Source organism: Narcine bancroftii, chromosome 7 (genome assembly GCF_036971445.1).
Source record: "Narcine bancroftii isolate sNarBan1 chromosome 7, sNarBan1.hap1, whole genome shotgun sequence".
In the NCBI taxonomy this organism is placed as follows: domain Eukaryota; kingdom Metazoa; phylum Chordata; class Chondrichthyes; order Torpediniformes; family Narcinidae; genus Narcine; species Narcine bancroftii.
Genome location: NC_091475.1, coordinates 162,628,158 through 162,770,633, shown reverse-complemented (window position 1 = coordinate 162,770,633; position 142,476 = coordinate 162,628,158). Strand labels below are relative to the sequence as shown.

Sequence of the window (142,476 nt, the reverse complement as noted above, 5' to 3'; positions counted from 1 at the left end):
AAAAATTCATGTGGAGATTTTTCTAAAATAACTGCCAGTTCTATCTTTGCCCAACTGGGCGGATCCTCCATATTCATTAATGCACTAAGAAATTTAAATTGAGCTGCCTCATAATAATATTGAAAATTAGGTAATCTCAAACCTCCAAATTGAAAGTCCCACATCAATTTTTTCATTGCTACCCTCGGAAATTTTCCCTTCCATAAAAATTCTCTAACTGCTTTATATAAATCCTTAAAAATAAGGAATTGATTGAAACAAATATTGCATCCGAGGAAAAATATTCATTTTTATAGTATTAATCCTCCCCAATAAACCTAAAGGTAAGTCCTTCCACCTAATCAAATCTAGTTTAATCTTTTTTATTAAAGGAAGGTAATTAATTGAATATAGATCATTATATTCTGTATTAACGCTAATTCCCAAATATTTAATTTGTTTTGTCCACTTCAATTTCGTAATATTTTTATAAATCGAATAATCATCTTTACAAATTGACAAAATTTCACTTTTAGCCCAATTTACCTTATAGCCAGATAATTGACCATAAATTTCTAAAGATTCTTGAATTGCTGGTAAGGAAATATCAGGATCTACCAAATATAATAAACATCATCTGCAAATAAATTAATCTTATATTCCTCATTCAAAACTCTCATACCCTTAACATTTTCATTTTGACGTATTAACTGTGCCAAAGGTTCAATAACTATAGCAAATAAAGCAGGTGACAATGGACATCCTTGTCTAGTAGACCTTGTTAAATCAAAAGATTCTGAAATCTGTCCATTAGTAGCAACTCTAGCCTTCGGACTATTATATAAAGCCTTTATCAATCCAATAAATGAAGAACCAAAACAAAAATTCTCAAGTACTTTAAATAAAAACTTCCATTCCACTCTATCAAAAGCCTTTTCTGCATCTAATGAAACCACTATTGGATAATTCATTTGAGATTTAAATGTATTTATCAAAGTAATTAATCGCAAAATATTATCAGATGCATATCTATTTTTTATAAATCCTGTTTGATCTTTATGTATTATTTTAGGTAAATATTGAGCCAATCTATTAGCCATAACTTTAGCCACAATTTTATAATCTACATTTAACAACGATATTGGTTGATAAGAAGAAACCTGTAAAGGATCTTTATCTTTTTTTGGTATAACCGTAATTATTGCATTAGAACAAGATTCAGGTAATTGAAAAGTTTTATAAATTTGCTGTATTACATTCTTATAAATAGAAGATATATCAACATAAAAAGTTTTATAAAATTCTATAGAGAACCCGTCTTCACCAGGTACCTTTCCATTTGGCATATCTCTTTTAGCCATTTCAATTTCATTCTCTGTAAAGGATTTATCCAACTCTTGTCTATCTTCTTGATTCAACTGTGGCAAGTTAATATTTTTCAAAAAAGAATCTATTGCATCTTCATTTACATCTTTACACTCAGATGTATATAGTTTTTATAAAAATTACAAAATTCCTCATTAATTTATTTTTGTCTAAAAGTAATACCCAATTGTTTTCTAATTGCTGGTATAATCCTAGATAATTGTTCTTTTTAAAAACTGCCATGATAAAACTTTATGAGCTTTCTCACCCCATTCATAAAAATTATGTTTCGTTTGATTCATTAAACATTCAAATCGATATGTTTGTAATTCATTATACTTTAATTTTAAATTAGTTAACTGATTCTTTTGCATTTCAGTAGCTTTTTTTTTAAATTCTTTTTCATTAACAGTTATCTTTTTCTCTAAATCTTCAATCTCTCTAATTCTCTCTTTCTTTACTTTAGATGCATAGCTAATAATTTGACCTCGTAAAAAAGATTTCATTGTGTCCCATAAAACAAAATGACTAGAAACAGAATTAGCATTATTACTAATAAAATCCTCAATTTGTTTTGTTAAATAACTAATAAATTCTGTTTTTTGTAATAACATAGTGTTAAATCTCCATCTTGGGGTTCTCTGAACATCTTGTGAATTCTGATATTCTAATAATAATAATGAATGATCTGAAACCAACCTTGCCTTATAATCCACAGATATAACCTTATCCTGAAAATGTGTTGTAATTAAAAAATAATCAATTCTTGAAAAGGAATTATGACGTGAAGAATAAAAAGAAAAATCTTTCTCTGTAGGATTAAGTCTTCGCCAAATATCAACTAAATTCAAATCTTTCATCATATTAGTCATTTGTACTGCCATCTTAGATTTCTTAATTACTCTTGGATACTTGTCCAATAAAGGCTCCAATACCACATTTAAATCTCCCCCAATCATCACATTGGAATTTGTTTGTCCAAGTAATAAAGACACATCTACAATAAAAGCTGTATCTTCAACATTTGGAGCATAAACATCAAGCAGAGTCCAAGCCTCATTAAGAATTGTACAATTCAATTTTAATAATCTTCATCCATTTTTCTCTTCATTCTGTAACTGAAATGGTAAATTCTTATGCACCAGAATTGCCACTCCTTTTGCCTTTGAATTAAATGAAGAATAGAAAACTTGTCCAACCCATTCACGTTTAAGTTTCAAATGTTCCTTATCTGTTAAATGAGTTTCCTGCAAAAAAGCTACATCAACTTTTAATTTTTTTTAAGTAAACAAGTACTTTCTTATGCTTAATAGGATTATTTAAGCCCTGAACATTAAGAGAGGCAAATTTAAGTTCAGACATTACTTACAATAACACAAAGAAAAAGAGAAGGAGAGAAAAAAAGAAAAGAGAAAATAAAGAAAAAAAAGAAAAACACCCCCTTCCCTTATCCCCTCCTAAAACTACAAAAAAAATTTAAAAATAATCAAAAAAAACACTTCACTCCTTAATCCAAAAACTGATAAAAGAAAAAGGACAGGTAGGAGGTTACAACCACCTCCTCCTGTCTCAACCGCTCAATGCGGTAACTCCCACAAAATATTGGGTGTGAGATAACTCACACGTAGCTGATGACTTCTGGAAAATGATGCCCACCCAGCTCCCTCTCCCAACTCCCGTTTCACATTAAACTATCATCATTATCTGAAATCTTCTCAGAAATTTTTTTTTTTAATCAACTTTGTCACTCCGACCACCATTGCTTCCATTTCTTCTTAGAATTCAATTGGCAGTAATTGAGCAAAGTCCATAGCTTCCTTAGGATTATCAAAAAATTTTGGTTGATAACCATCTTGAAAAATCTTCAATACTGCAGGATATCTAAATGTTGCTTTATATCCTTTTTTCCACAACACTTCTTTCACAGAATTAAATTCACGTCATTGAGACATAACTTCTGGACTCAAATCCGGGTAGAAAAAAACACGATTGTTCTGAACCATCAGGGGAGATCCTCTTTGTTGTGCATTTCTTATAGCCACATGCAAAATTGTCTCTCTATCATAATAATTTAAACAACAAACCAAAACAGGTCTTGGATTTTGTCCTGGAAAAGGCTTTCTTCTCAAAGCTCTATGAGCACGTTCCAATATTATGCCTTCCGGAAATTTATCTTGTCCTAACACTTGTGGAATCCATTCAGTGAAGAATTTTCTTAGATCTGATCCTTCCATATCTTCTGGCAAACCAACAATTTTTATATTATTCCGTCTAGATTGATTCTCCAAATAATCAACCTTTTTCACCAAATTTTTATTCTGAATTTGTAAAATTTCAATTGTTTTATTTACATCTTGTATTTGGTCTCGTACCTCAACTATGCCTTCATCACAACCATCAAGTCTTTCACTCGTTTCAAGCTTAAAAGCTCCATAATCAACCATCTGTTGAGTATTAATGTCCACCAAAGTATTAAGCTTTGAATTAACCTGAACTAAAGCCTTACCTATTTCTTTTATTGTAGAGGATAACTTAGATTCAAGATTCTTAATAAGCATATCTACTGGAATAGATTCAGGCACAGTAGGATCTTGCTGTTTCTGCATAGCAAAAGGGTCTTCTATTTCCTTTGGTTTAACTGCTTTTCTTATAGTATGACTACGTGTGGAAACCCCTGCCACAACCTCCTCAGCAGTATCTGGAGGCTGATGGCCAGAGTTATCCTTAACCCATATTATATCAAATGCCTTCATTACATTGATGTCTATTGAAGTCTTCATTACTGGGGGTGCATTTTGCAGTGCCACTGCTACATCAATCAATAAGCGTCTTTTCGAGGTCGGGTCTTCAACTGGCAGCGTCCCAGCTGTTCTAGCTGTCAAGGATTCACTGACTGCGCTCACAGCGGGCGTTGATTCACGTGCACGCGCCTGGCCAGCCTTTTGTTCCAAGGGCTGCCGGGCACCATCTTTAAAGAGCCCTGCCGACAAAGAACAGAGCTCCGTTGCCAAGTCTTGTACCTCTCTTCCTGGATCCATTCCACGCTGAGTCCTGGCTTCTTGTAAACAGGTAGGCTCAGATAACTTCGGAAAATGCAATTTCTTAACAATCTGTTGCCGTTTTTTTTGCTTCTTTTCAGCAGTTGTACCATTAGAAACTAATTCATCTAACTATTTCTAAACTTTTAAAAAAGTTTTAACGGGCACTTATAGACAAAACAATAACAAAGAGTCAGGAGAGGACTGGAAGGCACGTCTGTTCCTTACGCCATCTTGCCACGCCCCCAATGCCATCTTGCCACGCCCCCAAAGTCACTTCCAACCAATATTTTATCATATGCCTGATTTAGATTTAAAAAAAGAATCCACCATGAATTGTTCATCATCTATATTGGAAGCATAAACATTCATTAAAGTCCAAGATGCTGAAAAAAAAATTGCAATTAATAATCAAAAGCCTGCCAACAACTTCAAAAACTGAATCCAATGAAAAAGATAACTTTTTATGAATTAAAATAGCAACACTCCTTGCTTTGGAATTAAAATAAGAAGCTATAACTTGCCCAACCTAATCTCTCTTTAACTTTTGATGTTCCTTTTCAGTCAAATGAGTCTCTTGCAAAAATGCAATATCAAGTTTCAACTTTTGAATATAGGCTAATACCCTCTTTCTCTTAATCAGATAATTAAGCCCATTAACATTAAAAGTAGCAAAATTTAAGTTAGCCATAATTAGCTATATTTACCCCCCACAGTGGCAAAGCACTACCACCCCTCCACCACCCATGGCTCATTACAAACATAAACAAAGATCTCCTCAAAGAAAGAAAAGGCAGAAAAACCCCCATCAAATTTTTTTTTAAAACTAAACAATATATGTGTAGTACCCTCCCCCACCCCCTCAATTATGCGGGAGTGACAAATGCCACAAAGTGGCCGACGACTTCAAAAGAATTAGCTATTGAACCACCTCCCCCCGAGTAGAGCGAACAAGAAAAAAAAACATAATCAATTCAGGTATGGTAAGCCGCTTCCAAATCATGATTAACTTGGTCGTCATCAATACCAATGTCAATTAACTGTTGAGTCTTCATCTCTCGCTTTGCATTCTTCCCTTTCAGAACTAAAACAAGCTGTTGAGAAAACTGGTCTTGCCCCTGCTTATTAACAGGCAAAGAATTAGCAAAAGTAAGAGCCTCAGCAACATTATCAAAAAACTGAGCTTGATTATCCCCATAAAAAAGGTTTTAACACAGCAGGGTAAGAAAAGCAAATTTATAACCCTTCTGCCACAAAACAGCTTTAGCCAAATTAAATCCTTTATGATGCTTAATGAGAGCTTGGCTCAAATCAGCACAGAAAAAACTCTTATTTTTAACAATCAAAGGACCCTGATTACATCCAGCATTCTGTGCTGCAAGTCTTAAAATCAATTCTTGATCCTGACAATGCAAACATCGAATCAGAATGGATCGTGGTGCTTGGCCTGGAAGTGGTTTCCTTCTTATTGCTTGATGTGCTTCTGTCCAGTTCCAAGCCACTAGGAAAATAAGTTGATCCCAAAACCACAGGAATACACTTTTGAAAAAATTGAACTGGATCCAAGCCTTCAAAATCTTCAGGGAGACCAACAATTTTTACATTATTTCTCTGATTCTGATTTTCCAAAAGATCAATCTTCTTCAACAAATCACTCTTCTGAATCTCCCAACCAGTGAACGAATCCTCCATCTGCTCCATCTTTTCCTTACACTGCTCCACATCATCTTTACAATCAAGAAATGCATCTTCAATTTGTGACCTTAGGGGCATCTTGATTTTGGTTTGGTAGGAGAATGTAGATTCACAGCAATAAGTAGTTGAAAAACAGGAAGCCATTTTTCGTGCATATTGCTGGAGGTATGTATATTCCATTGTGCTTTTCCAGATTTTGATCGGATCTTTCTTCGCTTCAAATAAGGACTTTAAAATGTCATCTTCTGAGAGCTCAATCAACTCCATATGTCGCTCTTTAGGAGCCTTGGAGACATCAACAAGGTGAGGTTAAGATGCTAATTTGAGTGAAATGGTCATAATTCTCAAAGTCAGTGAACCTTTCCTCCAATTAATAAATCTAAAATAGCTGCATATTCTTCACGTGATTCACATGAATCTTCCTGTTCATCAATTACCTTTGCTAACTGGGGAAAATATTCATTTGAAATTTCCTTTTGAAGAAGTTTTGAAAAAAGATAATTTTTCTGGAAATACTTGGATTTTTTGCCACATATCCTATATAGACGTAATTTTACCTTGCAAAGAAATATTCAAGTCATTTTGCTTTGACATGATATCACACAGAAATGCAGCCTTTCTTTTGAAATCTTCTTTCAATAATTCACATTTTTGATTCTGTTCTTCATAAAATTTATCTGTTCTCGCAAAGATGAAATTTTTACTCACACCTGTCCCTGCAATAGCCGATGCCCCTTAGAATGATACGGCAAATCCACACTGAATACCTCATCGTCCATCTTCAGCATGTTACAAAACTGACGATGCCGTGTTGCATTTGTATGAAGATAATTATCAATATTTATAATTTGTTGCAAAGCGCCATTTAATATAGTAGATTTAGCACAGAGATTTTGCCTATGTAAGATACGATGAAAAGAAATGAGAGCATCTAGATCTGATAATACCCTTTTTATTTGTGCAATGAATCCTTCATGTTTTCCTGTCATGGAAGGTGCGCCATCTGTTCATATACTCACTAAATTAGCCAAATTCAGTCCAAATTCATGACATTTATCTTGAAAGTTTGTGAATATTTCAATACCTCTTGTTCTACCCGTAAGAGTGCCCAAAACCAGTAACTCTTCGTAGCAAATAAAATCTTCCGTTATTGCCCAAATGAAGTATAAAACCTGTGCAGAGTCAGTATTATCAGTTGATTCATCAATAGTGATTGAAAAATATACATTTTCCTTTTGGACTATTGTGTGAAGTTGTTCTGTTATGTTGAGGGCCAATTCATGCTGCCGATCAGTTATGGTTCTCCTTGAAAGAGGCAGTTGTTTGTACTTTGAAACATTAATGGGGTCTAAGCATCCTACAACTTTGACAATGCATTCTTTTACTATTTCCACATCGCTGAATGGCTTCCCTTTCTCCCCCTTCCCCCCACCGAGTATATAAGCTATTTTATACGTTGCTTCAGTGACATTATTTCCAAGTTTTACCACTGCTTGAAATAACTGAATTTGCTTTTGTTTATCATCTTTTCATTTCTGCAATGCAACCTTCGCATCTCTCCCTCTAATTTGAAATATTTGTGGTCTTTATGAGTGGCATAATGCTGATGAACACTGAGTTTCTTCAGTGTTGATAATGCAGTATCACAAAGCAAGCAAATCATCTTATCTTTAGCAGACACAAAATAATATTACAGTTCCCAATCCTTATTAAAACCTCTGTTTTCTTGCTTCAGTGTTCTCTTGGTCTTCTTTGCCATGATAGGCTGTTAAGCAAATAGATTTTTAAAAAATAAAATAAACCCACAAATACAGTCAGGTCGTATGAATATTCTCAAATTTCACTTTGAATAGAAAGCCATGTGCACCGTTGTCACAGGTTGATAATTACTGGTGTACTGGATCCTAATGGGCTCTCGCCAACCAGCCATGGCGGTAGTGGCACCAGTCAGGTGGGGAGGATTATTTCGTTGAATTTTCTTTTATTCTTTAGTATTTTAAATATATTCATTTAAAGGTTAAAATAAAAATAATAAAAGAAGAACAAAAACATATTAATAAAAATAAAAGATTTGTTCTAAAATTTTGATTCATTCAAAAGACCACACATGATGGCCTAAAAGGCCACATGCGGCCTTCAGGCTGCAGGTTCCCCACCTCTGCCTAGACCTTCAACACAGTGCCCAAAAGCAACAGTTAAAATGCCTAGAAATTGGAACAAACCACAATTTGAGGACAAAGTTATAACTCATGTCAAATCTAAGATCATCAAAAAATTAATGTAAATGGATCATCTTAACTTTATCCCTCCACCCCCCCACCCACCTTGTACACGCAGACATGGATTTTCTTTGGCAATTTCAAAAATGTTATATTAACCAATCCATTTGGAAAGCTATTGATTACATTTGGTATTTTCAAGGAAATCAAAGGATATATATAACCATATAACAATTACAGTACAGAAATAGCCCATCTCAGCCCCTCTAGTCTGTACCATTTTAAGTGATCTCCCCTAGTTCCACTTACCTGCTCCTTGCCCAATCCCCTCGCATCCATACACCTATCCAATTTTTTCTTAAATGACAAAATTGACCTTGTTGCATCCGCCTCTTCCAGAAGGTCATTCCACTCAGCCACCACTCTCTGAGTGAAGAAGCTCCCTCTCATGTTACTTCTAAACTTTTGCCCCCAAACCCTAACTTATGACCCCTCATTCCAATCTCACCTACCCTCAAGGGGAAGAGCCTATTCACATCTAAGCTATCTATCCCTCTCATAATTTTAAGTACCTCTATCAAATCTCTCCTCAACCTTCTACACTCCAATGAATAAAGACCCAGTCTAATCAATTGTTATTTGTGTCCTAGATACTGTAATCCAGGCAATATTTTAGTAAATCTTCTCTGCACTCTCTCTATCTTATTGATATCCTTCCTATAATTTGGGGACCAGAACAGCCCCCAGTATTCCAAATTTGGCCTCACCAATGCCTTGAATAGTCTCAACATTACTTCCCAACTCCTATATTCTATCCTTTGATTTATAAAGGCCAACATACCAAAAGCTTTCGTCACCACATGAGATTCCACTTTCACACAACGGTGAACTGTTATTTCAAGATCTCTCTGTTCCTCTGCATTCCCCAATGCACTCCCCTTCACTGAATATGTCCTGCTTTGATTATTCTTCCCAAAATGAAGCACTTCACACTTATCTACATTAAACTCCATCTGCCATCTTTCAGTCCACTCTTCTAAGCCATCCAAATCCTTCTGCAGTCTCTGAAAACCATCTTCATTATCCACAACTTCCTCCTGTTTTTGCATTTCCACATATTTACTAACCCATTTTACCACTCCATCATCCAAATCATTAATGTAAATGACAAACAACAAGGGACACAAGTCCAATCCTGAGGCACACTGCTCGTCACCAGCCTCCATCCTGAGAGACAATCATCCACCATTGACTCTCTGGCATCGACCTTCTAGCCACCTTTGAACCCATCTGACTATCTCAAAATTAATACCTAGCACCTGAACCATCCTTACCAACCTTCCATGTGAAGCCTTATCGAAAGCCTTACTGAAATCCATATAGACTACATCTACTGCTCTACCCTCATCAATCTTCCTAGTCACCACTAGCCTACTGCAGGTGGTGCCCTATGTACCTGCAGGAAGAGCACTGGAGGACAAGACAACACCTGGCCGGCTGTCAATCAGCCAACCTGAATGGACCAAGCCCCACCTGGTCAGCAGCTAATCATCCGCCAGGATATAAGCCACATCCGGCCCCTCGAGGTCACTCACTTGGAGCTACAGTTAACTGCAGCAGGGACTTTAAGTGGAATAAAGCTTGTTGATCAGTCTTTAAGTTTTGTGTATGCCTTTCTGTACAACACTGCACCACACCTGCTCAAAAAATTCAAAAAGGTTTGTCAAACATGACCTTCCCCGCACAAACCCATGTTGGGTGTCCCTGATCAGCCCCTTCCTCTCGAGATACTTATACATATTATCTCTAAGAATACTTTCCATTAGTTTACTGACCACTGATGTCAAACTTACCGGCCTATAATTGCTGGGCCTACATCTGGAGCCCTTTTTAAACAGAGGAACCATGTTTATGATACGCCAAACCTGCAGCAACATGCCCCCCTCCTCTAGTGAATTTTGAAAGATCAGTGTCAGAACCTCTGCTATTTCCTCCCTGACTTCCCTCAAGGTCCTGGGGAAAATCCCATCAGGACCTGGTCTTATCCACCTTTATATGATTCACAAGTTCCAACACCCCATCTTTCCTAATCCCTACATTTTCCATCATCACCCCTTATGCTTCTCTTATCCTACACAATTCCATATTCTTTTCCCGAGTGAATACTGAAGAGAATAACCCATTCAATATCACCCAGCTCATTCGGCTCCGCACACAGTTGTCCGCTCTGATTCTCTAAGGGATCAATTTTATCCTTCACTATCCTTTTGCTATTTACATATTTGTAAAAACCCTTTGGATTTACTTTCACCCTGTTCTCTGTAGCCACCTCGTACATCTTTTTCATTTTCCTAATTTCTTTCTTAAGCTTCTGTTTACAATCCATGTATTTTCCAAGCATCTCAGTTATACCCAGTTTCTTATATTTAATGTAGGCCTCCCTTTTAATTCGAACCAACTTTCTAATCTCCCTTGAAAACCACGGCTCTCTCAAACTTTTGGCTCTGCCTTTTATCCTAACAGGATCATAAAGTTTCTGCACCCTCAAAATCTCACCTTTAAATGACCTCCAATTCTCCTCTACCTCCTTTCCATAAAACAAATCAGCCCAAACCACTCCTTGCAAATCTCTTCGCTCTTCATCAAATCTGCCTTCCCCCCACTCAAAAAACTTAATCTTTGGACCAGACCTATACCTTTCCATAATTATATTGAAACGAGTACCATGATCACTGGATCCAAAGTGCCACACCTCAGTCACCTGCCCTATCTCATTCTCCAACAGCAGATCCAACACTTCCCCTTCTCTAGTGGGTACCTCAATGTATTGCTGCAAAAATCAATCCTGCACACATTTTACAAATTCTAATCCATCCAACCCCTTCACAGAATGTCCCCTGATGTGGCTGAGGATTTCACATACTGGCCAGACTGCTTCCAGGCCTACCTGAACACAACCAGAGACATCTTCCACACCGATGAACTCAGGAAGTCCGCATTCATTTCGAGGGTAGGAACGAAAGAGTATGCAGTCATCAGGGACTGCTCTAGATATGACGCTGCCATTGAGGCGTTGAAGGTTAGGCACCTGAATTTGCAGAATGAGGTCCTATCAGGATACTGATTCACTCTACGTCACCAGTGGCCATCAATGACTACCTGCTGGATCTATGGATGCTTGATAAGAAGTGCAGGTACAAAGTGGCTACAGGTTGTGTTCATGAGGAAGAACAGATCTGGGATACTCTAGTCTCAAGGTACATGAGGCATCATGGTCTTCCAAGGTGTGACCACAGATGGCGACATTATCGAGGTAGGGGAAGGTAGCTTTCAACCCATACTCATCCACCATTCTGTCCATCTGCCTCTGGAAGTTAGAAACCCCACTAGTAATATTGAAAGGGACCCTCCGGTACATGAGGCAGCGACTACTTGAGTCGGGTAAGAAGGACCTGGCTAGCCACGTCAAGCTGGCCAAATTGCTCGAACAAGCCAAACTGAAGAATGACGACCTTGAAGCCAGTGAGCTTGCCCACCCAGGTGAGCCCTTCCAAGGACCGGCTGCTCCCGTTACCTCTCTCCTAACAGCTGCCGCTTTCTGTGCTAAGGAGTGCTTTATTTGTGGCAAGAGCCAGCATCCTCAATCTCGTTGCCCGGCAAAAGACTCCGTGTGTTCCAGCTGTGGCAAGAAAAGACATTGGGTGAGGGTTTGCCGCACGAGGAGAAGCCCGTGGAAGTCCACAGCCTGCACCGCTCCTGGATCTGATTCCATCCCAAAACCATTTGCCCCGAATTCACCCAAACTTGCTTGCTGCAAGGTGTGAAAAGTCTCAATGGCCATCTTGCCACAACCTAAAATCAAATTCAGCACCATCATCATCGGAGGAAGGAGGAGGGTGGCCATCTTGCCGCACCATGTGGTTGACGCCATCTTACCTATGCAGGGCAACCCAGGACTTTGAAGGCCACTCGAGTGAAGAGCATGGTGTCTCCGGGGACCTAACCTTGATGGTCCTAGATCAGGACAGACGTCACCAGCTCAGCAACTCTATAATGACTGTAAAGGTAAATGGACTTTCCTCTAGATGCCTAATCGACACAGGCTCTACTGAGAGTTTCATAGAACTCATGAACTGTGCAAAAATACAATCTGACAATCTGAAGATGTATCTTCTAATTGCTCCATATTTCTTGCATCTCAATTACATTCAATGCATGTACAAAAACATTGTATAGTACATCTGTTGTTCGGAGGGGGGGAGGGTGGGGGGAATTCTGTGAATTTTGCTTGTATATTCTTGATGAATTGTGCTCCAGTGTTGTTGGGTCTGGACCTGAAAGCTGCCTATCACCAGCTGCCGATCTGTTCAGAGGACCATCATATACAACATTTGAGGCTTACGATCGTCTCTATCAATTGCGGAGGGTCCCTTTCAATATTACTAATGGGGTTTCTAACTTCCAGAGGCAGATGGACAGAATGGTGGATGAGTATGGGTTGAAAGCTACCTTCCCCTACCTCGATAATGTCGCCATCCGTGGTCACACCTTAAAAGACCATGATGCCAACCTCCAGAGCTTTCTCCACGAGGCGAGAGTCCATGTTTAGGACTAAACGTCTGGCTATCCTTGGCTACGTGGTGGAGAATGGCATCATTGGCCCTGACCCCCTGTTAGAGTTCCCCATCCCTGGAACCACAAAGGCTTTAAGGAGATGCCTGGGGGTTTTCTCATATTATACCCAGTGGATACGCTGGTAAGGTTCTTCCCCTCTTAAAAGCCACTAATTTCCCCCTCTCGACTGAAGCCCAAATGGCTTTTAACTATCTCCGAAGTTACATTGCAAAAGCCCCCATGCATGCGGTGGATGAAAATGTACATTTCCAAGTGGAAAGCAACGCTTCGGATGTAGCCCTGGCCACTACCAGGCAGGCAGGCCGGTTGCATTTTTTTCATGGACATTACAAGGCCACAAACTCTAGAACCCATCAGGGGAAAAGGAGGCTCAAGCCATTGTAGAAGCCATAAGGCACTGGAGACACTACCTGGCTGGTAGAAGATTTATGCTCCTCAATGACCAGCGCTCAGTCGCATTCATGTTCAATAATGTCGAGGGGCAAAATCAAGAATGACAAAATATCTAGGTGGAGGATCGAACTCTCCCCCTACAATTATGACATTGGCTATTGGCCAGGAGCCCTTAATGATCCCCCAGCTGCCTTGTCCAGAAGAAGCTGTGCCTCTGCACACACTGGCCAACTGCGGACTCTGCATAATGAGCTCTGCCATCAAGGCATGGCTCATTTTGTCAAGGCGTCCAATCTGCCCTACTCTTTAGAAGACGTTAGGGAAATTATCAGTTCCTGCTAGGTCTGCATGGAGTGCAAGCCGCAGTTCTACCACCCCACAAAAGTGCACCTGATCAAGTCATCCAGGTCCTCCGAACAGCTCAGCATCAATTTTAAGGGCCCTCCCCCCTCCACAAATGGGAACACCTTCTTCCTCTCTGTCATTGACAAGTATTCCCACTTCCTGTTCGCTATTCCATGCCCAGACACATCTATCTCATCTGTTCTGAAGGCCCTAGACTCCATTTTCACTCTGTTTGGGTATCCCAGCTATATCCTTAGCGATCGGAGCTCATCCTTTATGGACCAGCTGTGTCAGTACCTGCTGGTGAGGGGCATCACGCCCAGCAGGACTACTAGCTACAACCCCCTGGGGGAAAAGGCAGGTTGAAAAGGAGAATGCCATGTTCTAGAAGGTTGTCAAACTGGCCCTGAAGTCAAAGGGCCTTCCAGACTCACGCTGGCAGGATGTCCTCTCCATGGTGCTCCATCCGATCACTGCCATGTACCGCAACCAACACTACTCTTCGTGAGCTTTTTTTCACCTTCGAAAGAAGGTCGGCATCAGGAACTACACTCCCAACCTGGCTCACCACACCTGGTCCAGTCCTTCTTAAGAAGCATGTGAGGAGAAGCAAGGCCGACCCCCTGGTGGAAAGGGTGAAACTGCTCCACACCAATCCCATGATCGCCTACATAGAATACCTGGATGGAAGGGAGGACACCATCTCCATCAGGGACCTGGAACCTGCCAAAACAGAGGGTCCGCTGCCTCAAGTGCCCTGCGAGCCACGGAGCTCATTCTCGTCACCCCCAGTCAGTGTCTCGTGGGATCTGGTTCAGGAGGAAAGTGCACCCCCCCCCCCCACCCCCATCATCAAGCTGGAGACCCAGCCCACCTCTCCTCCTTCACAAGGGGACCAGGAGACCCAAGGAGCCCAAGATCCTCAAGGTCCTCTGGTGCTAAGGCACTCCACCAGGATCTCTAGACCCCCGGACCACTTAAACTTGTCAATTTGTAAATAACTTTTTTTTAACCACTTGTTCTGAACACCTGTTCTCTGTCTTCATTCACAGACCCTAAATTCTACAGGAAGGGGTGAATGCAGTGAACTGGGTAGTGTGTTGTGCTGATGGGTGGCCCTGCCTCCCAGCTCCCCACCCCCCATCTGCTCATATATAACCCTGGTTTCCCGTCTAAACTCAGAACCCTTCTGAAGACTACTGTTGAACCCTACCCTTAATTATAAACTAATAAAAGCAATTGTTCTCCCTCCAGTTATGAGAGCTTTTATTCACACTATATAGGGTGATGTTAAAGGCAGCAGAAGTGAATGATAAATGGAGACAAAGTTGACCAGTGCTCAAATCTGATGTAGAGAAGGGGATATAATAGAAGTTATTGTGGGGAAGTGAAGGACACATCAGACCAGATGGAACTGAAAGGGAGGGATAAGGGAATCCTTTGGTGAACAATAGAACCAGAAGGAGGAGGAGGAGGATAAGAATGGGTGAGGGTGTGTGGACAAAATTGGGGAGGAGAAAAGGAGGAAGGACAGAAGTAAATTGGAGGGAGGGGAGAACTCAGTACCTGACAATGGAAAACTCAGTGTTCATACCATTAAGCTGTGCACTTAATGGTCCAGGTGGACTATTAAGTCTTGTTAGACCACAGGTATAGTGATAGAAGGAGGCCAATTGGCCCTTTGAGTATGTTCCACCATTCCATCATGAGTTGATCCATTCCCCCACAGCCCCACACCCCTGCCTTCTCCCCATTATCTTTCATGCCCTGACAATTTAGATAACTATCAATCTCTGCCTTAAACACATCCAATGACTTATCCTCCACAGCCACCATGGTAGCATATTCCAGAGGTTCACCATGTTCTGGGCTAAAGAAAATTCCTCCGCATCTCCGTTATAAATGGACACCTTTCAATTCTGAAGTTGTGCCCTCTAGTCCTAAACTCCCCTCATGGGATTCAACTTTGTCATATCTCCTCTGTCCAGGCCTTTCAACATTCAAAGTGCTTCTTTGAGGACTCTGCTCATTCTTCTGAACTCCAAGGAGTACAGTCCAACAGTCCTCCAATGTTCCTTGTATGCTAATCCCTTTATTCCAGGAATCACTCTTGTGAATCTTTTCTGAAACCTTTCCAATGCCAACACAACCATTTTTAAACAAGGAGCCAAAAACTATACCCCATCCTCCAAGTGAGATCTCACCAGTACCTTATAAAGCCTCAATATCACAATCTCACTCTTTTATCCTTGTTCCTCTAGTTTTCATTGGGCCTCTGTCAGTGGAGAATACTAAAGGTGGACAGCTCAATGGGAATGGGAAAGGGAGTTCAAATGGCAGGCATACAGTATGAAAACTCGGGATGACAGAGCATGGATACTCTGGGAAATGGTCCCCAAGTCTGCACTTGGTTTCACCAATGTAGAGGAGGCCACTACAGTAGATGAGGTTAGAGGAGGTGCACGTGAATCTTTGCCTCACTTAGAAGGGCTTTTTATATCCCTGGATGATCATGAGGGAGGAGATGTAAGAGCAAGCATTGTGCCTCCTGCAGATGTGGGGGGAAAGTACCAGAGGTGGGTCGAGAGAGATAACTGGAAAAGGAAGTCACAGAGGGAACAGCTCCTGCAGAAGAGGAAAAGCTGGTGCTGGAGTGCCATTCCAGCTGGTGGAAATTTTAATTTTTAGAGTTATAGCATGCTAACATACTCTTCTGGCCCATGAGCCCATGCCACCCAAATACACTAATTAATGTACAAACTCCTCACATTTTTGGAATATTGGAGGAAATTGGAGTACCTGGAGGAAACACACACAATTCCTTGGGGGAATAATGAAGGATGGTGTGCTGAATGCAAAGGCTGGTGGGTGAAAGATGAGGATAAAAGTTTATTTTATTCTAAAACACATGATCCGAACCCTACCTGATCATTTTGGATTTCCCCAACAAATAGTTGCTGGATCTACTAACACAGCCTTTAAATATTTAAAGGTTGGATTTTTTAAATAAAATTTCTCCGGCAGGTTCACAGACATCTGCTCATATGAAATTAGATGGGGAAAAGTCCGATGGTTTGGTTAATCATTTGGTTTCCTGTCAGTCACTTAGTTCCTTCCATCAATGTGAGACAGAGTACTCGAGCCAACACAAACTTTTGATAAAGCTCTTAAAGCAGTAATATCAAAAATCTTTGCCCACTCACTGACATATGAAGTGGAAAATGAAAACACACAAGATTTAACAGGTGGGGTTATGAGAGGAGGAACTCATACATACAGAAATTAGCTGTCTTTCGTTTGCATTTTCAAAACCATCCATGATAAAGTCTAAGGGAGAGAAAGAATACAAACAGAGAATTCACCAGACAACCATAGGTGGGTAGGTTATTTTGTCAAGCAGATAGTTTTAAAACGTTTTCAGACATTTTAACACATATGGCTAGTAATCAGGACACAAATGTTTATTTAATAGCTACTCTGTTGAGAAGGTATGCTGTGCCCAATAAATGCAAGCTTTCTGGACTCTGACATAGGTCCATAGCACTGTGTGGAAGAACAGTCTGCATGCAAAAGCACACACAGTTCTTTTCTCTAGGGACTAGGTTGTGGATTGAGAGACTGGGAAGTGGAGGAGAAAGTGAGGAACATATTAGGAAAATGGGCATTTATGGGCTTGTGGGAGATGATTTGGAGAAGGGAGTTTGCTGTGAAAATGATTGGGGATGAAAAAGACAATAATGGTTTTGAAGATTGAATAGAAGCCAAGGAAAGTTCAGGAAGACAGCTCGGAGACACACCAGAAAGGGGGTGAGAATATATTGAAAGTGGGGTCGCTCATAATGTATGCACAGATTGGCATTGCAGCCTCATAATGGCTAATATCAAGATCATTACCCAATTCAGATGCAGTCTCAGGTTTCAGCATTTTAGTATATTTCTCCAGAGCAAGAGAATTAGCACTAGTGGAGACAACTGAATGTTTGACCCCACTCCACACGTCCTGCATCCTCCATGCATGTGCATTTGTTGTGCATGTAGGACACAGGTCAACTATTCAGAATTACTCTGCTGGCATACAAGGCAATCATGTTTTGCAGTGGTGTTTTTGAAAATATTCCTTCTGTTAAGAACCCACCTCCCTCAGTCCATTTATCTTTTACTAGCAGTGTGTCCTGCTATGTGCCATCTGTGACCATTCTCCTTGTCAAGATGCATCTTAAGCACCAACTGAGTAACCAGGCAGAGGGGTAGATAATGCCGAGAAAACCTAAACTAATAGAGAAAAACAACCATGGGAGGGACCAGGTGTTGTAAGTGAGGAAACAGTTTTGGTAGGTCTCAAAGGCAAGAACTCTAGACACACACAGTTTTGCTAGTAAAGGATTTTATTTACAGAAGGCAAAATGTGGGAGAATGGCAACACACAATTTACAGCAGCCATGGGAAAATAATAGCAGCATTGGAACAACATGCACAGTTTACTACTGGTCATGGGAAAAAGACAGGTAAGCAATAAACAGTGAGCAAGCACAGTTTAATAGTGGTCGTGGGAAAAGGTCGGGTAAGTAATAAACAGGGCGTACAATTTAATAGCGGTTGTTGGAAAAGTAATAGCGCCACTGAAACACACGTATGCAATTAATAATGAATGTGGGAACAAAGTACACACACACACACACACACACACACAATGAACTGGGTACATATAATAATAAAGGAAAAATCACTACTATGCCCCATCACCCCTTAACTTTTTGCATGGATAAAATTGAAATTGATGTACCATTTTCTTCATTGTTATCTTTTTTTTGAAAACTTTATTTAAAATTTTACAAGATCAAAAAAAAACAATATAAAGTTAAACTACCCCTTAATATCCCTCCCCCTCCCACCCACCCCACCCCCTACAAAACTCCCAACTTCGGAGCTTATTAAAAAAAATACAATAAAATCAACTTATAACAGGATGTTGTGTGGTGTGCCATTTTTACATTTTCCATCACATACAAAGCCATTACTTAGCTTCTAAACATATACATTTCAAATATAAACCCCACATTTCAACAAAGAAAGAATAGTTATTGTGCAAATTGTAAGTTATCTTCTCCAAATAAATACGTGATTGAATTTCATGGTGCCATCTCTGTATACTCAATTCAACAACATTTTTCCAAGTTACAGCTACACATTTTTTAGCAACTGCCAATCCTAAATGTATAAATGCAATAGGCAGTTTCTCCAAACGTGAATTGGCTGTAATTGTATTCATATATCCCAATAAACATACCCAGGGATCAACATATAGATCTATTTTGAATAAATCTCACAAAAATTTAATAACTTTTTCCCAAAAAGGCTTAATCTTTATAAAATCCCACACTGAATGTAAAAAAGTACCTATCTGATCACCATACCGAAAACACAAATCTGACTGTCTGAACCCATATTTTTTTCAAATTTTCAGGAGTTAAATATAACTGATGCAAAAAAATTACAATTTACTAAACTATATTACACATTAATTAATTTCAAAACACTATTCAAACACATTTCCTCAGAAATAGGAATAAATAAGTCCTTCTCCCATTTATCTTTTATTTTAAATATATCTACCTTTTTCATCTTTTCCTGTAATAGCCAATACATTCCTGAAACAAAACCCTTACAACCTTTATCAGTAATTAATCTCTCAAATTTCATTTGACTTGGTAATATTAATTCTCTACCAAAAATCTCCTTTAAAAAGTCTCGTAATTGATAATAAACAAATAAAGTATTTTGTAATACAAAAAATTTCTCTCTAAATCTACTAAATGAAAGAAATAAACCTACTTCGAAACAATCTTCCAATAATACAACTCCTTTTGACCTCCAATCCTTCAAATAAGGATTATTCATTGAAAATGGCATTATCTGATTTTGATATAATAGTGTCTTAACTGGAATTTTACATTTTGATCCTATTAATTGATTCCATTTAGACCACACCCCCATCAAATGTTTCAAAACTGGCAGTTTATACTGCTATAAAAGCAATGAATTCCACTTATATATAAAATGATGCATAGTTCTTTCCTGTATTTGATCCATCTCTGATCCATCAAACAGTCTATTAATAAACTTTAATTGTGCAGCTTCATAATAATTCTGAAAATCTGGTAATTGAAGACCTCCTAAATCATACCTCCAAGTCAACTTTTGCATAGAAACTCTAGATAATTTGCCTTTCCATAAAAACAAACAAACTACTTTATTTAATTGTTTTTAAAAATTTCCTGGTATAGGACTCAGAATACACTGAAATAAATATTGAATACGAGGATATATATTCATTTTAATACAATTTACACGTCCAATCAATGTTAACGGTAACTCAATCCATCTATTTAAATCAGATTTAATCTTATTTAATAAAGCACATAATTTAGACTATATAAATTTTGGTATTCTTTATCCACTATTACACCTAAATATTTAATTTTATTCAACCACTTAAACTTAGTAAGTTGTTTACAATCTGAGTAATCTCCATCCGATATTGGTAATATCTTGCTTTTATCCCAATTTACTTTATAATCTGGAATTACCCCATATCGTTTCAACAAATTTTGTAGTGGTTCTAAAGAATTCTTAGGTTGGGACAAATATATCAAAACATCATCTGTGAACAGATTGATTTTATATTCATATCCACAAATTGTGATTCCTTTAATATTCACTTCTTGCCTAATAGCTTGAGCTATAGGTTCTATAACTAATGCAAATAAGGCTGGTGACAATAGACAGCCCGGTCTCATTGATCTGAACAAATTAAATACTGGTGAAATCTGCCTTAACCCAACCAATAAAGAGTGGTCCTAATTTAAATCTTTCTAACACCTTAAATAAAAAATTCCACTCCACACGGTCAAAAGCCTTTTCTGCATCAAGCGCTAGTATCATTGGTTGGTTGAGTTGCTGTCTAGAAGCATTAATTATAGTAATTAATTTAGTGATATTGTCAGCTGAATACCTATTCTTAATAAATCCTGCTTGATTCACATCTACTAATTTTAGTAAAAAAATAGCCAATCTATTTGCTAAAACCTTTGCTACAATTTTATAATCTACATTCAATAAAGATATTGGTCTATATGAAGCTACTTTTCATGGATCTCTATCCTTTTTTGGTATAACTGTTATTAATGTGCTTGAAAACAATTCTGGGAATAATCTGGTATCATAAACCACAGGATATTTATGATGAATTTCATATATTCAATCGGGATTTATATATATCTGAAGGGACTTCTGATTTATAACAATTATAAAATTGTTTATAAAATTCTGTTGTAAACCCATCTTCTCCAGGCGATTTCCCACTTGGCATAGATTGTAAAGCCTCTTTAAGTTCCATATCTGTAAATGGACCATCCAACACCTTCATATCCTCTTCCTCTAACAAAGGAAAATTCAAATTTTCCAAAAAGGAGCTAATCCGTTCCAAATCAGAAGTCCCTTCAGATGTATATAGATCCCCATTGAATATATGAAATTCATCATAAATATCCTGTGGTTTATGTTATCCCTGAACTTCTCCTAACTGCATTAATCATTCTAGAAACTTGTTCAGTTTTCAATTGCCAAGCTAAATCCATATGTGCTCTCTCACCCAGCTCATAATACTGCTGTTTCGATTGCTGAATCATTTTTTCATAATTAAAAGTTTGCATTGTGTTGTACCCAAGTTTCAATTAGAAAACTGTATTTTATTGTCCTCAGTTGCATTTTTCTGAAATGTTTTCCATTGTTACCTTTTTGTTGCCAAAATTGCCATGAAATTCTTTGTTTATAACATTAACCATTAATGTCATGATTAATCAGATGGAAATTTATGGTGATCAAAGATGCTGTTAACATTTTTATCTTTTAACAGTTTACAGATATTTCCTGTTTGTATCTATTTGGGGTTTTTTTTAACTACATGTGAACATAAAACAATATCTTACATCAACAACTGACCTTAACATTATAGTCATGGAACATATCTTCAACAAAATCATGTTTTTGAATATGTATCATAATTAAAACCTGTAAATATTATTTTATCAACTGTTCTCTATTTGCCAAATAATATTTTCCAATCTGGTGTATAAAGTTTTGAAAAAAATCTGATCAGGTTATAAGTTCATGACTATAACTTGCAAGTAAACTGGAGTAATTTTATTTTAATAAAGACATTCAATATCAAATCAAATAACTCTTTATGAGTTGCTAGACAAATAAGTTATTAATAAGATAAAGACTATTATAAATATTCCATTTGACTATTTCATTGGTTTCTTCTTTGGCTTGGCTTCGCAGACGAAGATTTATGGAGGGGTAAATGTCCATGTCAGCTGCAGGCTCGTTTGTGGCTGACAAGTCCGATGCGGGACAGGCAGACACGGTTGCAGGGGAAAATTAGATGGTTGGGGTTGATGTTAAAACCCCTACATAACTATTCAGTTAAGAGCAACAAGTTCTTCATGGGCTATCATATAAAAACAATTAACATTGTTCATCTCATTGCTGCTTTTAAGACTTTAATAAAAAAGCAACAAAAATTAACAATTTTATTCATTCCAAATTTCTGAAAAGCATCCTAAAGTTACAGAATATACACAGTTCCATTCCTTCTAAACATAAAAATGTACAAATTAAGAGCAGAAAAAAACCCTTTGCTTATAAAGAATCTCTCCATCCTTGCCTTAAAATATTCAAAGACTCTATTTCTGCTGTCCTTTTAAGAAGATATTACAGTACCTGCTGAGAGACTCAATAAGTGACAAAACAATTTCCCAACTATATCTGAGATGGGCACTTATCTTTCAAAAGTGAACCCCTCAATCCAAGAGGAAAAATACTTGCCACATCCATCCTGCAAAAAATGGCTCAAAATCTTGTGTGCTTCAACAAAATCTTTTCTCATTCCACTAGACTCAAGGGGATGCCAAACCTGTCCAACCTTTCCTCATAGAAGCATTTATAAACCTTCCATGACATTCACATCATTTCTCAAATAAAAGGACCGATACTAAACAAAGTATTCTACAAATAAGCTTCTATAACACCCCTTCTCCTGTATTCATTTCCACTCACAATAAAGAACATTCTCATCTTTCCTAATTGCTTGCTGTACCTGCATTCTGGCCTTTTATGGATTAGATGAATTAGAACACTTTGATCAGTGAGTCCTATATTCCTCACTATTTAATAATGATTTTTAAACATTTCTTTTGATAACCTTTATGCCATCAGCAAATTTAGCAAACCATACCTTCAGCCCTTTCATCTGTTATTTACATAACATTTAAATTCTTGAGGCCCCAGCAATGGTCGTGTGCCACACCATTCTTTATATTTTGGCGAATGGAAATAACACGGTTTCTTCTTAGGTAGTCAATCTTCCATGAACTTTTATTTTCCACAGTCACCTTTGATGTGGCACCTCATCAAATGCCTGCTGGAAATCAAAGCAGGGTGGATCCAGCAAACACCCTTTGTCCAGAATATCTTCAGAGTTCTGATAAATTGGTTAAACATGACTTCCCTTTCATAGAAACCAGATCTGATTGCCTTGAAGTTTTTCCATTAACCCACCATGACATTTTCAAGAATAGCTTTTTAACATTTTCCTTGTGGCAGTTGTAAAGGTAACTGGCCTGTAATTTCAAGTCTTAGATCTCTCCCTTTATTAGAATCTTTCCCCAATCCAGAGAGTTTAAAAAACTTTAAACTGGCACCTCAGCTATTTTACATAATCACATCTTTTAAAACATTAGGATGAAATGCTTGAGGACACAAAGTTTTCACATCTCCAAATATTTGTTCACTGCCACTTCCCCGATAATCACAGTTTTCCTGATGTTCTCCCACCTTCCCTGAATTCCTGGTTTCCAGCTAGTTCTGGATATTTATTCTATTCCCTAAAGCTCGGGTTGGTACAATTTTTTAGAGATTAAATTCACTGAATAGATGTATGGAGTTATGATATTGTACATATCAGATTAGGTATGTCATTTCTTGTTCCACACAGGTTGTGCATGAATTGATTTTCCCATTAGCCAATCATTATGTAATTTATTTTTCAAAATAGTATAATTGTCAACAAACTATAAAGCTATTTATTCTATTCCCAAAGACACAATGAAGTTTTGACAAATCAATATCAGTCATTATACAATCTCTTGATCATCAGATTCTCGTGTCAAAGAATGAGGAAACAGTTCTTCCACTTCAGGACTATTCAGCTGTTTTAATGCATTTTGCAGGCATAAGGTACCTTATCTTTTTCCAAAAGTATGAATTTTGTGATAGAGATTCATTTGTCCATTTCACTGTCCTGCCTGATTTCAGAATAAGTTGGAGTGATTGTGGTAAAAATGTCTTGTCTCTTATTGGATTATATTCAATAACTATTGGCTTTATTAATCTCTCAACCAAAGCTCGATGAAGACCTGTCATTAGATCATACATAGAATTGTCATTTGCCATGGATTCAGCACACAGTATTATAATCAATGTTCTGGATTTGTTAATGTAAGAAAGTACATTGTCTGCAGAAGCTGAAAAGAAAAAAGTAGACAATCAAACAACTTTAGTCAATGAATTACATGCACAAATACAAAGCACAAATTTGGGCTACCTTACATATCATTATCCTTAACGTTCATATAGTTCAAAAGATTCATTTCTACTGTTCTTCAGTTGGACAATTCAGATTTGTCATGTTTGTTATATCAGGAATTTATCCTTAAAAACCATACAATTTCACTGTAATTGATAGAGGTTTTGACTGCAACATCCCGTACATCTGATCTCACCCTCTGTCCTGCCAGACAAAGCAAGAATGGAATTATCCTAGGCTTTACCATACCTGCTGTCTCCAGCCTCCTTCTCAACTTTCTCTGCCATTACAAGGTCATCCCACAGCAATCACATACACCTTTTCTTCCCCTCCCCTTTCAGCAGTATGCAGGGACTATTCCAGTGGTTCTCAAACTTTTTCTTTACACTCACATACCACTTTAAGTAATCCCTATGCCATCAGTGCTCTGTGATTAGTAAGGGATTGCTTAAGGTTGTACATGAGTGGGAAGGGAAGGTTGAGAATCACTCCTCTAGATCCAATTGTTACTGAAATATTTTGCTTGAGAAAAATTGTCATTGGCCCATTTCCTTTGGAGTTATGAAACTGTGCACATGAGTCAATTTGGTACAATTAAAACAGTGGTTTTCATACCTTTTCCTTTCCACTCATATATCACCTTAAGCAATCCTTTACTAATCACAGAACACCTTTTGCATAGGGATTACTTAAAGTGGTACGTAAATGGAAAGAAAGAGGTTAAGAGCAACTTCTTCTCTGCCCTTCCATCTGCCAATCACCCTCCTTCTATTGCTACTGGGTTTTGGGGTCCTCTGAACTTGCAACACCTGTCACTTTAATTCTGCATCACATTTCCCCTATGGCCTATCTATCTGTAGCCTAATACTCTAATGTAAATAAGGCCCAGCATAAATTTGAGGAATAGCTTTGGGACAATATTGAATCTAACCATTTCAGGTAACTCTATGGGTGTGCCTTCACCACACCAGTTGCAACAGCTGAATGAAACAACTCACCATCAGCTTCTAAATTGTAACTGACGATGGAAAATTAATCCTAGCTTGGAAACATACCTATCCAATGATTGAATTTAAAACAAGACATATGAGAAGGAAATATTGGCAATAGTAATTGGTGTGCTGGATAGAAATCAAAATTGGATGGACATGAAAGGAGATGCACAAGTTGAGCTCAGTGAGCAGCAGCTAAAAAATTAGAGAGTTGACAGAAATGTATGAGAAGGGAATGGGATAGTTCGACTTAATGGAAATGTGAAGCTTCAGAAATAAAGACATTCATGGTTCGAGGAGAGTCAAAGGAAAAAGGATGTGAATGGTGATTTGAACACATATACTTCCTCATAGAGTATATGTTAAGCTTTACATTTAAGTTGAAAAGAAAATCCTACCTGCTCCAGGAAGAACATCCCGTTCCAAAATGCATAGCCGATAACCAAATTTTTGTTCTAGAACTGCAGGTAACAGTTTCAAAGCAAAAGCCTCACCCTTAGCACATTCAAGAGCCTCGTCACTCTTAAGAAGCAATACATATGCATCGTATTCCTTGCCATCTGAAAGTCAAAACCAAAACGTCACCATTGTTACTGCATTGAATACAATACACTGATGACTGTTACTTTACATACCAATGGATAAGTGGCACCAAACTGAAAACTTCAATCATGAGTATGTGTTGTATTACGAGCTCCCATTTTAGTAAAGTAGGATTATCACTCTAAGAGATAGTATAGACTGGAGGAACTGAATGGTCTCAGTTAACATTTAATATTTCACAAAAGCACCATCACAAGTCACAGCCCAACGACAATTCAATACATTGGAAGAGTGGAGGGAAGGTTTGTCATAGTCTGTCCAGAATTGGATTCCTTTGCAAAGACATTGTGATTTTGCAGGAGAGAATCATTCTGACGGCTGAAGAGAAAACAGCTTTTGAAGCAGCTCTTGTGGCCAGCCTTTCTGTGGAATTCAAAGCATGCTCTGTGAATGACTGGGCCTTTTTGGTGGAATGACTTGTACCAGGAGGGTCATTTGGGAAGCAAAGTGTTTCATTTTGAGTGTGACTAAAAGTGATGGTGCAGCGATACGACCACCAGCCTACTGCAGGGGGCTATCTCGGTACCTGCGGAAAGACCACCCAAAAGGCTGACTCTACCTGGCCGGCTGTCGATCAGCTGACCTGAATATAAACCTGAGCCAGCCCCTCCTGAGCCAGTCACACAGGGAGCCACCAAGGTGTTCAGACTTTTACTGGAATAAAGCCTGTTGTACAGTCTTTTCTGAGTGTTGTGCTTGCTTGCTACCTCAGCGCGCCACAATTTATTCCAGTAAAAAATTTTAAAGAGAGACCATGGAGGGGTTTCTGACAATCAGGAGCCTGAAGATCGACCCCCAACACCTGGATGCCCCTGCACACTTTGAGATCTGGAAGCACACGATTGAGGTGATCATCCTAACACAGGCTGTGGTGATCAACACCAAGCAGAAACGGCTCATGGAGCTCTGCACGAAGCTGGACCCATGGGCTTTCCCATCAAGGACTGCATGGACTATGAACCCACAATGGCCACCCTGGAGAGCATGTAAAGCTCCCGACAAACGTGGTCTATGCCCGGTACCTACTCATCATCAGCTCCCCGCAGCCAGGTGAGACAGCAGATGCCTGAACCGAGATCCGGGGTGACCGAAGGGGAAGTGGAGCAACTGATCCAGGACGCCTTCGTGGGAGGCCTGTGTTCAAGGAGCGCCTGACAGAAGCTGCTGAAGGAAAATATTGCCTCACTTACAAGGACAATGGAGGTAGTCCACTCCCCGGAGGCTGCAGCTCATCATGCAGAGGTCTTCGATGCCCAATTCCCCCAACCTCCGGCCTGGCAGATGCAAATGACTGCCGTCGCTGAAGGGCCCTACGTGGAGGAGACAATCGTAGCTGCTGGTGCAGCTCGCCCCTGTAAGTACTGTGGGTCTCAGTGTGGGTCAAACACGTGATCCTGCAAAGGCTGCCCAGCAAGGAACTCACATTGCACCCGATGCAGGAAGAAAGGCCACTTCGCCAAGGTGTGCCCTTCCAGGCCCGTTGGAAGCATTGTGGCCCTCCATGACAAGCTGGGAGCTTTCCCAAATGCTGCAAGGACCGACGACACCATTTCTTGCCATGCCACTTCTGGCCGAACCACCAACCACCATCTTGGGCCAGCCGGACCCCGACTGCTGCAACGTGCGCACCACATGGAGGAACGACGTGATCAACATAGGCACATACCTGATCACCCACCCGGCGCATCCCATGTCCCAAAAGGAAGCCGATAGGCGCTACTCGCCTCATCCATTGGGGAGCAATGACACAGACCCCGTTATGATCTTGGCGTCCACCACGTTAAAAAGGGACATTGCTAATGGACTGGGACGCTCAATGATGGACATCACCATCAATGGGAAGGTAACAAAATGCCTCTTTGATAGCAGTAGTACTGAGAGCTTTGTGTACTCGGATGTGGCCTGGACACTAAAGCTCAAAATCTAACTCACATCCTTTTCCATCACCTTCGCTACCCAGGATCACTCCATCATGGCCCTCTGGTGCTGCTCAGTGGAATTAACAATGGGTGGGGCGAACATACCAAGGGTTCAGGCTCTTGGTCATGCCCCAGCTCTGTGCCCCAGTCCTCTTAGGGCTGGAATTTCAGTGCCACCTCCAAAGCCTCACCCTTGCCTTCGGAGGGCCCCATCCCGCACATACACACCACAGCACAGCCCAGCGACTGCCCCCCAATCCACCTGTGACCTCTCCACACTATGGGTAACCCCTCCTGCCATCTTCAACTATCTTACGTCAGACTGCAAGCCCATAGCTGCCGAATATTTGCTATTGAGCAGCCAACAGGGCCTTCATTAAGGCAGAAGTGAGGCGGCTTCTGGCAGAAGATATCATTGAGCCCAGCACCAGTCCCTGGAGTGCCCAAGTCCTAGTGGTAAAAGGGGGTAGCAAACTGAGGATGATTATCGATTATAGCCAGATCATAAACCGGTACACCCAACTGGATGCCTACCCCCTACCCTGAATAGCCAATATAGTCAATGAGATAGCCCACTATAAGGACTTCTCAACAACTGACCTATCTCAGCCTACCACCTCCTCCCTATTCATGCCCAAGATAAACTATATACCACCTTTGAGGCAGACGGATGCCTCTACCAGTTCCACCGGGTCCTGTATGGTGTCACTAAAGGGGTTTCTGAGATGGACCACATGGTAGACTGGCACAACCTAAGAGTGACATTTCCGTACTTGGACAATGTCACCATCTGCGGCTATGACCAGCAGGACCACGTTGACAGCCTGAAGAGATTTCTCTGGACGGCCGAGGTGCTGAACCTCACTTATAACAAAGAGAAGTGAGTGTTCAGCACCACCCACCTTGCCATCCTAGGGTACACCATGGAACATGGTGTCATTGGTCCTGATCCAGAACACATGCATCCACTAATGGAACTGCCCCTCTCCCACACCCTCAAGGCCTTCCGCAGGTGCTTTGGGCTTTTCTCCTACTACTCTCAGTGGGTTCCCATTTTTTTGGACAAGGTCCACCAACTGGCCCAAGCCACCACCTTTCCCCTCCCCCAGAGGCACAAGCGGCCTTCACTCACATCAGGCAGGACATCACTGATGCCACGATGCATGTCGTGGATGAGGACACCCCATTCCAGGTGGACTGCGATGCCTCTGATGTTGCCCTCACGGCCACCCTCAAAAAAAGGGGCTGGCCCAAGGCCTTCTTCTCCAGAACCTTCCACGGTTCTGAGCTTGGGCACTCCGCCATTGAAAAAGAGGCCCAGGTGATCGTGGAAGCGGTCACCACTACCTGGCAGGCAGGAGGTTCACCCTCCTCATTGACCAACATGCAGTGGCATTCATGTTCAGCGTAAGGGCAAGATCAAAAACAATAAGATCTTGCGCTGGAGAGTCAAGCTGGCCACGTTCAGCTATGACATCCAGTATATACTGGGGAAGTTCAACAACACCCCCGATGCCCTGTCCTGGACCTGTGCCACTGTACAGTTTGACCAACTGCAGGCGCTGTACGATGCATTTTGTCACCCAGGCGTCACACACCTGTACCATTTCATCAAGTCCCGGAACCTCCCCTTCACCGTCCAAGAAGTCCAGACCATGACCGAGTCATGCAGGGTCTGTGCGGAGTGCAAATCACGTTTCTTCCACCCACCACAGGCCATGGCTCTTCAAACGGCTTAGCATCAACTTCAAGGGCCCTCTGCCTTCCACGAACAAGAACGTCTACTTCCTCGTGGTCGTAGACGAATACTCCCATTTTCTCTTCACCATCCCTTGCCCTGACACATTATCAGGGCATTGACACAGATCTTCACCATGTTCAGATGCCCGGCATACATCCACAGTGATCGGGGGTCCAACTTCATGAGTGAGGAGCTGCGCCAGTATCTGGTAGCGTGAGACATTGTGGCTAATTGCACGACTAGCTACAACCCAAGGGGCAATGGGTAGGTGGAGCACAAAAGCAGGGTGATCTGCAAGGCAGTCCTCTTGGCCCTGAGGTCCAAAGTCTGGACAATTGACTACTGGCAAGAGCCCCTCCCCGAGGCACTCCATGCCATAAGGTTGCTCTTGTGCATGGCTACTAAACAGACCCCTCATGAGTGCCTTTTCTCATTTCCCAGGAAATTGGCGACTGGGGTCTCTATCCCAGCTTGGCACACATCTCTGAGACCGGTGTTCCTCTGCAAACCAGTCTGGGCCCCACAATTCCAACCTGCTGGTCAAGCAGGTGCTCCTCTTCCATGCCAACCAAAACTACACCTACATCAGGTACCCCAGTGACCATGAGGACAACATCTCTACCAGGGATCTGGCACCAACAGGGTCCAACCTCCCCCAGCATCATGACCATGGTACCCTTGGCCCACCCAGGATCCAGGGGCTGACCTCCTTCCTCTAGAGAGCTCCACTCCTAGCGGACCACACACCCCCTCCCCCAACAGACAGACATACAGATAAACACCACGCTATCCACACCAACGCCAGCCATGGCTACACTGGACAAAGCCAACTCTCAGGCAAACACACCCTCACCAACCTTTGACCAGGAGCCAACCCTGCAATGGTCCCAGAAACTCCAACGGCTGCCGGACCATTTGAATCTATAAATACCACCCAGCACTGTTTTACACACCCCCCACCCCAGGACAATTTTAAGAAGGTGGTGAATGTGGTGATACAACCACCAGGCTACTGCAGGGGGCGATCTCTATACCTGCAGGAAGACCACCTAAGGAGCTGACTCCACCTGGCCAACTGTCAGTCAGTCGACCTGAATATAAACCTAAGCCGGCCCCTCCTGAGCCAGTCACACCACAGAAGGTCACATCGAGTGACCGGTGCTAGGGTCTTGGATGATTCATGGAGGCCGCCCAGTTCGAGACTTGCCTACAGAAGGACCAGGAGTGTTGTGATCACAGCTCATGTGGATGGACGCTGGGCATGAAATTTCAAAGGCGTATGCTTCCACACTGAATTTATAAGACTAACACGCACACACACACACACCCACCCACCCACCCACACCCACACACACACACACACCCACACCCACACACACACACACACACACCCACACACACACACCCACACACACACACACACACACAGAGTTTAAGAGTTAAGACTAAAGTTGAAGAGCTATAAATAAGATTAGTGTTTTAAAATTAAAGGCTGTCTGGTTCATTGTCTATTGCTGCTGGTTATGCGCGGCTCACAAGGTCAAGAAAAGCTGCTGTTCCAGTCATTTTAGACAAAGAGCATGGTGAAATTTTCACCAAATGTGTGGTCGCTGCTTGTTGTGTCTTGGGCCTGTTGTGCAGCAATTGTGACTTTAATTTAAATTGTTAACCCAAGAGCATCTATTGGGATCAGGTTAAATTTTTCAAAAATACATTATCTTTTTGTGACAGGAGGGTGCATCATTGGTCAGGATACAGGGTCTTAGTGAGAAAGCTTACCTCAGATTACAGCAGGATCCACATGTACTGGGAAAGTGGCCCAATGGAATTTGACACTGCCAAGTGCATACTGTTGCACTTTGGCAGGTTAAACCAGGCTGTGTTAAACACAATAAATGGTATGGCCCTAGGGAGTGTGGTAGAACAGAAAGAATTAGGAGTTCAGGTACATAATTCCATGAAAATGGCTACATTGGTCCACAGAGCGATGAAAAATGTGTTTGGCATGCTTGCCTTCATCAATCAAGGCATTGAGTATAAGAACAGGGATGTCATGATTCAAACCTGGTAAGTTTTGACATGAATCGAAATCAAATGATACAAGTTTTATTTTCAGAATTTTACCTTGTAGAGTTTTATCCTGAGAGGTGAAGTCTCTGAAGCAAAGGGCAAAGTATATCTTGAATTTCACATAAACAACTGCAGCAACAATGATAACAGCCAGGATTGTGAATAGCAGCAGGAATATTAGAACAGAACCATGTTTGCCTAAGGAATTAAACAAATAATATTTGTGATTGATCTCATAAATCAGGCAATCAGTCAAACACTACAGTTTCTATTAACCTCACACAACATAAAGCACCACAGTTTCAGAAGTTATTTCCCTCTTTTTGGAAGAGAGGAAATGTAACAAAGGTTGATTCTTGGAATGACAGATCTCTATCAAGGGAAATCAAGTTAATTGAGGCTTTAATTTCTTCAACTTAGATGATTGAGAAATTATCTCTTTGAAAAGTACCATTGATGATTATGGGGATAATATGTCCTTTGGCTGAGTGTCCAGAATCAAACGACACAATCTCAAAAAAGTATTCAGTCATTTAGAACAGAGATGACAAAATTTATTTAGCCAGAGTGTGGTACATCTTTGAAAATGAATCCCCTTAAGGCTCATTCACTGAGTACATGTTGGACAGAAAATCAAGAGGTATGGCATTTGTGCAAGAAAGATTGGCCACAAGCTTATTAAATGGTGGAGCAGATGAGAGGATTAGTCTTGTATTGTTTGTATACTTATGTGGTCCTGATACTGAGCAAGTTATCTTCAATCTTAATTATGAATGTATTGCATTTGCAGCTACTTTTAAACATTCTAAGACCTAAAAGAGTGACTATATTTACATATCTTTACAACAACAACCTTGCACTCAATGTCACCAAAACTAAGGAGTTGATGGTTGACTTCAAGTGATCATTGGGGGATCAGAGGTGGAGATGGTGAGCAAATATAAGTTCTTAGGAGTCACTATCTTGTAGGATCTTTCCTGGACCCAGCACACCAATGGCATCATGAAGAAAGTACATGAGTGCCTCTACTTCCTCAGGGGCTTGTGAGGTTTGGTATGACACCAGAAACCCTGGGCAATTTCCACAAAGGTGTGGTGGAAAACGTTCTCAACAGCTGCAACACGGGTCTAATATGGCAACACCAAACTCCTGAACGTAAAGCCGTCCAAAAGATAGTGGACACAGCCCAGGACATCACAGGTAAAACCCTCCCCATTATAGAGAACACCTACAGGGAACGTTGCTGTCAGAGAGCAGCAGCAATCATCAAAGTCCCTCACCACCAGCACACGATCTGTTCTCACTGCTGCCATCAGGAAAGAGGTATAGGTGCCACAAGATTCACACCACCAGGTTCAGGAACAGCTGCTGCCCCTCCACCATCAGGCTCCACAGCGACAGACTCAGTCAGAGACTCATTTAAGGACTCTAAGTTATGCACTTCATTGATTTTCTTTTTGTTCTCTCTGCATTGCACAATTTGTTTACATTCGTTAACTGTTTACAGCGATTTGTTCGTTTACATGTTTTATGCTGTGTACAGTTTATTTTTTGCACTACCAATTAGTGGTAACTGCTGTGCCCACAGGAGAAATAATCTCAAGGTTGCATGTGATGCCATGTACTGTATGTGCTCTGACAATAAATCTGAATATGTCACCTGCTGAGTGTTTCCAGCATCATCTGATTTTATTGCAAATTTCTGGTATCAGCAGGTATTTCAATTTTATAATTTTCAATGTTATAATTTATTTAAAGTAGTAAGGAAATAATAAATCATAACAACCATTTATGGCCCATTTTAATTTGCTACTGATAATTAATTTACAGCAGGTGGTGTGGAGCTCAGAACTGCAGACCTCACCTTCCCTCCTCTAATTTTCCCCTCCCCCAGGCCCCCACTGGTACAGCCACGATACTTGGTCATACTGCTCAAAATCTAACATTTTGGACAAAGCGTAAAATCCTGTGTATGTTGTAAAGATATCATTAAAAAATGCTGGAAACATGCAACAGACCAGAAAGTATGGATTAGCGCAGTGAGAAGAACTGAGACCGCAGGCTGTGAGCTCATTAAGCTCAACTAGTTTACTTCGAGTTTCAAGCTGCAGCCTTTAAAACACTCTGGAGCCTACCGCTTACGTCCTGGAACTCACATCATGCTGACGTAAGCATGTACGCATACTTCCAGCCTGTACCGAAAAAGAAGGACCCACCACGCCATCTTTGTGTGGCTTCCCCGCTGACCATGCATAACAAGCAGAGCCAGTTGGCCGCTACAAATATGTGCACCACCACAGGACAATCAAAATAATGAGTGATACGGGTTTGGACCCTTCTATAGTAATGGAAGTGCAATAGATAAACGTCATTTAGAAATGAGAGAAACAAAACAAAATCAAGTAAAGATAGACACATGGGAAGAGGAGCAGCGCATCTTTGAACTGGTAGAGAAAAGGAATGGAATTTCTGTTAAATTGGCAAACACAAACATCCTGGATTTCTCTTTCATTTGTCTGTATTTGCCTCCTTATTGAGTCGTCATTTATCCACTTCCTGTTTTCAAAAGCTTTGTATTGGTTTCCATTTCTTGTATTTGCTTCTTTTCCCTCCCTACATCTTTTCTTCCTATTAATTCCATCCATCCACCAGTGCTCCAGCTTCAATTTATTGTCCTATTAATAACAAGAAAATGCAGTACCTTTTCCCAGAAGAATTATGTTACCAGTTAATTCAGCCTCTGGACAATGTAAAATACAATTGAAAGCTTGATTTAGATGTTCTGCTTTAATTCGTATGAACATAAGGTGACTTATGAAGTATGTTCTATTATCTTCTATGACAAACCTAAAGGGAACAGAAATGTAAGAACTTATTATTGAAAATAAAACATAGAAGAGTGTAGGATCGCATGGGCCCTTTGGCCTTCTATGTTGTGCCAACTTGATTAAACCTGCTCCATCATGAATATAACCCTTCCCTCCCTAAGGAAAATATTATTGTAAATTGTGTTAATTAGGTATGTGTGGACTGTGTGTAACAGAAATTCTTCTACATTAAGATAGTTATAAAAGTGAAAGGTGTAAAATGGACATGATAGTGTAATTTCACATTGAATCTAGATAGAGCAGACATGGAGGATTATTCTTAATAACATCAAGAATAAAATGCATATTCCTCTATGGATTTTCTTTAATTGATATGAAACTGAATGCTAGTTATTCTAATTTATGCAAAGGTTGATATAAAGCAATAAATTGGAAAATTAACAGTGCCAATAATTAAACTCTGGACAATATTTCATCCAACAATCTGTTTCCTTGTGCAAAAGATGACAATAAATATAGAATAATCTATATCAGTACACTTCTCACCTTGGAGGTCTTTCATAGATTGCATCTGTTCCATTTTTTACAAAACCGTTATTGTTAACCTTCCAATATAGCATGCAGAAATCATTGATTTTGTAGCCAAGAAGAGCTTTGCATTCAATTGCTCTTTCATCTCCTAAAACAAAAATCTCCATCACATTTGTTACTTTGTTTTTGTATAGTTGGTAAATTAATCATAATTTTTTTTACATTCTACTTCACTAAATTGCCAGCAAAATAATCTTTCTTTTCCCCATCATATGATATACACAAGAACAACATTCAGATAGGGACTTAAGACTTGTGTTCCTTCCAGAGCAAATCAAAAATTGGATTGTAGTTTCAATCTAGCCAGGATCAGCATTAAAATTTCTCTGAGGTTAAATATCAGTTATCAGTGTCCTGCTTCTATTCAGCTCGTGTACAATTATATAAATTGGGCAAAGGAGGTTGAGAGAGCAGGAACAAATTAAGTTTGGTCACCATTGGCACTTCGTTACCTTCTAAAAAAAACCAAATCTGTGAGAAACGAGCTCCCATTAATATGCCCATGCCTTTCCAAATACAAATTAATTATTTCCCTCAAGATCTCTTCCATTGACTTTCCCACAACTGATGTAAGGCTTGCTGGCCTGATTTATCCTGGCAGCCTTTCTTATAAAGCACATATTAACCATCCTCCAGCCTTCACCAGCACCTCATCCATGGCTAACAAAGATTTTAAAAATTTCTGGCAGGCCCCAAAGCGCCTCCTCCTTTACTTCCCATCAAGCCCTAGGATTCACTTGGTCAGCCTCCAGAGATTTATCCCATCTCAACCTACTTAAAGGCTACCAACACCTCTATTCATAATGTGAATGTGCCTCAGGATATCACTATTCCTTGGAACTCACTAGCTCCCATGGGCTTCCCCGCAGTAAATCCAAGCAAGGATTATTTATTTATGACCCACCATCTTTTATAGCTCCACATACAAATTAACATATTGATCCTTAAAGGGATGTATTCTGACTTGAACTACACTTTTTCTCTTAATTTACATATAATCTTTTAAGGTTTTCCTTTCCTTGTCTGCCAGAGATAGCTCATGGCTTCTTTTTCCCCTCATAAGTGTATACCTATATCCCTTGTACTCCACCAACTTTCATGATCCCAGTGGCCTACACTCATCATATATCTCATTGTTTTTCCTGACCAAAGCCTCAATATCTCTTGTCAACCAAGGTTCCTTTATCCTGCCAACCTTGAGTTTCACTCTAACAGGAAAATGTTGTCTCTGATATTGCCAGCAGCAGGTAGAAGCAAATATCTGAAGGACAACAGGCAGCTGATATATTGTTTTCAGAAATATATAAACTAGTGGCACTGGTAAAAATAAAATAGAAATCCAGACTGTAGGTTTATAATTCATATAGTTTGGATGCTGTTGGTTTAAATTTTCCGTCATTGGTTTTAACAGCTAGAGTCATAAAGAAAAGATGGACGTCTTGCTGTCCAATCACTTGTGATGGTTAGTAGACATGGTTTCAACCATCAATGAAACATATGGAATGGTATATGAGTAAGCTCCTTAGTACCTTGAACAGACATTGCTTTAAAAAGCTATTCTCAAATTTACATACCTAGTTCAACCTCAATGCGTTCTTCCCTACCAGGATAAATTAATTTTGGTATAAATGGTTCAACAAACTCTGTGGAAAAATGTAAATATGGTAGTTAATAACAGATGTTAATTTTTAATTAAAACCATTTATACCACAGCAAACAAAGCAGACCAAACAAAGAGTTAAAACTCTTCATTGCATGACGCAGCTTAAGGGATACTGTCCACCCATGAACCAAGACATGGAGCCTGAACCAGACAGCTGGAAGAGGAACATAGATTTCAACATGTTCTAATTCTCTCTGCTAGGATGAGTATTGAGTCAAAGAACGTGTCCCACTTGGCCAAACAAAATATTCCATCTCTGAGGAAAGTAATATTATCAAAAGTAACAAGTAATTATGTACCTATTATCTCTGTCAAGGTACCAATATTGGGTCTTACAAGAAGGCCCAAATTGAGATTAGAGACGATCTCAAATATTTTACTGAAATCCTAAAATCCCACAGTGGGTTGAATCTTTGGATTTTCATGGGATACCCAACATTATTGAGGCCGTCTCATCTGGCTGAATTAGCTAATTTGACAGCCACAACTAAAAAATATTACAAATGTAGAAATATTTACCTTTTGCTTTAAAATTTGTGACATCAATAGAGAGAAATTGTCAAGATGTTATTGGGTTTTACCCTGCCTTTGGCTCATACTAATGAACAACTTGCACAGAAAAAGTTATTAAAGTGGGAGTAACTTTAGATTTGACATAAACTATTAAAATTGTTTTAAATCAATCCTGAGGTTATGAAAATGGGCACCTGAGTTTCTCTTTTCACACTGCTTACTAATCAGGCTGACTGCCTCTCATTTTATCTGTTTAGACCTCAGAAAAAATGGCATGTAAATGGAAAGGTAACAGCTTCAAGTAGAAGAGGAGAGAGAGGATGAGCAGATTGGTCAAGCTCCTGTAATTAATAAATATTGGGAGGAATTCGGTAAGATTAGTGGGTTACATACATATTTTAAAACAGATCTTATTTGAAATACAGAAGAATTCATATTCAGTAACATTACAGGATCTATGGAGAATGTTATGCACATTTCACAAGTAGGTGCTCATTGAAATTATGTCATGAAATGAATAGACCATTGTTTGGAAGAGGAGACAAACTGGCTGTTTAAAAGTTCCTACAGTGTGCTCACAGAAAGATCACTCCTAGGTTTTGTTTAACTAAGAAAATAGATGAGAGCAGAAGGTTAACTCCTGTTGTTTGCTGAAGAAGGTGGGGATTTTTGCAAGTGAGAAAGTCACATGGGCTTTCCGGCAGTTGGCAGTTAGAGAGAGAGAAGACCAAGCTCAACAAGCTTCTCTCAGCCAGTGTGTGTGACACTAAAAGCAGCTAAACAGAAAGCTCCAGAGCAGTGGATGGCTGGAAGTGCTATCTGTCTGATGTTTCTCTTGGAATAAGGGGAAACAGAAAGGAACTCTGTGGTGGCAGCCTGAAGAAAGAGGTTACCATCTGGAGAACCCTGATGGGGTAAGTTTTGTCCTACCTCAGATGTGGAAATCCTGGAACAACAAATATCTCTCTGCAAACCCTACAAGAAACTTCCTGAGGGGTCAACATTTACCTTTCGAGCACCAAAGCCTGGTGAACTTTATACATGTTAAATTCTGCGCACAGTATAAGAATTGCCTACAACCAGAGAATTGGAAGAAGAAGTGAGATTGAACTGTGAACCAAATAACTTTTCTTAAATTTATACACACATCATATACATGCACTTAGAATTAGAAGGGGGTTAATTTGGATTAGTTAAGAATAGAGATAAGTTAAAATTTGATTCTATTTTCATGTTTAAAGATAATTAAAAACAACTTTTGTTTAAATAACTACTTGTCTTGGTGATTGTCTATTGCTTCTGGGTTTTGGGGTCCTTTGGACTCGTAACATTTTATGGGGTTTTGTCCAGTCTATTGAACATGAGTTTTGTGGGTTATTACTTAATTTTTTTTTCCAAGCTAATTTAAAGCTTGAGTGTGAAAAACAGCAGCAATGGATGTTGATAAGTTTTTGTCAGAACCATCACCTGCAGAGTTGAAGAATAAGAGAAAAGAGAAACTGATGGTTATTTCTAAGGCATTAAAACTGACTGAAGTTGAACATTGGATGAGGAAAGTACAAATTCAGAGGATTAAAGTGAAATATTGTATAGGTAAGAGGAAATATGTTCAGGAAGACTTAGAAGATTTTCCAGAGGATAGATCTGGTGAGTTGCAATTGGAATTGGAGAAATTGAGGATGGAAGAAGAAAGAGAAAAATTGAGGGTGCAAGAGGAAAGGGAGAAACATAATTTTGAGTTGCAGAGACAACAATATCAGGCAGAGGAAGCTGAAAAACAAAGGATGTATGAGTTAGAGTTAACTGAAAGACATTAAAGTAGAGAGGATTAAAAGTGAGAAAGCTGAAGCTGTAACTCCTGGGGAGAGGTTTTTGCCTAGTAGAGAAGAAAATCTAGTGCCTCTTTTTGCCTCCCTCATCAAAGAAGAAGAAGTTCCCCTGACTGGGGGAACATTTTTAGATTTTCTGGAAAATAGATTTTCAGATTTTTGAAAAGATTGCTGATAGTACAAAATGGCCAAAAGAGAAGTGGACTTTAATGCTCCAAAATGTATTGAGGAGAAAATCACAAATTACATACTCCACCTTGATTGCACAGCAAGTGGCAAATTATGATACTGTTAAACAAGCAATATTGAAAGCTTATGAGTTGGTTCCAGAATCATATAGACAAAATTTTAGGAGTTTGATAAAAACATGGAATCAATCTTATATGGATTCTGCTTTGAAGAAATCTGTATGGTTTGACGATTGGTGTGCCTCAAGAGGAATAAATAATGATTTTGTCTTGGTGAATATCTATTGCTGCTGGGTTTTGGGGTCCTTTGGGCTCATAACACTCCCCATACATCGGACTTTACTCTACAAATAACCTTGGGATTAGGGAACAGTCACTGTGGGACCAGACATGCAGCACACCCAGCTCTGTGATCAGATCAACCTGCTCCTGAAGTTGCACTCTGTTCAGAACATCTGCTCATCCGATTGGAAAGCAAGCATATCAATCAGGCCAACTTACTTCCTAGAATGTACCAATCTCATGTTTTCCAGAGATTTTCCCTGCCACTTCCCTGTTTCTCAGTCCCACATAGCACCCTAACCTCTCGCTCAACAAGATCTACAATCCTAACTGTGGATAGAGAACATATGGATTTGGTTGCCAGCATCAAGAACCCTTCAGAAGAGAATGAATACGCTAAGCTAATCAAACCTTTTAAGGAAGAACCCCTACGAATGACAGGATTTCATTTTATATGCAGACCTACCTACTGTGGAGACTTGTCAACTCATATCAGAAAGCATTTTGCAAAATCAAAATTGTCCATTTGGTAAAAGTTATCTGCAATGACATACCTTTGATTATCAGTTTTACTCTTCTTGTAACATTATATTGTACTCCTCTATTTTCCAGAGTGAGTACACACAAGTAATATCCCGCATTCTTTCCCTCCACTTTCTGAATGGTATATGTAATTCCTGTGTGAACTTTGTCCTTGCAGTCCTGAAAGTTACAAGAATATAATGTATTTTCCATATGCACAGTCAGGGGAACATCTTTTTCTTACACGATGAACAATTTTCATTCCATTGATACATAGTGATCAATTTTCACAAGAGATGAGAGTCTCATATCACTCTGAGCAATGAAGATAAATATTTTTCCATGGACATATTTTAGTCTTAAGAATGGTAAATAGTTAGTTAAGCTGATTGCTGGGTGAATTTGTAGAACAAATTAATTTAGATTTCTCAGCATTTGAAGACGAAATCTTTTGTTTCTTTGTTTTTGACAGAAAAAAATTTAAAGTGGAAGTCCGAAAATCCAAACTGCTCAGGGATTGGATCAGTCCGGATTTTCAAATTTTCTGGATTCTCGGATAATACTTTTAAAATTCAAATTTAAGGAGGAAAAAAGAAGAGATGAGCACATAAACTGATAAAGTTTATTCATCAGCAAATACAGCATGCTTCATTCATCAAAATTAACAGTTTTAAAGAAAAAGAAAAATGTCACTCTGCAGCTGTGGGTCTTACAGATGCACTCTCACACACAAAAAAAAACAGCTAAATTTAAAATGTTTGAGAGTTTTCAAAATGTCCAGATTCTCAGGTGGTCCAGATTTCTGGCATCCGGATTTTTGGACTTCTACTGCAGTTTTTTTTTTACCTTATGCCACCTAATAGAAAACTATAATCTCATTAAAAAACAATGCAGTACTTTTTAAAATAATATTCCTTTATATTCAGACCTTTTAGTGCTTAATGTTTTTTTTACAATGTTTTTATTTTGACTTGTATCCCCTCATTATTATGAACACTCTCTTGAAGGTTGTTTAAAACCTTTAAAATTACATGAAACTGAAGTTCATTTAACACAGCAGTCAGTGGAACTCTGTTACATTGTTAGCAATCAACACCGGGATTCAAATCCCACGCTGTCTATCAAGAGTTTGTATGTTCTCCCTGTGCCGGAGTGGGTTTTCCCCCGGAGGCTCTGCTTTCCTCCCACCCTCAAAACATAAGAGGGTTGTAGGTCAATTAGGTATAATTGGCTGGCATGGGCTTCTGGGCCAAATGGGCCTGTTAACATGCTGGATGTCGAAATTTTTTTAAAAATTAAATTTCCTTTTCATATTACCCATCTTCTTTCTGCTTGATCACCAGGCAAAATTACACATTGACTTTAGTAGGCCATGTTGACACACTAAGTACCAACACCACTATATTCAGCCTTATTTTCAATTTAAAATTTAAAACAAGCTATATTTTCTTAAACAATTGTAGCCATCACTGAAGTAAAGGGTTATCCAAATTGTTTTAGGGTCAATGAATAAGTTTCAAAATGTTACATCCTCTTGTTTTAACTAATGGCCATAAATCTTCCAAATGATGTGTGTGGAACAACGGGCCCTTTGGCACAGCTTGTCCATACAGACCAGGTTAGTCTTTTGCCTGCGTTCAGTTCATTTCATTCTAATCCCTCCTATGCATTCGTGATGAATGTTACAAACTGTCCCTTCTTCTACCAGCCTGTGCCCTCAGTCGCCTAAAACATTTTCCCCATTCATCTGAAATCAATGCCCTCTCATTTCAGATTTCCTGCCCTGGAGAAAATAAAGGCTATGACTGTTAACCTTATCTATGTCCCTCATGATTTTATAAACCTGGCGAGGGCCCAGCCTATCCAGCCTCTCACTTATAATTCAAGGCTTTGTAATGTACTTGTGAATCTTTTCAACACCTTTTCTAGCTTAATGACATCTTCCAATAGATAGGTGATCAAAGCAGCACATAATACTCCAAGTGCTATGGCACCAGCATCTTGTACATTCATAATACAAGTAATTTAGTCCTTAAAGTAATTTAGTCCATAGAGATAAATAGATTCTTAAAATATTTTTCACCTTTAGCCATGTAATATTTTCTTCTTTGCTGATATAATCTTCTAGTTTTGGACAGGACAACGTAATGGATCTTCCAACATTTTGAGTCTGATAATATGAGGGAATATAGCCAGATCCATCATCCCTGCGTACCTTCAAAATTGTGTTTGCACTATTAACAGTGGACGTTCTATTGCTGTAAACAGAAAATTAACACCAGCAATATAGTAATATTACAATTATTATTGAAATACAACCATTAAGCCAATGTTTTTTCTCCACCATATTCAAGGATATTTGTATATTTCCTTCTATGTAATCCTGGTCCAGATCATTATTCCTTCATTGTCACTGATCAAAATGCTGCAATTCCCTTCCAATACTACGTAGGAATACTTTCATCAGGAGGACATAAGTTCAAGAAATTGACCAACAACCATCTTCAAGTAGAGGATGACAGTAAATGTAGGCTTTTCCAGCAAAGCCAACATCCCAAACAGGAATATATGAAAATAAATACCGTGAAACAAGTTTAATTCATCTTGATCTTTGATTTATTGGAGCCAGAAGAGAGAGTGGGAGGGAGAATCTTTGAATGAGAAATTCAAATTTATCTTGATTTTTTTTCAGTGATTAACTATGGGCTATTCTTTTTATGTTCACCATGAACCAGCTAGAATGTGGAAGGAGAGTGGGTGTAGACGAAAAGAGAAGGGAAAAGATGCAAAGGGACCTGGGAATTATCGTGCAGGACAGCCTGAAGGTAAACTTCCATGTTGAGTCATAGTGCAGAAGTTAAATGCAATGCTGGCATTCATATCAAGAGGAATAGAATACAAGGGCAGGGATGTGATGTTGAGGCTCTATAAGGCATGTGAGACCTCACTTAAGATTATTGTGAGCAATTTTTGTCATACAGATGACACTTTCCTTATTCTAATGTTTCTTAATTTCAAAGTAGTATCTTCCAAAAGCATGAGCTACGATATTCCAAATTTTGATGTCTTTAATCTAACACAAGGTCTGTCAATTTGACTCCTTATTACTTCTAAAGGCTCGAGAGATTTTCGTACACCTAATCCAATTTCAATCTTAGGTAAGCAAACATCTTTTAAATGAGCCCACTGATTGATATCATCCTGATATGCAATATTCTCGTTATTTGCATGCATGGTCTTCTGAGTATATATACTTGGAAGATTGCAAAACTCATTGCAATTCAGTCCAGCAATCTCTAAACCTGAAACTATATTAGTTTCAATGTTCCTTTCATTGTTCATTGTCTTCAATAAGATCTGTGATCTTTTTCCATGAAGATAGTTTATTCATTCATTTGATAGTACAAAATGATGTGGTACTTCCTGGATCAAGAAATGTGTCGTGTTTCGGACCCCAGAGGGCCCCAAAACCCAGCAGCAATAGAAATTCACCAAGCCAAATGGTTACTTAAACAAAAGTTGCTTTTAGATTTCTTTAAACATAAAAACCGGATCAAACTTTAACTTATTACTATTAACTTAACCCCCTTCTAATTCTAAGCACACATGTATGTAATGTGTAAATGTTCGGAAGCATTACAGGAAACATGATTAACTAATTTGCAGAAGCCTACTTGTATCAAATTAAGCTGGTCAGTCTAGCACTAGCAGGACCACCATCCATACTGCTAATGTCTTATTTTTAATAACTTATTTTCATTTTGCAGACATGCATAAAAAAACAACCATTAATTAATAACATAAATTGAAATGAAATATCCACATCTTCAAACAACCCCATCCCCCCCAAACAGTGCGCCAAAGTAGAAAAAAAAGAAACAAAAGAGAAAATATGGTAAATCCTAATTCATCTCTGAAAAAAAGGTCTTAATTGAAAGTAGCATAAGATTGTATTATTAAGAATATTATATTTATTTTTTAACTGTTCAAATGACATTAGTTGCCCTTGCAGATATCAATCTTCCACATAGCTGTGCCCTTTATGGGACCATGTATGCAGAATTTTATTATCCATTGTTAAAGGAATTAATTTATTTTGAGTGAGTGTATTTTTGGAGATATTTTTCCTTTTGTTCCAATTTAAATTATTCAGTTTGTACCAACTATTTAAAATATGCTTTGTTAATGATGCTTCCTTTCCACCAGAAATAGATTTAATATCTTATTTATATATAAGATCTTCTGCTTCTCTCTCTCCCCGACTTTGTGCAGTTCAATTTCCCCCTCCCCCCCATGAAGGCTTACCTCTTCCATCAAAGAGGAAAATTACAAATTTCATCTAGGCCGCCCAATAGTAATATTTAAAATTTTGGAGTTGCAAATACCCCCATATGATATTTCCAAGTTAATTTTTCCATGGTGACTTTCCAAAGAAACTTCCTAATTAACATTCAAATTTTGAAATAAACTTCTGTGGTAATGGTATTGGAAGAGTCTGGAAAAGGTCATGCATGTGCATAAATATATTCTTTTTAATACAGTTAACCCTTATGATCAAAGTTACCACAAGAGTTATCCACTTATTTAAGTCTTCCTCAACTTTTTATAGCAAGGGGAGATAATTTATTTTATACACATTTTTCAAGTCATAATCCATTTTGATCCCCAAAAACTTAATCCCATTTAATCCCATTCTTCAGGCATCTAAATTGCACTTTTCTTTGACAATTTGTATAATCCCCATCAATTAATCTCACTCTTATCCCAATTTAATTTGTACCCAGAAACCCTGCCATAATCCTCCAGTTGTAAATACAACCTCTGCTAAGAGGTTTCCGGTTCTGTCAGATATATTAAAACATCATCTGCAAAAAGACTAATCTTACGTTCATCTTGGTTAACTCTGAATCCCTTAATGTCTGGATCCCAACGATTAATTTCCACCACAGGTTCTATAATCAATACAAAAAGAGCCAGAGATAATGGACATCCTTGATTGCTAGATCTGGATAGTGGGAATGTTGGAGATACTTGACCCATTTGTCACAACTCTGGCCTTAGATTCATTATATAGGGCTTGAATCCAGTTTATAAAATTTTGACCTAATCCAAATTTCTCCAGTACTTTAAGTATAAAATCCCATTCCAATCTATCAAAGGTCCTTTTCAAGTCCAAGGCAATTGCCACACTTAAGTCACCTCTTTTCTGGGCCAATCTGGTTGCATTGTCCACTGATTCCCTTTTCTTACAAATTCCTGTTTGATCCTTATTTATCAATTTTGGTGGTGATGCCCTCTCCAATATGGCACTACCAGCACTTGAATCATTCAAATATACATGAATATTTCCAACACATTTATTTTTATTTCTTATATCTTTTGGATTCACTATTTTCCCAATTTTCAAAGCAGGAATCCTACTCAATCACTGTTGGAATCTGATCAAACATTATCTTACAAATTTTCAGCTTCTAACCAACCTCCAGGGGGCACAGTGATCACTAATCTGTCTCCAATTAAAATAGCAGTGAGCGGTTTATAGGTGAGTTGAGCTCAGGTTTGAGAATTTTAAATCATCCTTCACCCACTGTTCCTCGATTACTTGCATCGTTGAGGATCAAATTTCACCCAATTTAACTTGTGGGATGGTACGGCACCTGCTATCTGGGATGCGTGCCACCTTAAGCCTCTTAAATCTGAAGGAGCACCCAGATGAATGGCTACCGTGGAGGAGACCCTGGGCAATGAGGTGGCTGTAACACTTCGTCATTAGGAGGAGTCAGGATGGCCTTGGACTACCTCCTCTGGATGGAAGTGGTACCATTGCTGTTGTTGATAAGAAGCAGGGCAATTGCATTCTGGGCCATTCGGAAAATTCAATTCACTCACCACACATAAAAGTTGAGGAACAAATTGAATGAGCCAGGGACCGGACCCTTGGACACAACTCCCCATGGGGAAACTGATGGACGTATCGGGAAGATTGCAGGCCATCAATGGGTATGGGCTGAGTGCAATGTGTGCAATCCGTGGGGCACTAGCTTGTAAATGGATTAGCATGGTGTGGTGACTTCTTGGGGTGGAAAGTAGTGTGGATTGGGCAGAGTCATATGGCCTCTCTCTCTGGAACCTGGTGGGGGTGTGGATTATTAGGATAATGTGTCTTTTCTGTCTGGAAACTGGTGGGAATGTGGACTGCAGAGTCACGTGACCTCTCTGGCTGGAGCTTAGCCGGAAGTCACCTCACCTGCCAATCAAAGTTCAAAGCTGCACACAAGTGCGTCTGATACACACTTAGTCCTCACAGATCACATAGACATGTTTTGCATTGAAAAAGCCAACCATGTGCAGTCTCTGCTCTCTCTTTCTTTGTTTGCTGTTGCATGGAGACCATCACTGAACTCCAAGCTACAGGCTACAGGAAGCTCCGGAGGGCCAAATGAAATGGGCCTGTCCTGGATCCTGAGGTGTGGACAACGCTGGAGACCAGGCTAATTTAATATACTTGTTAGTGTGTTGTGCCTGCTAGAGATAGAGAGAGATGATGGTACCGTGTGTTTAATCCTCACATTCCCAATCGGAAGTTGAGAATATTTAGCAGTGATTTATTCACATCCGATGTGTATTATTGCTGTGTATGTGTTTGTTTGTTGTTCAAAGTTTGTCCAAAGTTGTTCCATCTTTGGACTTTTGTAACAATTGCTGAACTCCAGGCTGTGAGCCACAGGCAGCTCTGGAGGGCTGATTCAATGGGCCCATCCCAGATCCCAAGCAACAGTGACACTAGAGATAAGGATCATGTGTGTGTACTCATTAGTTTAGCAGTATACTGTGCCTGTGAGTGGTGGGGATTGAAGAAGTTAAACCCTCGTTTCTGGGTCTATCATGCCTATGAGTGGTTGGTGCTGAAGAAGTTAAACCCTCGTTCCTCGTTGTGACTATGTGTTGTGTACGTTAGTCTGTGTGAGTGGATGCCTTTTGTGAATTCCCCCATGCATAAATAAAGCCCACTGTTAGTTGATAACATGTGTCCAGCTTGATTCTCTTTGAAGCCATCAAACCTATTCTTGAACACAACATTCTTCACAATTATCTATCCACTCACAGGAGATTTTTGTCCTCAAATACAAACCTATAAAAGTCCATTCCAGTTTGAGGAATGGCTTCCAAAGCACCTGACACTTTCTCAACAAAGTTACCACAATATTAATTAGTTGGAGTTCTACCAAAATAATTGGGGTAGAACATATGAAAAATTTTGCCAGGAGTCACTTAAGGGTTTATAGCAAGGGGCAATGTGAAAATTCAGAACTGTGAATAATCACTCTTATAGCTACTTACTTGACAGAACAAAAATAATTCCCAGTGTCATTCGCAAATGCAGGCCAAAATCCTAAAGAGGTTCCTTCATAGGTAATTCTGCCTCCTTTTCCTAAAAGCTTCTCATGACCACCTTCAAGCGTATATTTGAGCCAGGTTATGTTGAATCTGTGTGCTTGAAGGTTGTTCAGGACAAGTGAAGTGGATGTATTACACAGTTTACAGGTTAAACGGACGTGCTCTCCTTCAATAGCAGTCACTGCTGTAGAGGTGTATGGAGGACATTTGTCAATCATGTTCCCTAACAAAAAAAAGGAAACAAGAATCAATCATTTGCAGAATCTACAGTAAAGTATGAGAAACAGTACACTATGTTACATCCATTCCATCTTTGGACTTTTATTACAAGTTTATGCCTTTCAAATATTTTTCATTTATGCTAAATGCAAACTTTATGAGTTCTCTTTCAGTGCGTTTTTTTATTACAGAGACTGATCACTAATTATTGATATGGAGTGCCATTGTTATAAATCCCTTTGGTCAGCAGGCTATTTTACTGCAGCAGTTTTGCAGCTAAATTGAATCAGTGGCTTGTTTGATATTCACATGGTTAATCTAGTTTGTGTGACTGGGCTTAGTTGGGAGTTCAGGAAACTATATTTCTCCTCTTTATGATTGATAACAGTTTCCCTGCTGATGTTTTTTGTCCTGACTGTTCCTGGAACTTTCTAATTTGTACACAAAAGAACATAAGAAATAGGGGCAGGAGTCAGCTTTCTTGCATGTCCAGGCTGCTCCCTCATTCAATAAGATCATAGCTGATTGGGCCATGGACTCAGCTCCACTTACCTGTCTCTGTTCCCCTTTACCATCAACTCCCCTTCTCTTCAAAAATATATCGAACTGTGCCTTAAATACATTGAACAAGACAGTCTCTACTGCTTTATTGGGAAAGAATTTGAAGATTCGCTACTCTCTCGGAGAGTCAGTTTCCCCCTTATCTCTTAAATCTACTGTCCCAAATCTTTAGGCTATGTCTCCAAATACTAAGATCGCATGCCAGTAGAAACAATCTCCCTGCTTCTATCTTATATACAGTAAAACCTATGGTATCCAGCACCTATAGGGATTAGTAGATGCCAAATAAATGAATTTTCCGGTTGCTTGAGATTGCGTGTTGTGCGATTGGCGAACTAACAGCGAGGTGCACCAATTTTAAACATCTGTATTTTTGTACCTATTTATATCCTGCAATTTTTTTTTTGCCTGTTGCTTAAGGCTGCTGGTTGCTTGAATTCCAAATAACAGGTTTTTTACTGTATTCAGTTCATGATTATATATGTCTCTATAAATTCTCCCCTCACCCCTTCTAAGCTCTAATGAGCATAGTCAATGAGCATATCTCCTAAGCTAACACCCCAATTTCCAAAATCAACCTGGTGAACTTCTTCTGCACCATCTCCAAAAACAGCCTATCCTTTCTCAAGTAAAGAGTGCAGAACTGTGCCCGATATCTGAGGTGTAGCCTAACCAGAACCCTGTACAGTTGCAGCAGAACCTCTTAAAGCCAATCCCTTGAGCAATGATGGCTAAAATCACATTTACCTTCTTGACTAACAAGTTATTACAAGGAAGTCATATACAAAGTCTCTGTGATCTTTCTCCATTGAACTAATTGTCAAATTTACTATTTTTTTCTTCCAAACTGAATGATCTCACATTTATCAACATTTTACTCCATTTGCTAGATGCACTCATCCACCTATATCTCCCTGTAGTCTTTCATCTCAATTTAATGTCATCAGCCAACATGGATATGTAAGGCTTGGTTGATCACATTTAAATGCTAAAAGCAACATCGTTGGGGGTTGAGGGCATGCCCATGCAGAGGATCTTAGCAGGCATATTTTGAAAGAGCTCTCCATAAAAAAAATTAAAAAGATTGTTTAAAAGCTCAAAAATCAGAATTTCATCATCAAAAATGGATACAAATATGACTAAATGACCATGGCAACCAAAAACAAAAACTGAAGAAGCAACAGCTCAGCTAGGAACATTGAGTTCCAATGAGGAGTGACTCAGCAGGGGCCTTGGGACTGGCTGTGCCCAGCAGAGCTGAGAGATTGGCCCAAGATATAGCCACCATGCTGGATGAGATGGAAACTGTGTGCAGTTGTTTTACGAGTGTTGAATCAGCGATGAGACATATTGGAAATTATATCAGAAATTAAAGAAATTGTGCAAGATTTAATGGAACAGATGAGTCAAGTGAAAGCTGAGCTGGACAAAAGACAGGCTAAAGGCTTTAGAATAAAAAGCAAAAACAGGGACACACAAAAAAAGATTAATGGATGAGATCGATCATATGGAAAATTTCAGATATAACAATGTAAGAATTATTGGACTAAGAGAAGTAATCAAGGGGAAAGACTTGGTGAGCTTCTTTGAAACACGGATCCCACAAATACTGGGACAAAACAAGTTAAACATAAAGCTTCAAAGTGAAAGGGTTCATTGGACCCTTGGACCCAGAAGAACTGTCGAACAGAGATCATGACCAATCCTGGTAAAACTTTTAAGTTACGGGATGCAATCTTGGGAGCAGCATATGAATATTCAAAGAATAACAATGGCCCATTAGTGGTTGGACAATGAAAAAGTAAGTTTTTTCAGGATTTTAGCCCAGCCTTAATCAAGCAAAGTAAACAATTTGATGAGGTAAAGAGACAACTGCCATTCGAAAACTTAAAATATTCAATGATTTACTGAGCGAAGGTCATCGACAAACTTTAAAGAATAAATTAAAAATGTAAGAGTTTTTCTAAAAGTTGTGAAGAGATTTGACCGCCAGATAAGAAGATCAAAAAGACCCTCTTGGAATGGGACTAACTGAAGGATGTATCTTTTTTTCTATTTTGCAGCGCTGAGCCCTCTTTCTTTTTCTGCTAAATCATTGTAATATTACATGGAAAGCTCTAGAAAGAAAGGAAGGTGGTGAGGAAAGTGGCAGCGTGGGAGCCCTGATTTAAGGGGGAAAATGGCACTGGGAGAAGAGTGATTTTAAAAGATGATGCTAAAGGGAGGGGTTCTTCTTCAAAAAATTCCACGGGATTTTTTTCATGGGCTTCCAGCTTCTATTGTTTACATCACTGTCAGAACTAGGGATTTTTTTTTAAAGAGGAAATGTATATGTTTCTTAAAAGGGAAAAGTATTTTAAAAGAGAAATGTTACAGTATTATTTTTAAAATTGCAAAGATTTTATTGTTATACACTATTTCTTTGAGAAATTGTATGGATAAAACAATGGTCCATCCCACATATTAATGGGTTAAACAGACCGATGAAAAGGAAAAGGGTCTTGGCATACTTAAAGAAATTAAAAGCAGATATAACCTTCCTGCAGGAAAAGCATCTCACCAAACTGGAACATGATCAATTAAAAAGAGGATGGGTAGGACAAATAATATTGTCTTCCTTTGGTTCAAAAGCAAGAGGGGTAACGATTCTAATTAATAAAAAGACACCAGTATTAATAGACCAAATCAGAAGCTATTGTAAAATTTATGGAGAAGTATGGACATTTATGAAAATTTATGCCCCAAATTATGACACTGAAGCCTTTATGAAGAATATCTTCTTAAAAACAGCAGAGGGAGGAGTGTTTAATTTTTGCTTGGACCCAAAACTAAATAAATCTGCAAGAATAGGAAAGAGGGTGAAAGCGGCAAAAACACAATTTCATATACGAAGGATATAAATCTTATCGATATATGGAGGCAATTGAATCCCACAGAGATTTATTTTTAATGTCTGCCCAGTTAAAAAGTAGAGTGATAAAAACAGAATACCTATCGAGGCTTCTATTAGATCACTCACCACTAACATTAACTTTTGCAATAATGGAAAAGCAAGGAAATGTATACAGATGGTGTCTCAATAACGCACTACTTAAAAGAACAGACTTCTGTGAGTTTATAAAGAGACAGAAATATTTTGTAAAGCAAATCAACCATCTACTAATAATAGTTTTTTGATAAGGGACATGCTCAAAGCATATTTGAAGGGACAAATTATATCCTATACAAAGAATCTTAAGAGAGAATATATGGCAGAAGTAAACAGTTTGAAGAAAGATATAGATTTAGAAAAAATACTCAAAGAACAGGACTACAAGAAGAATACAGATTACTGGAGAATAAAAAGCTATGATATAATATAATATAAGCATGTAGAACAGAAAGAGCTATATTAAAAACTAAACAACGACATTATGTGTTAGATGAACAGGCACATAGAGTCTTAGCAAATTAAACCAGAGGAGTCATCAATAATGATAAATGCTATAAAAAGACAGACATTCTCGTATTTAAACAAAAGGGAATCAATTACATCTTTAGACAATACAACACAAAATTATTCAAATCAGAATTACTAGGAGACAAGAATGAAATGGAAGAATTTTTGTCAAATGTTGAACTTCCAAAACTAGGAGAGAGAAAAGATAGAATAGACACTTCTTTTACAAGAGAAGAAATTGAAAGAGTCCTGGGTAGCCTACGGGCTAATATATCATGGGGGAGGATGGATTCCCACCTGTGTTTAACAGACAATTCAAATAATTATTAATGGCCCTGTTAATGGATGTTCTGGACCAAGCAGTAGAAACATAGATCCTTCTGGAATCATTCTCAACTACAATTATTACAGTGTTACAAAAAAAAATAGGGACCTATTAAAAGCTTTGTCATAGGGACCAATGTCTCTGTTAAATGGCAATTATAAGATTCTAGCAAAAGCATTGGCTAGATGAGGACAATATCTACCAAAATTGATACATACAGACCAGGTAAGATTTGTTAAAGGAAGATATTCCTCAAATAGTTTAGGAAGATTATTTAATATAATACACATATCAAAATTTGAACGGAATCCAAGTATTACAGTCTCCCTGGATGTGGAAAAAGCATTTGACCATTTGGAATGGTCCTTTCTATTTAAAACACTGGAAACATTTGGCAGAGGCAGAATATTCATAAACTGGATAAAAACTTAATATCATAAACTACAAGCTAAATTTAATAATCAGATGTCATTGGTGCTCCCCTTGAGTAGATCCAGTAGACAGGGATGCCCCATGTACCCAGTGCTTTTTATTTTAGCAATTGAACTGTTGGTGGGGATAATAAGAAGGGTTCTGGATATAAAGGGCTTCAAAGTTGGACAAGAAGAACACAAAATGTATCTATTTGCCAATGATGTACTACTACACCTATCAGACCCAGCTAAATCTTTGGAAAAATTACAAGGAACACTTGAAAAATTTGATAAAAATTGGACAAAAGTGAGATAATGCCATTGATACATTTTGAATATGGAAGATACCAAAAAGGAAGTAAATTTAAATGAAAGGCAGATGGAATAAAATATCTTGGAATAGCAACCAACAACAATTTACAAATCTGTATAAACTAAATTATATTCCTCTTTTGGGGAAGTCAGAAGACCTGCAGAAATGGAGAGACTTACCGACTACTCTAATGGGAAAGGTTAATTGCGTCAAAATGAAAGTATTGCCAAGACTTAAGTATCTTTCTCAATTGATGCTTGTTCCATTACATAAAAATTTATTTAAATTTTTAAATGATTATATTAAACAGTTCCTATGGAATAATAAGGTACCAAGAATCACACTGGAAAAACTGACATGGGACTAAGAGCTGGGAGGAGTTAGACTTCCAGATTTTAAAAACTACCAAACTGTGCAGGTTAGATTTCTCGCAGCCTTCTTTGTAGAAAACAGCCCTCCCTCTAGGATTCAGGTGGGAATGCACTGAATGAGGGAGGGGAAGCAAAGAAAAAAAGTAGGAATATCAATAAAAGCACCATTGTGAAAAAATGTGTTATTGCCTATGAACATAGGCAATAGAATATTACATATGAGGTATGAAAAAGGCATAAGGTATATTAAAGACTACTATGTAGAAGGAACATGTCCTTTGAACAACTAATACACAAATACAGAGGAGTGGCCAATGTTATCTCCAGCTTAGATCGTCTTAAGAGAAAGATGGGGATCAACGCTAATCCCACCTGAAATTAGTGAAACAGAACAAATGGTCTGGATCACACATGTCAAACTCTGGCCCGCAGGCCAAATTTGGCCCACGATATAATTATATTTGGCCCACAAGATCATTTCAAAAATGTATTAGAGGTGGCCCGCCCTGCAGCGAGAGCCAATGCTGTTTTTTGGTAATGTCACCCCCACCATCCTCCCCCTTCATTGCACATCCTTCCCCATTGTAACACGAGAAATTGTCACACAAGAAGTCTGTCAATGTCATCAGCCGGCAAGCCAGTTGGAAGGCTCCCCGCACAACCAGTCACTTCTCCTACCTGTCGAGCGGTGCGGCGGATGGGCGAGTGCCTGTGATTTCCTATCGGCGCGACGGGCATGGCAAGCTGCGCATGACCCCCGGGCAGCGCGAGCCCTGCGCGACTGGCACCGGTCGGCCCTTCCACAGTGCGAGCGCACTTCTCCCGGTCGCCACGGCCTTCAGCGCTTGCACCCGCGCGGACCCCAGGGACGGCTGGTTCGGCCCTGCACGTGAAGACAGAGATGGTGGCTGTCTGCAAAGGCTGATCGGCAGCGCGCTGGGCCTGAGTGGGTGGGTAAGCAGGGGTGGGCAGAGGGTGTAGGTGAGGAGTAATGGGCAGGGGAAGTTATGGTGGTGCGAGGGGCAGTTAGAGGGAGGGATGAGTAGAAGGAGGGGTGGATAGGGAAGAGGTAAAAGGGGGCGAGTAGGGGATGGGTGATTAGAGGGTGAGAGACGGGTAGAGGGAGGAACAGGTTGAGGGGAGAGGCAGTAGAGGGGCGTGCATAGGATGGGGTGGGTAGAGGCAAAGCGAGTGGAGTGAGGGGTGAGTAGAGGTTGGGTAAAGGACTGGTCAGGTCGAGGGATGGTGGGTCGAGGATGAATAGAGGCCTAGAGCCTAAGGAGTGAGCAGGAAATGCTGAGTCCTGATGCAGGCCAAAATGGACACAGCCTGTGAATGCTGACTACATCTCCACAGGGACCAAATAGGTTTCCATCAGGTCAAGCAAAGGGTGAACTTGAGCTACCTACTCCTGACCTGTAACATTATCCTCCTAAAGTTATATCCTAAAGTTTAACATTACATATGTTGAAAGAAGAGAAAACATGCAGATGTTGTTGAAAATTTTCAATAAATATTTAGTTCGGCCCTCGACTTAGTCCAAGTTTTTAATTTTGGCCCTCTGTGAATTTGAGTTTGACACCCCTGGTCTGGATGGAGAATACACCCAAATTTGTAACCAAAATGTACTATGCTCTCCAGAGAGAAAGTGCAAAACCAGGGTCACAGAGGTCAAAGGAAAGATGGGAGAAAGATTTGGGTGTGGTGATTGCAGAAAGAAGCTGGTCAGATTGGTGCATGGACAGCAATGACATCAATTATAAATGCAAGATATGGATTGGTTCAATATAATTTTTACACCAATTATATCTTACCCCATAGAAGTTACATAGATCAAAAGCAGAAATATCAGAGATGTGTTTCAGATGTGGGACTGAGACAGGAACTCTTCTACATGCTACATGGTCATGCATGAAGATGAGACCATTTTGGCAAGACATCACAGAAAAATTGACCAGGAAAACAGAAGTGGCCTTCACAAGTGACCCAGAATTATATCTATTAGGTAATTTTATGGAACTAACCAACAAATTGAAAAAATATCAAATCTCATTTATAAAATTAACACTGACAATAGCAAAAAAAATGGTATTGCGATCACTGAACGTCCAACTCCCCTCTACTTATAGCATGATGGACTAGAGAAATGAACCGCTGTATATTTATGGAAAAAAAATCACATATAATTTAAAGAATAAATGACACTTTTGTAAAGCCATACTTGGACCATAAAAAAGACTATAAATGTTACTATTATACATATCCAAACGTGATGATATGTAAGCCCTGAAATTGTGCTGATTTGTATGTATGGATAGGGGGAGGGAGGGAGGGCCTGTTTTGTTTTTGTTGTTTGTAAGAAAAAGTTTATTATATTGTGATATTGAAGATTTTATTATGTACATTTTGAAAAAGATCAAAAATAAAATATTCCAAAAAAAGTGAGAGTTACTTTTGTAAAACTATTGTTAAAACACTCATCTGTAGTAATGTATCATGACCAAATAAATAGAATCTCAGTGTCCAAATACCACATGCCTGAAGTCACACAATGGATTGGGTTCCTCCTCTGGCAAGTAAAGTCGATTATAGAATGATTTAGGGAGCCCTTTATAATATTTAAATCAAGTCGTATGGTTATATCGGGCTCTTTCCTGGATTTCATATGCCCCATTATTTCATGTGGCTTGAAATACCCTCACTCAATCAATAATGTAGAAAGGTCTTATCAAGAATTAACTAGAGAATTCAGATGAGTACGTTTCAGATTATTGTGTGTTTCATAACATCTTGTCTTTACCCCGTTACCTCAAGGCTTAAGTTATGAAAATAATTTTATAAGTATTTGATTAAAATTTCATTTAGAGGCAAAGATCAAGTTCACCCAGTGCAGGTTGAATTTGAGCTGATCCTTATTTCAATTGAGAGTGTAATTACAGTAAAATTCTTATGACCCAACACAGAAGACACGGTGGTGTTGGTCTGGCAGATTTTCTAGACAATGAATTATTACTCCCGTTAATACCCCAACATATATTTAATTCCTGTTTAAGATATTCCACAGTCCAGGAAACAGGTGAGTTTCCAGGGAACAGGTGAGTTTAATGGGAATGTGGCACACAGTACCCAATGAGCCATCTGCCAAACCATTGGGTCTTCTGAACAATAGATACCAGCTTATAGAGGACTTTGAAATGAAGATGTAGCTATGTGTGCCCACTGTCTAACTCCAAAATTTCAACCCTTGATTGGATTATTGAGTTTAGTGAAACTTTTTCAAGCTAACAACCAGTGTAAGTTCTATCCGGTTGAAAGCTCTTTCATTAAACCCAATTAAGAAAATGGATCCACACGTTTCTGACAATCTTTTCTGTGGAGTGAGAATGGCTTCTCTCAGAACTGAACTGTTCTGTTTGCAAACTAAAGAAAGCAAGCTTTAGGAAACACTGATTTGCTTACCTTGAATTCTTCCCATAACAGAACAGAAGGTTATCAATGCGAAATATTTCATATCCATTCCCATGATCTGATGAGTGTTCGGCACTGCCATGACGTAACAAGAAATGCTAATTCATCAAAAACAAAGAATGGTGACAACATATAGAATGACTATTTTCAAAGTTGATATTACATCAAACTGAAAAGACAATAGATAACTGTTTATTTGTGCCATCTGGCCTAATATTCATTCCAGGGAATTAACAGCTAATCTAAACAACCATCATTAAGTATAATCCTTTCACCTTAGTGTAATTACCCATCTTCTCTTTAAATACATTTATGCTCTTTGGTTTATCTCAGTCACCACAAAGTTGCACATTTCTCCTTGTTACTCTTAGACTGTTAGAGTCATATAATATTACAGCACTGAAAAACAGGCCCTTCTGCCCTTCTACTCTGTGCTGAACTATTATTCTGCCTAATCTCACTGACCTGCACCCAGCCCACATCCCTCCATACTCTTCCCATCCATGTACCTGTCAAAACTTTTAGTAAATGTTAAAGTTGAGCCCGTATTCACTATTTCAGATGGCAGCTCGTTCCTTACTCCCACCACTCTCTGTGTGAAGGAATTCCCCCTAATAGTCCCCCTAAACTTTTCTCCTTTCATCCTTAACCAATGTCTTATGGTTGTATCTCACCAAACCTTAGTGGAAAAAGTTTACTTGTATTTACTTTATCTATACCCATTACAATTTTGTATACCACCATCAAATCTCCCCTTATTCTTCTACACTCCAGGTAATAAAGTCCTAATCAGTTTAACCTTTCCCTGTAACACAGTTCCTGAAGACCCAGCAACATCCTATTAAATCTTCTCTGCGCTCTTTCAATTTTATTAGTATCTTTCCCTGCAGTTAGGAGACCAAAACTGCACACAATGGTCCAAATTTGGACTCACCAATGTCTTATGCACCATGTCTTCTGTGTTGGGTTATAAGAATTTTACTGTAATTACACTCTTAATTGAAATAAGGATTAGCTCAAATTCAACCTGCACTGGGTAAACTTGATCTTTGCTTCTAAATTAAATTTTAATCAAAGACTTAAAATCACAACTCCTACTCTCGTTAATTTATGCCCAATTTGCCAAAAGCTCCTTTTGTGACTCTATCTACCTTTGACACCACTTTCAGGTAGCTATACATCTGAATTCCCACATCCCTCTGTTCTACTGCAATCCTCAGTGCCCTACCATTTACTGTGTATGTCCTACCTTGGTTTGTCCCTTCCAAATTGCAACACCTCACTCTTGTCTGCATTAAATTCCATCTGCCAATTTGCAGCCCATTTTTCCATCTGGTCTAGATCCCTCTGCAAAAGTTGAAAGCCTTCTTCATTGTCCGCTACACCTCCAATCTTTGTGTCATTTGCAAACTTGCTGATCCAATTTACCACATAATCATCAAGAACATTGATATAAATGACAAACATCAATGGACCCAGCACTGATCCATGAGGCACACCACTAGCCACAAGCTTCCATCAAGGAGTCAATCACCCATTACCACTCTCTGGTTTCTCCCATAAAGCCAATGTCAAATCTAGTTTACTACCTTACCATGAATACTAAGTGTCTTAACCTTCCTGAATAACCTCCCATGTGAGACCTTCCCATAGCCTTTCTTCATCAGCTTTCTTGGTAACATCCTCAAAATGCTATACAAGATTTGTTACACAAAAATCCATGTTTACTATCCATGACTATCCAATCCAAATACTTGTTCATTCAATCTCTTAGAAAATCTTCCAATAACTGTTCCAATACTGCTGCTGATAGGCCCACCAGGCCTATATTTCCTCGGTTATCTTTAGAGCCTTTTTTAAAACAATAGGACACATGAACTCCCCTCCAATCCTCTGGCATTTACCAGAAATTTTAAATATATCTGTCAGGGCCCCTGTAATTTCTGCACTAGTCTCTCTCAAATTCCAAGGGAATAACTTGTTAGTCCCTGGGGATCTATCTACCTATATTCACTTTAAGCAGCAGGAAGCTCTTCCCCCGTATAGGTTCCATGATCTCACTGCTTGTTTGCCTTACTTCCCTACACTGTTTTCTGAGTAAATGCAGATCTTTAAAAACCCATTTTAGATTTTTCCCTTCTCTTTTGGCTCCATACATAACTGACAAGAGGACCGATTTTCTCCCTTACTGTCCTTTGTAGATACACTTAGGATTTTTCTTCCCCCTTTCTGCCAAAGCAACTTCATGTCTCCTTTTAGCCTTCCTGATCTCTTCCTTGTTTGTTCTGCAATTTTTATACTCCTCAAGTACCTCATTTGCTCCTTGTTGCCTGTATCTGCTATAAACTTCTCACTTCTTCTTAACCAGATCCCCAATATCCCTCATAAGATTTCTTATGCCTGTTAACTTTGCCTTTAATCCATACAGGAGCATACAAACTCTGCACTCTAAAAATTTCACCTTTGGAATAGAATCCTATGCCATACATGCTCTGTGGTTAGTAAGGGATTATTAAAGTAGTATGTAAGTGGAAAAATGTTGAGAACAACTAATCTAGTTGGCACCACAATATATTGATTAAGAAAACTTTCCTGAAGGCATTTGACAAACGCTAAGCCAGGGGTACTTAAGGAGGTATGTGAGTGGGGAAAAAAAGGTTGAGACACCCAATTATTACTGAAATATTTTGCTCTTTGGAGTTGAGACACCCAATTATTACTGAAATATTTTGCTCTTTGGAGTTGAGACACCCAATTATTACTGAAATATTTTGCTCTTTGGAGTTATGAAACTGTGCACATAACAAGTCAATTAGGTACGATTTAGGACAGTGGTTTTCAAACTTTTTCTTTCCACCCACATACCACCTTAAGCAATCCCTTACTAATCACAGAGCACCTATGGCATAGGGATTACTTAAAGTGGTATGTGAGTGGAAAGAAAAAGTTTGAAAACCACTGCTCCACACCATCCAGCCCTTCTAAATTATGGGAGCCCCAGTCAATCTGTGAAAAGATAAAATCATCTGTTCTCCCCCAATTCCTGCTGATGATTGGGTGGTCTATAATACAACCCCATTAATATGGTCACATCTTGCCCATTCCTCAACTCTATCCATGTTGCCACAATAGACAAGCTTTCTAATATAACCATATAATAATTACAGCATAGGCCCTTCTAGTCTGCACCAAACTAAGTCCTCTCCTCTAGTCCCACCTGCCTGCTCCTTGGCCATAACCCTCCAGTCCCCGCCCATCCATATACCTATCCAAAATGGACCCTGCTGCCACTACTTCTCCATGAAGCTCATTCCACACTGCCACAACCTTCTGAGTGAAGTAATTCCCCCTCATGTTATTTCTAAACTTTTGCCCCTTAACTCTTACTCCTGACCACTTCTCCTATCCTCAAAGGAAAACACCTATCCACATCAATGCTATCTATCCCCTTCATAATCTTAAATACCTCTATCAAATCCCCCTCAACCTTCTACGCTCCAAAGAATAAAGACCTATTCTGCTCAATCTTTTCTTCTAATCTAGATTCTGAAACCCAGATAACATTTTTGTAAATCTTCTCTTCCTTCACTCTACCTTGTTGATATCCTTCCTATAATTTAGTGACCAGAACTGCACAGAGAATTCCAAATTTGGCCTCACCAATGCCTTGAACAGTATCAACATCACTTCCCAACTCCTATATTCTAGGCTTTGATTTATAAAGGCCAGCATACTAAAAGACTTCTATGCCACCCTATCTACACGAGATTCTATCTTCAGGAAATGAGGATCGTTTATTCCTAGATCTTTCTGCTCCACTGCATTCTTCAATGCCCTCTAATTTACTACGTATATTCTGATTGTCCCTCCAAAATGAAGCACTTCACACTTCTCAGTATCAAACTCCATCTGCCATCTTTCAGCCCACTTTTCTAACCAGTCCAAATCCTCCCGGCAATCTTTAAAAACCTTTTTCATTATTCACAATTCCACCTATTTTAGTATCATCCGATATCTACTAATCCAATTTACCACCCCATCATCTAGATCATTAATGTAAATGACAAACAGCAAGGAACCCAATACAGATCTCTGATGCACACTGCTTATTACTGGCATCCAGCCTGACAAACAATTATCCACTACAACTCTCTGGCATCTCCATTCCAGCCACTCTTGAATCTATTTGACTATCTCAAAGTTAATACCTAATCTATCCTGTCTGGGCATAGCTGTGATATTTTCCCTAATGAGCAATGGTACTCCTCCCCCTTTCATTCCTCCCACTCTATCAAGTCTGAAAATAATGGAACTCTGGAACATTGAGCTGCCAATTCTGCCCCTCCTACAACTAAGTTTCACTAATGGCCACAATGTTATAATTTCATGTGCCAACCCGCACTCTAACTTTATCTGCCTTTCCTACAATAGTTCTTGCATTGAAATATATCCACTTGAAAACATTATTTCCACCATATACTACTCTTTGATTTCTGTCTTTATATGCAGTTTTAAAATCATTTTGTTTTTGCCACCTCTCCACTATTTTCTCTGGCAATCTGGATCCCATCCCCCTGAAAATCATTTAAACCCCTCGAACAACTCTAGCAATCCTTCCTGCAAGGATATTAATCCCTCTCCAATTCAGATCCAAACCATCCCGCTGGTACCCATCCCACCTTCTCTGTCCAATGATTGTGACCTTCACTTCTATTTTGTTCTCCCAATTTTAGGAACAGTGGAACATATGTTCCAATATTCAAGATATTGTGTCTGATATGTCAGCTCTTTTCCTCATATCCCTAGAGAACAAAAATCTATATGTTTGAGATTTTAAAAAAATAATTTATTAACTTGTAGCAGCCCAATTCCAACTCTGTGGGCCAACAAAGCAAATAGATGTTGAACATGACGATTGGTTAGACAGCACACAGGCTGAGACGCCCGCTCCCATATGGGACGAGAATAGCGGTCAAATCGACCAATCACCACCAGAGGATCGCAGGGGTCCAATCTGGGCCCACGCATCCAGGACAGCCAATCAGCAGCTGGCCTTGCTCAAGTCACACCCCACTGGTGACACGGCCGGCTGCCTATAAAAGGCAGAGCTGCAGTCCAATAAAGCCAGTGTCAATTACACTCCCTTGGTGTGCGAGTCTTCTTCTTTCATCCATGAGCTATAATCCATTAAACCTTTAGCTATAACTGTAGTGACGCCGCTACAAACTCATTAGCAATCTGTGTTTTGGATGTTAAGTTTAGAAATCTGAGAATATGTCAAGTAAATCAAATAAAACTAAAGTATGCAAAATATTTAAGAGTATGTCATATAAGTATTGCTAGAATTAATTGATGATCGTTGTAATTTCTACCTTAACGTCAGCATTATGCTGTCACATTCATGAGTATGATCATGGATTCAAGATCAATTTCTCGGACTTTGTTTTATCAACACTAGTTGTAGAGTTAGACGTTATAGATGTTATATAATGCGTTATGTAATCCCTATGCCATAGGTGCTCTGTGATTAGTAATGGATTGCTTAAGGTGGTATGTGGTTGGAAAGAAAAAGTTTGAAAACTACTGTTTTAATTGTACCTAATTGACTCGTTATGTGCACAGGTTCATAACTCCAAAGGAAATGGGCCAATGACAATTTTTCTCAAGCAAAACATTTCAATATAATTGGGTCTAGAGCAGTGGTTCTCAACCTTTTTTCCCACACTCACATACCACCTTAAGTAATCCTTACTAGTCACAGAGCACCTATGGCAGAGGGATTACTTAAAGTGGTATGTGAGTGGAAAGAAAACATTTGAAACTCACTGGCTTAGAGTTTGTCAAATGAAGGTTTTCAAAATCAATGTATTGTGATATCAACTAGATCAGTTGTTCTCAACCTTTTTTCCACTCACATACTACTTTAATAATCCCTTACTAACTACAGAGCACGTATGGCATACGATTCCATTGCAAAGGTGAAATTTTTTAGAGTGCATAGTTTGTATGTTCCTGTAAGGATTAAAGGCGGAATCAAAAAGCAGCATTTGTGGTTGATCTGGCAACAGACCCAGCACAAACTATAAAAGATTCAATAGAAATGATTAGCAAATGGAGAATCCCATTTCTATTTCTAATACTCTCTGCAGTTAATGCATATGACATAGATTGAACAACAAGTCATGTTGTCACAAGGTGGAAACAACTGGTATGCTAAAAAAATAGATTTGTTATATTGAATGATAGGTAGTGTCTGTAATTTCTCTCATGTCCTCTTTGCTCAACAAGGATATCTTTAACACTGTCTCTCCAAATATTTTTCAATTCAAATATGTTTTCCATCTCAAAGGTCAAATAAATGCAGGCATATATAGTATAGTACACTCTATCTAATGACATTGACTCGAAAAGTAGAAATTACCCTTCAATTTAAAACAGCAATTTCCCGAGCATATACCTTCATGATAATTTTTACGCAAGCGAATCAAATCAGACTTTGGTCCACCAACAAACCTCAGAAGTTTAAACTAAGCTTTGTTTTATTTAATCATGAATTCTCACCTATCTCTTTTATCTTTTCCTTTATCTCATATTAAAAACTGGTGATTATTCTCTCTCACACACACACACAGCAATTGTATGGCAGTGCAATTAATGTCACTTTAAATCATTACAATTTGTAAAGAAGGATAACCATCTGCCAAACATTTGTGAAAGTTTCAACCACTAAAAACAAAGAATTCAGTAGAGCTTGCAAGATAGGCTGCAAGATAACTGAAAGCATTTTACAGTCTGTGAAACCTAGTCACAGTTGTCAGATTTGGACTTGTTGCATGATTGCAATATTGGTCTCATATCAATGGTGATAGAAATAATTCTGGCCATTATATTCTTGGGCAGGGCCAGTTTTAAGCCTATTTGACCAATTTGATCAAATTGGGCTCCGTGCCTCAAGGGAGCCCGTGCACGTGTTTGAGCCAGGCCTTGAGCAGAGAACACTGTGATGGACTTCGTTTAAACTGGTAAGAAAATAATAATACTATAGGCCTTATAAACTGAGGGATTTGTCAGTGAACTCGTGAAGTTATTGCCCTTAATTGATCGTATTATCTCAGTGAAATATTTTTAGGAAATATGTCTTTGATTAAACTACTGGCTATAGGCCTCCTTTATCTCCCTAGCCAAAAATTTCATGTTTCATATTCATTTCACCCAGTAAGATTGATGTATTCCGGAGCTGATGAAGCATCTCTTATTATTATCAAGATCCAAACAGGCTATAAGTTAATCAATAAGAGAACTTACACTTTAATATGAGATTGAGATAGTGTCATGCTAGCCTAGGGCCTACCCTATAGCCTAGGCTTAAGCAGTTAGCCTGAACGTAAATAGCCTAGGCCCTAAGTGTAGAATTTCTGACAATATGAGCAATCGTAGATGGAATTAGTTAGGATATTCGGGTCTTGTAGAGATGAATAACCCCGAAGTTAGGTTAGTTTAAGTTGATCTTTACTAGGCTAGGTCGCTGTGGGGGTTATAGCCTGCAACTTTACGAGCTGGTTTACAAGGTTATTCAGCTATAGGGGCATGTACTGTACATCTCGGGGTTATTCAACTTTACAAGATCCAGATATTCTTAGCAAGGCTGCCTCTATCATTGTTTCATAATTTTGCAGTAGTTTGATTTAGTATCAAAATAGTACGAGGCTACTGTTACTAACTATGCTATTGCACTGCCAGGGCTTAATATAGCCTATTTCATGTTTTTGGTGATTTGGAACAGGTACAGTTTAGCTTGACCATGCGGAAATTGTTTTCTTCGGGGGCGAATTTCATCGATTACACGCATCAGTTTTTCTGCTGTTTTTCTAGCCAAATATCTAGCAACAAACTAGCGCTAGACATTTGACTCGAAAATCGACTAAAAAAAAAAAGGCAAATTAAAGTGTGTTCCCCTGTTCTGGAATGTAACCTTAACTAACTAACCTAACTAACCTAACCATTACTAAAAAAGGCAATTCTTACCTTATTCGAAGTTGTCATCATTCAACAAATCCAGAATCAGTCATTTGTTTTGCTGTTCGGTGGCGTTCACAAGTTGAGAGTTGGGTACTTCTTCCAAAGTCAACAGCTGACATTGGAACAAGATAAAGCTAACGAGCAAAATGACGTGGGATTGACTTTGGTTTCTTACATTGTACCAACGATGATGACAACATTGTTCCACTGGTGGAACAACGTAGACATGTTATCAGGGATGTCAAGTCCAATTTTATAACAAATTGCTAACGTCAAGTTTTTTGTGTAATTTTAAGTCTAAACATTTTAAAATATACTTCTTTGACCTTTTTTTACCTTAAAAATATAGCCCAGAGAATTAGCAGCTTAAAATTTATATGTAATTTTACATGGCAAGCACAAGCAGAGATAGAGACAAAGGGCGTTAAGTATTTAAGCGGCAACCAGAAACGAGCACTGGCCAAGGCTAAGGTAGGTGAAAATGAAAAACATAGAGGTACTATCACAAAATTCCTTGTCACTCCATCTTTGAAGCGCCCATGTATTGTGTATGAAGTAACAAACAATTCAGAAAATGACCATACAGCCTTGAGTCCAATTACAGTTGACGAATACAATGATGAAATTGATAACAAGTTAGAAAAGGATGACGCAGCTGTGAATCAAATTGAAGATGATCTCAATACACCAGAAGACAGTACCAAAGTGGAAAATCCACTTATAGCCGAAAAAGACCAAGACCAAACACCATGCAATGATGGATCATCCATGAGTACAGTTGTAATTAACATTTATGATGACCCAGGCAATTAGCCAGTATACATAAATCAAAATGTAAGAGATATTTAACAATGAAAGGTCCTCCTATTCAAGTGAACAACTTTCCACGAAATGAAAAGGGATTGTGTTTTTCAAAGTTTCACTGTAAGAGGAAACTTTTAAATGGGGAGTGTTAAAAGACCTTGGATGAAATACTCTCAGTCTGCCAATAGAATTTATTGCTTTTATTGTGAACTCTTTCATAAGAACATAACCAGTGCATTATCAACAAGTGGATTCAAGAAATGGTCTAATCTTCATACAAGGTTGTGTGAGCATGAAAATTCTAAAAACCATTTAGAAGCCACATGGAGTTTCTGGGAGTTACACCAAAGACTTTGTAGTGGACAGACAATTGACAAAGAACTTGAAATAATCGTCAATGAACATGCTAAGCACTGGCAGCAAGTATTCAAAAGGCTCGTAGCAATAGGGCAGTTTCTTGCTGAGAGAAATCTAGCATTTAGAGGAACAGAGGAAAAAGTTGGTAATGAGAGTGTACACAATGGAAACTTTTTAGGTCTTGTTGAGCTGTTTGGAAAGTTTGACCCTGTTCTTGAAGAACATTTGCGAAAAGTCAAAACCCACGAAATTCATAATCACTATTAAGGAAAAGATACTCAGAATGAACTACTAAACATTATGGCTACAGCTGTTTTGTATGAGATACTGAAACGCGTAAAAGCAGCTAAGTACTACACCATAATTTTACACTGCACACCTGAATTGAGTCACCAAGAGCAAATGTCTCGAACGATCAGATATGTGTCTGATAGTAACTTGGCTCCTTCAGGTATTTATGAATATTTCATAAAGTTTATTCAGGTTGAAAGTAGCACAGGAGGAGATTTATATAAAACATTATTAAACACACTGAAGGAATTAAATTTCGAGGTGAAGGACATTAGAGGCCAAGGCTATGAGAACGGTAGCAACATGAAAGGTCACACATCTGGAGTTCAAGCACGACTGTTGAAGGATAACTCAAGAGTTTTCCTTGTACCCTGTGCATGTCACAATTATAACCTTTTACTCAGAGATGTAGCCAAGTATTGTCCAGATGCTATAAAATTTTTTGGGATCCTGCAAAGGATCCATATATTGTTCTCAGCATCAACTAAGAAGTGGGCAGTTTTTAACAAACATGTACCCGGGTTATCAGTGAAACTCTTGAGCAACACAAGGTGGGAGTGTCGGATTGACAGTGTTAAAGCTATTCATTATCAGGTTGGAGAAGTATATGATGCACTTGTGGAAATATCAGAGATAACAGATGAGCCCAAGGTAAAAGCAGAAGCTGAATCTTTAGCAAACCAGCTTAAAGGCTACAAATTTTTAGTTTCTTTGATATTTTGGCATGAAGTACTTTTTAAAGTTAACTATGTAAGCAAGGAACTACAAGGTGAAACAAAGGACATTGATGAAGGCATGGAGTCATTTGAAAAACTATTATCATGGCCAAGAATTTATAGAGAGGGCAGTTTTAATGATGTCCTAATAGGCGCAAATGAATTGGCTGAAGCTGTTGAATTACCATTGGAGTTTAGACAATTTCAAGAAAAAAAACTACGTAGAAGAGAATGTTTTCATATGAGACAAAAGATCAAGCTTTAGATGATCCAAAAGAAGCATAGAGAGTTCAGTGCTTCAGCTTAGTGCTAGACAGAGCAATTCAATCTTTAGAGTCTAGATTTAAGCAGCTTAAAACCCATGTAAAATTATTTGGATTTTTAAATAACTTTCAGAACTTACAAAAGGCAGAAATAAGGAAACACACAGCAGACCTTGAAGTAGCTTTAACTGACACCATACTAAAACTGAGCACTGATGGTTTTAGTATCAGTAGTTACTGAAACAACTAAAGACATGGATGGTTATCTGTTGGCTGAAGAACTTGAAGCTCTGAAAACTTTTCTTCAGTGTCGTTAGGCCTCAAGCTCTGTTTGAATACCTGGTAGTAAACAATCGATTCAAAGCATTTCCTAATGTTTTTATTGCTTTGAGGATTTACTTAACAATGCCCATAACAGTCGCATCAAGCGACTTTCACAAGAGAGACTAAACAAATTGGCGATGCTATCTATAGGAAATGACATTACTAAAACCATTGATTTTGAAATTATTTTGAAAGATTTTGCAAATAAAAAAACCAGAAAAGTCTGTTTCTAAAAGACCTGCATAAAGAGTATGTCTGTAATTGTCTTAACTTGTATTAAAAATTAAAACTTTCATATTGTCTTTCAATATTTAGTATATCAAGCATTGAATGCTTTTTGGCTAAGACTGGCATACTCTCTTGGCTTGGCTTCGCGGACGAAGATTTATAGAGGGGGTAAAAGTCCACGTCAGCTGCAGGCTCGTTTGTGGCTGACAAGTCCGATGCGGGACAGGCAGACACGGTTGCAGGGGAAAATTGGTTGGTTGGGGTTGGGTGTTGGGTTTTTACACAAAATATAAAACATCAATGTGATAGTATAGATTCTATCACCAATGTGTATCTGTACAGATTGTAGTGTAGGATGACTGTGATTGGCTGAGAGCATAGCCATGTCTACTGGCAGGTCTTAAAGGATTGCTCCTAGCCAGACCAGGTCATTCTGGACTGGTCGACCTACATGTGATACGCTCCAGTCTTTTAGTTAATAAAAGCCTTGGTTTGGATCATCAAGTCTTTGGTTCTTTCGATGCGCTCTACAATTTTATTAACTAAAAGGTTTTGAAGGGATGGAGCATATGCTACGGCTGGAACGCCTTGACATCGACCCACAGTCAGGTACAGCCTCGAATGACTTTAAGCACTGGGTGAGATGCTTCGAAACATACTTACAGCTCTCTGACCCTGCCGTGACAGATGACAGCCATCGACTACTAATATTATGACTATGGTGTCCCTGAAAGTCTACCAGAGCATCCAGGACGCGACCACTTATGCTGCAGCCATGAAGGTACTGAAAGGGCACTACGAGCATCCGGTGAACAGGGTCTATGCTCGGTACAAACGCAAGAAGGCAATAAGTCCTGTAGAGCTTATATTCAAGCACTAAGGGCAATGGGCAGGGACTGTGCCTGCACAGACAGATCTGCTGCAGAGACCACAGACGATCTCATTCGGGATGCCTATGTGGCCAGAGTTCGATCAAATGAGGTGAGGCAGCATCTGCTAGAGCACGGGGGAGAAAACCTAGAGGACGTGATCCGGATCGCAGAGACAATGGAGAATGTGGTCTTAAGTATGGACGTGTACTCTCGGGGCTGGACCCCACGCTCTGATGGAAGTAGGATGCCCTCCCTCTACTCTACTACCCCCTGGCACACCAACGTCCTGTCGGCTGCCACTATGCTGCCCGATGCAACCCCAAAGTGTTATTTCTGCAAGAGGAACAAACACAGCAGGTCCCAGTGCCCGGCGAGAAAATCCAGGTGCCAGAAGTGCCTTAAAAATGGCCACTTTGCTATAGTATGTCGCTCCAAAATTGCCACCGTCAAATACAGTGCTTCGTGTGAAGCCCAACCGCCACCCTCCCATTCAAACACTTCTTCCTCAGAACCCTCGTCCAATGAGATTGAGGGCTCCACCGCGCGGTCGTGCCTGATGTCACGGGGCAGACACCGAGCGTGGAAGGTACAAACCACCCTTGTGGCAATGATGTTCACCCTCCCTCACGAAGCAACATCCAACCAGGCCCCAGCCCCAACCTCAATGGCCACCGCTGCTGCCGATCAGGGACCCGCCACCGCCATCACTGCTGAGCCCACCGCCGGCTGACCAGGGACCCACCACCGCTGCCAACCAGGGACATGCCACACCCCCACTACCGATTGGGGACATGCTGCCAGCCAGGGACCCATCACCGCTGCCTACCAGGGGCATGCCATACCCGCCGCTGCTACCGACTGGGGTCACGCCACCGCGACCGACCCAGTACCCACCGTCGACGACCACCCGACTGACCACCCCACTGCCGACAGCAAGCAGCGACCCCCAACACTTACTGTTAGCTGCCCGACACCCCCAGTAGGCTGCAGGCAGCAACACCAACTCCTCGACGTTGTCTCTTCAGGCCCAACTGTTTGCGTGACGTCATCACTCAGACGATGCTTGACATCATCACGCAGGACTCCACTGTTCCCCTTACAAGTCACTGCATCAGTAACCCCATTCCCTCACAAAAGCAATAGAATTGATTAAAAGTGCATGGACACTATACCAATTGCTTATTTGACTCGGTGGTGGGGGGGGGGGGGGGTGGAACTGACAGTTTTATCCGCCCAGACCTGGCCCACCGTTGCGGACTGGCTATTCTCCCCACTGCCCAGAGGATTTCATTGGCGACCAGATCGCATTCGACTGGGGTAAAGGGGTATTGCGTGGCGACCCTGAAAGTCCAGGGCACCACGTTCACAGACTTTTCGTCCTTCCCCAATTGTGCGCCCCTGCAATGCTAGGACTGGATTTTCAGTGCCAGTTTCAAACCGTTTCCCTGCACTTTGGGGGGCCTCATGCTCCACTCTCTGTCTGTAACCACTCCACCCTGGAAGCCTCCTGCCAGAGGCAGCCCGAGCCACACGCCCCCGCGGCCCAGGGCCTTCCCTGTAGCCTCTCCACCCTCCGAATTGCTCTGCCAGCGCTCTTCGCAAACTTCACCCCTGGCTGGAAGCCTGTGGCCACCAAAAGCCAGTAATATAGTTATGAACACAGGAAATTTATCACAAGCGAGGTGGGAAGACTGCTGGATGAGGACCAGCTCGAGTCGCTGTAGGGCCCAGGTGGTGGTTGTTAAAAGCAGGGAGAAGCCGCGCATGGTGGTTAACTACAGCCAGACAATCAACCGCTTCACGCTTCTAGATGCGTACCCCATTTCACGGATCACGGATGTGGTGAATCAGATCGCCCAATACCGCGTATTCTCCACCATTGACTTATATTCAGCCTATCACCAGCTCCCGATCCGCCGAGAAAACCGACCTTTCATGGCCTTCGAAGCGAATGAGCGGCTCTATCAATTCCTCAGGTTACCCTTTGGGGTCACAAATGGCGTCACGGTCTTCCAGCGGGAAATGGACCGGATGGTGGACCAGAACAGGCTAAATGCTACTTTCCCTTATCTGGACAATGTCACCATCTGCGGCCATGACACGGAGGATCATGATGCCAACCTTGAGAAATTTTTTCAGACTGCAATTCGGCTGAACTTGACCTACAATTTCGACAAGTGTGTCTTCCGGACCACTCGGCTCGCTACTCTAGGTTGCTTGATGGAGAACGGGGTGGTCATGCCAGACCCTGACTGCATGCATCCCCTCATGGACTTGCCCCCCACACCCAGAAGGCACTCAGACGCTGCCTGGGCTTTTTCTCCTACTATGCCCAATGGGTTCCACACTATGCCAACAAGGCACGACCACTCATCAAGACCACCTCCTTCCCCCTGTCAACCGAAGCCAGAGCGGACTTCGACCGCATCAAATTGGACATCGCTGCTGCAATGCTGCATGCCATCGAAGAGTCCCTCCTGTTCCAAGTTGAGAGCGATGCATCTGACTTTGCACTGGCAGCCACTTTGAACCAGGCCGGTGTTAGGTAAAAACATCATGAGCTGGGAATGTAGAAGGAGTCACCCAGTGCTGGGCCGTAACAAGATGCAGTTGTGACCTTGTACTCTCAAGATAAGAGTGGGGATGACAAATTGATGTGCAGGAAGCTAGCAGAGAAAGATAGCAACAGTTTATTCATTGGACAATGTCATGGTATGATAATTTACTAAGTACGTATCCTAAGGTATATAAAAAACACCACTTGCTGATAACGGCAGAATGCGCCTTCTCCAACTAACACTGTTAGTTGCAAGTGTTACAATCTGGCAATAAAGAACAAAGAACCTTGATTTCGACTCAGTCTGGTGTTTGACTCACTCATTCATGAACAAAGCAGACCTAACACCGGCCGGCAGCCTTCTTCTCCAGAACCCTCCAGGGTCCTGAGAGCCAACACACCTCTTTCGAGAATGAGGCCCAGGCCATAGTCGAAGCAGTACGTCGTTGAAGGCACTACCTCACTGGCAGGTGCTTTACACTGCTGACTGACCAACGCGCAGTCTCCTTCATGTTTAGCAATACCCAGCGAGGTAAGATCAAGAATGACAAAATCGCCAAGTGGAGAATCGAGCTCTCCACTTTTAATTATGACATACTATATCAACCTGGTAAACTCAACCACCCGCCAGATGCGCTCTCCTGGGGGACTTGCGCCAACATACAACTGGACAGGCTGCAGAGACTCCATGAGGAGCTCTGTCATCCAGGGGTCACTAGGTTCACGCACTTTCTCAAAGCTCGCAACCTGCCCTACACGGTCGAGGAGATTCGCTCCATGACCTGACCCTGCCCGGTGTACGCTGAGTGCAAGCCCCACTTCTTCCGTCCAGAGAACAGCTATGTCATCAAAGCCAACTGCCCCTTTGAGCATCTCAGCGTGGACTTCAAGGAGCCCCTACCGTCAACCAACCGTAATACCTACATACTTACGGCCATCGACGAGTACTCCCACTTCCCATTCGCTGTGCCCAGCTCGGACATGACCACCTCCTCAGTCATAGAGGCCCTGCACAGCATCTTCGGGTACCCCAGTTACATCCACAGTGACAGGGGGTCCTCGTTTATGAGCGCAGAGCTGCGGCAGTACCTTCTGGAGTGTGGTATTGCTTCAAGCAGGACCATGCGGTAATGGGCAAGTCGAAAGAGAGAATGTCACCATCTGGAAAGCAGTTATGCTTGCACTCCGGTCCAAAGGTCTCCCCACCTCTTGCTGGCAGGACTTGCTCACTAGTGCCCTACACTCCATCCGCTCCCTCCTATGCACTGCAACCAATGCCACCCCCCACGAAAGGACGTTCTCTTTCCTGAGGAAATCTGAGTCGGGAACAACTATACCGTCGTGGCTCATGGTTCCAGGGCTGGTCCTCCTACGACGCCATGTCCAGTACTCAAAGAATGACCCCTTGGTTAACTGAGTGACTCTGCTCCATGTGAACCCGCATTATGCCTACATTGAGTACCCGGATGGGCGGGAGGACACAGTCTTGGTAAGGGACCTAGCCCAAGCCAGATCAGGCGCAGCGGTGCTTCCAACCCAACCTCCCTCAAATCCTTCTCCCCTAGGTCATGTGCTTGAACAGAGGGACCAGCACCACCCCACCAGCTCAGGCCAGACTGTCGACATTGACGTTGGGGAATTGAGCGAAGCAGTGGCCGCACCCAATGAGCCTGCCAGTGACACGACTCCCACGACCCCAATCCCAGTACAAGTTCTATCACAATGTGTACATGTACAGATTGTAGTGTAAGATTACTGTGATTGGCTGAGAGTGTAGCCACACATACTGGCAGGTCTTAAAGGATTGCTCCTAGCCAGACCAGGTCATTCTGGACTGGTTGACCTACATTTGATATGCTCCAGTCTTTTAGTTAATAAAAGTCTTAGTTTGGATCAACAAGTCTTTGGTTCTTTCAACGCACTCTACAATCAATTTCAACTTCTGTAGAGTAGAGGCCCCGCTATCAATTTTCTAATTGAGCCCCGCAATTCCTAGCACTGGCCCTGTTCTTGGATCTATATTTTTGACAACTTAATGATAGAAAAAATACTGATTTAGATAATTTGCTTAATTTTGAATATGGGACAAGTATATTTAAAAAAATAAGATACAGAGTGAGGATACTTCAAAATTGCAGTTTAAAAGTAGCATTTTTTTTGTAGAATCAGAGGTTTATGCATATGTTAAATAATGATCTATGGCATTAAATAAAGTTATACAGAACAACATGAAGTAATAGCAGAAAATTACAAAACTCGTGTTTCAGAAATAAATTATATTTAAAACACCTTGTGGTGGCTCACTACAAGGCAGGTAAACCGACCCCGCTTGTAAGCCAAGCAGCGGGGCAGCCAGCCAAAATGGTACCGTCGGGGGTTTCCCTTCCTTCCAGTACGGGGCTCAGGAACCCGCACTGGGGACCCAGGTGACGTCAGCGCCCTCCAGCGCGGTTCTCAGCCAGGTCCAGGCTGGGAGTATATGTGCAGCCCAACAGTCTGCAATAAAGTAGTCTGCTCACTGAACTCAACACAGCTGGTTGTGTGTTATTGCAGGGGCAGTGTAGCCGCCGCTACAATTGGTGAACCCGACTAGTTCAAACGTCTTTGAACCCATCATGAGCGAGCCTGGGATCAGCACCATAGCTGTGAAACTGCCTGAATTCTGGGTTCAGGAGCCGGAGTCCTGGTTCGGCCATGCGGAGGCCCAGTTTCACCTCCACCAGATTTCGTCCGACACGACCAAATTCTACCATGTGGTCGCTGCCCTGGACCAGGCCACCACCAGATGCATGCTGACCCTTGTTCAGCACCCACCCGCCGAGGACAAGAACAAGACAATCAAGCGAGTGCTTACCAAGTGGACTATCCAGATACCAGCGTGCCTCTCTAGTGCTGCACCTCGACGCCCTAGGGGACAGGTCCCCGATGAAACTGATGGACAAGATGCTCGCACTCATGGGTAAGCACACCAACTGCTCACTTTTCAAGCACATTTTCCTCGAACATATGCCTGGGGACATCCGCCTGCTGCTGGTTCAGGAGAGCTTCACTGACCCGAGGAAGGTCGCCCAGAAGGATCAAGAGCTATGGCTCGCATGTTTCTTGGAAGGCTCAGTGGTCCAGCAGGTCACGAGGCACGGGCACGACCATGCCAAGCCCGCCCTTAGCGCTGCGGTAGAGCACCCGGTCCCTGCAAGGGCCCCCAAGAGCATAACCAAGCCCACAGCATCCGCTTCAGGCCTCTGCTTCTATCACCAGCGCTGGGGAGTCAGGCTCAAAAGTGTCATCAGCCCTGCTCATTCCAGGGAAATGACCAGGCTGGCCGCTGTTAATGGCTTTGGTGGCTGGCCAAGGTCACAGCCTTCTCTACCTGCGGGTCTCAGTCAGCGGCCGGCAGTTCCTCATTGACACTGGAGCCCAGATCAGCATTATCCCGGCCACAGCCAACGAATCCAGGAACCGACCTCATAGACCTCCCCTCCGTGTGGCCAACGCAACAGCAATCCAGATGTATGGAGACAAGACAGTCCACTTCCAGATCGGCCAACGGAATTTTGCGTGAAGGTTCACCGTCTCATCCCTCCCAACAGCTATCCTGGCTGCAGACTTGCTCCTCGCACATGGGCTTCTGGTGAACATTCGAGGTAGACGCCTGGTGGACGCCCTTACCTTCCAGGCCATTCGCCTCGACACCTCCCGCTCGGAGCAACCGCAGATGGCCATGATCAGCATGCCCAGAGACGAGTTCCAGCAGATCCTAGATGAGTTCCCGACACTCCTCAAGCCACAATTCTCCACTGCCTCGTCACGCCATGGGGTGTTCCACCACATCCCCACCCAGGACCTGCCGGTTCATGACAAGGCACGCTGGCTCCTGCCTGACAAGCTCCAGGTACCGAAGGAGGAGTTTTTGCACCTGTTGGAGCTGGGGAATCATTCGGTGGTCTGACAGCCCATGGGCCTCGCCGCTCCACCTGGTCCTGAAAGCCTCCGGCAGCTGGCATCCCTGTGGAGTCTATCAACGGCTCAACGAGACAACTGTTCCTGACCATTACCCCATCCAGGACTTTACGGCCAACCTGCTCAGCGCAAGGGTCTTTTCCAAGGTTGACCCGGTGCGCGGATATCACCAGATCCCGGTGCACCCTGAGGACATACTCAAGACAACCATCATCACCCCCTTTGGCTTGTTCGAATTCCTGTGCATGCCGTTCGGGCTCAAGAATGCCACTCAGACCTTCCAGCGCCTGATGAACTCTGTGGGCAGGAACTTGGATTTCGTCTTTATTTATTTGGACGACATCGTCATCACCAGCAAGGACCGGGTGCAACACAAGGCCCACCTACGTGCCCTTTTCTCCCGGCTGACTGACATCGGCCTTACCATCAACACGGCCAAGTGCCAGTTTGGGAAAAAGTCCATGCAGTTCCTGGGCCATACCATCATGGCCAAAAGCGCCATGCCCGCTGCTATCAGGGAATTCCCACGCCCAGACAGCCTCAAGAGGCTGCAGGAGTTCGTGGGTATGGTCAACTTTTACAACTGCTTTATCCCGGGAGCCGTGCACATCACAGCCAAGCACAAGATGCTCGCTTGGAACCCAAAAGCCTGCACCGCATTCAAGGCCACCAAGGACGCCCTGGTGAAGGCTGCCATGCTCGCCCACCCGCAGACTGACCTGCATATGGCACTCTCTGTCGATGCCTCTGCCACAGCTGTCGGTGCCATCCTGGAGCAACAGGTGAATGGACATCGGAAGCCACTGGCATTCTTCAGCCGCCTGCTTCACCTGCAAGAACGCAAGTATAGTGCCTTCGACCGTGAGTTACTGGGCATGTAGGTACCATGCCAGGTCAGTGCGGCATTTCTGCTATTTTTTGGAGGGGAGGACTTTTACCATTTTCACAGACCACAAACCCCTCACCCAGGTGCTTGCGATGGCAAAGGATCTCTGGTCGGCCCGCCTACAGCATCACCTCTCCTTCATGTCGGAGTTTACCATCAACATTCGGCACAAGGTAGGGAAGGACAATGTGGTTGCCGATGCACTCTCGCGACCGGCCCTCTGCATGCTGACGCCCAGCCTTGACTTTGACCAGTTCGCCTGGGACCAGGAAGCTGATGAGGAGACAAGGGCCTTTGAGACCGCTATCACCAGCCTGCGGTTCCGAGACCTCCTGACTCCGAGCGGCGAAGGCACCATCCTGTGCGATATCTCCTTGGGCACCCCGCGGCCAGTGGTTCCCCAGCAGTGGTGCAGGCAGGTCTTTCGTCACATCCACGACCTTTCACATCCGTCCATCAGGTCCATGGTCCGGATCGTGGCATAACGATTCGTATGGGATGGGCTGCAGAAGCAGATTGTGGGCTGGGTCAGAACATGCACCCATTGCCAGACATCCAAGGTGCACAGGCACACTAGGGCACCCTGAAGAGGAGTTCAAGCACGTCCGGGAACAGTTCAGCCACATTCACATGGACATCGTCAGGCCCTTACCCATTTCCCGGGGCAACCGTTACCTTTTTACAGTGGTGGACCGTACCACTCGCTGGCCCGAGGTGATCCGATGCCAGACTCCTCCACTGACACCTTTTCCCAAGCACTGTTGCATGGTTAGGTCACCCGGTTTGGCATCCTGGCTGACCTCACCAGCGATCGGGGCACCCAGTTCACATCTGCGCTCTGGGTACAACTCACCAACAGGTTGGGGATCCAGCTACACTGCACCACGGCCTACCACACGCATGCAAATGGACTGGTCAAACGTGTGCACCGCCACCTTAAGTCAGCGCTCATGGCCCGCCTCACCGGTCCCGAATGGATGGACAAACTGCCTTGGATGCTCTTGGGCATCCGCTCCACTCCCAAGGAAGATCTGCAGGCGTCATCAGCTGAGCTGGTCTACGGTGCGCCTCTGACACGACCTGGTGAGTTCATCAACGCACCTCACAATCCCCAGCAGTCACCACACGAACTACTTCCTCACCTCAGGGCATGCTTGGACTCCTTCAACCTCCACCGCCGCACAGGCATGGCACCCACCCATCTCACATTCCTGGTGAACTGCTTTCCGTGGAGTATGTTTTCGTTTGGCGGGGCCCGACTGCGGCACCTCTGCTGCATCCGCACAAGGGGCCGGACAAAGTTATACAGCGTTCCGGCTCGACATTCACACTGGACATGGGCAGCAGGCGAGAGCTGTTTACTATGGACAGGCTGAAGCCAGCGCACCTCGATCCCACTGAGCCCGTGGTCAATGCCCAGCCCAAGAAGTGAGGCCGCCCGGCAAAAAAGGACATTGCCGCCGGTTCTTGGGGGGGGGGGGGGGGCTGTGCGGCGGCTCACCACAAGGCAGGCAAATCGGCCCCGCTTGTAAGTCACGCGGCGGGGCAGCCGGCCAAAATGGGTTACCCTTTCTTTGAGCACGGGGCTCAGGAACCCGCGCTGGGGGAACCACTTGATGCCCAGGTGACGTCACCGCCCTCCAGCCAGGTGTGGGCTGGGAGTACAAGTGCAGCCCAGCAGCCTGCAATAAACTAGTCTGCTCATTGAGCTCAACCCGCTGCTACAACCTAGTACATCTAAGTAATGACTCAGCACATAGTTAAAATTAAATTCCCAGTGGAGAGGACATGCATAAACGATTTTACTGAAATCAGAATGCACATTTTAATACCCTGCTAACAAACATTTGATTGTTTTCGACAATAATCTTGATTACTGGAATGTTTAGCGGAAAGCATCCACTTACCTCTCTCGTACGGTAGCAAAGAGCTGATGACAACGTCAATCAAATGCAGCAGTGGTTACAGGAGCGACTGGCGCAATGATGGAGGGAAAAGAGACCGCAGGTATTGGAATCTGGAGATTTGAACCGCTGGAGGGATTCGGCGGGAAGCGCAGATCAGTCAAACCCAGAAGGAGGGACGGGAATTGAATGACTTGATGGTGGGGGCAGACGAGAAATGGCGACAATCCCCCCGCTATCGCACATCTCGCTGGGGTCCCCCGCAAATAAAGCTTCAGGTGCTGGGATGCCGAGAACAGCTGGAGATCAGTCGCCGTCCATGGGGAGAAATCGTCACCGTTTTGAGAGTTCCTCCACCAGTTTGCAATTCTGGTTGAAAGCCCTTGCACATTTATTCAGTCAGCTTGTTCGTCCCAGGTGTGAGAGCAACCTTATCCACGCCCAGCGAGGAGTGTAGGCTGAAATAGCAAGCCAGCACCGCGCCACGACTGATCTCCAGGCTTCTAAAGCCCGCGAATCCCAGACAGGCTGCAGGGACGCGGCGAGATGAAATAGGTTCTTTTCGTTGGACGCTGCAAGCCGACCGGAAACCAAGCTATTTACCAAAGCACAGACTCGTGTTTTGAGGAGGTGGGGTGAGAATTTGGACATCATCATAAGACTGTATTCCGAAAAATTGGGAATAGTTTCCAGGAATGCAGCGGCTGTGTAAAAAACATGCAAGTCTGCAGATACCTTGAATGTGTGGTTTTTGTTTTACACAGAAATCCTGCAATATTGTCATAAGGAAGACCCAGCATAAAGCCTGCTTTGGTCGTTCACACCGAACCGAGCAAAGCCAGCATAACGCCGGGTCAGTGTGTCCTTTTACACAGCATGCTGGCATTGCGGGAGCAAACGCAGTGAGACATGTAACACCACAGAGTCAACGTCTAGCGTCACAACGTAACGTACCATATTTGGCAGCATGTTACACCAATATTGGAGGGGAAAATGGGACCAAAATGCCACGTTGAAATTAGGGCTGTCGGGGGAGCGGTACAGTGGGATCAGTTTAGGGGTGGTGGGCTGTTGGGAGACTCTCTCGACAGCCCACTGTTGGTCCTCACACTGGTCATTGTTGTGTTGAAAAGTGTCAGGTTCAAGAGAGATGAGTCTGGACACAAGGGTTTGCAATCAAGTAATAGAAGAGCATGGGAAAATTGTAGTGGGAATAAAACATGCACAATTTATAAAAGAGCATGGGAAATACATGCACAATTGAATAAAACATACACACATAATTTATAAAAGAACATGGGAAAATCTACTTCAAGTATTGATCTATAGCTGAGGATTTCAAACATTTTCTTTGTCCTCATATGCCACCTTAAGTAATCCTTTACTAATCACCGCTATCTATCATTGGGGGCTTGTGGCAGGCTGTTGGTGGGGGAGTGGGGCAATGGGTTTCAGACTTTTCAAACTGAGGATAAACCCACAAACCAGGTTGCTCACAGCACAAAATGACTAGAGACCTGGGAACAGCTGAGAGCAGGGAGGTGGGATCAGTATGGGGCCTGGTCTTTTATCACAATACTACTCTCAAACACTTATCTCCTCTCCCTCAATATCTGAATATTGACGGTCTTGAATGCATTCAGTAACTGAGCATTCACACCCTCCTTCTGTTCCTGGTTCAGTACCCTTTGATACATACTTTTTATCTTATTTATGAATGATCAAGCCATTTTTGAATATTTTATTTAAAATTCATATCCATAAAAATATACAAAATACAATAATTGAATATTAATATCAGTTTGATTATACATGATGGTATAAACCCCAAACCCACCCCCTACAGTAAATTCCCAATAAGTAAAAAAAAAGAAATAGATAAAGGAAGAAGCAAAAAAGAGATAAAGAAAGAAAGAAAAAGAAAAATGACCTGATTGAAGACACCATTTACATTACAGAGTTCTAACCATTTACATTTTTAATTCTTCTGAGGAGATTAACAAGGTTCACGAAGTTTAGGCAAAAATATCTATAAAATTAATCCCGCTGTTTATAAATATGGGCACCAAATTTTCAAAATTAATATTTATTTCTTAAATTGTAAGTAATCTTCTGAAGGGGAATACAACTATGCATTTCTGAATTCCTTTTGATATATAGTTAATTCAAATTTCAGTTTTATCTCTATAATGTCACCTAATAAAAACAACATTGGATTTCGTGGAAATTTAATTCCTGTAACTTGTTCTAAAAAGTTTCCAAATTTTTCAAAAAAGATCTCATTTTCAGACAGAACCAAGTAGAATGTAAAAAAGTACCATTCTCCTAGCTACATTTAAAAGATTGAACTGATAAATCTGACCTCTGTGGCGTTAAGTATAATTGATGTAGAAAATTATAACATCTAACATATAACAATTACAGTATGGAAACAGGCCATCTTGGCCCCTCTAGTCCGCACCGATTTAAGTGAACTCTTCTAATCCCACATACCTACTCTCTGTCCATAACCCTCCAATCCCCTCACATCCATATACTCATCCAACATTCTCTTAAAAGACAGAATTGTCCCTGCTGCAACCACCTCTTCTGGAAGGTTGTTCCACTCAGCCACTACTCTCTGAATGAAGAAGCTTCCTCTCATGTTACTTCTAAACTTTTGTCCCCCTAACCCTATTCTCATCTACTCTGTCTATCCCCCTCATAATCTTAAATACCTCTATCAAATCCCCCCTCAACCTTGTACGGTGCAATGAATAAAGACCAAGTCTAATCAATCTTTCTTTGTAATCTAGATACTGCAATCCAGGCAACATTTTAGTAAATCTTCTCTGCACCCTCTCTACCTTATTGATATCCTTCCTAAAATTTGGGGACCAGAACTGCACACAGAATTCCAGATTTGGCATCACCAATGCCTTGAACAGTCTCAACAACACCTCCCAAAAGCCTTCTTTACCACCCTATCTATATTCAAAGAAAAATGAACTGTTATTCCAAGATCTCTCTGTTCCTCTACATTACTCAATGCCCTCCCCTTCCCTGCATATGTCCTGCTTTGATTATTCTTCCCAAAATGAAGCACTTCACACATCGATATTAAACGCCATCTGCCATCTTTCAGCCCACTCTTCTAAACAGTCCAAATCCTTCTGCAGTCCCCAAAAACCATCTTCATCATCCACAACTCTGCCTATTTTTGTATCGTCTGCATATTTACTAACCCAATTTACCACCCCATCATCCAAATCATTAATATAAATGATGAACAACAAGGAACCCAACACCAAGCCCTGAGGCACACCGCTCGTTACCGGCTTCCATCCTGACAAAGTTATCCACCATGACTCTCTGGCGTTTATCTTCTAGCCACCTTTGAATCCATCTGACTATCTCACCATTAATACCTAGCGCCTGAACCTTCCTTAACAACCTTCCATGTGGAACCTTATCGAAGGGCTTACTGAAATCCATATAGACTACATTTACTGCTCAACCCTCATCGACATTCCTAGTCACCTCCTCAAAAAATTCAACAACATTTGTCAAACATGACTTTCCTGCAGAAACCCATGTTTGGTGTCCTTGATCCTAGATACTGATACATATTATCTTCAAGAATTGCCTGCAACCAGTGAGATTGGTCTGTAATCCAAAGAACTTTTCTAATCTTAAATATACATTATACACACCTATGCTTAGTATTAGAGAGGGGATTAAGCAGTTAGGTTAAGTAAGTAGATAAAGTAATAAGTTAAAAGTTTAATTCTGTTTTCTTGTTCAAATATAATTTAGAACTACCGCGTTGTGATGCATATCTATTGCTGCTGGTGTTTGGGGTCCTCTGGACTCCATAACATTTTATGGGAAAAGTTCTTTGGATCACAGTCCAATCTCACTGGTTGCAGGCAATTCTTGTATTGTGCCCAGAAGTTAGCATTAACAAAGTTAACTGGCAAATGATTACCACTCAGGAGGGTTCTTGCTGGTTTTCCGAGAGATTTCTTTTCCAGTACATCTGCAACTGATTCCTTCTCAATCAGCCTTGCTGACGAAACTTGCCCCCTTCAGACCACCGGTCTTCTCCGTTTACCAAGAAGCCTTCCAAAGTTTGGCAGTTTGTCCTTCAGGAACTGATTTCTGTGTCTCTCCTCTGTGTTTCACACCCTCCCTTTCTGAGAGCAAAACTCTTCTCTTCTGCCTGCAAAGATCACATGCTCTCCCAGGCAAACTGTATTCTGCAACTTTGTTGCTTTCTTGCAAAAAGCATTCTGCAAAAGTCCTGCAAATATTCTGTTTTAAAATGTGTGTGTGTAAGCTGCTCTAACAATTCCTCCCAAACCACCTCAAAATACTCTGTCACAATACCGACGAGAATAACTCATTCAATATCTCCCCCATCTCATTCGGCTTCGCACACATTTATCCACTCTGATAAATTTTATCCTTCACTCTCCTTTTGTTATTCACATATTTGTAAAAACACTTCAGATTCACTTTCACCCTGTTTGCTGTTCACTTACTTAATTTCTTTCTGAAGCTTCTTTTTACAATTCATGCATTTTCCAAGCATCTCTTCCATACCTTGCTTCCTGTATTTAATGTAGGCCTCCCTTTTATCTCGAACCAACTTTCTAATCTCCCTTGAAAACCATAGCTCTCTTGAACATTTGGCCCTGACTTTTATCCTAACAGGAACATAAAGATTTTGCACCCTCAAAATCTCACCTTTAATTGACCTCCAATTCTCCTCTACCTCCTTCCCATAAAACAAATCAGCCCAAACCACTCCTTGCAAATCTCTTCGCATTTCATCAAATCTGGCTTTCCCCCACTCAAAAAACTTAATCTTTGGACCAGACCAATGCCTTTCCATAATTATATTGAAACGAGTACCATGATCACTGGATCCAAAGTGCTCCCCAACACACACCTCAGTCACATGCCCTATCTCATTCCCCAACAGTAGATCCAACAAGGTCCCTTCTCTAGTGGGTACCTCAACATATTGCTGCAAAAATCTATCCCACACACATTTTACAAATTCTAATCCATCCAGCCCCTTCACAGAATGTGTTTCCCAATTTATATTAGGAAAATTAAAATCTCCCATTAACACAAACCTGTGCTTATTTCAAATCTCTGCTATTTCCTTACACATCTGCTGCTCTATTTCTGGCTCCCCACTAGGTGGTTTATAATACACCCCTATAATTGTAACCTCACTTTTTCCATTTTTTTATTCCACCCATACCGCCTCTCTTGACAAGCCCTCCAATCTATCTCGCATCAGCACCGCTGTAATACTTTCCCTGACAAGCAACGCCACACCATTCCCTCTTACCCCTCCAATTCTATCACACCTAAAACATCAAAATCCCAGAATATTTAGCTTCTAGTCACATCCCTCCTGCAACCATGTCTCACTAATCACCACCACATCATACTGCCACATGTCTATCCACACCTTCAGCTCATCCACCTTCCTTACAATACTCCTAGCATTAAAGTAAATGCATTTCAGAGATTTCCCACATCTTACCTTCTGGTTATCCCGATTTTTATGGAAAACTATTATTTATTACCATCATCCCCCCTCCATCATGGCACTGATCCTTTTCCTTCTTGATCCCGGCCTTTCCACACCCAACCTTTGCTTACAAGCCTTCTCTCTTTGCTGACAATCCTTCTCATTGCTGTTCTCTTTATATGGACCCTTTACCCCCACCCCACTAGTTTAAAGCCTCCTTAATAGGCCTAGCAAATGCCCCCACCAGGATCCTGGTTCCTCTGGGATTCAGATGCAACCCATCCATTCGATACAGGTCCCACCTCCCCCAGAATAGGTCCCAGTGATCCAAGAACTCGAATCCATGCCCCTTTCTCCACTCCTCTAGCCACACATTCATCCTCCACCTGATTCTATTCTTGCCTGCACTATCACATGGTAGAGGAAGTAAACCAGGGATTACCCCCCTTTGCAGTCCTTCTTTTTAGCTCCCTACCTAACTCCCTATATTCTTTTTTTAGGACCACTTCACTCATCCTCCCTATGTCGTTTGTACCAACATGTACCATGACTTCTGGCTCATTAACCTCCCCTCTTAAGGTGTCATGGACATGAGAAGTTACATCCTAGACGCTGGCACCAGGGAGGAAAACCACCATCCACAGAATCCTATATCTGTCCTCCTGACCATTGAATCCCCTATAACTATTGCCCTCCTCTTCCTTTCCCTACCCTTCTGTGCCAGAGGTACTGCTGACTGTCCCCACCAACAGTTCCCTTTTGCAATAAAGTGAACATGGCTGAAGGAAATTTCTTTATATTTCTATTACGAATCAGCATCTCCACATCACTACATTTAGATAGTCATGTTAATGGACCCATTTGAGCTGTTAAATATATTCTTAGCTGGTAATAACAAAAAAGTGCATTATTTTGTATCCCATGCTTATTTTTTAATTGCTCAAATGACATTAAATTCCCTCTTTCAAAGCGATCTTCTACATATCTAATTCCTTTACGAGACCAAATGGATTAAGTCTATTTAAAGTCAGAGGCATTTTAGAAAACACTACTCCCCTCATTCCAATTTCAATATTTATCTTATTCCAAATGTTTTAACAAAGGGATTTCCCTCTCACCAGATATTAATTTCAGTTCCCAAGTATATATAAAATCTTCTTGTATTCGCTCTCCCGTTTTATCAATTTCTATCTTAATCCATGCCAACTTCACTCCTTCTTTAAAAAATGAAGCAAGAAATTTCATTTGAGCAGCCTTTAAAGTTTGGAAGCTATACACCTCCTAACTCAAATTTCCATGTTAATTTATCTAAAGAAATCCTCAAAATCTTACCCTTCCAAAGAAACTTTCTTGCATATTTATTTAATTCTTGAAAAAACTTCTGTGGTAACAGTCTAGGCAATGTTTGAAATAAATACCATAATCTAGGAAATATGTTCAATTTTACACAATTAACTCTGCCTAATAATGTTATTGGCAACTCCAACCTTTTATTAAAATCTTCTCCAATTTTTGTAAATAAAGATAAATAATTTATATAAATGATTTAAGTTATAATCTACCCGTATCCCTAAATATTTTATTCCATTCACTCACCATTTAAATTGGGTATCTCTTTGGCACTGAGTACAATCCCCTCTAATGAGGGACACAATTTCACTTTTGTCCCAATTTATTTTATAGCTCGATACTTTTTCATATTCTTCTAATCTTAAATATAATTTATGTAATGAACCCACTGGTTCTGTCAAATAAATCAAAACATCACCAGCAAATAAATTAATCTTGTATTCTTCTCAATTAACATTAAATCCCTTAATATCAGAGTCAGATCGAATCAGTTCTGCGAGTAGTTCTATCGCCAGGATAAATAAAGAATGTGATCATGGACATCTTTGTCTATTAGATCTAGTTAATTGAAATGGTGCAGAAACCATTTGTAATGACTTTAGCTTTATGTCCATTGTATAAAGTTCAGAACCAACTTGCAAATACTTGTCCCAAACCAAATATTTCCAACACCTGAAACACAAAGTCCAATTCTAATCTGTCAAACATCTTTTCCGCATCTAAGGCCACTGCCATTTAAATATCTATTTTGTGCCAAATGTATTATACTGAGTAGTCTAGTTACATTATCTGCCGATTGACTCTTTTTAACAAACCCTGTCTCATCCATATTTATCAACTTCGATAAGAATTTCATCAGCCTATTTGGTAAAATTTTTGCATTTATCTTATAAACTGCATTTAATAATGAGATAGGCCTATATGACAATGGTTTTAAAGGATCCCTATTTTTTTTTGTATTACTGTTATTATTGCTGTAGAAAAAGATTTCGGGAAAGTATGCATTTCTGCAGCCTGACCTAATACCTCCATAAAATGAGGAATCGACAAATCTTTAAATTCTTTTGAAAAACTCGGATAGGAAACCATCTTTTCCCAGAAATGTTATTGCTTTGTAATGTTTTCAATGCCTCCCTCTCCTCTATTGGGATGAAGGGGAACTCTGGCTCTTCCAAATTTAACCTTGGTAACCTTATTTGTGGCAAAAAAATAACTGTTTGATTATCATCTCTGTGACTCCAATTGATAGAATAAAATTGCTTAAAAGCTTTGTTAATTTCTTGAGGTTTCTAAGTAGTTACATTCAATTCCATTTTAATTGCATTAATTGTTCTTGAGAATTGTTCTGCTTTCAACTGCCAAGAAAGGGCCTTGTTGGCCCTCTTACCTAGCTCATAGCATAGGTGCCTAACCTTTTATCTGGGATCATCGGGACCAGACACCTGCTGTTGTTTGAAATCTTCCAGATTTTAGAATCATTTTGATTTCCATCCCTTTAAGCTTGCCCGTCATGCTGCCATCTCCCCTCCTGAGTCGCACTGCCACCTCTCTCCTCATTTGCCCACCTGAGTTGTGTTCCCATCTCTCCCTTCATCACCCACCCGATCCACACTGCCGTCTCTCCCTTCCTCACCCACCTGAGTTGCGCTGACATCTCTCCCCTCCTTGCCCACCTGAGTTGTGCTGCCATTTTGACCCCCTTGCCCACCCAACCGAGTCACACTGCCATCTCTTTCCCTTCCTCACCCAATTAAATAGCACTACCACTTCCCTCCCCCTTACCTGACCGAGTCACGCTGCTGCCTCTCTCCCCTTTTATCTGGGATCATCGGGACCAGACACCTGCTGTTGTTTGAAATCTTTCAGATTTTAGAATCATTTTGATTTCCATCCCTTTAAGCTTGCCTGTCATGCTGCCATCTCCCCTCACATCTCTGTTCTGTACATTTGTAATGTATTATATTGAAGTTTCTTATTGATAAGTCATCTATGTTTATCCTCATAAGTCCACCTTTGCAGATATTTTCTAAATATATTATCTATTTTTCCAATTGTTTTACCTCTTTCATATTAATCCTTCTTAATTTTAGAAGTATAACATAATTTGTCCTCTTAAGTATACTTTCATCTCATCCCATAAAATAAATATATTATTAACTTAATTATAATTGATCTTAGAAAAAAATCGAATTTGCCTTCTCACAAAATCATAAAAATCTGGTCATTTTAATAACATTGAATGAAATCTCCATCTATAAATTGATTATTCTTCATCCAGCATTGTAACTGTCATTAACAAAGGTGAATGATCCAATAAAATTCTTGCTTCATAATCAACTTGGTTAATTCCACCTTAGAGATGTGCTGGCATTAAAAATAAATCTATCCTCGAATAAGAATCATATCTATTTGAATAAAAAGAGTAATCGCTCTCTCTTGGGTGGATTCTTCTCCATTCATCTATTAAATTCAAGTCATTCATTTTCACCACCTTTACCTTTGTTATTACTCGAGCTGATCTACCTAAAACTGCATCTAAACAGAAATTTAAATCCCACCTATTAATATATTGTCATGTGCTTCTGCCAAATTAAGAAATGTTTCCTGTATAATTTTTTCATCATCTACATTCAGTGCATATATATTCATAATAACTCAGAAAAAAATTGACAATGCACAATAACATATCTCCCAACAGGATCAATTACTACATTCTGTATCTCAATTGGAAGGGACTTCTTAATCAAGATTGCCACTTCATTTGCCTTTGAATTAAATGAAGAAGCTGTAACATATCCCACCCAATCTCTTTTTAATTTCTGATACTCTTTTTCAATTAGATGAGTCTCTTGCAAAAAAAGCTATATCCACCCTCATTTTCTTAATATGCACTAAAATCCTTTTTTTTCACCATTCGATTTATTCCATTAACATTAAAACTTAAAAAGTTCAGTGTGTTTCTCATTGGTGTAAAATTTAATTCATGTCAACTGATACCTCCCCTTCACCTCTCTTCTCACACCTCCTCAACAGTTTAAACATTTGTTGTCTACTGTTTTAAGGCATGCCCTCTTCAGCAATCCAGATAAGAAAAAGAAAAAAAATCACATAAAGTCAATTTACAACTATAACCTTTAAAGAATTCAAAAAGATAAAAAATAAAAATAAAGATAGCACCCCTCCCCATTAATGTTGCTTTAATAATACATAACATATCCCCCTCCCCTCCATTTTATAGGTTGCGGCGTCTGCCACAATTACACACACGACACGATAGCAGTCAGTCACTCCCTGATATTCACCATTATATAAGTCCATCTTTCATTTAAAAAAAGAAAACATTTTCATATTCTCACCTGTTGATTAGCCTGCAGTGCATCCACAAATTCTTCTGCACGAGCATAGTCTGTGAAGAACTTGCTCTGCTCTCCTTGCAAGAAAATCATCAAAATGGCAGGTTGATCCAGGACAAATCTGTAACCGTTTCGCCACAAGGCCTGCTTCATTGTATTAAATTATTTTCTTATTTTCAACAATCATTTCAAACTTATGTCAGGATAGAAAAATGTTTCCCTGTAGCTCCAGTGCACCTTTTCTCACTCTAGCTCCTTGTGCTGCTAATATCTCTCTCTCTACCTTGTGTGACAAATTATGTTATATTTTATATTATGTATAGATATATTTTTGGAAGATAGATTGTGGGGTTTTTAGTTAGGTCACAAACAGATGCAAACACTTCAAAACAGATCTCATTTTAAAATGCAAGAGTTATGCATAAGGTGGTGCCTAAAAGTTTGCAAAGACAATAGACTCCTTTGCTGGAGATTTTCACAACGAGGTGCAATGGAAGGGCCCATCTTAGGAAACTGATAAGATCTCTCATGAATTGATTTTGGGAGTTAGAAAGCTTTTTTGGTGGAGGGTGCAGTTTTAGGAAGATCATGTGGTTTTGCAAGCAGGGAGAATCAAACAGGTTTTTCTCGAAGTATTACAGAGAGAGAGAGAGAGACTGCTGGTTTTCTGCAGTGGCTTTTGGAAGCTTGTTTGAAACCCCATTTTGAAGATGGATTCTGAGTTCTAAGGTCAGCCTTGTGGTCCATACAGGAGGAGATGGCTGGCTGTATAATGTTTCACCTGAGATAAGGGAAACAGAAAAGGAACTCTGAGGTGATCTGAAAGAAAGAGGTTATCATCTGGAAAACCCCGATGGGGCATGTTTCTTTGGCAAGACACGGTCGTGGCTGATCGGAAGGAATCAGGTGTGGGTGTCCAACGAGCAACAAATCTCTCTGAAAACTGACAAGAACCTTCCTGAGTGGTAACTATTTACCTTTCAAGAACCAAAACCTGGTGAAGATTCATAAATGTTAAATTCTGTGCACAGTATAAGAATTGCCTGATCCCAGTGAGCTTGGAGGAGTGAGAAATGAGATTCGACTGTGAATCAAAGAATCTTTTTGAACTTATACGCACATTATATACACATGTGCTTAGAATTAGAAGGGGGTTAAGTTAATAGTAATAAGTTAAAATTTGATCCTGTTTTTGTTTAAAGAAAATTAAAAGTAAATTTTGTTTAAGTAACCATTTGTCTTAGTGAATTTCCATGGCTGCTGGGTTTTGGGTTCCTCTGGGTCCATCACACTTGATAATTAAGACATTTTATCAATACAGATCATGGTTTCTGATCTGGTTGTGGCCAAGATCTCAAAACTCTATGACCCCTTTCAATTTCAATAACCTCTTCAAGTTTATCTGCTACCAAATCATCTGGAATCCAAAGCTGAAAATTTTTTAACTTATTTTAATGTTATTTATTCTACTAAAATTTTCTAATAAGTCTATTTTCCCCCAAAGTTGCTTCTTTTCAATAGTTCATGTGTCTGTTGTGTGTTACATTTTTACTGTTCTGCCCTATACATCCTCCATACAAGTCTCCACACTTTAACTCTATCATCAATGCTGTACAATTTATTTTGCATTTTATTTACAATAGCAATATACACACCAACAGGGGAGCTGCATTCATGAGAGAAGAAGTCCAGCAGTACCTACGGGACAGAGGTATCGCCACAAGCTGGTCAACAAGCTACAACCCCAGGGGTAATGGGCAATTGGAAAGGGAAAAGGCCACTATTTGGAAAACTGTACTGTTGACCTTAAAGGCAAAATACCTACAGGTGGCAAGATGGCAGGACATGTTACCAGAGGCTTTACATTCAATATGTTCATTGATGTATACCGCTACAAACACGACTCCACATGACCGCTTGTTTTCATTTTCAAGGAAAGCCACGATGAGCACGGTGGCTTATTATTAAAGCCTAGATGGCTGATGACACCGAGTTTGGCGCTCCTCCGGAAGCACTGCAGGCCCCACAAAATTGACCCGCTGGTGGAGCCAGTAGAGCTGAGGCATGTGAACCCCCACTATGAGATCATCGCATTCAGGGATGGACGGGAAGATTCAATAGCCATCATGGACATCGCGCTGGCCGGTATCGTGTATGATGAGGAAGGATCACAGACCCCAATGACCCCAACGGATCAGAAAGATTGACAGCAAACACCAGGACAACTGACCATCATATCACCCCAAAATGAACTACCGACTGATACACCTCCAACAGCCGTACCTGTCCAGAAAGCCCTACATCCCCCCAGCATACCCCTACTCTGCAGCTGACTAGCAACCCTGTGCCCTCGACCACCCAATGGCAGGACCCCCTACCCCCAACCTCCCCTGCCCCAGTACCCCGAAGAGACTAAGCGGTAACCATTAGCGGTAATCTGGCCTGCCAGATCTTGTAATTATGAACACACGGGGTGGGGGGGTGGGGGGGGGAAATGGCCAAATTTCTTTAAGGGGGATGAATGTGGTGATATGCCATTACACAACTAGGTGCCACCACTGACGACCCTGTATATAAAGCCGATTGGAGCTCATGCTCCTCCTTCTGACCTGGGCTTGCACAGAGACAAGACCTAGCTGTATATATCGCTCTATTAAAGTCTGCATTTAACCTTCACTCTGCTTCGCGTGGTTGATGTCAGTCTCAAAAACATAGATAGGAGGACAGGTGAGAATTGATTGGGGGGGCGGGGTTGGCTCTGAGAATACAGAGCTGGGGGAAAGGAGAGAGAGGGAAAAGGAAACAAATATTTTTTTTTACATAGAATGTACATGATTTTTCCGTTTTGAAGTGAAGTATCTCCCTACCTTCCAGGAGGAAGGAACGACCAAAACTCCAAATATCCATATCACACCATGAGTTTAGACAGAATATCTGAAGTGCTGTATTTAAGAGGCTGGACGTCCTATCCATTAGCCCATTGTTCATGGATCAACTGAGTTCAGTTTAGATTGCAGGCGACTGTGAAAATAACTAGGGATTGAGGAAGTAAAATGTTGGAACAGGAATGAGTCCTTATTCCTGTTCTGATATTTTTACACAGACTGCGTTCCTGAAATTGGGAATAATTTCCTGGAATGCAGTGGCTGTGTGTAAAAAAAAAAGATCTAGAGAAAAGAAAACATAGGGGTAGAAGGGGAGTGGGGCTAACAGAAACCGATGTTAATGCCATCCAATTGGAGGGTTGAAACTGTGGTGATATGTAATTACACCACTAGGTCACCAGGGGTCATCCCAGTGACCTTGTATATAAAGCAGACCAGAGCTACAGTCTAGCCTTCCAGGTTTGTCTTGCAGAGAGACAAGACCTTAGTGTACATATTAGTTTATTAAAGCTCTTATACTCACACTGCTGTGGTGGTTATTGTCAGTACAATTTAATAAATTGTCAGTGTAATTCACAGTCCAATCTCACTTCTCTTTCCTCCAAGTTCACTGGTTGCAGGCAATTCTTATACTGTGCACAGAATTTAACATTTATAAAGTTCACCAGGCTTTGGTACTTGAAAGGTAAATGGTTACAGCTCAGGAAGGTTCTTGTCAGTTTTCAGAGAGAGATTTGTTGTTCACTGGACACAAACCAAATTATTCTAATCTGCCACGTCAGTGTCTTGCCAAGGAAACCTACTCCATCAGGGTTTTCCAGATGATAACCTCTTTCTTTCAGGTCACCACAGAGTTCCTATTGGTTTCTCTTATTTCAAGTGAAACATTAGGAAGACAGTCCTCTCCTCTTGTATGGACCACAAGGGCTTTGACCAGGCTGAACTAAGCACTTACAACCCATCTTCAAAATGTGATTTGTCCACAAGATTTCCAGCTTGTCATGTTCCAGTCCCAGCTGCTGCTGCTGACCTGTCTTCTCTCTCTCTCTCTCTCTCTCTCTCTCTCTCTCACGCACACGCACACACACACAGAAAAAAACCTGTTTGACTCTCTCTATTTGCAAAACCACATGACTCTCTTAGACCAGCAAACTGCACTCAGACAGCCTGTGACTCAGAACCTAATCCTCCGAGTTCTTTCATCTGTTGCTTTTCAAAGCTACAATCCATTAGTGAAGTCTCTTGGGCACTCTTCAAAGGCACTCTGAGCCAGGCCTGTCTGGCTCCAGTATTTTAAATGAGATCTGTTCTGAAGTGTTTGTATGTGACCTACGCTAACTGCCACAGTTTATCTCCTTTAAAACATATCTATATACAATGTAAAATAAAACATAATATGTCACACTATCCATTGAATCAGAACTATCGTCAGGCTTTGGTTTCCCTTTTGTAGGGTGGTTATCGAATCATTTTGGTGGAATAGTGATGCATCCACACAGACATTTGCAGAGAGTGGGAACATGCAATTTGACAATTCCATGTCCAAACACAAATTTTGGCAAGTAGCAATCATCCCAGCCCATGAGGCATGTATCATAACCAAAGTGCGTGACTTCCTCTATTTGGTTATGTCAAACAATAGAGATTTTTACGCTATATTTACTTTGATTACAAAAGAAGACAAGTAAATTGGTACATTTCTTTTTCACAAGTATTCATAACTTTTTAATCAATGGGCAAGTTTTTAATTGATCGTACTCTTACAAATGTCACTGGACAAAATATATAATTTAAGAAATCATTTATGAATTGGCCTGTACATACAGCATTAAATCACATTGTTAAGCTTACAATATTCATTCTAGGTCCTTCAAACATGCACATTTGCACCAAAATAATCTTGTTCAAAATTAACTGGAGGTCTGAAGCTAGTGTCCACATTAGGAAGAAAGGATATTGACATTTCCACTGCCAGGGAGATCTTCTTTGAATGAGATTTCTTCGAGTTTGGTAAAACTCAAAAGCCTAGCCCCCACCTCACTACTGATCTTCAGGGCATCTAATCATAACGGCTCAAATATTACAGTAGGATCTGGATAAATTGGGAGAATTAAAGATTTCTGTAATGATCTATTCAGACTCTCACGACATATCCAGGGACTCCAGTTGCTTTCTGTGGGTTCCATCTTCAGAAGACTGACCTGACTTCAGCAGCAGAGACTGTGGGTGCAGAAGCACAGGAAGTAGCTGAGATGGATGTTACTGCTTCACTGACTCTCTGTATGAAAGGAGCGCAGAACACATTAAGCTCGTCGAAGAGTGCTGCAGCCTTGAATGCTAAGCTGCCTGCCTTTGCTTTGCATTCTGTCACAGAATGCATGCCCTGCTGTAGTCATCGGGTGCCAGGTTATTCAACATGAGTTGAATTCAAGACACACATGTTAGTTGGCTGTTGAGGAGCAGAGTTTGCAGTCCCTGGATAGTCCTCTTCTTTGCCCTCAGCACCAGAGAATTGAAGTTGTAGTATCAGCCTTTCATTACGTTATTGTAATCTCTTAAATCAAGAAAAGATGGATTGTCACAGAATAAGAAATTCTGGTCTGCCATCATTCATTAAATTCTTGGTTCAGGTTCTGTAATTGTTCGATGCCACCTGGTGTACAGTTTGTAGGTTTAATAGAGAAAATTGAACCACTGTATGTGGACAATTTACAGTGAATATAACAAGGGATATGTCACTCAGTCTAACAATTATGTGACTATCAACTGAACTAAAATCACATGGTTTCTTGCATTTATCCACTAGACAATGATTCCCCTTTATTAAGTAAGCATTACCAAACTTGCAAACATTCTCAACCAGATGCACAAAAGGATTAATTTAATTCAAAGATATAAATGCACAAATAACTCTGGTAATCTCAGTCTAATGTGCTTTTTATAAATATATTGTCATTTTTAATTGGTACTTTGATGGATGGAGAGACATGATCGCCCATACTGAATGGCAAAACACCTCACACACACTTTGACAAAGCTGGCAGAATCTACTTGTACTACTGTAGAATTATATTTTGGCCAGGATGATATAATTACAAATTGATGTGAGGGTGGGAGAGATAAAATAACAGCACACCTGAATTTACATGTGTAAGTAAAACTTTGAATTTCAAAACCGTAAATTATTGATTCCCAGTGCAAACCTGGCGACCTTTTGCTGGCATCAAGTATCGTAACTTCTTCCAGAAAAATGAATTTTTAATGTCAGATTTATTTCCGCTCCATTTTACTCTTCTTTTTGATTTCAGAAGGATCTGAAGTGACTCGGGAAATGACTTTGTGTTGTTTATTGACTTGTACTCAATTAGTATTGGTTTTATCTTTCTTTCAACCAATATCTGATGCAGCCCAGCCATCAATTCATACGTGGAGCCGAAGTCAACATCGACATATTCTTTGTTGATGATTATAATTAATCTTCGGCATTTATTAATGTAAAAGAGTATACTTTCTGCAGATGCTGTAAATAAAATGTTAAGCACTTCATTATTAATATACAGCATAGAACTTGGCAGAATAGGAACAGATCCCTCGACCCATAATGTCTGTGCCAATCATCAAGCCAAATTAAACTAATCCCATCTGTCTAGACATGAACCATGTCCCTCTTTTACCTGCATGTTCATAAGCCTGTCTAAATGCCTCTTAAACATCATCATCTTACCTGCTTCCCCATCCTTGCTCAATAGTGCAGTACAGGTAAATACCACTCTCTGTGTACAATACTATTTGTATATCTCCTTTAAACTTCCATCCTCTCACCTTAAATTGATGTCCTTTTGTATTTGACATCTCGACACTGGAATAAAGGTTCCGACTGACTACCCAATCTATTCCCCTCATAATTTAAGAGACTTTTAATCAACTCAAACGCTCCAGAAAAAAAGCAATCCAAATTTGCCAAACTTCTCCTTACAACTAATGCTCCCTAATCCAGGCCACAAACTGGTGAGCTGGTTCAGTACCCTCTCCAAAGCCTCTCCATCCTTCCTGTAATGTGGGGAATAGAGCTGCACAAAATATTCCAGCTGTGACCCAACTAAAGTTTTATACAGCTACAAAATAACTTCAGGACTTTTATACTTAACACCCTCTCAAAAGGGCATGAAGAAAAGAATGATTAATATTCCAAATACTAAAATGTAACCCAAAAGTTCTTAGCTGTTTGTGGAGCCAGGTGATAAATTGCTGATTATTGTCTGGCCTTTCATCTGACAGAATGAGCTCCTTTTACATAGTATTCTGAGTAGAATTTTTAAAAAGTGGAAAAGGACAACTTTCCTTCAAAAATTCCATTCACTGCTGCCTACATCCTTTCAACAGTGATGAAGCCAATTTCCATTACTTTCCCCGCTCACACTGTCAATGGTAAGCGTCAACAAGATTGATAGCCAGTATATAAATTATTGTAGTATTGACTTAAAAGTCATCAATGAAATGAAAAGAAATCCACGGATGTGTCTTCTGGTCAGTAATTTTGATATTAATGATCATAATTAAAACATTTTTACAGATCTATTACTAAATAGACATTACAAAATATCTAAATATAATACCTAAAATACAAAAAACTCACACTTCTATGTACATATTGGCAAAATAAACTTTGGATGAAGAGAACTAATTACTCTTACCAGATCCTGGAGGAACGTCACGTTCAAATATACATAAGTGATAGCCAAATTTTTCTTCAAGAATCGCAGGTAACAATTCAAAAGCGAATTGCTGTTCTTCCTTGGTATTAACAAGTATGACATCACTCTTGAGGAGTAATACATATGCATCATATTCTTTACTATCTGAGATTCAAACGGAAGATATGAGTATTTTGATTTTTATTCTATTATACAAAACTTGACAATGACACATTTAGTCAAATGGATGGAGAACTTAAAAGTAAGTTTTAGATTTAGTATGCTTTGTGGTGTACTGTGTGGCATTTTGGGAAATTCTATGTACATTTTTGAAACAAATTGAAAAGTTTCAATAGTCAGGAAGTAAAATTATCTTTCCACTCTATCAGGCTTAAAACATTGTACCCACAAACATTTTCCTTCTGGAAAGATCATACCTCATTTATTTTCAGTTAACACTTCTGAGAATTCTATGGGAAATATTATGTGGCAATGGTATGTACACTGTCATCCTGTTGAGAAATGATTGCCAATTTGTTTACAGCTGGTGAGCACTTAAAACTCCAGCTGCATTCAGAGGTGAGGGGGTAAATCCCCACTTCAGACACTGACAGGAATTTAGAAAATAGTCTTTAAATCAAGGTAAATTTCCCTGGGTGGTAGGTGTCCATTTCAAAAGGAGGACCTGGTCATAAGTTACCACACACACATACACAGAGTGTGTTTGCAATTGTTGTTTTTTCAATACAGTTTAAATCTTATAAAACAAAATTTCTTTTTTAAACACTATGACCAGGTCTTCCTTTTAGAACTGGATGGAGAGACCACAAACTCGATCAAAAGGATGAGTATGACTTTAGTCCAAGGAAAGTATGCAGAAAAAACAGCTGAAGAGTTGTGAATGCTGAATCAGTATACAATGAGGTTACTTTGTTAAAAGATCCTTGGATTCATTGAATATTGGAAAGTACATCAAAAATAATAATAATAGGGAAGATCATAAGAAATCACCTCAGTTGCTAATCAAATAATCAGCTCCCAAATTTTATGTATGAGAGTTGCTTTAGTATCTACCCTGTGACACTATTAGCAAGACTTTAATCTGAATTTGACAACAGAGGCATGGGTTGTATTAATAGCCAAGCTCATACATCCTGAGAACATGATGATGAAACACCCCTCAATCCTTCAGCAATTTATGAGATATTTTGGCTGACTTTTGATTGGATGGTGTGGCAACACTATCCATATTGAAGGTGAAATGTAACTCGGAAGGAAATTTGGATGTGAAGAAAATGTAAACCTGCATTTATTTTGTACCTTACACAAGCTTGGAAGTTAACATTGACTTCATGGTCAACAGGCATAATTACCACTTTAAATCAATGAATAGTGATGCCTTGTTCAAACTTAGAATTTGCTCATATTCTTACCTCCAAGAGTTTCATCTCTACCTGTGAGGTCCCTGAAGCAAAGACTGATTTGTACATTGAAATGTACACCAACTATGGCCAGAGCACAGAGCACAACAATAATGAAAGTGAATAATTTAACAGTTTGTTGAAAATTGTTTTTGCCTAAGAGAGAAAAAAGGAATTTTAACTAATACCGACCTTAACAATTACATTTCTAATGACAAACATAATGACAAGAAAAACATGTACATTAAAAATGCCTGTTTTAATGTGCCTTTTTTTTATTTTTAGTCTGATACATGATACTTACACTTTAAAGAATTACTATATCATATAAAAATGTGTTTGAATATTTCATTGCAGGATTTTGTCTCACGGACAGTGGATTTTGATATTAAAGCCAACATTTACATTATAAATTATTTAAATGACTACATACTTCCTTGTGTGAATAGATAGTTTTACTTATTTAAATGATGTTCTTCTTAAGAACTTCCAGAAAATTTGCTAAAGTTTGGAACTGGAAATTCTATCTATCTACTTTCTTTGAAAGCTGAAACATTTAACCCACCAATTTAATCCCAGTGAGATCTTAATGTTATACAAGGTCTAATGTGGCCATCAGTTTCTGAGCAGATTTTATCTTTGGAATCAGCAGAAAAGCAAAATGGAAAAGCTAAAGTCATATACCCCAGGGAGCCCCCTCTGCCCAGTATATCCATTTAGGCTTATTCCATTTGCCTGCATTTGGTCTCAACCCTTCTATTCTCTTCTTATCTATATATCTGTCGAAATGCCTTTTGAATTTCATAATTGTATCTGTTTGTATCTTCCTTCGGGAACTCATTCCAAATATGGACTACCCTAAAGAGTGAGAAAGGTTCATCTCAGATCTCTCTTAAATTTCTGCTGTATCATCTTAAATGTATGCCTTCTACAATTGTCCACCATGGGAAAGCAGACTGTGAACATTCATTTTATCCATCTTCACTTGAGGAAATAAAAGACTCAGCCTATTCAACCTCTCCCTCTAATTTAAGCCCCTAAAGTCCTGGTGAATTCTAGTGAATGTTCTCTGTACCCTTTCCAATGTATTAATAGACTTCCTATAACTGGGCACCACAACTGCACACAGTACTTGCAGTGAGTCTCACAGACACATTGTATAAATGAATCATGAGGTCCCAACTTTTGTACTCAATACCCCATCCAAAGATTGGGATAAGGAGCAGAAATCATTCCCCGCTGGGGTTTTCATTGTGGAATCAGGAAGAACAGGAGCAACACAAGACAGAAAAGGGCTGACCAATTCTTTAGAGTCCTGGCTGCGCTCCACCAAATCCACACACATTAGCAAGCAACTAAAATAATTGGCCTGTACCTTTCTCCTGGAGAATGATATATCCTATCATCTCCTTATCTGATGTGCGTAAAACACAATTAAATCGTTGATTCAGATGCTCTTTTTTAACTTGCGTAAATACCAGTGGCCGTACAACATACATTCCATTTTCTTTCATTGTTTCTCTGAAAAATGCAACAAATCTCACTTTGAAGTAATAATATGAATGGAATACAAAGATCATTTCATTTTAAGTTGTTTCCCTCCAGAGCCAAAGTTATTACATAAAAATCAAATCAACAGCAACTTGCATTATTTTACCAGGCAAAAACAAACAGCTGCAGGACCTCAGCAGGTCAAGAAGCACGTCCTTGGTTCTGATGCATGGTCTCCACAGCTAACTGCAAGATGCAGAGTTGGACAAAAAAGTGCCAGATGGAGTTCAATCCAGATAAGTGTGAAGTGATCCAGTTTGGAAGGACAAACCAGAAGGCTGAGTATGGTTGGTTACTTAGGAGTGTGGATGAAAAGAGGGACCTTGGGGGTTCGAATCCATACATCCCTCAAGGTGGTAACAAATGTTGATAAGATAGTTAAGAAGGCCTATGGGATGCTGGGCTTCATTAATAGGGGCATTGGGTTCAGTTGAGAGGTCATGTTGCAACTCTAAAAATCTCTGGTATGTTTACCCTTAGAGTATAGTATTCAGTTCTGATCACTTCATCATAGGAAGAATGTGGAAGCTATGGAGAGGGTGCAGAGGTTTACCAGGATGTTGCCTGGATTGGAAAATAAGCCTTAAGAGGCAAGTTTAGTAGAACTGGGACTTTTCTCTTTGGAGCGTAGAAGGATGGGAGGAAACTTGATAAAGGTCTACAAGATTATAAGAGGCATAGATAGGGTGGACAGCCAGCACCTGTTTCCCAGGGCAGGATTAGCAAACACCAGAGGACATATGTACAAAATGAAGGGAGGGAAGTTTAAGGGAGACATCAGGGATAAGGGTTTTTTTATGCAGAGAGTTGTGGGTCCCTGGAATGCCTTGCCAGGGATGATGGTGGAGGCTGAAATATTAAGAGACTCTTAAACAGGCACATGGGTGAAGGAAAAATAGAGGGTGATGGGGTAGGGTGGGCTTAGTTCTCTTTTTTTAAGGAATATATATGGGTCAACACAAAATTGAGGGCCAAAGAGCCTGTACTGTGCTGTGGTGTTCTATGCTGGAATCTTGAACAAATAATAAGAACTTGGAGGGGCTCAGCAGGACAGGCAGCATCCAAGGGTAGAAATGGTCAGTCACCGTTTCGGATCTGGACCCTTTATTGAAACTTGTCAGTCCACATTGAAGGAAGTTTGGTTTTTTTTGCTCCAGATTTCAGCATCTGCAATCTCTTGTATCTATGTTATTTATTGATTTAAACATAAATAGCAAAAGCAAAATACTGAAAGGATTCAATGAGATGGTGAAAGATATGAAGGTTACAGAGGCCTTTTTAACAATATCCCACAAATCTGGAGGAGGCAGGGGTGGAAAAAGAAGATGGTGGTAGAGATGCTTTAATTATGGAACAAAAAGACTGTAATTCCCCTGATCAAAGTGAAGGAGGTGGTATTTTGCAGGAAGTTAGTGTGATTCATGGTGGGGAGCTGGCTGATGGAGGATTTCAGTTTTCTTCAGACTGACTTCCAGGCCAAACATTTTGGCAGTTTCCGCAAAACAGGACGTCAAGCGCTGAAGAGCTGGCTCTGAATGGGCAACTAAAGCGGCATCGTCTGCAAAGAGTAGTTCACGGACAAGTTGCTCTTGTGCCTTGGTGTGAGCTTGCAGGCACCTCAGATTGAAGAGACTGCCATCCGTGCGGTACCTGATGTAAACAGCGTCTTCATTGTTGAGGTCTTTCATGGCTTGTTTCAGCATCATGCTGAAGAAGATTGAAAAGAGGGTTGGTGCGAGAATGCAGCCTTGCTTCATGCCATTGTTAATGGAGAAGGGTTCAGAGAGCTCATTGCTGTATCTGACCTGACCTTGTTGGTTTTCATGCAGTTGGATAATCATGTTGAGGAACTTTGGGGGCATCCGAGGCACTCTAGTATTTGCCAAAGCCCTTTCCTGCTCACGGCTGCAGCTGATGTGGACATTACCCCTCCATAAATCTTCGTCCACGAAGCCAAGCCAAAGAAAAAGAAAGTGTGATTAAACATTTCCAAGATTTAAATTGCGTCAATGAGGGTACAAAGGGTAAAGGCACTAAGGTCATGATCACAGAAATTATCTTCAGTACTGCAGGAAAGGCAAAATCAGAACTGAAACAATTTATACAGAGAGGTTAAAGATGCAGAAACATAGAAATATCGAAAATTGATGCTGGAGTAGGCCATTTGGCCCTTCAAGCCTACACCACCATTCATTTTGATCATCTACTCAGTACCCAGTACCTTCCTTCTCCCCATACCCCTTGATCCCCTTAGTCACAAGGGCCAAATCCCAACTCCCTCTTAAGTATAGGTAAGGAACTGGCTTCAACTACTTCATGTGGCAAAGAATTCCACAGATTCATCACTCTCTAAGATAACTTTTTTTAAAATCTCATTCCTTGTGATAGTACAGATTCTATCACCAATGTGTATATGTACAGATTGTAGTGTAAGATGACTGTGATTGGCTGAAAGCATAGCCACGCCTACTGGCAGGTCTTAAAGGGCTGCTCCTAGCCAGACCAGGTCATTCTGGACTGGTCGACCTACATGTGATACGCTCCAGTCTTCTAATTAATAAAAGCCTTGGTTTGGATCAACAAGCGTTTGATTCTTTCAATGCACTCTACAGTCCTAAAAGACTTCCCCCTTCTCCTTAAACTGTAACCCCTGGTTCTGGTCTTCCCCAACAACAGGAACAGCCTTCCTGCATCTAGCCTGTCCAATGCCTTAAGAATTTTATACATTTCTATAAGAAATGTTTCAAGGAAGAAAAACAGAAAATGGTGAAAACCCTTGAGATGTCAGGCAATGTCAATAGAAAAGGGAAAATATGAATGTTTATATGTTAATCTCTTTCTTTGTGGTCTAGGATATGTTGAAGGGTTTCAGTGTAAATATAATTGTCATAGGCAGACTGAGCTACAGAGGTATCCGACTTCCATTATTGTCAGCAAGCCCTGTACCTATCAACAAAAGGAAGATACTTGTTAGGTTGTGAAAAAAAAATGTAAAAGCATTCCTATGAATATAGTGGGAACAGAAGTCTAGTACCATCCCCAGGGCCTTTGCGATTCACTTTGGAGCTTATTATCTTTGGTAAGTGGTCCCTCACCCCTTATGTGATCATAATGGAACTTAATTTTGGTGCATTAGATATTAAGAGGTATGAAACCAAAAACAAGGCTTTCTTTAATTTTCTTGATTGGGGTGATTCTGACCAATCCAAACACATTCAACATAGTGGCATTGCTGTAGCAGCTATAATGCCAGCACTGCCACTGGTGAGAACCCAGGAATATTGGGAAGGAAGGTGTGTCTTTCAACACACCTCCATGGGTCCGACTGCCCTGCCCTCCCGTACAGATTTAAATTAACCATGAAACAGTGCAGGGCCAGCTGCTGTTTTTAACACTAACATTTCTGGAGGCCCAGGCCCAAAGATGGCAGAGTCTATGTTTGGCAGCCCTGACTTCGAGGGTTGGGGATTCCAAGGAAGCAGAAGAAAAGTGCAGGCACCAGAATGGAACACTCTGACTCCCCATCCCCTGCAAAATCTCAGTTCCTGCCAGCTTCTGTTCTTTGGGAGTTCTGAACCAGAAGGACAATGAGGCAAGAAGTGGAGGAATTTCTTGAGCTAGGGAGAGGTAAATCTGTGGAATTTGTTGCCACAGGCAGGTGTGGAGGCATGTATTTAAGGGAGAGATTGATAGGTTATGGGATGATGAGAGATTAACTGGGTTATGGGGAGAATACTGTGCAGTGGGGCTGAGTGGAAAAATGGGTCAGCTCATGATAGAATGGCTGGGCATTCTCAATGGGCTGAATAGCCTATTTTTGCTACTGTATCTTATGGTTTTATGGTCATAATATGGATGCCTCAAGCTCGGGTTCAATCATTGGTCAAGAGAGAAGGCCATCCAGCTATGAAAGTTATTGGGACACAGAAGGTGCCAGCATCAGAGGAGAGACCCACAAACTCTCGATGTTTCTGAAGGGGCTCTCTTTCTTCCTTTCCTAGCCTTGATAGTTGTGCCTCATTGTATGCCTTCGCAGGGCAAGCAAACAAAAGGATTTTTTATGTATTTTTGCATGCATAACAATACTCTTATCTTCCTCTCATTTGCACCCTGAAATTTTACAAATATACAAATAAAATTTTAATTTGGCTTCCTTTTTGCAAAAGTAAATCCAGCACATTAAATTTTAAAATTCATTATTTTTAAAACAAAATTTAGACATACAGAATGGTACAGCCCCTTCTGGCCCATGAGCCCGTGCTGCCAAATATTCCAATTAATCTACAACCCTGGTACATTTTGAGGGGTGGGAGGAAACATGATTACCCCAGGAAACCCACAAAAACTTGGGGAGAAATCTTTATGGACAGCGTTGGATTCAAACCTCAGTTGCTGCCACTGTAATAGCGTTGGACTAACTGCTATTAATGTGAATGACACCCTCTTAAGTTGTTTTGTTCCCCCATTGCGTCCACTCTCTCTGATGTAGAGAAGGCTACAGCGGGAGCACTGGAGGCAATAGATGACCCCCACAGATGGTTGTGTTATAAAGCTAAAAATTTAATTCACAATCTGCAAAGTTTACAGTTATTCTATTAAATGAAAACATAATATAAAGTAATTTCACTGTAAAATGAATTTTATCATCTTAAGTTGAAAGAAATTTTGCATTGCAGGAGAAATATCATTAAATGCTTTATAGACAATAAATTATTTTATAGTATTCTTATCTCCCTGAGCATGCTCCTTTCTCACTGCCACCTTCAGCCAGAAGGTGCAGAAGTCCACAGCTCTAGGTTCAAGAACAGTTTTTGTCAATTACTATCAGGCTTTTGAACCTCCCTTTACCGGTCTACTACAGGATCACCAAAGATCTACCTACTGGAGACATGGGAGAGAAGATGGAATCTGGAACAAAAACAAAACAATCTGCTGGAGGAACTCAGGGTTGAATGGGTTGAGTGGCATCAGAAGAAGAAAAAGAATTGTCCATGTTTCAGGCCAGAATCTTTTATCTATCTCATCTATTGTATAATGTACATTGGAATTAAGGCATAACAGATAGAATAAGAATATACTCCTTACCTCCTCGAATCTTTACAGACAGCTTCCACTCCCTTACAGTTGGTCACATAGGATTTTTTAAAAGTCCACGTTTGTGTCACCTCCCAATAATTTTCATGGCCAGCAAAAATTGTACAATTAATGGTCCTTCTTTCACCTAAAGATCAAAGTAATCAGACAGCAGGAGATACTAGCATCAATTGGATACTTTTTGAAATAGCTACTTGTAATGGATTTTACAGGGGGGGTTTACCTTGATAGACAGAACCATCCATGTCTCCAGTGCCTTGGCCAAAGTGATGGCAGGAGTCCAATACTGTATTGTGGGAGCTCTACACCCAACACCTTCCTCAAAGCTTGTATGACAAGCAGAATCTCAAGTTCAGTTGAAGTTCAGATTTATTGTCAAACTATATAAATTACATCACATACAACTCTGAGATTTTTTTCCCTGCAAGTAAGGTAAAATTAGCACTTATTGGTAGTGACAAAACTGTACTCAAGAAGATATGCATAGAGGAGGAGTCACGTGATGCAGTAGTGGCCGGTAGGAGAATACCAGCCCTCTCCAGAAAAGAAGGAAAAAAGTGAAGGAAAAACAAAGTTCCAGACACATAAATCGCAACAACTAAAAAATAAAGGTGTGGAGAAAATGGCACCTAAGAAAGAAAAGCCACAAACAACAGGAAGAAAAGAAGAAAGAAAGATGCCAGAAGAGAAAGATGAAGGCCTTACCTGTATGAAAAAGCAGGGACCCACCATGGAAAGAGGAACCCACACCCGGAGGTCAGTGGAGACCCCGCAGGGTCGCGACCTATTGAACACAGGACTGCAAAGATGCCTCACGGAGCCAAACAGAGGTGCGCAACCATGTTGAACTATATGACTATAAATATTAACAGAATACATAACCAAATCAAAAGGAAGAGGCTATTAAATTTACTGAAAAAAGAAAAAATTGATATAGCATTCGTGCAGGAAACACATCTAAATGAAGTGGAACACAAGAAATTAAGGAGAGACTGGGTAGGGCACGTAATGGCAGCATCATATAACTCAAAAGCCAGAGGAGTAGCTATATTAATCAACAAAAATGTACCAATCAAAATAGAGGAGGAAATAATAGATCCAGCAGGGAGGTAAGTAATGATAAAGTGTCAGATATATTCAGAATTTTGGAATTTTCTCAATGTATATGCACCTAATGAAGAGGATCAAAAGTTTATGCAAAATATCTTTTTGAAGATTGTAGATACACAGGGGAATATACTGATAGGAGGGGACTTTAACCTTAATTTGGACTCAAAGATAGATAAAACTGGAAAAAAGACTAGCAGAAAGAACAAAGTAGCCAAATTTATGGTTAAATCAATACAGGAAATGCAACTTTTGGATATATGGAGGAGACAACACCCAAAGGAGAAGGAATACTCATATTATTCAACATAAAACGTACTCAAGGATTGACCTGTTCATGTTGTCAGACCATATCCAGGGGAGAGTTAGGAAAATGGAATATAAAGCTAAATTGTTATCGGATCACTCATCCCTGTTATTAGTAATAGAGCAGGAGGACATCCCACCAAGAATGTATCGATGGAGATTAAACTCCATGCTACTTAAAAGACAGGATTTTAGAAAATTCATTGAGCGACAAATTAAAATGTACTTTGAAATAAATACGGAATCAGTGAAAGATAAATTTATATTATGGGAAGCAATGAAAGCCTTCATCAGAGGGCAGATAATAAGTTATGACTCTAAGGTGAAGAAGGACTACAATCGGGAAATAGAACAGCTGGAAAGGGAAATAGTAAGTACAGAAAAAGGACTAGCAACAAGGGAAGATACAACAAAAAGAAGAGAATCAGCAGACAAAAAAATAAAGTACGAAACACTACAAATGTACAAGGTGGAGAAGAACATAATGAAGACAAAGTAGAAGTATTATGAGCTAGGAGAAAAAACACACAAAATACTAGCTTGGCAGCTTAAAACAGAACAAACTAAAAGAACAGTATTAGCATCAAGGAAAAAGGACAAACAAATTACATATAACTCAACAGAGATCAATGAAAACTTCAAGGAATTCTACGAGCAATTATATCAAACTGAGAATGAAGGGAAAGAAGACAAAATAAATGAGTTGCTAGCTAAAATTTAACTACCAAAATTGCAAGAAGAGGAACAAAACAAACTGATAAAACCATTTGAAATAGAAGAAATACGGGATATATTAAAAAAGCTATCGAACAATAAAATGCCGGGAGAGGACTCCCAATAGAATTCTATAAAACATTTAAAGACTTATTAATTCCTCCTCTCCTGGAAGTAATGAACCAGACTGAAGAAACTCAAAACATGCCAGATTCATGCAAAACAGCAATACCAAAGATGGGGAAAGATCCACTAACACCAGCATCGTATAGACCAATATCTCTACTTAACTCAGATTATAAGACAATAGCAAAACTATTACGAAACAGATTGGCCGACTGTATACCAAAAATAGTAAAACTAGATCAAACTGGATTTATTAAGAAAAGACGAACAATGGACATTAACTTAATCCATGCAGTACAAGGAAATAAAACGCCATCAGTGGTGGTTACTTTAGACACAGAGAAAGCCTTTGACAGGGTAGAATGGAATTATTTATTCAAAGTACTACAGAGGTTCAACCTACCAAAGAAATATATTAATTGGATTAAAACATTATATCAGGGACCATTGGCGAAGGTGACAGTAAATGGATATATAGCAAACCAATTTAAATTAAGCAGGTCAGCTAGGCAGGGATGTCCACTATCTCCTTCACTGTTCACGTTAGCTATAAAACCCTTGGCAAAACTGATAAGAACAGAAAATAAAATAAAAGGGATAAAAATAAAAGAAAAGGAATATAAAATCAGTCTATTTGCAGATGACATCATAGTATACTTAACAGAACCAGAATTATCAATAAAAGAATTACATAAGAAATTGAAGGAATATGGAGAAGTATCGGGGTACAGGATCAACGCAAATAAAAGTGAAGCGATGCCAATGAATAATGCGGATTTCACAAAGTTTAAGAAAGAATCGCCTTTTAAATGGCAAACACAAGCAATCTGATACCTAGGTATTTGACTAGATAATAATCTAGGCCATTTATACAAATTAAATTATCAGCCATTAATGAAGAAATTACAAGATGGCTTAGAATTTACCACCAACACTGATAGGAAGGATAAATTGCATTAAAATGAATATCTTCCCAAGGATACAATACCCATTTCAATCGTTACCAATTCCCTTAACAGAGAAATTCTTCAATGAGCTAAAGAAAATAACAAGGAAATTCTTATGGAAAGGGGAGAAACCGAGGATAGCACTAGATAAATTAACAGAATGGTACAAACAAGGGGGCTTACAGCTACCAAACTTTAAGAATTATTAAAGAGCAGCATAATTAAGATATCTATCAGATTTTTATCAAACAAGGGAAAAACCAGATTAGAGCTAGATAAAATAGGGGAGAAGGTACCAGAACATATACTTTATAAGTGGGATGAAAAACTGGTGCAACATAGAAGTTCACCAGTACTGCATTATCTGCTCAACATTTGGAAGAAGATTCACGTAGGAAGGAAAAAAACAAATTACCAACTTCCAAAATTATTATTGACGCAAAATCAACTAATCCCTTTCACAATAGATAACCTTTCCTTTAGAGAATGGGAGAGAAAAGGGATCAAAAGAATAGAAAATTGTTTTTTGGGAAATAATTTATTATCTTTTGAACAAATGAAGGACAAATATGGTATAACTCACAGTACAATGTTTGCATAACACCAACTGAAAACCTACATGAAGAACAAATTGGGAAGTAGGCTGAGGTTACCAGAAGGAAGCAGCTTTGAATATGTGATTACAGACACAATGATAATTAAAAGATTTATAACAAACATGTACATCAAGCTGCAAGAGAAAGAGAATGATGAAATAAGCTGTAAACCCAAACAAAAGTGGGAACAAGATCTAAACATAAAGATAAAAAATGAAAAATGGGAAAAGCTATGCTCCGGAACTATGAAAAATACAATAAACACGAGGTTACGCATGATACAATATAATTGGTTACACAGGCTATATACCATGCCCCAAAAGTTAAATAAATGGGACCCAACAGTATCAGACAGATGTTTTCACTGTAAGAAGGAAATGGAAACAACAGTACATGCAATTTGGGCATGTGAGAAAGTGGAAAAGTTTTGGGAAGATCTAAATCAGGTATTAAATAAAATCACAAAAAGGAACATACCAAAAATTCCAGAGATCTTTCTTCTAAGTAATATAAGTAAAGACTAGGCCTCGATTTGGTTGAAGCACAAAAAAAAGATTTATTATGATAGCCTTAGCTGTAGCAAAGAAAAATGTATAATGTCAACCTGGAAATCAGAAGGGACCCTGAAGGTACAGCAATGGTACATAGAAATGAATAAATGTATTCCATTGGAAAAAATAACATATAATTTAAGAAATAACGTCACAGTATTTGAACAAATACCCCCTAAAATGACAGAATGAGAAGAAGACAAAATGAACTGACCCAGTGTGTAAAAGTAGATGACACAATTTTCTTGTTTATTTCCATTGTCTGATGACATTGTTTAATAGGTTTATTGTATTGTATAAGTTGAACGTTTAGTGGGTAGAGAGGGGGATGGGAAGGAGGGGGAAAAAAGGGGAGAAAATGACACTGTGTATATTCAAGAGGGAAATGTTTGTGTGTATTTTGGTTAATATGGTTCATAATGTGAAAAATTAAAGAAAGAAGATATGCAAACATGCAAATAAAGAAATATAAACAAACTGACTCTAATACACAGAGAAAAAAAAATCAATAAAAGTGTAAAAGCAAGACCCCTTAAATGAGTCCCTGATTGAGTTTGTCATTGAGGAGTCTGATGGTGGAGGGGTAGCAGCTGTTACTGAACTTGGTGGTACGAGTCTTGTGGCACCTCTACCTCTTTCTTGATGGCAGCAGCGAGAACAGAGCATGTCCTGTATCCTTGATGATTGCTGCTGCTCTCTGACAGCAGCATTCTCTGTAAATGTTCTCAATTGTGGGGAGGGTTTTGCCTGTGATGTCCAGTACCTTTTGGAGGGCTTTATGCTTAGGGTATTGGTGTTCCCATGCCAGATGGTGATGCAGCTGGTCAGCAAAGTTTCTACCACAAAACTGTAGAAATTTGCCAGGGTTTCTGGTATCATGCCAAACCTCCGTAAACTCCTGAGGAACTAGAGGCACTGACATGCTTTCTTCATTACTCTTTAGAGTGTTGGGTCCAGAAAAGATCCTTCGAGATAGTGACTCCTAATAACTTAAATTTACTCATCCTTTCTGGATTCCTCAAAGATCACTGGATCACAGAGTTTTGGTTTTCCTTTCCTGTAGTCAATAATCCGCTCCTTGGTTTTGGTGATATTAAGTGCAAGGTTGTTGTTGGTGCACCATTCAACCAAATTTTAACTCCCCCCGTATGCTGACTCATCTCCCCTATTTATACAGCCCACTGCCATGGTATCATCAGTGAATTTGTAAACGGTGGTGTTGTCGTACCAAGCCATACAGTCATAGATGTAACACAAGTAGAGCAGGGGTTTAAGAAGGCATCCCTGTGGTGCTCCATTACTGATGGAGAGTGTGGGGAGATGTCTATACCAATTCTCACTAATTGCAGTCTGGAGGTGAGGAAATCCAGGATCTAATTATACAGTGGTGTATTGAGGCCCAGTTCTTGGAGTTTGCTGAGGATATGATGGTGTTGAATACTAAACTTTAGTTGTTAAAGAGCATCCTGATGCATGCATATTTGCTGTCCAGGTATTCCAGGGTTTTGTGTAGAGCCAGAGAGATTGCATCTGCTGTAGTCATGTTGCTATGGTAGGCGAACTGGAACAGATCTATGTCACCACCCAGACAGGAGCTGATTCATCTCCATCTTTTCAAAATACTTCATCACTGTGGATATGAGTGCCACTGATCAATAGACATTTTGGCAGATTACCTCACTCTTCATGGCCACTGGTACAATTGAGGCCTGTTTGAAACAGGTGGGTGCCACGCCCTGTCAGAGCGAGATGTTCAAGATAGCCATGAATACATTGGCAAGTAGGTCACCACAGGTTTTTAATATTCAGCTGGGTACTTTGTCCAGTCTGGATCCTTTCCTTGGATTCACTCTCCTGAGTCATCCTCAGATATAGACAGATCATTAGGAGATACCAGGGTGTGCAGTGTTAGTTCTTCTTTGTTCTTGTGGTCACATCTGGTATCGAAGGCATTGAGTTCTTCTGGAAGTGAAGCTTCGCTGTCTCCTACTTCACCAGATTTGGTTTTGTAGCAGGTTACGTCATTTAGGCTCTGCCACAGCTGTAGGGTATCCTTCAATTCCATTCCACTTCACCCAGGAGATGGCTTTCCGTAGGTCATACCTTTTGTAGTAATTTGGATCTTGGGACTTACATACCTGTATCTGGCTCTCAGCAGGTTCTGGATTTCATTGCTCATCAAGGCCTTCTGGTTGGGGAAACGCTGAACGATTTGGTGGGGTCATACTTGTCCACAGCTGTTCTGACAAAGTCTTTCACAGCCCTGGAATAGTCATTCATATACTCAGCTTAGTCCTTTAACACCGCCCAATCCATTAACTCGAAGAAATCCTGTAACCATTCTTAAGCCTCCTGCAACCACCTTCTATCTGTCCTGATCTTTTTAGGCTCTGTCTGTATGAAGGCAGAAGGAGCACAGCCAAGTGATCTGACTTGCTAAAATGCCATCTCGGGAAAGATCGGTAGGCCTTCCTTATCTTAATCTAGCAGTACTGGGACCTCTGATACAGCAGGTTGCATGCCAGTGGTAGACTTTTCTTGAGACAGGCCTGGTTAAAGTCACTGACTAAGATTTGTAGTGCATCCCCTGTCACCAGCTTTTCTGATTATTAAAGCTGTATGGGTTTATAAATATCTCCAAAATTCATAGACATTTAATACTACTTTAAAAAGAACTGAAATGAACTATTAAAAATTATATTATACATAATGGCACAGGATACAAAGTCTGACTCCCCAAGGTAATGTTGGAGAAGCTCAGGAAGATTAAGCTCTACCATTGGATTCTATGGGCTGATGAACAGCTCAGCGACCTGACAGACATCACTGTCCAGTTATTCCAGGATTTTCACATCAAATATCCATGGCTGGAAGTTCTGGGCTGGTGGCATTTAATCAACATTCAGAACCGTTGACATTTACCTGCAAACTTTGGCCAGTTATTCTAATATCTGTTTTGCACTGGAAACATTTGTTAAAAGTTTCGAAGTAAACAAAGACGCATTTATCTAAAGATCATTTGAAGCTTGTTGCATTTTTTTAATTCTGTCTCCTGAGGTTGGCCTCAAGAGCTTGCATGGAATTCTATTCATCAACATTATACCTCATTTCTTCTGTTTGCATTTACTATGAATCATTCTACCACTCACACAGTTAAGAAATCATATATCGATACATTATAATGCAAACTTTACCTACCCAGTGTAACTTCAATGTGCTCTTCATGTGGGTAAATCAATGTCGGTTCAACAGAGGGTGCTAAAAACAATATTTTTATTTAAGAAAAAGAAGGAAAATTAAATTCACAATTTTATTTATTAAATTCACAACAATTACTAAACACTTTTTTATGAATCTTTCATGTAATAAAATGTGACCAAGTACTTCAAAGAGAAGAAAGAAAATGTAGAGGAATAATGATGAAAATTATGACCAAGAGGCAGGGGGACAGGGCTAAATCTTTAGGTACCAGAGTTCACTAAAACCAGCGACAACGAGGTACTGGAGCTGTTCCAGGAGATGCCCAGAGTGGTACTCCGGTGAACTCTAGCAAGAGAGAAATTTTGAGAAAGAAGGAAATTTGAGGAAAATAAATTCGTAATGGAATTAAATTGTTTAAAATATACTCAATTAATACAGAATAAAGAAATTGTACTCAGATCTATGCTAGCATTCCTCACATTGATTCCTTTGTATGTATGTTGATTCTTTTAGAGAAATGTTTTTTCAGAATAGATGGTTGGGTTTTCACATGATGCTTTCTTCTTGGCCGAAAACCTTGCTGGACTACAGGGGAAAATATTTCTCTGAATGGATTATCCTATTTAAATTTGCCAAATCCCAAGATGTCCCATCTTAAATGCATAGCTTTCCTAGTTTACTATTACAGCTCCTGCAATCCTACGTTGACAGCCCTCCAGAAGTACATTCAAGTCACTTTTGGAAGTCCAGAACTTATGTAAACTGTCCTGTCAATATATGTTCCTTGAAAAAAATTAACTATGAATGATATAAAAGAAGTTCATTAACAATTTGTGACTGTGGATCACCTGCATACTTTGCTGCCAGAGTTCTTTAAAATTATTCTGCGTGAGAATCAATGGGAAGAAGACAATAAGAAATAATGCAAAAAGAAAAAAGATATAAAAATTACAGGCATATTTATATCATCCTTAATTTGTAAAACCCCCTTTCCATGTTGCTAGAGCATTTAAGAATCAAAATGAAAGGTTTTTTTGAGATAAAATATGTGTCAAGGCTTTGCTGAGTGATTGATATATACTAAAAAGTGAGCTATTGTTCCTGTGGCTCCACCAACCGCACCCTTCCCCCAACCCAAACAGCTGCTCAGGTTATTCTGCTATTTAGTAATAGAGGAGTGTTCCAAGTGCAAACTAGCAACATTTTTCCACAAATACAGGGATAGTCACAGCACCCTTGTGTCAAAGGAGCAAAAATTTAATTTTAATTTTATCATCACTATCCTTGGTCCCAAGCATCTAATGGAAAAAAATACCTTTCAATGTTAACTCCAATGTTCTTGTAACATTGTACTGTCTTCCAAAATGTTCAATGGAAAGTATGCAAGTGTAATGTCCAGCATTTTCCTTTTCTAGTCTCTGAAAGAGCAGTGATGATCCTGTATGAACATTCTCCTGACAATCCTGCAGAATATATTGAATCAATTAATGCAGATAGTATTTCTTTGACCAATGAAAAAAATTCTCATTGAGAAAGATAAAAATTTGTAATGCAGGAATGACGAGCAAATAACAAGCTTCTGCAGAATCTCAGCAGGTCACGCAGCGTCCGTCAGCGCTGCTGCGCAAATAATTCTGACGCAAAGTCCACAGACTATACAACAGGCTTTCATTAGCTTAAACATACACACCAGGTCTCAGTCCACTCCTGGCTCCACATGTCTGACTGCTCCCAAAGGGGCAGCTCAAGTCTTTATATGGCCTGGTGATTGAAAAGCTGGCAGGTGGGGCCAACCTCCCAGGTTGCCTACCTTCGGGTACAGTGGTTGTCCCATTCAGTAGGCTGGTAGGAGTCCGACCAGTATAGTGGTTGTATCACCACAGTGTCCATGGGCAGAAATGGTCAGACAATGGTACAGGTCGCAGCCCTTTATTAAATTTCTTTAATTTTTAAGTGCTTTTCCAAACAAAGAGTAATTTCCAATATTGACTAAGCAGAATCTAATTACCTTATACCATTTCAATTCTTCTATATTATTCTTGAACACATCCATGTGTGGACAATACAATTCAGTTGATGATCCAATTACTCCATCCCGGCTATATTCTATTTCTTTACTGTAGCATCCTTCACTGATTGGTGTAACATCTAAACTTTCATTTGGACCTGTAATGTTGTGAGTTCCATTGCTTTTGAGTAAAAAGATAGGAGGCAAATAAAAATGAAGAACACTATATAATATCGCCCATGGTATAATAAATTACAATAAAGAAATAATCCTAGTGAAAATAGTGAGATAGAGATCTGATAAATTCTGCACACCTGATGCCCCATAATTTAAGGTTTTGAAAGAAGTGACTGCAGAAATAGAGGGTGCACTAAATTCTGGAAGATCCAAACATCAATAAACAGCAAGAAAGCATGGAAAGAGAAAAACAAGTTTCAATTAGTTGAACAATTGTTATCAGGAAAACGCAGGACTCCATTAATAATGGAATTATAACAAAATAAAAAGAAATCCTGGTTATAAAATACATTCCAATTTTTGAACATGCAGGTTGATAAAGCATAGCTATTGGATGTAATTTATTTGGCTATTTTTTGAAGATATTTGACAAGGCTGCAAATAAAGGGCTTTTAAACATATCAGATTCTTTGATATCAAAAGATTAGCTAATAAACATAAATTAGGGAGGGGGGGGGGGTTTGTAATAAACATGACTTTTTGATGATAATCCTCAATGCTACTTACAAGAGAGAACAAAAATATCTTCCAGTGTCTGTGAAAGTTGCAGGCCAAAATCCTAATAAAGGTCCTTGAACAACAATTCTGTCTCCTTTGTCTAAACGTTCCACAAGGCCACTTTTGGGATTGTCTTTAAACCAAGAGACTGGAAATCCATGTGTTTGAATGTCACTTGTGTCGACTGGACTGGATCCATTGCACAGCTTACATCTTAAACAGGCATGCTCTCCTTCAAGAGCAAAGACTGTTGAAGATTCATATGGCAGACATCGATCAAGCTCATATCCTAAACAAAGAGGGTAGTTTTAAAGAACACCATTAAAATACTGCAGCAGTTTACTCCATGAGATAAAATGAACTTGCAAGTAGTACAAGTGGAATCATAAAATAGAAAAAAAACTAATTCACGATACATTCTTAATGTAGAAACAAACTCCCAAGGTTCTATGAAGATCTAATCTGGTGATGCAGAAATAAAGAATAATTTATTAGATAAACAGTTATGACCTTGACCAAAGGGATGAGTTTCGATAAAATGTAAAAAAAAATTGCAGATGATGAAAATTTTTAAATAAAAACAGAAAATTATGTTTCAGCTGCAAGAACTAAAATGTTATCTTGGGCTCTCTTTCCAGAGATGCAGTTTGATTTGTTCAATTTCAAATTAATTATCATCTGATGGTACAAGTACAACAATAAAAGAGCATTGTTTGGTCCTCAGTGCAAAAACATACAAACACACCACCAGACATAACACATACAGACAAGATTGAGTATTTCAAGCATTTTCTGTTTTGTTTCACTTTTATTTTGATATCTTTTTGAGATTGTCTTAAAAGTGGACAGATCTGGGAAAATTTGGAGAGGAATTTGTGGTACTCAGGGTTTAATTGTTGAAAACATTGCTAATAGTTGGGAGATAATATTACTGAGCAATACAGAGAAGACTTGGTATTGAAAGAACATGGCAGAGAGAGATTTGACCATAAATACATTTAATACAAAGAGGAAGTTATTAAGATTGGAAGTTTGGCAGACAAGAACAAAAAAATATGAAGACAGCATTTACAAAAAGCACAGCTAGCTACAACTCTCTCAGGATTCTTCAGTAGCATGCCCATACTCATCAGAAAGGCATGGACAGCAGCTGCCACACACATTGCCCTTTAGGTCAAATATCATGCTTACTTCAATATAAAGTACCTTTCCTCATACATCTGTGTGGGAGTAGCTTCAGTCCAAACATTGCACCATTTCAAGAAAGCAATTTACCACTACTTTCCCAGGGGAAGAAACTGCTCATCTTAGAAGCAGCAATGAATGAATAGAAAAAAATACTCCTAATATTATTAGTATTATATTAATCCCTTGTATGACAACTTTCAATAGATTTTTGAAAAGTCCAATTCATTACATTCATTGATTTTTACATGAAAAGGAAAAATTACAGAAGCTGGCAATCTAAAACATGAGAAAATCCAGGAAGCACTCAGCAGGTTAGGCAGAATCTGTTGCATGGGAGACAGAGTAAATAATTGAATGTGATGTGCCTCTATTCTTCTTTTTTGATGTACTAGTTACACTAAAAAGCAGGTTTAGCCCAATATAAATTACTTGTACTTTAGCGGACCAATCACTTCATGAGAAAAGAGTTCCACAAAGGATAGGGAGAAGAGGGACTCGGCCAATCAAATTGCAATTCATCATTAGGAACAAATAAAAGTGAAGCAGCCATTGTTGGATTAGTCATCTTGTGAGGAATGGAGATTTAAAGGCTTTGGCTCAAAGGGCTATGGTATATGCTCATAGTACAGGTAAGGTCTAAAGTCTTTGCTTAAGAATCCAGAATAGGTAGTGGATATGGCAGCTAAAGCAGTGGTATGCTCTAGCTGCTCTACATAGGAAGTCTAGTACAGCACAACTGTCCCTGATGACTACACCTGAAAGAAATGTATTCCATTACAGCTCCTTACAGATCATGTTAGGGAACTGGAGCTGGAGTTGAATTAACTCAGAATCATTCAGAAGACAGAAGGTGTCATACCCAAGCAGCAACAGACAAGTAACTGGATGACTACTAAGAGAAGCATTCAATTTAAATTAAATTTAGAGATACAGCACAGTAACAACCCATTTCAACCCACAAGCCCATGCTGCCCAATTACATGCAATGAACATGCAACCCCCGATACATTTCAAACAATGGTAGGAAACCACAGCCCCCGGGGGAAACCCACGTAGACAAGAACGTACAAACTCCTTACAGGCAGTGTGGGATTCGAACCTGGGTGCCGATCGCTGGCGCAGTATCAGCAATGGGCTAACAGCTATGCCAACCATGCTGCCACAAAGGGGAATTGGCAATCAGATGAGGAGAAAATTCAAAATTTGGAGGTGCAAAGGACTTGGGAGTTCTCGTGCAGAATGACCTAAAGATTAATGAGGGCTCCGGGTTAAAGAGGTAGCCATGGGTACCCGCATGAGCCTTGGCTATGCCTTCCTTTTTGTTGGCTATGTGGAACAATCCATGCTACAAGCCTATACAGGCAAGGCCCCTCAGGTCTTCCTCTACAACATCAATGACTACTTTGGTACTGCCTCATATACCCATGGTGAGATCGTTGGCTTCATCCACTTTGCTGCCAACTTCCACCCCAACCTCAAATTCTCTACGTCCATCTCTAGCAAGACTCTCCCTTTTCTGGATCTCTCGGTTTCCACCTCGGGAGACAAACACCTGACAGACATCTTCTACAAACCCACCAACTCCCACAGCTACATTGACTACACCTCTTCCCATCCTGTCACCTGTAAGAATTCCTTTCCAGTTTCTTAATTCCTCCATCTCCATTGCATCTGCATCCACATTGAAGATTTACATGCCAGATCATCAAAGGTGACCTCCTTCTTCAAACAACATGGTTTTCCCTCTACCACCATCAACTCAAAACTCACCTGCATACCCTCCATTACCCGCACATCTGCCCTGGCCCCCTCTGTCCCCACACACAACAAGGACAGGATTCCTCTGTCCTCATCTACTACCCCATCAGCCTCTGCATCCAACACATCCTCCTCCACCATTTCCTCCACCCACTACGTGATCCCACCACTAGACACATATTTCCCTCTCCACGTTCTTCAGGAACGGCTCCCTTCATGACTCCCTGAAGCAACATTTCACTGAGTGATAGAATCTGCAGGGGTCATCTACTGCATCTGGTGCTCCCATTGTGGTCTCCTCTATATCGGAGAGACAGGACACAGACTGGGAGTGTAATGATATAGCATTGTATGTACTAGCCAGTACAGGCACAGGCTGGCCCGCCCTCCTGATGACATCCTCTCCTAGACTCCTCCCTGAACTCCTCTCCTGTGACCCAGGCCATAAAGGTCGAGTCACCTCTTCCTTCCCTGCACTTCCCTAGTTTGGACCGGGGCCAGCAGTCTTGCGTGTAATAAAGTCTATCGTTTCCCCTCAGTCTTTGTCTCTGTGATTATTGGGGCAACTGGTAGTCCCCAACAATTTATTACACACAAATATTTAACATCTCCGGTAATGGAGAAATTGCTGCGCCCCGATTGGCTAGAGGTAAATCCCCAAGTTCCGGGAGCATCAGAATTCTTTGAACAGTGGGTGAACTGCTTCAATAACTTCCTCGAGTCCGCCGCTGGAGTGTTCAATTCAGACAAGAAGAGGATGAAGGTCCTACAGACAAGAGTCGGACAGAGGGCTTTCCAAGACATCAGAAGCAGCATGACCTACACTGATGCGATGGCTGAACCAAGGGCACTATACAAGCCCAAGGTTAACGAAGTCTATTCCTGTTACCTGCTGGCATCCAGAAAACAGCAGCCTGGTGAGTCAGCTGAAGGGTTTATTTGATCCCTAGTCACACTGGGAAAAGACTGTTTGGGGAACCCCACGGCCCCGATATCAATGGCCCAGTGCATGTAAGATCTGGTCCGGAACACCTGTGTGTCAGGGTTGAGGTTGGATTATATCAGACAATGTCTCCTCGAGGAGGATCAACTCCCACTAAAAAGAACGATCCAACTGATCAGAACCTTAAATGCGACCCAACACCACGCGGAGTTGATCATGGGCAGAAGTGGGCCTACCACGTGCATATCGCCGTGAGGGCCGCTGTCCTGGGAATCAGCATTGGGGATGACCGACCTGACCACAGCGGTGGTGATGCCAGCATCGTCGAGATGCAACATCTGCGGGCAGGCTAGACACTCGCAATGCCTCTGCCCCGCAAGAGGAGCTACTTGCTCAGGCTGTGGGAAGAAGGGCCACTACTAGAAAGTTTGTAGGTTCAGAAGCTTGTCCAGGAACAGCGTGTCATGTGTGACTGAAGAACTTCCGGTACTGACCACGTGCGCGGTAAGGGGGATGCCATCTTACTCACTACCGCCCCCATCCTCTACGCCATGGCTTACCTCATTGATGATGTCATTTCCATCCTCGGCGACACCACTTCCACCTTCTTCTTCGACGATGGCAGCGTGGTCAACATGGAGGCTGCCCACTGACAACGACAAGGAGATAACTGTCCTGGCATCAGTCACCCTGAATCAAGCCAGCCCTCACCCAATCACGAACTCCATGATGCAGATCAAGGTGAATGGTTGCAAGACGAACTGCCTCTTTGACAGCGGCAGCATGGAAAGTTTTATCCACCCCGAGGTGGTCCACAGACTCTCCCTTTCCGTCTGGCCGATGACCGGATCGATATCGGTGGCGGCGAAGGTCCAACAGACTTGTATCCGGGGGTATTGTGTAGCATCTCTAACAGTGGGGGGGGAGGGGGGGGGAATGTTACAATGACTTTGTACTGTTGATCATGCCCCAGCTCTGTGCGCCGATCTTCCTGGGCCTCAACTTCCAGAGTCAGTTCAGGAGTGTGATGTTGGCATTCGGGGGCCCCCAACTGCCGCTCACTGTTCATAATCCCCAACTTACAGATCCCACTCCCCAACCAAACACCCAGTCTCCAGCACCATCTTACAGCCTCACCACCCTGCGGGTGGCCCCTCTGTCACTATTTGCAAACCTCTGTCAACCGTTCGCCACCAAGAATAGGTGCTATAGCACCGAAGATACAGAGTTCATCAGGGCTGAGGTTCAGTGACTCTTGGTGGAGGGGATCATCGTCCCTAGCTCCAGCCCCTGGAGGGTGCAGGTCCTCATGGTCAGAGGGGCAGGCAAGCCCCAGATAGTGATCAACTATAGTCAAACCAGCAACCGCTTCACCCAGTTGGATGCGTACCCACTATCCCGGATAGCCGACTTGGTCAACGAGGTCATGCAATATAGAGTTTTTTCGACCATTGACCTCAAGTCAGCTTACCATTAATTCCCCCTCCGCCTGAGCGACTGAATCTACACAAGATTCAAGGCCGACGGCAAACTATTCCACTTCGTGTGGGTGCCTTTTGGGGTTACTAACGGTGTCTCTGTTTTTCAGAGGATTACGGACCAGATGGTGGAAGAGCACAAGCTGATGGAGACGTTCCCATATCTTGACAATGTCACCATCTGCGGCCATGACCAGCAGGACCACGATACAAACCTTGCAAAGTTCTTACATAAGGCCAAGTCCTTCAACTTGATATACATTAAGAACAAGTGCGTGTTTAATACAGATCACCTGGCCCTTCTTGGATGCGTCGTGGCACATGGTGTCATTGCCCCGGACCCTGACTGCATGCGACCCCTCATGGAGCTCCCAGTCCCAAACACCCTAAAGCCACTGAAGAGCTGCCTGGGGCTGTTTTCCTAAGTGCCCAATGACGCCGATAAAGCCCACCCCCTCATTAAGTCCACAACCTTCCTGTTTTCAGCTGAAGTCCAGGCTGCTTTTCACCAGATCCGAGGAGACATCGCAAAGGCCATGATGCATGCCATGGATGAATCCATCCCCTTCCAGGTGGAGAGCGATGCCTCCGACTTCGCACTGGCCACCACACTTAACCAGACAGGCAGGCTGGTAGCATTTTTTCTGAAGCACGGCATTCCTCCATCGAGAAGGAGGCACAAGCGATGGTTGAGGTAGTGCGCCACTGGTGACATTTCCTGGCCAGTAAAAGGTTTACCCTGCTGACAGACCAGAGAGCAGTGGCCTTTATGTTCAATACAAAACAGCAGGGTAAAATAAAAAATGACAAGATTCTTAGGTGGAGGATCAAGCTATCCACCTATAATTACGATATCTTGTATCAGCCAGGTAAACTCAATGATCCCCCAGATGCTTTATCCCGTGGGACATGTGCCAGTGTGCATCTCGACTGTCTCCAGGCCCTTCATGACAATTTGTGCCACCCTGGAGTCTCGAGGCTGTACCACTTCATCAAGACTCAGAACCTCCCTTACTCCGTAGAGGATGTCCAGCCCACAACCAGACGCTGCCAGATCTGCGCGGAGTGTAAGCCGCAGTTCTACCAGCCAGAAAAAGCACACCTCATTAAGGCCATATGCCCCTTCAAACGACTCAGTGTCGATTTCAAGGGCCCCCTTTCAACCTCAAATAGGAATACCTACTTCCACAGTGGTGGACAAGTTCTTCAGGTTCCACTTTGTGATTCCCTGTGTGGATATGACCTCACCTTGTTATCAAGGAGCTGCGCAGCATCTTCACCCTGTTTGAGTACCCCGACTATATTCACAATGACTGGGTGTGATGGTGAGTGAGGAGCTGCGACAATACTTCCTAGCCAGAGGCATAGCCACCAGCAGGACCACAACTATGACCCCAGGAGTAATGGCCAGGTGGAAAAGGAGAACGCCACCGTCTGGAAGGCAGTGCTCCTGGCCCTCAGGTCCAGAAACATGCCAGTGTCCTGCTGGCAGGACGTTTTGCCCGAGGCACTCCACGCTATCCGATTACTGCTGTACACCACTACTAACACCACTCTGAATGAACGGCTCTTTGCTTTCCCTAGAAGATCCCTCCTTGGTAGCCAACCCCAGGGCTGGTCCTGCTATGGAAGCACGTCAGGGGCCATAAGACAGATCCACTGGTGGAAGCGGTGCACCTCATTCACACCAACCCTCAATACATATTTGTGAGGTACCCTGATGGCCACAAGGACACTGTACTGATCCGAGATCTGGCAAGGGCTGAAGACACTGAAACAGCCCTGCCTGCCACCAACCAGCCTACGGATCTGATCGCACTACACGGGAGCACAATCCTGGAGTTGGAGCCGCTTGACTCCTCACACCAGGAGTCAACCCCTCAGGAGATATCAGACCACCCATTCCCCCCAGGAGCACCCATCATCACCCTGACCCAAACTGTTCCCATCACACCCTGGCCTCTTCCCCTCCCCCCCCTACCCGAGGAGCATCACACAGACATGTTGGCCTGTCATCAGTCCAGCAGAAGGAGGAAGTCACCTGTGCAACTGAACCTCTAGTCAGAGAGTTTGCCCTTCCCATTTTTTTTCCTCTTCTTCCTCTCTCTCTCCCCTTCCTCATTATCATTCCCTGTGGTCTCTATTTAAAAAGACATAGTATTGTATGTACTGGCCCGCCCTCCTGATGACATCCTCTCCTAGACTTCTCCCTGGACTCCTCCCCTGTGACCCAGGCCATAAAGGTCGAGTCACCTCTTCCTTTCCTGCACTTCCCTAGCTTGGACCTGGGCCAGCAGTCTTGTGTGTAATAAAGCCTATCGTTCCCCTCAGTGTTTGACTCTGTAATTATTGGGGCAACTAGTAGTGCTTATACTACCATGGTTTGACTATAGTCGATCACTACCTTGGCTCTGTCCCCGCAATTGTGTAGATCTCCCAGTGGCCACACGTTTCAGTTCTCCATCCCATTCCTTTGTTGACATGTGTGTCCATGTCTCATGCACTACCATACTGAGACTACCTGCAAATTGGAGGAACAACAACTCATCTTCTGACTGGTCACCTCCAACCAGATGGCATTAATATCGACTTCTCTGGCTTTTGTTAAACACCCTCCCCCCCCCCCCCCCCACTTCTTCACTCATTGCCTCTTCCTAGCTCTGATTCTCCATTCCATCTCCTTTTGCACAAACATGATAAATTCTTACCTCACCCCTTATCATTTCCAATTAACACCTTTAGTTGGTCTGAATTCCTCCTTCAGCCAGAATTGTCTGAATTCTGAGACTCTGAGATTTCTTGCTTCTGACTTATTCTGCTTATTCCTTGAAGAAGGGGTCAGCCCCAAAATGTCAGCAATGTATCTTTGTCTCCTATGAATGCTGAAAAGACCAGCTGAGTTTCTTCAGGATATGGGTGTGTTTTTAGCCTAAAGATTAATGTCCAGGTTGAGTCAGTAGTGAAGGAGAATACAATGTTGGCATTCATATCCAGAGGAATAGGACATAAGAGCAGGGATGTGATGTTGAGGCTTTATAAGGTACTGGTGAGGCCTCACTTAGGGTATTGGGTACTGTTTACTTAAGAAAGGATGTGCTGGCATTGGAGAAGCTTGAGAGAAGATTCACAAGAATCATTCCTTGAGGGGGAGGAGCGTAATGGCATAGGGGAAGGAGGTGGACTCATGAATCTCCTAGGGGATTCATGTATTAAGCCTGAATTAAATGAATATTTTTAAAATTAAAGTACATTACAGTCCTCCAGAACTAACCTGGATACTGTTGGATATGGTAGCTAGAGGAAGGAAAATGGCAAGAGACAAGAAAATTGTGAAAAGCGGCCAACTTTGAAGATGGAGCCAGGGCCTCAAGTCCCAAAGTCCCCACTAGTGATACACCTGATGAAGGCCTTATTTCAGCCAAAGCCAGTGTCACCTCCCAAGAAAACTGGGGAAGATGGCACTGAATCTATTCAGATCTCCCATTAAGTATATTCTAATTTAATGTGCATGCACAAAGATTTACCACTGCACATGTGTGAAGAAGATTAACATGTTTTAGAAAGGTCATTTGACAGCACCATTCCTAGTAGTAATGGAATTAAGGAACTGCAATCTGGCAATCAAGAGTTGTGAGAAACACCTGTAGCTTTGACAGCTGGTGATCAATGGAAAAAAGGAGATCAAGAAGTATTGGATAAAGATGAAGAAGATGAAGAGGAAGTGCTGGGGGCTTCGGAATATGGAGATAAAGGCCTAAATATAAAATATCATTAATTATGGGACAATATAAAGTTATAAGAGCTGATATTAGGAATGTCACATCTGAGGTGAGATGTTGAAGTATGCTTCAAAAGTTAATGAAGTTAAAGCAACAGTTCAAAGAGTTAACTTGGATGTGCAGATTGTTAAAAATTATATGGATATCTGCTAAAATTTACAGGGTTGAAAATTCAAATATTCTCTGGGAGAACCAGAAGAAAAAAATGATGGAAAAGATGGATATGTTGGAAAATCAAAATAGATGAAACAATGTTAAGATTGCTTGTCTTAAAGAATATTTTGAAGGAATTGGAGATCTTATGGAATTTTCTCAAAATTGGATTCCTAGCATTTTGGGAGAGGAGAATTTTCCAACTGGAATTGAATTGGGAAGAGCTCATAGAGCTTTACAGAGGAAGCCACAGCCACATTTATTGATTAAATGTCTGTGATACCAGGACAAAGAAAAATTCTTAAGACTTGCAATTTAAACATTAAGACAAAATATGGGTCCTATGGTTATTGATGGAAATAAAATGTTCTACTATCCAGATTTAAGTAAGGTGGTGGTGGATAGAAGAAAAGAATTTAATCAAAATGAGGTGATCCTTTGGAAGAAGGATTATAAGTTTACATTCAGATATCCAGCTGAATTAAAGGTATTTTGTGGTTAATGAACGACCCAGGCCTTTTGCAGATGAGGAGGAAGTAAATAGATTCACAGAATCACTTCCTACAGTTAAGGAAGAGCAGCAGGAATTGTTGAGTTTAATCCCTAAAAGGGAAATATAAAGAGAAGTGTTGAAGATACAAATCACACTAAAGAGGGCTGTACCAAAACAGATTATTACCTGTTAACAGGAATTGCCACTGGATCCAGAAACTCTGACTGAAACTGTGGTAATTGATGATGATTAAGTTAATGCTGATCTTGAAGCAGTGGGTGATTTATTATTTCCACATGCGTAAATTTTTTTTTCTCTCTCTTAGTGGAGGGTTAGATGTTTTTCCTTCTTTGCATGAACTCTTATGTGCCATATTGTGGCAGGAGACATGACCCGTACATTGGAGGGAAAACTCAGCACTCTTTGGGGGGTTTATTTTATGTTTTATACAATTTGTTTGTTGATGAATTATTAATTCTTTTCTTTTTTGATTCTTTCTTTCTCTTTTTTCTATGGCACAGTGATGTAAACAGGAACCGGTTAGAATTGATGATGGAGACCACGGAGAATGGGATTGAAAGAGACTTGAATCTAAGATGATGGATGAAAAGAATATATTAAATTTTCTTAGTTTTTTTTAATGTTAATAGGATGAATAGGAAAAAAAATATTAAGTCATCTGGAAAAGATGAAAGTGGATATTGCATTTTTTACAAGAAACTCATTTGAGAGAGAAGGAACATTTGAAATTAAAAAGAGATTGGGTGTGCCAAGTGGTAGCTTCATCTTTTAATTCTAAAGCAAGAGTAGCAGCAATATTAATTAAGAAAAACATTACTGGTAAAAAATTGTAGATACTATAATGGATCCTGGAGGAAAATATGTTTTGATTAATTATCAAATTTATTCTGAAATATGGACACATGAGTATTTATGCACCGAATGTGGATGACCAAGGCTTTATAAGGGATACTTTTTTATTATTTTTGGCTGAAGCACAGGAAAAGGTTTTAATAGGAGGTGATTTTAATTGTTGTCTTGATCCATTATTGGATAAATCAGTTAAAACAGTTAGGAAAGCTAATGTGGCTAAGGCTATTTTAAGTTTAATGAAGATAAATTTAGTTGATATTTAGTGAAAGTTGAATCCTAAAGAGAGAGATCAAGTTTTTATTCTCATAGATATGATTCTTATTTGAGAATAGACTTTTTTTTTAAGTCAGCACAGTTACAAGGAAGAATTAGTAATGTGGAATACAAAGTTAGAATATTATCTGATCCACTTTTATTGACATGATCAATTCTTGAGGTAAAAAGTATGCTACATAGATGGTATTACTGCATTATTAAAAAGAGTGGATTTTTGTGATTTTATAAGAAAACAAATTCAATTATTTTTACAAATGAATTCCAATTCTGTAGATAATAAAGGTATTATTTGGAATCCCTTAAAAATGTATTTAAGAGGTCAAATAATAAGTTATTTGGCTAAAATGAAAAAGGAATATATAAATGAGACAAATCAGTTAGAACAAGATATAGCTAAATTAGAAAAGGAGTTACAAAATAATCCTTCTGAATTAAGATAAAATAATTAATAAAAATTACTCCAATATAATAAAATTAATTCAAAGAACAAAACAGAGATGTTAAGAATTAAGTCAAAGGGCTCATAAAGTTTTAGCATGCCAATTGAAAGCAGAAAGACATCGAGAGTGATTAATGCAATTAAAAATGTTCGGGAATTATTATGTATAAACCACAAGAAATAAATGATTTTATTCTGAATGATTAAAGAATTTTATTCTGAATTATATCAATCAGAATCATTGCATGATGAAAATAAGATTAATAAGTTTTTATCTCAAATAACTTTACCTAGTTTAAATGATCAGAAACAAAAGGATTTGAATTTAATTTTTAAGGCAAGGGAAATTAGCGAAGTAATTAGTTCATTACAAAATAATAAATTGCCATGAGAAGGTGGATTTCCTATAGAGTATTATAAGATATTTAAGGATCTTTTAATACCTCCATTTTTGGAGGTGTTAAATCAAGTTATAGAGGTACATTCTCTACTGGAATATGTTTCAACAGCAATTATTACAGTAATACTGAAGAAAGATAGAGATTTAATGAGACCACTATATTATAGACCAATTTCAATTTTAAATGTTGATTATAAAATAGTAGCTAAAATGTTAGAAAATAGATTGGCACCATATCTACCGAAGTTAATACATATGGATCAAATTAGATTTAAGGATCAGAAATCTGCAGAGAATGTAGCAAGATTGATTAGTTTAATACTTTAGTTCAAAAGAGGGGAGATTTGAGTGTCACAGTGGCTTTAGATGCTGAAAAGGCATTTGATAGATTAGAATGGGATTTCCTCTTTAATGTATGGAGAAGTTTAAAGTAGGATCGATGTTTATAGATTGAGTTAAAATATTATTTAAGAAACCTAGTACGAAGTTAGTGACTAATGGACAGATTTCAACACCTTTTGATTTACTAGCTCAAGTAGACATTGTCACCAGCTTTATTTGTTTTAGCAATAGAACCTTTAGCTGAATAAGACAGAATTCTAATATTGTGGGTAGAACAATAAGGAAGAACATAAAATAAATGTATTTGCAGATGATTTATTTATCAGATTCTTTAAATTCTTCACAAAAACTTAAAGTTAGAATAAAAGAATATGGAGAAATAACTGGTTATAAAATTTATTGGGATAATAGTGAAATTATGCCTTTAGTCAATGGGGATTATGCAAAATGTAAGAAGCAATTGAATTTAGTTGGCCAGATCTTTGAATAAAATATTTTGGTATTCAAGTGCAACCAGATTGAACAAAATTATTTAATTTGAATTATTTGCCTTTATTGAATAAAATTAAAGAAGATTTGGAAAGATATAAAATGTTACCTATTACTTTAATAGGTAGAGAAAATTGTGTAAAGATGAATGTTTTTCCTCAAATACAATATTTATTTCAATCGATTCCAATTGCAATTCCTCAAATTTTTTTTTAAGGAATTAAATGCTTGCATTAGAAAATTTTTATGGAAAGGGAAAATGGCAAGAATTTCTTTGAAAAAAATTAAAGTGGAAATATGATTTAAGTTTACAGTTCCCTAATTATATGAATTATTATAAAGCAGCCCAGTTGAGATTTATCAATGTAATGTATGATTTAAATAAAGTTCCAGCATGGGTGAATATAGAACTTAATAAAATAGGGAAATAAATCCACAAAAATTTATTTATAAATGGAATACAAGATTCTTAATAGCGAATAAAGAAACACCCATACGGAAACATTTAAGGTTGACAAGGAGATTGGAGGAGAAGCGCTAATGTCAAAAAGAACACCTTTATTTCAAAATAAACTTATCCCATTTTCAAAGAAAATCAATTTTTAAAGATTTGGCAAAATTATGGTATTAAAAAAATAAAGATTGTTTCAAAGCTGTGAAATTTATTACTTTTAATAGAAATAAAGAAAAGTTTATGGTTTTGGATAATACTTGATTTTGTTATCAAATTAAGAGATTTTTGTCTGAAAGTTTTGGTCAAGATTTAGTATTACCAGCAAAAGCATAGGTAGAGTTATTGTTATGTTCTGGAAATGCAAAGAAATTTATTTAAAGTATGTATAAATTATTACAAAAGAAAGCTCAGAAAGAAGGGGTATATAAATCAAGACATAGATGGGAAGTAGATTTAAATAAGCAGATAGATGAATATAGATATGTAATATGTAGAGAATGTATGAAAGTACAATAAATGTAAGATAGAGGCAAGTACAGTATGATTTTATTCATCAGTTATATTTGACACCACAAAAGTTATATGAAAGGAACCATATTTATTCAGATTTATGTTTTAGATGTGGAAAAGAAGTTGATACATTTCTGCATTCAACTTGGCAGTGTTCCACAGTTAAACCTTTTTGGTTTGAAATAGGTAATTTATTAAAATGAATAACAGGGGTAAAATTCCCAGAGGAGTTAATGCTATTTTTAATGGGAGAAATTGATTAAACCTAAAATAAAATTGAATATATATATATCAAGTGAAATTTGTTCATTTTGCTTTGGCAATAGCTGGAATATATATTGCTATAACTTTGAAATTGGATATTGATTTGGGAATGGATAGATGGCATACAGAAATTTGGAGTTGTATTCCACTTGAGAAAATTGCATAATTTAAGAGATAAATACCATAAATTTTTGAAAATATGGTGCCCATATTTACAAAGTGTGGGTATTAATCTTTCTCAAACATTTCCTTTCTCATAGGTCTCGATAAGATATTGAAAAGTGAAGTATTACATATGTGGTTCTTTTGTCCTGTTCTTTTTCTTTTTTTCTTTTGTTCTCTTTTACATTTGTAGGGGATTGGAAGGAGGAGGGTGGGGGTAGTAGGGGATTTATTTTATTTTACTTTATTTTCTTTCTTATATATACCACATGTATTGGAGTTGAATTTGAATTATTGTAAATGTTTATTTTTTGTAGTTTTAAATTTTAAATAAAGTATATTAAAAATGATTCCTTGAATGAAGTGATTAGCATATGAGGAAGTTTAACAGCACTCCTTGAAGTTCAGAAGTGGGCAGGGGACCACATAGAAGCATTTCAAATGTTAAAAGGCCTGAACAGAGTAGATGTGGCAAAATTGTTTCCCATAGTAGGGGAGTCTATGACAAGAGGGTACAATTTCAGGATTGAAGGGCATTCATTTAAAATAGAGATGCAGAGGAATTTGTTGAGTCAGTAGTCATTATATTTCATGTAAAAGTTTAAAGCCCTGACTGATAAACTACCAGGTGATTTATTGGCTTTTTGCTTCATTAATTTGTTCAGAACTATTCTCTCACTAACAGTAATTTCCAGCGTAATAAGTTTCTCTTTCTAACTCAGTTTTTGATTATCTGCAATTTCTTTACAGATTTTTTTAATGTTTCTCATCATGAAGACAAATCCAAAGTGGGTGTATCTTGTTTATGCCACTTTCACATTTCTGCTGTCTATGCAAAGAACCTACATTTCTGTCAGATTTTTTCATCTCACCTGACCACAGAAGGCTTTCCAATCTGTTACTATATGTCACTTAAAAAATATGCTTATATTCTTGTTTACACCTTGTCAATTTTTGGATTTTTTTACTGAATTCTAAAGCAATTTCATCCTCAGGCCAAGTACACATTTTAGCAAAGCGGATTAAATTTTAGAAAAATATTTCTGTTGGCATAATATTTCTTAATTTATATTCAATGTGAATTGTGAATTATTTATTTAAATGTTTACCATCAATTATGTATTGTCATATCTTACCTTCAGCGATGTTTCCATTTCTCATTTCAACAATGGTAAATATTAGGAAAAACATCCAGGGCATTACAACAATCCTGCAATTCAAATAAAATCATGAGAACATTGTTTAACCCATTGGAAAAGACTTAACATCTTGGGGTTTGTTTAGAAACTACTGAGAGGTGATCTAGTGGGGGTATTTAAAATTATGAATGGCAGAATAGATGCTAATAAATATGAGGCAACTCCTTTATTCAGTGAATGATGAGAATGCAGGATATATAGGTAATGAGAGAGTAGTGTGAGAAAAAGCTGATCTGGAACATGGTCATCTGCATAAACACTTTGGATGATAATCCTATGTTTAAATTAGACTGTTTGCTGGAGAATCCCTAGTATTAGATAGGCAGGAATGAATCTTATTATTTCAAAATTCCATATTCCAGAAATGAATAAGTAAGGTTTCTTCAAGATGAAATGTACTTTTTCCCCAGAAAATTGCTTGTTGTCATGTGCACCACAATAAAGTGAAACACTCTATTGTTTGCAACACTTGCAAGTCAACTCATCCTGTGATACAGAAAATGTCACCTTTAATTACCTTGCACTGCTGAAGCAACCCACTTGCAGGTTTTTTCCCATTTTATTGAATATTTTCTGCAGTGTTTTCCAGTCTTCAGGTAGTTTATCAAATTGCGTTTTGTTAAAAGTAGACTTATTAGCTTTAAAATTAAAAGAGCATTTTTTTTAAATTTCCACTAGGTTTTTTCACTCACATTGTTGATCAAAGCAATATATACCAATAGCCTATGTGATTACTGAACAGATCAGTCAAAATGCATTAATTTTGAATCAATAAATAACAAATTTACAATTGGCTCAATAAAAAGCTCACAAGACTTGCACTAATATTGCACATAAACATAAAGTATGCAGCTACACAGAGCTGGCAGGAGAATTCATACCCTGCCAAAGAAGAATGTCTGATTATAAAGGCAATTTTAGTGAAAACTGGAGCAAATTCAATGAACCACATAAGAATGGAAGTTGAATGGAGGGAATACATCTGTTGCTGAAATAGAGAGAGGTTCTTCTTGGTTATTAAAGAGGTCCAAAAATACAAAACCATTGAAATCTGAAGCATTCAGGATCCACGTTAATGAAAACATAGTTGCTGGATGAGCTGAGTTTAGCGAAAGATAGAATATAATCTCCAGGGTTATGTTATAAAATGAAGTTTCCAAAGGTAAAGAATGTGAAGCCAGTCAGGACAGCACTTGATTACCTAACAATATTTAAATTAAGGTAATAAATGAGCAGTTAATGCCAAGATAAGGGCCAGTGATAGGTAATTTGCAATGGATATTACAAATTTTCTATATGCCACATTTAACATGATTTATTATCTGAGCACTAACACCTTCCATTGAATGTTTTGAATGAAAATACTGATAACAAATATACTCAATAATGAATTTGTTATATCTATACCAGAGTAATTTTTGACAACATTTTACTGATGTGAAGGCAAGTACATGTCCTCTCAATTTAATAAAACACTGAGAGAAAAGACCACTTTTTGCTTTCATGCTCATGTTGTATACATCGGAAGAGGAATTTAAAGAAAATAAATTTGTATTTTCTTAATATTTGTAACCAATTTCTGGATATTTTAAAATATCATACTGGGATCTAAAATAAAATTGTAAATGTGCAATTTCTAAAATTGATCTCACTTCATTACTGAATGTGAGAAATAATTTCCATCTTGAATATCTGTGTTAAATGTGCATTAAAACTGCAACTATACATTTTAACTGTACATTTTGCTTCACTTGCAAAAATCAGTTCCAATGGAACCAAAATTACAGAGACGCTGTGCAATACACAGAGACTACTGCATGTCATATACAACCAAAAGCCACAGGAATGTAATTTATTGACTATTTACTAAGCAGTCAAGCGCTGACTTCCAGGCCAAACATTTTGGCAGTTTCCGCAAAACAGTAGAGAGCTCGCCATATAACGTCCTGTTTTGCGGAAACTGCCAAAATGTTTGGCCTGGAACTCAGCCTGAAGAAAACTGAGGTCCTCCATCAGCCAGCTCCCCACCATGACTACCAGCCCCCCCACATCTCCATCGGGCACACAAAACTCAAAACGGTCAACCAGTTTACTTATCTCGGCTGCACCATTTCATCAGATGCAAGGATCGACAACGAGATAGACAACAGACTCGCCAAGGCAAATAGCGCCTTTGGAAGACTACACAAAAGAGTCTGGAAAAACAACCAACTGAAAAACCTCACAAAGATAAGCGTATACAGAGCCGTTGTCATACCCACACTCCTGTTCGGCTCCGAATCATGGGTCCTCTACCGGCATCACCTACGGCTCCTAGAACGCTTCCACCAGCGTTGTCTCCGCTCCATCCTCAACATCCATTGGAGCGCTTTCATCCCTAACGTCGAAGTACTCGAGATGGCAGAGGTCGACAGCATCGAGTCCACGCTGCTGAAGATCCAGCTGCGCTGGGTGGGTCACGTCTCCAGAATGGAGGACCATCGCCTTCCCAAGATCGTGTTATATGGCGAGCTCTCCACTGGCCACCGTGACAGAGGTGCACCAAAGAAAAGGTACAGGGACTGCCTAAAGAAATCTCTTGGTGCCTGCCACATTGACCACCGCCAGTGGGCTGATATCGCCTCAAACCGTGCATCTTGGCGCCTCACAGTTTGGCGGGCAGCAACCTCCTTTGAAGAAGACCGCAGAGCCCACCTCACTGACAAAAGGCAAAGGAGGAAAAGCCCAACACCCAACCCCAACCAACCAATTTTCCCCTGCAACCGATGCAACCGTGTCTGCCTGTCCCGCATCGGACTTGTCAACCACAAACGAGCCTGCAGCTGACGTGGACATTTACCCCCTCCATAAATCTTCGTCCGCGAAGCCAAGCCAAAGAGAGACTAAGCAGTGAATGTTTTTCTACTGTAACCTGTACTAAACATTTACACAAAGTGATGTGAAAGGTTTTTATAAGTATGTTAATATCTTTCTTTCCATTACTGACAACAGAAAATCAGGAATGGAAAGAAAGATATTAACAGCTTCTGACATCAAATGTTTCTCTGTACAAAGCACATTGTAATCCTTTCTTTTTTATTGTGAAAGTCTAATATTGATCACATCCCTCTACTTCATTTTTTTTTCTTAAATATGGGATCTAAACTGACATACCCAGTGATACTTGTAAACAGAAAAACCTGGGACCTTTCAGGCTACTGCGAGATAATGGTCCTATATGTTGGCTATTCACCTGATGCCTGGCCTGAGCATCTGGGGTGGTAAGGAATGGCAGTGGTGATGAGGTGGGAGCAGGAGGGGATAGGTTGAATGGTGTTAGGGGAAATGGCAAGAGGCATTTCAATTGCAGTGATCCCAAGATTGTTACAAAGTCCCAAGCCCCAATAATTTTCATAAATTGTTGGATAGTCTGAGAAAAATGTGCATAATTCCTTTGTATATAAATAATTGACTTTCAAAAACCAGATTTATCAGGAATCTAATGGCAATTGGTAACATGCAGAATAGATTGGCCAAAACATGAATCAATGTCTGAGGGTGATTTGAGCCCTACATCTTTCTTTAATTGCGCAGCCCAGCTTGCATCCTACTTTTCGTTTACACAGTTAAATAAGACATTAAATGTCTCAGTTTGGATCAACTAGCATCAGGTTAAGTACTTTGTTCTTTCAGTGCCTTGGTCAGAAATTATAGCTTCCTTCTTACACTTGAACCTACATTGGTGTCACATTAAAGGCTGGCTTACATTGATAAATAACAGAGCCTAGAGGACTGAGCTAAATTCACAGATACAGTATGTGTCTGAAATAAAATTGTTGCTGTCAGCAGAGAGAACCCTTTCCTCCAGTCAATGTGAGCATTTGGGAACTTAAATACAAACGGAAAATGCAAATAGAAAAGCCATATGTTTTACGAAAGTAATTAGTATGATTTTAAATCCATGGCATTTACACATTGTTGCACAGTATAAAATTTCAATCTGAAAAACAAAGAAAGAAGTGATGATTTATGTTGAGACCACAAGGCAATGTAAATCGCAGTGGCAGCAAGGAGCCACCAAGTAAAATCTTGAGGTCTGTGGTACAGGCATCATGTCTTTTCCCAGAACACTTTGTGTATTATTAGCACAAGTGACCTACTTTTAATAGATTTTTTTCAATTAGAGTAATGCAATATTTGAATTCCTTTAAAGAGCTGCACTGCTACAAAAAATTGAAATGCTTATTGTATAGGTATAGAGTTTTATAAAGAATTAACAGAACAAAAACTTTTTTTTTATTTTGAAAGGGTGACACAATATAGCTGATATACCTAATGATCTGCTTAGGATAGAAATGGTAGCATGGATTGGTGATGGCTGACCAAAGCCAGCCAACAAGCACAATTAGCTTTTTACCAGAATCACAAATAGGGCCATACCCAGTATTACAATGGAAATATAAGAAGTAGGGCCTAGACTATGCATAAAGCTACTCATGTCTGCTACGTATTCAGTAAAATCTTACCCATCCTCTAACTCAAGTTCCCTTTCCTTTCCAATATTCCTGAATTATCTAGCAATCTCAGCTTTGAAATACTGTACTACCAATGCTGGACATCCACAGCCTTTTGGAAAAGAGATTTACAACTATCCAGGTAACAATATGATTTCTTCCAGGCTAACTGATCTCAACCAATCCTAAGACAATGCACTAGTTCTTGATTCTCCAGGCTAACTATTAGTCCTGTCTGCAGCTACACTATCAATGCACTTCAGAATCTTTGGCATTTCAGCTTAACCATAGTTCATTTTCTTATGCTCCTTTATACTCATCATACTCAATTCCAAGGCAACTCTTCAATCCAGCAAATATACACTGCACTGATTTCAAATCTATTTTCCTTACATGAAGATTCTCACCAATGGCATCATGAAGAAAGTCTCTACTTCCTCAGGAGTTTGCGGAGGAGCTAGTGGAGTTGTTCAAGTGAACCGGTACGGACTTGAAGGCTTACATGGCCTGTTTCCGTGCTGTAAACGGTTATATGGTTATGGTTAATGCACGCTGTCCTTCATGCACTCTCGCATCCAATCCCATTGGAATCTGAAAAGGGCTATTTTGCACTTACAATTGAAACCCGCTTACTATTTGCCTTCCTGTCTGCTACCTTACTTGCATATTAATAATGCTTCATAAATCAGCTCACCAATATGCCATTTCATACCGCTACTTTCTATTTTTACCAGTTTATAAATCTGTTTTGGTCATTGAGTGCGGGAGCAGGGATGTCACATCACAACCTGACAAGACATTGGTGTGCACCTCTTGTCACACAGGATTGGAGAGCGATCATGAAGACTGAAAAGGTGCAGAATGTTTCATGAGAATACTACTGAGATTGACTTGAATTGTAAGGAGAGGGTGGATAGGCAGGGGCTTTTCTCTCTGGAGCACCGTGGGAGCCTGATAGAAGTCTATCAGATCATGAGTGGCAAAGATAACCCATCGGGGTTTTTTTTCCAGAATAGGGAATCTCACTCCAGAGGACATAAGGGAAAAGGATTTAAAGGAGCACCATCTTCACACAGATGTTCCGTTGAAGTGGCAGAAACAGGAACAACTGTAAAGCTGAAAAGACATTCAGACAGGTACAAAGATAGAGCTGGTGGACAAGGACACGGGGTCTGTTCCGATGTTGCTGCAGTCTTGAGCACTATTCCTTCTGTCCTAACGTTGCACTTTCCACGTTACATTGCATTTACCCTTTCACTTACCCGCCCGTGCCCTTTGGCAACTTCCAATGCGTTGTTATCTGTCACTAGGTAGGGCTGAGACTGGCAATGCCCAAATATCTCAACGCCGTTTTCAACTCTATTTTTTGTACGTATTTCAAACCTCCTCCAACCGCGAAATGCCTTATTTTATTTAATACACACACAGATTTAAATCTGAAATGATTTGCAGGTTGCAGAGTGCCACGTCCTTACCCAAAATTCTAGTCTTCCGATTCAGAAAATGCTGAAACGATGGTCTTTTATGGTTGGGAAGCAAGCGGACTAAATTTTGGGTCGACTAAAAATCAGAGCGAGTTGGTGCTTTCGGGCCAGTTTCCCATCCTGGAGGATTGAGGAGAAGAAGTTGCATCGACCCGCCGTCCTTTCAGCTGATCTTCCTGACACTCCGCTCCCTCCTGTACTTCAAAAAAAAATCTTTATACTTCAATCCGATAATCTGCCCAAAAAAAAGCCTCAGACACTAAATCAGTCGGCGAGGCTGTGCAGGTTGGGGCAAGGCTTGGGCTGCTTTCTAGTTCACTGGTCCCGTTCTTTCGCCAACTCTGGGCATGATCACAGCTTTTGGAAGCATCTCGTCTGGACTCTTCTGCAGTTTGTGGGGTGGGGAAAGTCCACAGTAAGTTTCAGTTTCAAAGATGAATGTCAGCACTGGTTTGCAAGAAACCAGTTCCGATGAAACTGCTCCCCGCATATTTATGCCGTCTTTCCAACATTTTTGCAGATCTTCTGCGATTTTAACAGTTCCATTCACGTCTTTTTTTGTGGTGAAGTTTGAATACATACTCATCACCAGGGCGCAAGAAAATGTTAGCTGCTGTAAGTTCTATATCCGAGAATGATTTAGTGGGAAGGTAGGAGTGGGGAGAAAAAGCCATACAGTGCCGTTTCCTTGGAGAGCTAGGAAGCAAATGTCAGTTCCTGCCTTTTTTTTTTAAACTTCCCATGTGTAGGGCACCATAGAGACAAACTGAGAAAACTATAGGCTTTAATACACAGAAGAACCTTGCTGGTCTGGATCCCAGGATAGGAATGGTAGCAAGGGAAAGGTGGCTCAATCTTTATGGCCCAGGACCATGGGGGAGAAGTCATAGGGTATAAGTCACCCATGACTACATACAATGGAGGAAACATATCACCACACCATGGAAGCTACTTGACCTGCTGGGTTTCTCCAGTACGTGTCCTCACCAGCCCCCGGCATGCGCAGGTTTTCCTGTTCACTGCCCAGACTTCTCGTCAGAACTGCCAACCTTCCTCAAGACTATCACTCAGTTAGAGGGCAGGGGGTTGTGGGGGGGTGGGGGGAGCTGGTGGCTGGTGGCAGTCTATTTCTTTAAAGTCTAGTGCGTTGTGAGAATTCCAAGATTTGGGATGACCATAACCGTAGGAGGAGCAGAAGGTAGCAAAGGTAGGAGAATAACTTTCCATCGCAGATTGCTTTTCACTTCGGAAGCACCTTTCCATCTTGGTAAATACTGCGAGCAAATGTACCTGGAGTGTTGCCAGGCCCAAGTTTGTGTCACTTTGGGTGGTGCAGGCCGTGCACCTGAACAAAAACAGATAAACAGGAGGTCAAAATGGTCATGTGTTTACTGTCATATATATTGTACACTGCACATAGACAGCGGAATTTTTACTTGCTAAAGGCGAACAGGTACTTATAAAATTAGACGACAACAGTACACATCATTTGAATTAAAAGAAACAAGGAAAACAAAAGATGTAGATAAAAAATATTCACATTTATCCTCAGGCGAGAAGTAGTGTCTTGAAAAAGTACAGAGTCCTTTTCTGGTGTAGGAGCAGTCCATGAATAGTGTAACAAGGGGAGGTTCAAGAGCCTGATAGCTGTTGGAAATAAACTATTTTTGAAGGAGAGGTGTTGGTCTTCAGCCTTCTGTTCCTTCTACCTGAAGGTAACAGTGAGAAGAGGTTGTGCAGTGAACTGGGAATTCACTACTGGTGTTATGCTCTAAAGACTGGCTCCTCCCCCCCACCTCATATATAAACCCTGGACCCCTGCCAAAACCCACAGACCATGTGTGCCATTCTTATTGAATAAAACTCTCTCTGGTGTTGAGTGCTCTCTGTTGCGCTACAATTTTATTCAATAAACAACAGGATGGAAGCACTGTTGAAGCCCGCGATGCTCCTCGTCGACCCTCTGTCCCTGGAGGCCCCTGAAGTGTTTGTGTACTGGCTGAGTGCTTCCAATGTACCTGTCAGTCATGCAAGAGGTCTACTCAACAGATGAGGTCAAGAGGTCGGTGCTCCTCTCTCACGTCAGTTCTAAAGGATTCCTGATCATCACGGACTGTATGACTATGCAGCAACTGTTGAGAAGCTGAAGGCCTGCTACATGAGTCCCAAAAACATTGTCATAGTGAGGCATCAACTCTCGCATCAGAAACAGTGGCCTGGTGAGTCCATTGAGGACTATGTCCTCATCCTATGAGCACTCACGAGGAACTGTAGGTATGAGATGGCACAGCCCAAGAACGGGAGGATGAGCAGATCCGGGACTCTCTGGTCACTGTGGTGCGGTACAAATACATTCGGCAGTGGTTGCTAGAGAATGGCAGGGTGGCACTGCCTGACAACATACAACTGGCCAAGTTGCTGGAGATGGCCTAACTGGGGGCTGACAATATGGAAGGCAGCAGCACCCTTCATGAGGACCTGGGTCCCGGAGCGACACCACATGCTGCATCAGCCTTGACGGTGGTGGCCTTGGGTGCTAAGCAATGCTACTTCTGCGGTCAGCAGCAGCGCCCAAGAACTCCATGACCAGCTAAAGACTCCATATGATCTGGCTGTAGTAAGAAGGGGCACTGGGTGAAAATCTGCAGGGCAAGGGGGAGTGCTGAAAGGTCTAATGTGTGTGCGGCCCCTGACGAGCTGACTGAGGCGAGCCCAAAACCAAAACCCCTGGCTTCCCAGCATCAGTGTTGTATGCCATGGCCTTCCTGTGGGACCACACGGCAAGAACAGCAATGCAGGAAAACCTGGCAGCCATCCTGCTGTGTTTTGAAACTGGCACCACCTTCATCCAATGAGGAGGGAGCATGACCATCTTGCAGCATGTGGACTCCGCCATCTTGCTGGCATTCAAATTCCGTGCCATCTACAACGGTGGAAGAAGGAGGATGGCGGCCATCTTGCTGCACCTCGCAGCCCCTGCCATCTTGCCTGTACAAGGATCTGAATGGGTTAAGTGAATGCAATTTCAGGAGATGGCAGATTAAAAGAACCGTCTGTGATCTCTAGGTTTGATGTGAAGCAAAGTACGAGTAAGAATAGGAACAGGAGACGAAAGTATGGCTGAATAGGTGATGCACACAGGGAGGCTTTGGATTTAGAACCATAGAACACTACAGCACAGAAAACAGGCCATTCAGCCATTCTAGTCTGTGCCAAAACATCTGGATCATTGGATTAACTTGGAGGGAAGCTGGGACCTGTGCAAGCTGAAAGTGCCCTAAACTTGAAGAGTCAGAAATAAGGAGCGAGTGTTTGTTAGTGCTGTTGGGAGGGTAACAGGGCCGGCACCAAGGGGGAGGGAGGGAGGCATTTTCAGGCATTTCCCCCCTAAATGAGATATTGTGATCTCCTCCAACCTGCTTGCGACCATTGCCCCACCCCAAATTAGGTAATTGTGACCCCCATACCACACCACTAGTGTTGCTTGTGTCACTAGTCTTCACGCAATATAAGAAGTGTGTTTGTCTGTTACATCGGAGGGAGGGGGGATGTATGTTGGAGACAGCGCATGGAGAAAGTTCATGGAAGGTAAGTACCACCACCATCAGTCCCATACCCCACTGAGCGAGTTTTTGAACATCAGATTGTCCCCTCCAGCGGTTACCCTAATTCCCCCGGATTAGACGGGTTCTGACACCGACCCTGAGGGTTTAAGTGAATACTGAAGGGAAAGGAGAGATAAGAGATTATAGTAAGGTAAGGAATAAATGAATTAGAGGAAAGCTGTCATTTCAGTAGGTAGAGAAATTGAACAGAGTAGACATACAAAAATTATAGATGGGAATTTCAATTTCTCCAACAGTAACTTCTATTCTGATCAAAAATCCCCCAAATTCTCTTCAACATTGGAACAAAGTGTAACAATTTCTTTAGGAGCTTCAATAATAGTAATTCTGTTTAAACTACAATAATCACACAACAAAGGAAATGCAGATTTCTTGATTCAGTGTACACTGTGTACAATGAAATATCCGTGAGATGTTTCAATCAGTGGATATAAAAATGTTCTTTTCAACAGTCATGATAGAGTATGCCTAGATATGGAAAAGCAGCGAGAAAGTAAGTGCAGTATCTAATTGGAACTTATTTCTCTCCATTCTTGTGTGTGAATATTGCAAGGTCTCCCACTATTCTCTGGACATCATAATTGCAGCATGTAAGTGCTGCTGTATACCAGTATGCCACAAGCAAACACAGCTGCATTAAGTGTTTAGGGAAACATAAAAGCTGCAATTCTCAAATATTTCGGTAACAAACCATTTTAACTCCGCCAACCATTCCTACAGTGACAAGCTTGCCCTTGGTCTCATCCATTGGCAGGTTGAGACCAAACGTAAACTTGAGGAACAATATATTATATTTCTCCTGCACGGCTCTATCCCCAATCTGATTCCACTATTCCCAGCTCTTCTTTGTCTATTCCTGTACTTCTGGGTTTTTTTTCCTCTCTCTCTCTCTCTCCAAGTTTTCTTTCCTCCTGTGCATAATGGTTTCTCCTCCCACTTGGCTCTCCACCTGTCACTCCTTCTGTCCTATACTCTGTAACCTCTGGGCTCCACTCCCAGTTAGTTTCTTTCTCTATGTAATTATACCTGTTCTTTCTTCATCTTGATGAAGGATTCAGACCCAAAACTATCCATTACTTGGTTACCTTTTACTTCCTATGTGCTACATAACCTGCTGAGTTTCTCCAGCATCTTTGTGTATTGCATGGGATCCCAGCATCTACAGATGTTCTTATTTATCTCTATTTCTATCATGGATGCTGTCTGACCTGTTGAGTTTCTCCAGCAATTCTTTGTCTACATTAAATGTTTGTTGCTTGAGGAGATTTAGTTCCAAATCATTCAGCTGGAAGTGAGCTGCAGGAACTGTGCAACATCATAGTGGAGAAGTGCTACGTGGATGCTATGTCCCAAAAGGCTGTCAAATCCCATAAGGTAGAGACCTCTGATCGAGTAAATAGTTAAGAACCAGGGAGGTTGTGTATAAATGAGGCAGATAGGACTTCAACTATTGGAATGTTTTCCCATTGATCTCTGTTGACTAGATTCACCAGGTTACCCCAAATGTGACATTCAAGCAAGTGCTATCTAATATCAAAGATAATTGCTCCAACCTCACTTCCTGAAATCAGCTCTTTGGCCCATATTCGGATGTTTCCTGTCCCTGTCAAGACCATTATTGTTAAGAAGATTACTGGAGATTGGGCACCACTTAATAGTAGTAACACTTTCCATCATGGAACATACTGTTGATCATAGACAGCCTTCTTTAAGTTCCCTCCATATGGCACACTAAAACCTTTCCATTGCTTATTGTAACAGTGCTCACCTCTTTCTCTCTTCTTTTAATATCACAAATTATGACCACTTAATATACTACAGTTTAATCATCTCCTCACATTGCTCCTTCCGTACCTGACATCAAAGTCATGGTTCCCTTCACATTCTTAGTTTGTTCAACCTCATTCTTCCCTGTAACTTTAAAAGCCATTTTAAAGCCACAATTCAACACATCACCACTTAGTTCATTTGCTGTAGAAAAGGTACAAAATTAGTTAGCATTTTACTTCTGCTTAGTAGCGAGTGCTTTATTAGATCTAAAATCTTTGTGGTCTCTGTATTTAATTGAAATATGGAACACAAATATTTGCCTGGAAATCAGAACAATCTGTGCCAATGTTTATAATACTCAAATTGTGCATTAAAAAAAAAGGAAAATTTACCTGATTTTAAGAGCTTGAGCCCATTTCAGGTAAAAGACCCAGCCATTGGGAAATTGGACCAGAAACCTTCTGTAATAATTCAGCCAAATTCATCTTTCACTTGGCTTTGGTATTTCCAGCACAAAATGATCCTTTCAACATGTTCACCTGTTTTAATTTCCAAGTGACAGATCTGGATCTAAAGGGAATACCAATAACTTGCAGAATTCATTCACAACAAAACAAATGCATCAAGTGACTGTTGACAGTTCAATTTTATTTAAAAAGTGTTTGTTTCCCTTTATTAACAATGTTTGCCACCCAACAACAGGCTGTGCAATTGTGTAAGGCTGCTCATTCACAAACGCAACATTATATGTCCTCATGTCCTCCCCCAGCCTTCTTCTGGCATTCCACCCCACCCACCTTCCTTCCCAAAACATTAGCTTGACTGAATTGTGCTGGAGGCACAAACCATTAAGACTGCCCCTTCCCAATCCTCTGATCTCTTGATCCCTTCCCCTTCAATCAGCTTAGCCTCTGTCCCTTCCCCCTTCCCATGACCTCCTCTGCCTGCCTGGTGGCTGAGAAAGCCATGGAAACATCATTTTAACACTAATGTTGGTTTACTTTTCTTAATGTGCCCTTTTTTATCTCTGGATTTAGCAAGCTCTCTGATTGACTACATTGCAGTTTTAAATGTCCCAAAATTAAAATGCCAGTCTTTTTTTTCTATTCCCTGTCTAGAAAATCCTGATTGTCTTCAATAATTAGACTTGCATGGTTTACTGAGACTCTATAAGTGAACATCGCAAGGGCTAGTGGATGAAAATAATCAATAGATCTGACATAAGGAATTCTTCTGCCCTTAACCAGGGAATCAAAGGTTATGAGGAGAGGGCTGGGAGGTGGAGCTGAGTGGAAAAATGGAGGAGCTCATTAGTGAATGGTGGGGCAAACTCCATAGGCTGAATATCCATTTCTGCTGCTATGTCTTATGGTCTAAACACAAAAGAGAGTAGCATGGTTCCAGCATCAGGATCAGTCTTGACCTAAGGCGTTGTCTATGCAGAGTTCCCATTTTTTTCTGTGACAGGACAAACACTTCATTTTTCTTTAAAAACATGAGGGTGGTAAGCTAAATAGTCATTTCAAATTCACCCAAGTGTGTAGATAGTGGTAGAGAAACACAAGAACTGCATATGAACAAACAATGAGAAGCCAGAGAGAATCAACAGGTCAAGAAGCATTCATGGATAGAAATGGCCAGCCAGTCTTGTGTTGTGATCCTTTATTGAAGTGAGTTGTATGCTCCAGCAATGTAGGAAGAATAAAGTGAGATTTGTGTGAATGATTGGTTGACATGAACTCAGAGTCTTAAGGGCTCATTTCTGGATGATTCTGTGAGACACTAAAGGACTCTGAAAGACAGATTCACCAAATTTGAGCAATGTAGTGAACTTACATCTATTCACATCATTAGGAAATTACTTTAAATTTCAAGGACAAGGCATTTCAAGCACATGCCACAGAACTAGGCTGTTACTTAACCATGTTCAAGAAACATTCACCTGTAAACCAATTCCTTCACTATTGGCCCCTAGAGGTTGATGGGAC

General features: G+C 40.3%; 2 protein-coding genes across 3 annotated transcripts; both read right to left on the bottom strand.

Moving 5' to 3' along the window:
- Nucleotides 1-23,791: 23,791 nt before the first annotated feature.
- LOC138740082 (interleukin-18 receptor 1-like) lies at nt 23,792-81,821 on the bottom strand. Of its 2 annotated transcripts, none has more exons than XM_069892505.1 (11): nt 81,714-81,821; nt 56,557-56,663; nt 47,400-47,679; nt 42,142-42,316; nt 40,091-40,238; nt 36,636-36,704; nt 35,017-35,149; nt 34,344-34,489; nt 31,697-31,840; nt 25,708-25,869; nt 23,792-24,255 (listed from the first exon to the last, which is right to left on the bottom strand). In XM_069892505.1, exons 2-11 carry the CDS (start codon nt 56,645-56,647, stop codon nt 23,933-23,935), a joined length of 1,671 nt encoding a protein of 556 aa, XP_069748606.1. In that variant the 5' UTR covers nt 56,648-56,663; nt 81,714-81,821; the 3' UTR covers nt 23,792-23,932. The 2 variants fall into 2 exon arrangements, with proteins under 2 accessions (XP_069748606.1, XP_069748605.1); XM_069892504.1 differs by lacking the exon at nt 81,714-81,821 and adding an exon at nt 64,591-64,694.
- Nucleotides 81,822-92,626: 10,805 nt separating this feature from the next.
- Nucleotides 92,627-116,769, bottom strand: LOC138740059 (interleukin-18 receptor 1-like). Its single transcript, XM_069892491.1, has 10 exons — nt 116,526-116,769; nt 113,925-114,204; nt 113,181-113,361; nt 112,488-112,635; nt 111,170-111,229; nt 103,616-103,751; nt 98,355-98,500; nt 96,992-97,135; nt 95,559-95,723; nt 92,627-94,384 (listed from the first exon to the last, which is right to left on the bottom strand). The coding sequence occupies exons 1-10, from the start codon at nt 116,767-116,769 to the stop codon at nt 94,047-94,049; spliced, it is 1,842 nt and encodes a 613-aa protein (XP_069748592.1). The 3' UTR covers nt 92,627-94,046.
- Between the last annotated feature and the right edge of the window lie 25,707 nt (nt 116,770-142,476).

Bases quoted from the DNA above. Each gene is read 5' to 3' on its own strand.
- LOC138740082 (XM_069892505.1), bottom strand. From the start codon at position 56,647: ATGGCAGTGCCGAACACTCATCAGATCATGGGAATGGATATGAAATAT. The intron at 34,490-35,016 runs GTGAGAAGTGTA...TGTTCCCTTTAG, and splicing joins ATCTATGAAAGACCTCCAAG to GTTTGTCATAGAAGATAATA. The intron at 25,870-31,696 runs GTAAAATTCTGA...TTTGACTTTCAG, and splicing joins TCAGGATAAAACTCTACAAG to ATGGCAAGGAATACGATGCA.
- LOC138740059 (XM_069892491.1), bottom strand. From the start codon at position 116,769: ATGGAGATGGAGGAATTAAGAAACTGGAAAGGAATTCTTACAGGTGAC. The intron at 111,230-112,487 runs GTATTTTTTTCC...TATTGTTTTTAG, and splicing joins ATTGGAGTTAACATTGAAAG to CACCCTCTGTTGAACCGACA. The intron at 97,136-98,354 runs GTACAGGCCAAT...TTTCTCTCTTAG, and splicing joins TATCATTCTCCAGGAGAAAG to GCAAAAACAATTTTCAACAA.